Here is a 137,695-nt window from a genome sequence, read left to right on the forward strand (position 1 = left end):
ACTTTGGGCAAGTCACTTCACTTCTCTGGGCCTCAGTTCTCTCACCTGTAAAATGGGGATGAAGACCGTGTGCCCCACGTGGGACAACCTGATCACCTTGTATCCTCCTCAGTGCTTAGAACAGTGCTTTGCACATAGTAAGCGCTTAACAAATGCAACCCTCCCCCCCCCCAAGTACTACTGTTATTATCATTCATATTAATATTATTACAAGGAGGAATTTGACTTAGGAGGAGCAACGAGCCAAACTCTTGTTTGGAGCTAATCATGACGACGATGGTGATGACGGTACTGGTTAAGTGCTTACTATGTGCAATGCACCGTACTAAGCTCTGGGGTAGATACATGATAATCAGGTCGGATGCAGTCTCTGTCCCACACGCAGCTCACCTTCTAAGGGGGAGGGAGTACAGGTATTGAATCCCCTTTTCGCCGATGAGGTACACTGAGGTACAGAGAAGTGAAGTGACTTGCCCCACGTCACACAGCAGGCAGGTAGCGGAGCTGGAGTTAGAACCCGGGTCCTCTGACACGCGGGTCTGTGCTCTTTCTAATACGAATAATGTTGGTATTTGTTAAGCGCTGACTACGTGCAGGGCACCGTTCTAAGCGCTGGGGGAGATACAGGGTAATCAGGCCGTCCCACGTGAGGCTCACAGTCTTAATCCCCATTTTACAGATGAGGGAACTGAGGCCCAGAGAAGTGAAGTGACTTGACCCCAGGCCCACAGCTGACAAGTGGCAGAGCTGGGATTCGAACCCATGACCTCTGGCTCCCAAGCCCGGGCTCTTTCCACTGAGCCACGCTGCTTCTCTGCTTTCTACTAGGCCCTGCTGGGACAAGAGTATCAACCTGGCTTCAGTCCCTCCCTCAACCCTACCCCTGAGCTCCTGCTAGGAGCTGAGATTTAAATGGGTTTATTCCAGGATGATTTTTGTGTCTTCTTCCCGCCAAGCATATGATGATGATGATGATGATACGATGAAGCACCTGGGAAGGCGAGAGGAAATATATTGATGTGTATCTATCTATAATTCTATTTATTTCTATTGATGCTACCGATGCCTGTTTACTTGTTTTGATGTCTGTCTCCCCCCTTCTGGACTGTGAGCCCGTTGTGGGCAGGGATTGTCTCTGCTGCTGAATTGTACTTTCCAAGCGCTTAGTACGGTGCTCTGCACAGTAAGCACTCAATAAATACGATCGAATGAATGAACGAAAGGAAATGGTGAAATCAGTAAGGGATTTTTTTTTCGGTTCACGAAGTTGGAGCAGGAGAGGCTTCAGGGCTCCCAAGTCAGGATCTTGGCTCCTCCCAAGCAAATGTACTAAATTTATATTGTTACGGACTCTCTCACCTGCGCCCACACCTTTCCCCCCCTCACTCAAATGCACCAACTCACCTCTCCCCCAAAGCCACTTCCCTCCTTTTCAGTCTTGTCCCCCTAGGATCGCAACTCTGCCGTCACGGGTGTGTATTTGTTTATTCACTCAGTCGTATTTATTGAGCGCCTCCCGTGTGCAGAGCACTCTACCAAGCGCTTGGGAGAGGACAGTGCGACGATAAGCGGACACATTCCCTGCCCGTGCCGAGCTTACAGTCTAGAGGGGGGGAGACAGATATCGATACAGATACACGAATTACAGATCTGTACCTAAGTGCCGTGGGGCTGGGAGGGAGGAAGAACAAAGGGAGCGAATCAGGGTGACACAGAAGGGAAGGGGAGAAGAGGAAAGGAGGGCTTAGGCAGGGAAGGCCTCTTGGAGGAGATGGGCCTTCGATAAGGCTTTGAGACGATGCCCCCGAAACAATCACGATGAGAACGAGACGGTCTCGTTCGTGGAGGCGGAGGTGGTGGCTTACCCCTAGGGCCCGTCGAACTACGTTAAACGGCCGGCCTGGCCAGCCCTCGGCTAGTCCTTATCAGAAAATGGCAATCCTTCTCCCAACGGCCCCTCTGTCCCTGAACCACCACCTGGGTGAGGGGTGACGAGCTTCGTCCCTTTCTGGACGTGGCAGGTTCTGAACCCTGGGCCCATCTGGAGAAGCAGCGTGGCTTAGCGGAAAGAGCTCGGGCTTGGGAGTCAAAGGTTGTGGGTTCTAATCCCGACTCCACCACTTGCCAGCTGGGCGACTCTGGGCAAGTCCCTTAACTTCTCTGTGCCTCAGGTACCTCATCGGTAAACTGGGGACTATGACCGTGAGCCCCACGTGGGACAACTTGATTACCTAGTATCTACCCCAGCGCTTAGAACAGTGCTCGGCACATAGTAAGCGCTTAACAAATACCATCAGCATCATCAAGAGGGGGGAAAGTAATTGTCTGTCGGCTACGAAGAGGGAGGGTGTGCCGGGCCAGAGGCAGATGATGGGCGAGGGCTCAGCGGCGAGAGAGGCGAGATCTAGGCACAGTGAGAAGGTTAGCATTAATGGAGCGAGGTGTGTGGGCTGGGTTGCAGAAGGATTGTTTATGCAATTGTTTATGCGATTGCTCACTTGTGGTTTTTTAATTCTCTTCTCTTATTCGTTTACCTTTTCCCCCAATGAATCTCCTTCTTTCCAAGTCATGTAAATCCCAAACTGCCCCTAATAATAATAACGGTACTTAAGTGCTCACTATGTGCCAAGCACTGTCCTAAACATTAGGGTAGATACAAGTTACAAGATACAAGGGTATCTTGTATATAGGATATATATATATATATATATATCTCATCTTGTATATATCTTGTATATAGGGTAGATACAAGATACAAGGGAGCTATACTCTCCCCCTTTTAATAATAATGATAACAATGTTGGTATTCGTTAAGCGCTTACTATGTGCCGAGCACTGTTCTAAGCGCTGGGGTAGACACAGGGGAATCGGGTTGTCCCACGTGGGGCTCACGGTCTTAATCCCCATTTTACAGATGAGGTAACTGAGGCACAGAGAAGTTAAGTGACTCGCCCACAGTCACACAGCTGACAAGTGGCAGAGCCACAGGATTTGAACCCATGACCTTTGACTCCAAAGCCCGTGCTGTTTCCACTGAGCCACGCTGCACTGTGAGCCCGACGTTGGGCAGGGATCGTCTCTCTCTGTTGCCGAATTGTACATTCCAAGCGCTTAGTACAGTGCTCTGCACAAAGTAAGCGCTCAATAAATACGATCGACTGAATGAATGAAGTTAATCGGGTTGGACACGGTCTCTGTCCCACATGGGGCTCACACTCTTAATCCCCATTTTACAGATGAGGTCACTGAAGCACAGAAAAGTGAATAATAATAATACAATTATGGCATTTGTTAAGCGATCACGATGTGCCAGGCACCGTACTAAGCGCCGGGGGGTGGGGGAAGAATGCAAGCAAATCGGGTTGGACACGGTCCCTGCCCCACGCGGGACTCCCAGTCTCAATCCCCATTTTACCGACGAGGTAACCGAGGCCCAGAGAAGTGAAGTGACTCTCCCCAGGTCACACAGCAGACAAGTGGCGGAGCCGGGATTAGAACTCTTGACCTTCCGACTCCCAGGCCCGTGCTCTATCCGCTGCGCTCGATTTACGCTACATTCCAAGCGCTCGGTACAGTGCTCTGCACATAGTAAGCGCTCAATAAATACGATTGAACCAACGAACGAACGCATATGCTGGCTGACATGTATTTATTTATTCATCCAGCTATACTCCTGGTCTGATCATTCTCCCGCTTCTATTATTTGTAAAGGATTCGCGTCCGTCTAGGCCCCGCGTGAGAGCGTAAAGCCTCGGTATAAAAGCTGGACGATAACGGATGTCCCGTTGGGCCCTACAGATGGAGGGAACTGAGGCCCGGAGGCGGGGAAGCGACTCGACCGGAGTCTCCCAGCCGACAAGGGGCGGAGCCGGGATTCGAACTCCCGACCTCCGAGTCCCCAGCGCGAGCTTCGGCAGAGTCGCGAGCGCCCGGAAAAACGAACTGACCGGCGCGCGGCCCGTGAGCCTCGCCCCCACTTCCTCCCGCTGGCCGGACGGGCACCGCTCTGGGCCACTAAGAGGACGGCGAGCCCGGGCGGCGGCGCGAGGGGGAGGCCGGGCCCCGCCAATGGCCGTCGCCCCCCGCCGGCCGAGGCCCCGCCCATTGGGGGGCGGGCTCCGGCGCCGCAGCCAATAGGAGGCTACGTCGGCGGCCGCCGCGCTTTACGGCGGGGGGTGAGGGTGGGGTCGGCGAGCGAGAGGGGAGGGGAGGAGTAGGTGAGGCGGGAGGGGGGAGGGAGGTAAACAAGATGGCGGCGGCGCGGCGGGTGCGGAAGGGGGAGGCGGCCCGGAGCGCTCCCAAGTGAGGAGGGGGAGGCTCGGGGAGGGGGCCGCCGGGGGCCGGCCGCTCCCCCCGCCCCCAGCGAGCCCGGCGCCCGCCGGGCTCCCGTGAATGGGCGGGGACCCGCCTCGACTGGCGAGCGGCGGGCGGCCGGCGTCGGGGAGAGGCGGCCGCGGCGGTTCCCTCGGGCCCGGACCCTCTCGGGCCCCCGCTCCGCGGCCTGAGGAGCTTCGTCCCCTCCCCCCGACGGGGCTGGGGGCGCGGGGGGGGGGGGTGTCGGGCTCTGGTCCCCCTCTACTCGAGCGAGGTTCGGGGCGGAGGAAGGGACTCCCCTTTCGGCCCCTTCTCGTGGGGCCTTTGGAAAAGGCCACTCGGAGCCAGGATCCACTCGGGGCCCCCCCCCGCCCCCCCTTGTTGAGCTCAATTTGAAGGGGCGCGGGGGGGGGGAAGGAAAAGAGAGGGGAGAACGTGTCTGGATCAGTTCATCCTACCCCCACTTCACTTTAGTGGCTTTTCATTTTCGCCCGGGGGGGGGGGGAGAGACGTGCCACCCCCTTGGATGTCTATTTTGGGGGGAGGTGGACAAAATTAGTCGGTCTTGATCGCGTCGGCCCCGCCCCCGCGTTAGGGAGGAGTTGGGGCGGGGGGACACTCTTCCCTCTTCCTTTCCAACCCTTGGTGGCCGCTTCTGGGGGGTGGTTCTCCCAGAGGGGTGGGGGGGTGGGGGGGTCCGGCCTCCCCCTGAGCGCCTTTCTCCGGTTTGAACTTTTTGTGCGAGGTACCGTTCCCCGTCCCCTCATCTGTCTGGTCTGAGGGGGGGGGGGGGGGGGGCTGGTTTTCTCCAGAGCGCCATATGGGGGTTTCAGACCGGTAGGAGGGATTTGGGGAGGTGGGGATGACCCTAGGAAGTCTTGATAAGTGTCGAGGGTTTTGAACTTTTGACAAGGGGAGGAGCCAGCGTGGTGTGTGTGTGAGAGAGAAACAAGGGCTCCAAAGTCGATAGAGGAAGCTCTTTCAAGCAATCTAGTTCCAACCACCAACAGCACCAGAAAACCACCCGTTTATATCCAAAGGGGTAAGGTCCGGGTCCCGCCGAGGAAGGGGGGGGGGGGTTGGGGTGGACGGCAGAGGGAGGGGAATCAGAGAGCGCCCGGAGAGCCCGGTCCCAATTTGTGTTCGGGAGGAACCGTGACATGAGGGTAGAGAAAGTCGTGGAAAGAGACTTCACCCTTTAGGGAAAAAAAAAAATATCCATCCAAGGGTCTAGAGTCCTTGAGCACGACCTATCGCTTAAGAACCCAAACTGGGCCTCTCTGTAAGGCCGAGTGTAAACGAGTAGACCCGGAACCACCGAAGCGGTAAAGGCCGGGACCGGACCGTGCCCCGGCCGAAATTGAGCGGTGCCCCGCCTGCCGTCCGGGCGGATCGGAACCCTTACGGGCTCTCTTCTGAATTCCCGTAGTCCGATCTTTTGAAGGGTCTTTTTTGTCGTTGTTGTCGTTGTCGTTTTGTTTTTATGAGAAGGAAAAAGAGAAGGAAAGTTGGGCGAAATTAAAAAATTTAAGCAAGATTAAAGGAGCCCCACGCTCTTCAAGGAAACCAGGTCGAGGACCCGGATCCAGGATGAGCGCGGCCGGATCTTCGCATCTGGGCATGTTTACGGAAAGCGAGCTGATGTCCGTGGGCATGGACACGTTCATCCACCGGATCGACTCCACCGAGGTCATCTATCAGCCACGCCGCAAAAGGGCTAAACTCATTGGCAAATACCTAATGGGGGACCTCCTCGGTGAAGGATCTTATGGCAAAGTGAAGGAGATGCTGGACTCGGAAACCCTCTGCAGGAGAGCAGTCAAAATCCTCAAGAAAAAGAAACTCCGGCGAATCCCCAATGGGGAGGCCAACGTGAAAAAGTAAGTTTGGGATTTCCGGGCGCTGGAAACACAGAGGGTTCACCGACCCGTTTCTATTGCTCGTTGTGCTTCCTCGACCTCGGTGCCGACGAGCCGCCTCCGTCCCCCCTTTGAAGAGTAACGTTACGAGACGCCTGCCCGGTTCGATTCCCCTCTGGTTTCAGGTGTGATTTCCGCGGGATACCCGGCGGCGGGATAAACCAGTCCGAAGCCCGAATCCCATTTGGGAAGGGCGACTGCCCGCCGACGAGCAGGGGGCGTCTCCGCTGCCGGCGGCGGGAGCCTCGGGGTGGGGGCCGAGCAAAATTGGCATTGCCGTACGGTGGCCCGGTTCGCCACTCACAGCCGTCTTCCCTACCCCGTGCTGTACGTTACGGTGACCAAGCGATATATGATTTGGTGATCCCGTGCAGAGGGGAATCCAACTGCTGCCAAAAGGGATTATTGGCCAGCGGCGTATCAGTCAGCAGAAAGGAAGACTTAGACCTTTCTGACCGGTTTGGGAGGTAACAGAAACATCAGCGATTGCAGATTCTAGCACCCTGGCGAGTGGATTCGGGAGGCCCTGAGTGGGACTCCGATTGACCAGGGTGGCTGAGATTTCCACGTCAGACTCCGCGGGGGGCCCCCTCGCCTTGGTCAAGTGGCCTGTAGAAAATCAGGATGGATTGGGTCGGCTGGCCTGATTCCAAGTTGATGATAAAAGCAAAGCCCTAGTTAATGGGTAATGCTTTTCTTCTGCCTTTTCCCTCTTTTTTTTTTCCTCCCCCTCATTTCCTCAGCAGCAGGTGTTATCAGAGCCCCCGCTCCACTTCCCTTCACGGAGACGGGGAGGTCCTCCTGTGTGCTTGTTTTGAAAGGCCAGCAAATCCCCCCCTAGACTGTAAGCTCATTATGGGCAGGGAACATATCTACCAGATCTCTTAATATCATTCATTCATTCATTCAATAGTATTTATTGAGCGCTTACTATGCGCAGAGCACTGTTCTAAGCGCTTGGAATGTACAGTTCGGCAACAGATAGAGACGATCCCTGCCCAATGACGGGCTCACGGTCTAATCGGGGGAGACAGATGGACAAAAACAAGACAACATAATCACGATACATAGAATCAAGAGATAATTAGAATCAAGGTACTCTCCCAAGTGCCTAGTACAGTGCTCTGCACAAAGTAAGCACTGAATAAGTGCCACCGATCGATCTCCCCGTCCTCCTCCAGGAGGTTCCGCGAGCTCATCAGGCACGCCTGTGCCCACCGAAGGGATTCCAGGACACGATTGTACTAGCACCCCGGCTCGGATTGAGATCGGGTTGGTGGGTTCCAGTCCACGAGCCTGGGCGAGCCCCCCGGCAGTCGTTCCCAGCTTTGCCACTTACTGGAAGGGGAACCACGGAGAGGAGCTCTTCTCCGTTTCTCCAAGTAACAAAGTGGGATCATGCTAGAAAAATCTCCACCCGTGCCAAAATACTAGTGCTCTGGGAGTGGCGTTGCTTCTCTAGCCTTCTTGCAGGTGTCTCTTCTCCCCTTCCTCTTTCCGACCCAGCGGGCCCCCCCCACCCCCCCCATCGAACAGGGCCACAAGCTCTTCCATCCAGACCTCCCCGTCTCCTGAAACTCAGCAAGGTTCCACTCTCACGTTAGCTGGTCTGTGCAGGCTCCCCTCTCTCGCCCTGCCTCCCCCCAGCGTATATCGCAGCCCCGGATGCGACACGTCGACTCTCGCGGTGACTCTGGCCGCCCCGCTGGTGGGTCGGGGATTTATCCCCGGTCGGTCGGCAGGGTTGGGAGCCTGCGCGGTGAGCTGAGAAACTCTGTTCACGCCACAGATCGGGGCTTTGCTTAACCCCGAAGGTTGGTTTAAGAATCGAAACAGTGGGATCGTTTCATGGTGGTTCCCGTGTGGCCCTGGGACGGCTTAACGCCGTTGGCTCTGGGTGGGCCGGTTCGTTTTTAGAAAGAATCAATAGGGTGCCCCCTTGCCCTTGAACCCAGGTCTCAGCTGCAAATGGCAACAGCATTAGCCAGCTGACAAAAGTTACATTTATTTAGATTCTTCCGGGGAATAAACTCTTTCAAGGGTACTCGCTCTTATCGACCGAATTAGAATCAAGCAGCCTCAGAAACAACCCTCTGAGCCTACTCCTGCTGTTGGAGCCGTGCCCTCCACCAATTTTGGAGGTTATGCCAGTGGAAGAAAGCGTGCCCTCCCGAACTAGCAGCTGCCAGTCTTTCCCGAGGGTGCCCCTTAGGCGACCGACTTAACGGCACCTAGTCTCCCCGGTGCGGCGGGTGTGGTGGTTCTGAGCTCTTGGCATCAGGCTGCAACTTCACGGCCAGAACTCTGCCCCTCCCTGGCCCACCATCTACAGCAGTCAGAGTACGTTCTCAGGGGCCGGCCGCTCCGGAAAGGTCCACGTGCGGTTAGCCACCTCAGCCACAGGCTGAAAGTCGGTGCGACCGTTGGGTCGTGCCCCGGGGGTCTTTACCGCCCCCGCCATCGGTAGCAGCATCTTGGGCTGTGTCTCTTCTCGAGTAAGGCCTGAAGCACCTAGTAAGGTGCTCAGTTCACGGCAGGCACGCGATTGATCGATCGATCGGTGGTACCTACTGAGCGCTTACTGCGTGCGGAGCACTGGACGAAGCGCTTGGGGGAGTACAGTTCAGCAGAATTGGTAGACCTGATCCTTACCCACCGGGAGTTTCCGGGCTACAGTCAGCTGCTGCGGGTGAGCAGGCCCAGCCATAGATTGACTTTTCAGCGTCGTGCTAGGACCTCCAGTTGCAGAGACCAAGTAGCGGATTCCGGGAAGCCCTATCCCAGGCCCGGACGACCTTTGGCTCGTTGGATCCGTGCTGTCTGTGATGTTTGAAAACCCTCAATTTGCTGCAGAGTGTAAGAACCGCCACCTCCTTCCTCCTTTTACCAACTGCTAGGCAGACCACTGTGACTCATGCCCTCCCAGGACCCTCACTGGCACACCCACTGGTGCTGTGAATGAAGCTTCCTGCTCCTGGAAATAGTTTTGCTGCCTTGGCGTGTTTCGTTGAAAAGCCCTTTGCCCACGATGAGTCGTAGTTGATTTCTTCTTACAGTATCATAATAGCGGTATCTGTTAAGCGCCTACTACGTATCAAGCACTGAACTGAGCACTGGGGTAGATACGGGATAATCAGGTCCCCCACGGGGCTCACAGTCCAAGTAGGAGAGGAAACAGGTATTGAATCCCCGAGGGAACTGAGGCCCGGAGAGGTGCTGCGACTTGCCCAGGCGAAACTGGGATTAGAACCCAGCTCCTCTGACTGCCAGGCCTGGGCTCTTTCTACTAGGCCACAGTGCTGCTGCTTCTTCCCGATCTGAGGCCCTGTCGGAGAGCAGGTTCTCTTTCGAGGTGGGTCTCGGCCTCCCTCACTGGGGGAAGAGAGTCAAATGGGACATCCCTCCGCCCCCCAGCCGCAAGATTCTTGCATCTGGCTGATCACAGACCCGGCCAGGTCTACCGCCGGCCAGGTGGAGGCTGAAAGGAGCCCCAGCCTGTCAAAAGTTTAATAAACTGAACTCGAAGCTCACGTTTAATTAATTGCCTGGGACCTTCGACAGAAGCCTCTAGAGTCCAGTGCTGTACTTACAGTGCTGCCCTAGTTGAATGCCTAATTCTTAAGCTACTTTGCAGGCCGCAGAGTGTGAAAAGAATAGCTTAGGGTTTCAAGGGTTCTATGGGCAGCCTCTGAGGCAGAACTGAGCAACCCACAAACTGTTCTTATCCGCGTTGATTATCAGATTTCCAGGTGTCTGGTCTGGGGAATGATTCCAAAGAGGTGTGGAGGCTTGGCCCCTGTCCAAGGGAAGGCCCACAAGGACACTCTTATGAGAGGGGAATCCTTGGATTGGAGTGGGGGGGTGGTTAAACTGGGAACTTTAGCCAGTTGACACCCGGGACCCTGCACCCGGCCTGCCCCGGGAGCCGTGACATTGGGGCTCTCGATGTTTGGCCCACGAAGCTTGGAGGTTCTCTTTAGTTATGCAGGCCTTAATGGGGAATCCTTCTCTCTTTCCTGGGGATGAACGGTCAAAGAGAAGACTTGGCAATGCAGGGAACTGCCAGGAATTTTAGCGCTCTGTGCCTGATGTTCTCGGTCTGTATACCAGACTCGGGGTACGGTCGAGCAGTCTCTTCACTGGCCTTGGTTGTTTCACTGTTTGTCATGTCACTTCATTTGGCCGAAGGGGAGAACAGCTCCGCACCGATGGCATGAACTCAATGGGCCGAGACGGGCAGAGGAACTTGAGAAGGCGGCAGGTCAGACTGCCCAACACCCAAGAGCCAGGAGTAGCTCTATAGCCCATATCCTGAAATATTTCTCACAGGGTGGGGCCCGAGGCCACCTTGGGTTTCTCAGTAGGTCACGTGGAGGAAATCTCGGGCCGGGAGGTGCTGCAAGGTGAGAGAAGATTAGGTGCCCGGAGTGGGGGCGGAGAGTGTATGTGAAGAGAGGGAGAGAGAGAAGAAGCAGGGGCCGGAGGTTATTTTGAGAGAGGAGAAGGGGGAAGACCGGGGTCGGTAGCTTTGTAAAAATAAAGAAGTTGGTCGTAAGAGAACCGGTCCATCAGTAACATTTGAACCCCTGCTGTGTACAGAGGACCATACCCAGTGCTTGGGGGAGAGCACAATATAGGGTAAAGACACACTTCCTCTAGGAGTGTACAGTCTAACGGGAGGCAGACCCAAAGTAGCTTACAGATAGTAGGAACAGGAGGGTGGAAAGAGGGAGAGGGGAAAAAAATAAAAGCTCAAATCGATTTCGGGAATCGACAAGTGTTCAGGAGTGCCAAAGTGCTGATACGGTGGGTGGCAGGATGTGACCCGTGGAGAAGAAAATTAACTGGTGAACGCCTCCCGGAAGAGATGGTTTACAGGAGGGCTCCGAAGATGAGGAGAGCTGGGATCTGACAGGTTGGAGCCGGGAGAGTTCCAGGCAGGCGGCAGGGCTTGAGCGAAGGATCAGAGATGGGCGAGGAGATAATGAGGTATAGCGAGGTTAACTTGGGAGGAGCAAAGAGGAGTGGGAAAAGAGTGGATAACCAATCACGAAGATTTATGGTGAGCATCGTACTAAGTGGCTGGGAGAGTACAGAGTGAGAAGACCTGCTCCCTGCCCTCAAGGGAGAGAAAGGGAGAGAGCCTATGGAGTGCCTTAAAGTCTGTGGCTGGGAGCTTGGCAGTCACTCAGTGGTATTTACTGAGCACTTAACGTGTGCAGTGCACGGTACTAAGCGCTCGGGAACGTCCAGTGGAACAAAGTTGGGAGACACGTTCCCTGCCCACGTCGAGCTTACGCTCTAGAGGGGAGTTTGTGTTTGATGCCCAGAGGAATGGGTCGGTCGACTATGTTGTCAGCTCCTAGAGAGCAGTGACCGAGGGTCACGCTCTTTCGTTGGACTCGCCCAGGCACGTGGTACAGGAGTTGCACTCAGGCATTCAATAGATACCGTTGAGAACGATCCGGTGCCTCCACTGGAGGCTTTGGAGCAGTGGCGAGACGTGTGAGGAAGGATGCCCTAGGAAAGTGATTCAGGCAGCAGGGTGAGGTCAGGCCAGCGAGGAAGCCGATGCGGTAGTCACGCCGGGAGCGGGGTGGACGGTAGCGGAAGCGAACACGGTAACTGCTCAAGGAGACCCGGGTCGAAAGTCTGGGGGACGTCTGTGAAGTCTGTGACTGCCCCGGCTCTCATCCAGCGATTTGGGCCGCTGCTTGGAGGCTGGGGCAGGGGCTCGATTTCACAAGTCTGAGGGTGGCACATCATCAGCATCCTGGTCCCTCCTTGGCCGTTTCCCATCTTTTCCTCTAGGAGCTGGGCGGGGACCGAGAACCTCACAGCATCCCAACGGCCGGATGGGCTTTCTTGGGTCGGATCTCTTTTCTGACACCTCGGGGACGCTATCCCGTCCCTGCCCCACCGAAGGCCCCTCGAAGTAGATTTTTTTTTTCCTGGCTTTGCCCCTTTTCATCTGGGGCTTAACGTTTTCTTCTCCCTTGCCAGCGGGAGACGTTTTCGAGGGGATTAATCAAAAAAAGATTCCGTAGGCAGACCCAGGCCACTTTCCCCATGGTACTGCAGAAGCCGCCGAGGCGAGAGTCAGAAAGATCTTCGGAGCAAAATGAAATGAGAAGGAAATCTAATTGGGGGTGTTTTTTCAACCACGGAGTAAATCCGTTTAGGGTCTCATGCTGTGCGGCCTCACCCTGTCCTGCAGAGCCTTACGTTTAAACTTGTAAGGACAGTTTCCTCTAATTTCAGAAACACTTCCTGTGCTTTTGCTAAGTCCAGATGGTCCGAGCCCTCAACCCTGGTCATTCTCTCCTCAGCTGTTCATTGATTTTTTTTTTTCCCCTCCCATTCTTTTCTGATAAACCATAAAACCCACATACGGCTACCCATTACCGGCCCAACCCAATTATAGAAAATAAGTTCCATTATAAAAATGAACATACGGTTTCGGAGCTTAACGAGATGGGGAGGGGAGGGTGCTTTCTTTCCGAGGCTCAGTCGTGCCTCGGAAGGGCTACAAACCAATCGATCGATCAATTGTATTTATCGGACGCTTATTATGTGCGTAGCAAGGAACTAAGCACTTGGGAGAGTATGACACAGCAGGATTAGCAGTGACATTCCCTGTCCATAACGAGCTTACAAGTCTGGAGGGGAAGGAAGACATTATTATGAATAAATAATTTATCATGTACATTTTTAAAGATGTACCTAAGTTCTGTGGGGTTGGGGGTGGGGCGAATATCAGATGTCCAGAGGTCACAGATGGAAGTGCGTAGATGCAGAAGGGAGAGCGAGCTGGGAGAGAAGGCTTAATCAGGGAAGGCCTCTTGGAGGAGATGTGACCTTAATGATGCTTTGAAGATGGAGCGAATGGTGGTCTGGGGTATATGAAGGGGGAGGGAGTTCCAGGCTAGGGGGAGGACGTGGGAAACTAGCCCCGATTTTGTCGCGGCGCCTTCGTCGGTGGACGGGGTGATTCAGGGGGACCAGAGTTCGTCCTCTAGACTGTAAGCTTGTTGCTTGCGGGGAACGTGTCTACCGACTCTGTTACAGTGTACTCTTCCAAGCGCTTGGTACAGTGCTCTAAACACAGTAAGCGTTCAGTGGATTGAGTGTTCCCTTCCAGTGCGATTAGAACTCTACCCAGGAAGAGATGACAGGAATAGTTGGATTTCCAGTGGAGTGGCTCTTTTGGGGGGAAGTGAAGGAGAGACTAGAGGTGAGGGTTGATTCCCTGGTGGGACTCGATTGAGTAGAAACGGAGGTATCGGCCAGCGTCCTACTTAGAACTTGAGGGCAAACAGAGATGGGGGAGGCATCAGGACCAGGGGCAACTTTGGCTCTGGCAGGTGGTTTTGATTTCCAGGGGCATGAAGAGTCTTCAAAATAGGAGGAAAGGCGTCTTGGAACGAATTAAGTGTTCATCTTCCAAAAGTATTACAACCTATCTTTCTCTGCTCTTGGAAAATTGGATACTGAAGGTAGCTGGAGACGGAGGGGGGAAGGGGGCTCGTGAGGTTTCAGCTTCCGATTACAACTCGATGTGTGCTCGGGGTGGGGCGGACAAGGTGAAAGAGAGCTTGGGCCTTGGGTCGCGAGCACGGTGGCTCATCTTTTAGAAGGGAACCCTCTTTTAGCATCAGAGTTTCTAAACCAGATCTCCAGGCAGTCGTTAGAAGCGGTCAGCATTGGAACGATCAGTGAAGCAGTGAAGCAGTGTGGCTCAGTGGAAAGAGCACGGGCTTTGGAGTCAGGGCTCATGAGTTCGAATCCCAGCTCTGCCACTTGTCGGCTGTGTGACTGTGGGCAAGTCACTTAACTTCTCTGTGCCTCAGTTCCCTCATCTGTAAAATGGGGATTAAGGCTGTGAGCCCCACATGGGACAACCTGATTCCCCTATGTCTACCCCAGCGCTCAGAACAGTGCTCGGCACGTAGTAAGCGCTTAACAAATACCAACATTATTATTATTATTATTAACGATCGCTCCCTGCTGCCTTTCAGGAGGCCCCGGTTGTTGCTGCAGAGTCTCCTGTGTCCAATCATTGACTTTGGGAACCGATTCTGGCTTGTGCCCCGCTTAAAAAGGCTGCCTGGAACAGGAGGCTCTGGAGGAAAGGGTAAGAGGGCTTGCTTATTGTAGGCATTTGAGGAGAGCAGTGGGAAAAGAGGATTCGGCTCTGAGATCCAGTCCCCTCCGAGCTGTTGAGGGCCGGGGGGAGAGAGTGCCAGGCAGGCCTCTCTGGTTTTGGGGTTTATGGAGCGAGGTCGTTACTGTTCTGAGTGGGTGGGGAAGGACAGAGCCGTGACTGCCTTCCCCAAGATTCGAGTTTCCTCCGTAAGCCAGGCCAGGAGGCGAAGATCACTCTTAGTCAATCCCCATAGGTAGGTAGATGTAGCGTGGCTACGCCCGGTTCAGCACGTCTACACTGTCTGTCCTCTCCTCAGACCAGCCGGCTTAAAAGGTTGGCTAGGGAGGGAGCGCCTTGCAGCTAGCCGGCTCTGCAGGGAGGGAGCCTGTTAAAGGACGCTGGACCTTCCCTGGGAATGAACCAAGGCCTCACGGGCTCTAGGTGGTGCAGTCTGACTCTGAGCCTGGGAGGCCACAGGCCTCAGCGTGGGCCCGGCTGAGAGAACCGATTTTTCCAAAGGACCTTTTTCCAGTTGGGTATGTTTCCAGAACCTCCGAGCTAGTCACAGTTCGTCTTGCTCCGCCGCTCCACCGTCAGGCGGACCCTTCCCCCCCGCAAGCTGCTACTGCTGGTGGTGGGGGTCTGGGCGGGGAGTCTCGGGTTGAAACTGGCCCGATGGGAAGCCTCTGTGCGTTGTCTCACTCCCGCTGGGGCTGATCGCTAGAGAAGTGATGCAGATTTCAGGCGGATGGGACAAAGCCCAGAGGGACTTTTGACCACCTCCATCTTTCAAGGGGCTTGGCTCCAAAAGCGACGGCACCTTGAGATTTGCTGCAAATATCGAAAATTGGTGTTTCATCGTTCGGGTTCGTATGCGTATCTCAGGCCACTTCTGGTGTCTTTTAGGAGACAGTGTGCATCTTGCAGTTTGCTCCCTTCCTCACCGCCTATCGGATTATTGGCCGCTGCCCAGAGGTCACTCTGACCCGATGGGCTAATAATGGCCTGACGAGGCCTCAGAATTTCAGGGTTCCTGGCTAGCAGGCCAGAACAGAACGTTGCTGTGAGCCCGTTGTTGGGTAGGGATTGTCTCTATTTGTTGCCGAACTGAATTTCCCGAGCGTTTAATACAGCGCGCTGCACACATTAAGCCCTCAATAAATTCGATTGAACCAACGAATGAAAGGGCTCCGTTTGGCCTGGAAGGAGGCGGGAGGAAATGCGCTTTTTCCACCCCGTTCGGCATTTATTCATTGTCGTATTTACTGAGCGCTTACTGTGTGCAGCACACTGTACTAAGTGGTTGCAAAGTACAGTTCAGCAACGGAGACAATCCCTGCACACAATGGGCTCCCAGTCTAGGCTCGGGACGAATCGTAAAGCGGTTGGACCCGCTTCATCCAGCCGAGGTCCTGCTGTTCTGTCCGCAACCTGACTTGTGCTGAGGGGAGAGAGGGGCTGCTGTCCCCCCTGCCCCAGAACCCTCCTAAAATCACATCTCCAATAGACCTTTTGCCGATTCACCCTCCCCTTTGCATCAACTGTGCACTTGGCATGGGTACCCCTGAAGTCCTTTGATTCTTACCCGCAGTACTTTGTCAGTATTGTTAGACTCTGCCATTTCCCCTATTTGCAATGTATTTCGACGTCTGTCTCCCCGTCTAGACTGGCAGCTTGTCAGGGGCAGGGATCGCGTCTACCAACTCTGTTGTGTCCTGTATTCTCCCCAGCGCTTAATGCGACGCCCTCCATACAGTCAGCGCTCAGTAAATGTCACCGAGGGATTGCCGGGTCAGAGCTAGGAAGCCGTCCCCTCAGACGGCCTTGGGGTTGGACTAAAAGCGACCACCTCGTTGGAGGTGAGGAGCTTTGGTTTCTTCACTCCTTCAGCGTGCACAGAGGAGGAAGCTCTTTCTTTCCCCGGCTCCCACCCACTGTGCCTCGGCCCTCTAAGCCACCAGCCTGTCTCCCTTCATTAGTTAGAAACTTGTTAGCCGTCCACTGATGCTGACTGCAGTTTCCTCACTAATTTAATCCACTTCAGCCTTTTGGTCATGATGACTATAATTAGAGCTGCTTGGCCCGCTCCGCAAATCCGCCTTCCCCGTAAACTAAATCGAATCCCGGAGCTTGGCTGAATTACCTCAAGGTCACTGGGGTTTTGCCTTCCCCCCAGATTTTCCCCGGAAGGGAACCGGTTAAAGGCCGGGGCGGCCAGCAGGCTTGTCGTCGTGTCATGGCCGTCGGCATTAGGCAGAGAGCGTCTGCTTCAACAGGGTTTCGTCGGGGGTGGGGTCCAGGGTGGATAGGCTTTCTTCCCCCCTCACCCCACCCCCACCCCAGAAGCTCCCGCCACTCAAATTTGGCCCACATTAACTGCAGCTCATCATCAGTGGGCATAGGTGAGCGCCCACAGAAGCAGATCCGTGATCGTTGCCTCCAGGAGCTTAGAAGTTCACGGGGTAGGCAAACAAAATTTCTTTACAGACAGTGAGGTCGGACAGGAAGTAGTTCAAATGTATCAGGATAGAATAATAATAATAATGATGGCATTTGTTACGCGCTTACTGTGTGCTGAGTACTGTTGTAAGCGCTGGGGTAGATACAGGGTAATCGGCTTGTCCCACGTGGGGCTCACAGTCTTAATCCCCATTTTCCAGATGAGGTAACCGAGGCACAGAGCAGTCAAGTGACTTGCCCAAAGTCCCACAGCTGATCGATGCCAGAGCTGGGATTTGAACCTATGACCTCTGACTCCCAAGACCGTGCTCTTTCCACTATGCCACGCTGCTTCTCTAGAAATAGAAATAAAGCAGCAGCCTGGCCTTGGGGTAAGGACCCTGGCCTGGGTGTCAGAGGACCTGGGTTCTAATCCTGTCTCTGACCCTTGTCTGCTGTGTGACCTTGGGCAAGTCACCTCACTGGGCCTCAGTTACCTCATCTGGAAAATAGGGATCCAAAACCCATTCTTCCTCCTACTTAGACTGTGAGCCCCGTGTGGCACCTAATTATCTTCTATTTACCTCAGTGCTTGGTACAATGCTTGGCACATAGTTAATGCTTAACAAATGCCACAATTATTACGATGGTTATTATTGTTCTCCGATTGTGACCTCCTATGGGACAGGGATTGTGTTTGGCCTAATGGGTCGGTATCTGCCCCAGAGCTTAGAACAGTGAGCACTTAACATATACCATGAAAAAATAGCCGAATATACGGATACACAAAAATGACTGAGGACCCGAAGTGCAAAAAAGTGCTAAGGGTGCTGTTGGTTCGATGCGGCTGGGAGCTTGAGAATTAATCAAGAAAGGGTTCCAGAGGAGATGGGGTATTAGGAGGGCTTTGAAAACACGGAGAGCTGTGGTCTGGTGGACTTGCGGGAAAAGAGGGAGGGCCAGGCTAGGGGAACATCCTGAGCAAGAAGTTGGTCGGGAGTTGAGAGCAAAGTACAGCTGGGAGGTGAACAAAATGTGAGAGCTGGGGAGTGAAGAGAGCTGATAATGCGAGGAGGAGAGAGCCGGTGGCGGCCAGCGGTCGGGAGTTTCCGCTCAGTGCAGTGGGCGATGAGTAGCCCCTGGACGGATTTGAGGAGTAGACTGGTGGATGCCAAATGATGCTTCAGGAAGATGATTCGTACGGGCATGGGTGGTAGAGGCCAAAGCAGCAGGGGAGGGACGAGGCAGGGAGACCAGTGAAGAGGAGGCTGATACCTATCAGTGGAATTTGAGTGTTGCCGTATGTGGAACACTTCTGAGCGCTTGGGAAAGTATATTGCACAAGGGATCTAGTGGGGGAAGACAGACATTAAAATAAATGACAGGGTGTAAGGCTGTGTACATAAGTGTAGTGGGGCTGAGGGTAGAATGAATATCAAATGCTTAAGGGGTACAGATCCAAATGCCTTGGAGATGCAGAAGGGAGGGCAGATGGGGAAATTAGGGTTTTGTCGGGAAAGCCCTCTTGGAGGAGATGTGATTTTAGGAGGGCTTTGAAGGCTGGAAGAGTGGCGGTCTGTCATGTATAGAGGAAGAGGGAGGATGTGGGGAAGGGGTTGGCAGAGAGACAGGTGAGATCAGGGTTCAGCGAGTAGGTTGGCATTCGAGGAGCGAAATGTGCGGGCTGGGTCGTAGTAGGAAATCAGCGAGGCGAGGTAGGAGGGGGCGAGGTGATTGCCTCGGAGCCAATGGTAAGGAGTTTCCGTTTGATGCAGAGGTAGGTGGGCAGCCATTGGAGACTTTGGGGGAGCGGGGAGACGTGGACAGAACTTTTTTTTTGAAATAGAAAAATGATCTGGGCAGCAGAGTGAAGTAAGGCTGGAGTGGGGAGAGACAGGAAGCAGGAAGGTCAGTGAGGAGGCGGATGTAATAAGAGCTGGGACAGTGACGAATCAAGGAAGACCCCAAGGTGGTGGGCTTCTCGGGCAGGGAGGATGGTGGGGGTTATCGAACGATAGGTCAGCTAGGAGGAGGCGTGGGTTTAATCGGGAAGAAGAGAAATTCAGTTTTAGACCTATTGAGTTTGAAGTGCCCCTGGGCCATCCAAGCGGAGATGTCCTGGAAGCAAGAAGAAATGCAGGATAAGAAGTCGGGGAGGTAGATTTGAGAGTCCTCCCAGTAGCAGTGGCTTCTAAGGCCATCTGAGCAGATTAGTTCCCCCGAGAGAGTGAACGGAAAATGAGAAGAAGAGGGGACTCCCGCAGTTAGGGGCTGCTGCTCTGTTTGGGGAGCGTGCGAGGGGTCATTGGGAGCTCACTCACAATGAGGAGACACTTCCGGGGGCCCAGGCCTCGTGGGGTGTGCCGGCTGGAGATTAGAGCGAGCTCGGGGTGTGGCTCCAGGCCATCAGTCAGCTCCACATTTCAAGGCCTTAAGTCAACCTTGAAAGTAAGCCTGGGCCACCAAAAGAAAGACCAGCTAGTGTGGGCCTAAAGAAAACTGGGTTTGCCGTGAGTGTTTCTGCCGCAGACAGGTGCTGGCGTTCATGTAATCTCAGGGGAGGGGAATGATTAAAGGAGCAGAGAGATGAATTTAGCTAGTCCAGTACCGTTTTTGGTGGGCCCCGTGCAGTATTTTGGTGTGTTTTTGTTTTTTTGAAACTCTTCTTAAGATCGTTCGTTCCCTTGTTGGGGCCCAGTTGTTTTTCAGAGTTCTCTTCAGTCCCCACTTGCCCGACCCCAGGCGGGGGTTTCCTGGGAGGGCAGGGCAGGGAAGAGTCGGTGCCATTAGCCTGTGAACCCCTCGAGGGCTGCTGGGATCGGGGCTTTTACTTTGAATTTACTTTTAGTGGACTCTCCCAGATGTGTAGCGCAGTGCTCTGCACACAGTCAGCGCTCAGTAAAGACCATCACTTGACTGCGGGATGGATTGGTCTTGGGCCGCGGACCTGGGGTGTGGATGAGTCTGACTCCTGGAAGGTAGGAGGAGGAGTTCTCGCTCTCCTGAGCTGGACGGTCAGCTCACCTCCATCGGGTCTCTCGCCCTCGTCTCCGGGGACGGGGGAGGAGCCTGAGGTGGAGATGTCAGCCGAGGCAACGCTCTAAAGTCTTGGCAAGTTGAAGCGCCTAAATGGGAGGTTCTTTTAGGGGATGCAGCAGAGTCTCCCTGTCGGCTTAAAGAGGCTGGCTCCTCGCTTGCCACAAAGGTTCGGTTGATGTCCAGGACCCTCCCACCACTTGACTGAGACCGGTACTGGGCTTCAGACAATTTGCTCTCTTGGTCCCTTACTCTGTCTCTTAACCCAGGAGTGTCCCTGGGGCTTGCAGGGTGCTGGACTGGGCACCCTAGAGGTTCGGGGTGGTCCTGCCTAGCTCTTCTCCTCCCTGCGTGAGCCACAGCTATGCTCTGCGTAAACGGGTGAACTCTTCATCTGGCTTGTGTTTAGGAGATGGTTTGGCAATCCGAAAAATCCTCCTTACCCTCAAGCCGGTTTTCCCGAACGCCCCAAAGCCCGGCCCGAGAATCTGGAGGAGACCCCGGTGATTGGCATGTGAGTGGATCCGAGCAGGCGGCCCCGTTCAGGTGTCGGGGTTATTTTTAGCCCTCAGCAGAGAAGGCCCTAGGAGTTCGGAGTGGGAAACGCCGACATTTGGGGGCTTGAAACTGGCAAGGCCCAGTGAGCGCTCGGAGCGACTCTGGCCTTCACGGTTCTGGACTTGAAGCGTGTTCGGTGACTTTGGTCACCATGGGAAGTGAGTTGTTGGGGTTATATGTGTTGTGGGGGTGGGTCGGGGGGAGAAGACCACCGAACCACAGTTAGGAGTTTGCATTCTGCTCTCTGTTGATGAGCTTGGCTCTGCGTTCCAGCAGGGAAGGAAGTTAGTCCCTCAACATTCCCTGTAGAAAGCAAGAGGGCACGCGAGCTGTATTCTGGCCGAGAAAGCCAGACTGGAAGGGAGCTGGCGATGCTCGGGGCTCTTCTCTGCCAGCTGCAGGCCGGCTCTGAGGTCTCGGGCCAGTTATCTCCCCGTTGTCCCAAGACCGAATGGGTCTGGGTCACCCACCGACCTCCGCTCTCCAACCAGATGGGCCGAGTGTCCCGGGATTAGGAAGTTGCGCCATTGCAGCCCGGGGCATTTACCGGGCCCGGAGAGAACCGGTTTGTTTTTCACGTCACGAGAGGCACCTCACCCCACGGGCCTAGAGCCGGCCCGGGAGGTGGTACCCGAGGTGGGGCCGGATGGAGCCGGAGGGGAAGTGGGAGGTCAGAGATGAGGAAGCCAAGGCTGTGTGGTCAGCAGAGGCAAATGGGCCGCCCGGGTCCAGGGAGGAGCCGCTTCTTGTTGTTGACTCGGAGCCCAGCTGCATTTCCAGTAATGCACCCGGAGTGGGATCGTCCCAGAAAAGCACCTGGCAGGGAAGCTGAAATGCTGTCCTGGCAGTTTTGCCAGCTGGGAACAGCTACAGTGGGGATGAGTCACGGCACCTGGGCCACTTGGTACAGCACAGGAGAGGCTGTATTAACCCTGGAAATGGGTTTTGTGTAGTAAGGACTCACCTCTCCCTACCCAGGTCTAAAACTCGGGCAGGTGGAGACACAGCCCCCTTCATTAATTCCAGAGTGACCGATCGCCCTCGTTTCTGCTGCAGTGTCGGGCAGATTCACTTCACCTGGGTTTTTCTGTTTTCTCCTCAGCTCCCTGTTGAGCAGTTCATCTAGATGAATCCCAGTCCCCTAAAGGGGAGAGAGGATGTGCGGGGTGACCCGCTTTAGTGATATAGATGGGGAACGCATCTGTCAACTCTGTTGTATTCTCCCAAATGCTTAGTACAGTGCTCTGCACACAGCAAGTGCTCAATAAGTAGCATCGACCGATAATGGGGGTATTTGGTATTTTATTCATATTAATGTTTGTGTCCTCCTCTAGGTTGTATGCTCATAATGGACAGGGAACGTGTCTGCTCATTCTGTTGTACTCTCCCAAGCGCTTAGTACAGTGCTCTGCACATAGTAAGTGCTCGACAAACGCAGTTGATTGCGTGATTGTTGAGTGCCGCCGACGTGCCAGACGTACTAACCGCTGGGAGTAGGCACAGTCTAAGAAGGAGGGAGAATGGGGATTTTATGCCCGTCTTCCAGAGGAGGAGCAAGCAAGGAGTAGAGGTGAGATTAGAACCCAGGTCCCCGTCTCCCAGGCCTCCGCCCTTTCTACTAGGCCGTGCTGCCGGTCAGCGCTCTCCCCATTTATTTGCCTTCGGTTATTAGCCGGCCTTATATGCAGCTGGGCCGTCTCTCTTGGAATTCAGCCTTTGGCTCTGCCGGTCTCCTGCATCGACGGCGGCTCGTCCTCCAGTTTGACTTTTTTTTTTTTAATTTTAATTCCCTTTCCTATAGAATCAGATGAGGGGAGGGATAGAATAACACCCCCCCCCAAAAAAAAAACCACCACAAACAAACCCAAAACTGGCCTGTGCTGTCTGGGAGAGGTCCCCAGGTGGCAATGGGCAGTATGTTTCCTGTCAACTGGGTCTCTCCTAGATAGGGGAAGCCACTCCCAGCTCAGAAGGGCCTTCGGTTTGTCATCGGGAGACACGCCCGGCCCCTCCCAGGCGCCAGGAGTCAGGGTGCAGGCGACGGCCGCCTGCTGCCGGTTTGCCGGATGATGCAGCGTTTTCAGCACCTGCTGTAATTCAGTTTTCTGGGCAAAGGTTTCCCTCAGCTGGGACTTTTGGGTGTGGCCGAGGTGGCCTACTTCCTAAGGATGGGAAGGATTTGCTAATGAATGGCTGCAGAGCGCTGGGTGGAGCTGGGACAAACTGCCTCTTGGGGAGCATCTTCGACTGGCTAGGATTGGGGGTGGTGGTGATGTGGAGCGTGTGGGGAGTGGGGTGGGGTTGGGGGGTGGAGGAGAGTCGTAATTACGCCTTATGGGACTTGGTCCACCGGGCCAGTTTCTTTTGTGGAGTTTTTTTGTTTCCCCCTCCGGGAGACCATTCCACAGGAAAATCCCCACGGATGAACTCTACGTTTGGGGGAGGCCGGAGAAAAGCCGAAAGCTCCTAGATGCCCCCGGTCTCTGCCTCCCTTCCCGTTCGCTGTCGCTCAGGGTAGCTGAGCGCGGGCCTCGTCCTGGATGATTTGGCGCGGATCCGTCCCGGCTGCCGGATGGAAGGATAGTCCTGTGACGGCATCACCTTGTGGGGTGGTGTGGTTTATGCTTAGAGGGAAAATGTCAAGCAGTGGAATTTATTGAGCACTTTCTGTGTGCAGAGCACTGTACTGAGCACTTAGGAGAGTCCAGTGCAGCAGAGTCAGAAGCATTCCCTGCCTGTGTGGCCTAGCGGGCAGCAGCTTGGCCTAGCGGAAAGAGCATAGGCCTGGGAGTCGGAGGACCTGGGTTCTAATCCCGGCTCTGCCACGTGTCTGCTGTGTGACCTTGGCCACGTCACTTAATTTCTCCGTGCTTCAGTTTTCTCATCTGCAAAATGGGGGTTAAGACTGTGAGCCCCTTGTGGAACAGGGACTGTGTCCAAGCCGATTATCTTGTGTCTACCTCAGCGCTTAGAGTGCTTGGCACTTAGTAAGCGCGTAACAAATACCACAATTATTATTAGTACTATTATGTAGCTTTCAGTCTAGGAAATCTCCACATTAAGTGCTGGTCAGGCAGCGGAAGTGTTCTGTGGTCCCGCGTGCGTTGTTTTTAACGTCACCTTCTGTCCTTGCGCTTCACAAGATGGAGTCCTGCCATCTTTCGCCACAGAGCCACACGGCATCGTTTCTCGGGCCGGGCCCGGATTTGCGGAAGGCCGCCCCAGAATCCCACCCTGGCGCTGCACCAGGTTTTCCGAACCTTTCAAACCGGGTGCTTCTCAGTAGCAGCTTGAGGGTCGTGTTGTCTCCGTGATTTATCTGAAGGAGCTATTCAGGCAACTTGGCTAACGCGTCCGGGGTGAGTGCTGCCATTGTCAGTCCTGGCTCGTGGCTGTCGCCCTCCAAGTCCGTCTTGGGCTATTCTGAGTGAGTGCCCGCCGCCCGCCGGCGGGGAAGTTGAGCAGGCCCAGCACTTGATCTGTTCGTCGCAGCTGGGTGTCCGCCACAATGAAAGCCTTCTCTCTTACCCAGAAAAGAGGAGCTTCTGTTCCGGGATGTTTCACATTAGCGTTCGCTCCTGGGGAAACACCCCCTCGGGTACCGCCCCTACGGAACTGCCGCTTGGGGAAAAGAGGCTCTCTTGGCTTTACAACTTGTTATTTTGTTTTTGTGTGATGTTCTTTTCCTTGACCCTTCACGTGGTCCAGAATCCTTAGGCCCGGGTTTCCCACCCAGTTGGGCTGGGGGTGGGGGCGGTGAGATCCCAGAGTCCCTGGGAGCCTGGGTTCAGAGCGAGTGAGCTGCTGCCTTTCATTGCTCCATTGGACTAGTGCTGGAAGTAAATTGGAACCAGCCGGAACTTGGGTACGGTCTAAGAAAAAATCCTGGAGTGGCAGGTCGGGCCACCTGGCCCCACCCCAACCCCTGTCTCCTTGGTGGCGGGGCAACCACAGCCCGCCTTCCCCACATTACTCTGCCCGAGGTCCCTGGCCGGGTACCTGGCGGCAGCATCTTCGGTGACCGGCAGGCCGGCCGCCACCGACCCCTTCCCGGAGCCTGCTGTCTTGCCCCTTAGGCCAATGTGCTTCCACCCTCCCCCCCCCCCCCCCCATAATCTGTCCACCATTCGAGGTAGGCAGAAGGAGCACACTCGGCATGTTCAGTTTGGCCTTTGGCTTGGGTGTCAAAATAGCCACCTCTGGGCAGTGCAGAGGGGTGAAGACCCTTCTTTCTTTTCACCGAATCCCTCTGGAGAACTGTAGTGAGACCTCATCACTTAGCTGCTGCTCTGCACACGGTAAGCACTTAAATACCATTGATTGATTGCTCAAGTCCTAGGGTGACCAGCAGGTGTTGCCACGACAGATTGCCCTCTCCCCCACCTCCCTCCTCCTTTTGTCCCTGGGCTAATGCAGAGAGCTGGAATTAATGCTTAACTCTAGTGCTTCTAGGGAACTTTCACATGGCTGCGGTTAAGCCCAAACTGGGCTGTTTCTGAGCTCAGCACACTTAAAAATCTCCATAAAGCTTAGCGGAGTATTATTCTGTCGAGTCAGATATCTGCACACCCCGTGTGTGTGAGACTCTCTCTCTCTCTCTCTCTCTCTCTCTCTCTCTCTCGCTCTCTTCTTTGAAACATGAAAGGGAAGAAACCTAGAGACTTGAAAGCGAAGACCAAACCCTGCTCCAACTCCTCGCGGTTTTCTGGGCTCCGACAACATCAGCTCTCGGGAGCAGGGAGACGTGCGTGCCTTGCCTTGTGTGCTTGCTTAGCTGTAAAATAGCAGGCTCATCTCCAGCGTGCTATAAATAATCATCCAAACAGTGCCCTGCTGGGAAATGGCGAGCGGAGTTTGGATTTACCCTAGCGAGTGGGCAAATGGAGAGCTCTCTCTCCCTTCTGGTTCTTGGCCGAAATGGGAACGTCCAGCAGGCCTCTTCTGATTGAAGCAGAGGGCAGCCCTGTCCGGGCCCGGCGCCTCCCTGTGAAGTCGGAGCACTTTGCAGTGGTGTAATCCCAGGCGGGCAGAAGGCAAGGGGCCCTTAGCGCCCTTTTATGGAGTTGGTTGAACTCCAGGGGCTTGCTGTGGGCTAGCCCAATCCACATGGCTAATATTTGAACTCCGGGGGTTGCTGTGGGCTAGCACAATCCAAATGGCTAATATTCACAGCCCCACTAATGATCATTCTGCAGGTATTCCGGCACGCCTTTCCTTTCCACCCTCCTCCCACCCAGCTCACCAAATTCCTGTCCCTTCACTGGGCTGACAGCTTAGAGACCTTGCTTTGCATTTGGTCGAATTCATTTTCACCCGTAGAGACCTTGCTTTGCTTTTCGTCGAATTCATTTTCACCCGGTCAGTTGTGTTCAGTGTCCTCCCCTCCTCCCAACCGCCTCATCTCCCCCGGTCAACGTTCGATTCCGTGCCCAAAAGAAAGAAAATCCTGCTGAGTAGTTAGCTGGGATGCTGCCCTGGAAGAGCAGATCCCTGGGAGCAGGGGAGCTGGCCAGTTAATTCCGATGTCTGGCCCGAGAGGCTTGTTTTGATGGTTTGCGTTCTCTTGCTCCAACTCTTTGGCCTGTTGTATACTCAGCAGCGTAGCGTCTGCTTGTCTGTCCCGGTAGATTGAAAGCTTCTTCGGGGCCAAAGACCGTGTCCTTTACTTTGTCGTATGTTCCAGGGCGCCTGGCACCGTGTCCTGCACGTAGTTGGCGTTCAGTAAATGCGGTTGATGGTGATGTTATTTGAGGGTGGGGGGTGGGTAGCGGGGAGCAGAGGCCCAGGTCGCTTGCCCGTAGTGGTTTTCCGAAAGCGTGGGACAAGGTGGACCGAGGTGACCTGGTATGCAGAGGGAATGAAGGCTGGATTTCCAGGTGTTCGGGATGGGGGTGGAGGGGGATTACCCACCCCAAGATTAGGGAAGGCAAGGAACTGAAAACTGGGGCTGGTGGTCTCTGGGGCTTCACTTCCCTCAGGAGACCATGCTGGGGTGCTAAGGCCCAGAATATCGGACCGTTGCCATCTCGGAACGGGGCCCAGGAAGATCCTTGACCCCAGCGGTATCCCCCTTCACTCCCGAGTTATATTCCTAGGAAGGAAAGGTGCGACTCAGGGGACAGAGAAAGGAGGAGGGAGCAGGAAAGTCTTCTCGTCAGGAGAGAACAGGTAAGTTAGATGAAAGCCAGAGGCTGAGGGGGAGAGCTCAGGTAGCTGATGCAGAGTCAGGGGGAGAGTCAGGACCCCCTTCACCGGCCAAGGGTGTGGCCCTCCTACCTGTATGGGAAACACTTCCTGTCTCCAGGGCCCCAAGCCAGCTAGGAAATGATCCCCCTGAAGGCTGATGGGGTGACAGCCGGCGATTCATGACGTGCCCTGCTCTCGGAGCACCTCTAAATGTTGCTGGGTGTCGGGTGTCTGCCGAAAACAATCCGGGAATGCGGGAGCTGGATCTGATTTCCGGTCCTGGCTCCCCGACCCTGATTTGGTCCAGTTGACCTCTCTGCTCTGTTCCCCCTCCTCCCAACCTGATCCTAGGGATGATCATCTCTGCCCTTTTCTGCCTACCCCGGGATATTGAGGCCGAGTAAAGCTGTAGCTGATCTTGGGCGAGACACTTCCGACCTGATCCCTCTCTACACTTTAAGCTCGTTGTGGGCAGGGGACGTATCTACCAACTCCGTTATGCTGTACCCCCCCGAGTGCTTTAGTACAGTTCTCCGCACACAGTAAGCGCTCAATAAATACCGTGGATTGATTTTCAGCTGGGTGTGCGAGGTGGTGCAGAGAAACCTCCCGACCCACTCACTCTTTAGTTCCCGAGGTCACAACACCCAGCGTGGCTTTTCTCTCCTCAGACCTCATCCGCTTGTCATGCCCTACTCAGTCTTCTCAGTTGCGACCTTCTCCGTCCCCGTGTAAAAATCACCACGGAGGAGAACCGGTCGGCTTCGGGGTGGGAACCGTCGACCTTAACGCCGGCCCAGAGAGGCAGATTGCTGCCTCCTCTTCCTCCATCTCATTTATGGAATGCCCGCCGGGCACTGTACCGAGCTTATATCGGGGGGCAGGCCACCCACCGAACCTGTGGTAGAAGTAAATAGTAAGGTCATTTCCCTCAAGAAGCTTCTGATCTAGCGGGGGAGACCGGCAGTCCTAAATGGCCAAATATGCACCCCTTCCTCCCTCAGTAAAAGAGTAAGAGCACAGGTACGTGAGGTAAAGACAAAAGGAAGCGATTAAATAAGGTGATTAGCGCACAACCTGCGAAGGCGACCAATGGGGTGGCCTGATCAGGGAGAGACCCTGGGGGAGCTGGATTTTAAGGAAGGGTTTTCCCCAACTCCAGAAGGGCTCCTGGCACTCTTGCTTTGTGAGCCCTCCTTTGAGAATCCACCAACGGGCAGCTGGGGCCCGAGGCGTCCCTGCAGGCTTCAGGCCACCCCATCGCGCTCATCTCACGTCCCCGAAGAGAGGCTCACGTTGAGCCTTCTCACCGGTGCCGCGCAGCAGGTAAGGATGGTTTTCACGCCTCACCATCCTGGTGGGGGAAGTAGCCATCACCACTGGGCTTTCTCCCGTCTCCTTTTCCAAACTCGTTGGACCGTGTGAGGTTTCCAGGCCAACTGATATAGATAACAGGAGAGCTCTGGGTCGGGAAGAGACCGACGTGTGTGTGCGGTCACTACGTTCTGGCAATCCGCCACCTCGCTGGGCACAGGGGGACTGGGTGAGAGCGTGCAGAGGCAAAACAACTCAAAATGCATGTCCTGCTGGCAGTAGGCCTTACCTTTCCCCTCTTAACCCTCAGTGTCTGCGTAGTGCTCCCCCTGAATGGCAAGGGGCCAGAAAGGGGGCACAACTGGATTTTCCTGGGCCCTTTCCTGCTGCCCGGAAAGCTGAACGGTTGAGCTTTCGGACTCTGGCGTTGGTCGAGGAGAGGGGAGGTCAAAAAGCTGGAAGCAGCTTACTCGAGTGGACATCCCCGCCTTGGCCGTCAAGGCCCTTTTGGGCCTGCTTGCTGGCTGGCTGAGTAGCGTCAAGTGAGCCTAAGCTCATGGGCGAATGATTTACTACCCAAGGGCGTGCCTTCCCCCTTTCTCTCCCCCGCCCCCCCGCCCCAACCCCGCCACTGACCTCTGTTATTAATGCAAATGGCAGCCACCCAGCATCGGGCGTAGCTGCTGGGTTGGGCCCCCAATCCCAGCCCCAGCGGATTTTCGGGCTCATTGCAAAAGCTGCTCTTCTTGGCGATGTCCCTCGCCCACCCCTCCTGGGGCCCATTTTTCCTGCAGTCTTGCCACCTGCGAGGCGGGACGATTGAGCGGTTACATTGCGTTCATTGAAAAGGGAGCCTGCCAGCCGACATTTCCCCAGGCTGGCTAACGGTAAGGATTTTGAGGGTGTGACCCCAGGCTAGAGTCAGTCGAAGCAGCAGTGGAACGCCACGTTCCTCTGGCCAAATTTCTAGCCACCGCTCCTCAGGTCGTGGATATCAGCCTCCCTGAAAGTGGTGGAAAGGTTCAGGGGCTTTTGTAAAATGTGTGTCTCTGTTCTACAATGAGTGTTTCTCTGTTTCTCTCCACCCCCCCCCCCCCCAACCCCAAACCCCTATTTCTCTAGGGAAATTGAGCTCCTGAGAAGACTACGGCACAAAAACGTCATCCAGCTGGTAGATGTATTATATAACGAGGAGAAGCAGAAAATATATCCTTTTTGGGGTGTGCTGGGAACTGACCTGCTTTGCGGTGAAGGCTCGACTGTCTGTTAAGTGCATTTCAGGCTGCAACGGCTCTCGTCCCCTTCCTGCCGGGAGGAGTTTTGCTTTAGCTTCGGGGTCTCTGAGGCCGAGAGACCCAGGGGTGGGTGGGTAGGTGGGTAAATCGAGCCCCGAGCTGCAGGTTTTGTGCCGCCACATTCATTCATTCAATCATATTTATTGAGCGCTTACCGTGTGCGGAGCACTGCACTAAGCACTTGGGAGAGGACAGTATTAACAGTGAATGTTCCCTGCCCACAACGAGCTTACAATCTACAGGTCTGCACTCTTCCCCCTCGGCCCCCTTCCAGAGCAGCTGGATCTGCAGGCCCACCCTGTGGGTTGGGTTGCGGGGACGCCAGTCAGCAGTCTCCTCCCCCCAAGGCGGGCTGTCTCCGAGGTGGGCGCGCGCACTGGGCGGCCCATTCCCGCGGCACGCCTGGCTGCTGTGGCGACTCTCTTTAGTTCTTGTCATTTCAGGGTGGTAGTTTCCAAGCCCGTCCCCCTGGATGGCCTTTTAACTGGCCTCTACCTGAGAACGTTGCCGGGCCGTCGACAGCCCTCCCAGCCTCTCGAGTCTAAATGAATCTGTTTCTGAAAGCGAACACAGATTTGGTTTGTTGAATTGCTACCCTGTGGTGTCCAGATCGTCCCCTCCCTTGTCCTCAGCCTTTTTTCTGTCATTCGCTGTCTCTTTCGCAGCAAGAACCTGGCTCTGCAGACCCCTGCAGGCCCCAGGGCGTAATGTAGTCTTTTCTCACCCAATTCTGGGACGGAGCGGGCCAGGCTGTGCGAGCCAATGGGGTGTACTCTTTGATTTCCTCCCCTCTCTCGCTGGCCCCATCTTCCTTCCTCCTTGCTGCTGGTTGGCAAGGGAGACGTCCCTTCTAGCTTGGCCGGCCTGATGGTCGCATCCAGTTTCATCCCTATCCTGGGGGCCTCGGGGCTGGGTTTTGGCCTCGGAGCCGGGGCCGGGGGGAGTACTGCTGAGCGCTCTAGCGCACACCCTCTTTTGGCCCCATCTAACCCGGGGCCGTCGATACGGCTCCTGCTGCGGCAGCAGACAGCGGGTCTGTCGATGCCGTGCCACCTCAAACCCTGGCCTTTTGGGGACCGCAGGAACCGACCACCTTCCCCGATTTTCAAGATTTCTCCTTCAGGAGAGAACTGAGTACCAGGCTCTCCGACCGGCCATCGTCACCGTCATCGTCGGCAATGGTATTTATTCATTCATTAATTCACTCGTATTTATTGAGCGCTTACTGTGTGCAAAGCCCTGTACCGAGCGCTTGGAGGAGTACAGTACAACAGCAAACGGACACATTCCCTGACCACAACGAGCTTACGGTCTAGAGGGGGAGACAGACATTAATATGCATGAATAAATAAATTGCCACTATACATATGTGCTGTGGGGCTGGGAGGGAGGTTGAGTGAAGGGAGCAAGTCGGGACATTTATTGAATGATCACTGCGTGCGGAACAGTGTACTAAGCGCTTGGGGGAGTACCAGGCAATCCATGGTATTTCTTGAGCACTTACTGTTGGAGTGGTATTTATTAAGTGCTTACTATGTGCCAAACGCTGTTCTAAGCTGTTATATATACAAGGTGATCAGGTTGGACACGATCCCCGTCACAGTCTTGATCGTCCCCGTTTCACGGGTGAGGTAACAGAGGCCCAGAAAAGTGAAATGACTTGCCCGAGGTCACACCGAAGACACTTAGCAGAGTCGGGATTAGAACCCGTGTTTTCTGACTCCCAGGCCCGTGCTCTTTCCACTAGACCATGCTGCTTCCTTTACTGTGTGCAGAGCGCTGTTCTAAGCGCTTCGGAGCGTAGGGTTGATAATCGCATTCCCTCCCCCCAGTGCATTTACAGTCTAGAGAACAATGCAGGCACGTTCCCTGCCCACAGCTGGCCTAGATTCCGGGGGAGCTCCCGCTCGCCCCACTTCTCAAGATGGACCCCCTGCTTTAAGACTCATTCTCCCCAGACAAAGGGGCAGGGGAGAGAGCTGGCTTGAGGGGGTGGCGGCAGAGAGGCTGGGACAGCGTGTCTCTCAAAAAAGAGCAACTGGTAGCTGGTTTCAGTGTCCTCAGAAGGCAGCCAGCCAAGCTGGGCGTCCCGTTTCACACCCTAAGGTACTACGAGTCAACCTGTGAACGAGCTGCCCTTTAGGCAGAGCCCACCAGGGCAGCCCGCTGAGGGATGCCTTTTGGAAGAGATCCCGGGTCTACCTCTCCCCTGGCCCTCTGCCTCTGGATAAGTCGAGGGCCACAGATGCCAGGGCCCCTCTGGTTCCAGGTAGGCTCGGGCCGGGTTGAGCTTGCACTCCACCCCTGGCTTTGTAGGGACCCCCTTTGTCTTAGTCCTCGACCCTGGCACCGGCGGCGTGGAGCTTGCTCGCTCTGCACCCAGTGCCGGGTACAGCCAAGCTAGCTTGGACCAGATGGTGAGTCGGTTTCTTCCGACCTAGGGGAACCGGGAACGGGAGGTTTTTCTTTTGTTTTTTTACCTCCCTATCCCCCTCGCCCCCGCCAAAGCCTTTTGGCATTTAACGGGCCATTGAGCAGACCCGCTGCGGCACCAGGCAGGGCGGGAGATGAATGGCACATCCGGGCAGAGGAGGATAAGCCGATGGGTTAATAAGTAACATCCCAGCTGGCACAGTCCCCCGCTGGCTCCGGTCAGTCACAAACATCACGGGGCTTTCGTGGGGCCGTTGATCAGACGGAATGTGTTCCAGCTTCCTGGCGGCACCCAGGACGTGTTTGCTTCCAGGTCGAACCTCTGAGCCGGAAAGAGAGGGTGTTACACACCGATCCGGTTGGTTCGGGAAAACGGACAGACATGGAAGAGGCAAATATATATATAAAGCATTGCAGTTGCTAATGACCTCCCCAGCAGGGAACCATCATCCTGCACCAGCGGAGGGCAGGCTGGATAATCTAATCACCTCTTCCAGCTCTGGTTTCCTCCAATTAAATCAGAAGCCTGCTACTCCGTTCCAAGAGGAACAGACACCGAAGTCTCTCTGGGCTTTCCGGGAACGGCTCCTTTGGTGGCTGGGGTGATGGTGGGCAGAGGAACCCTCCGCTCGATCTTGCCGGCCGTGCCCCGGGTCTGTGGTGGCTGAGGGGTCGGGGAGACCGGGTTGTCTCCTGAGTCAGGGAGAGGCCAGGGCCCCTCCTGCTGGACTCTGGACACTGGGGAGGAGTGCAGGGGGGAGGGAAGTCGCAGCTTGAAGAGGCCAAAAAGGAGTTCAAATCATAAGACCACTGGCATTGTCATCCTGCCTACCTGGAGCCCACCCAGGGCGGGACGTCTGTGTCTGACGGTGGGTGGATCAGGACACTTGGTGGAATCAATCAGTGGTACTTATTGAGCACTTACTGGGTGCAGAGCACTGTACTAAGCGCTTGGGAGAATACAGTAACACAGTTGGTAGACATGGTCCCTGCCCCTAGGGGCTTACAGTCTAGAGGGGGAGAAAGACTTTAAAATACATTACGGATCTGTAGTGAGGGCTGTGTGTCTGAGGGTGGGATGCACGTCGGTGCTTGAAGGGTACAGACCAACTGCATAAGTGATGCAGACGGGAGAGTGAGCAGTGGAAACGCAGAAGTCAAGGAAGACCTCCTAGAGGAGATCTTTTCGGGGGGCTTTGAAGGTGGGGGGGAGTGAGTAGTGGTTTGTTGGATGTGAAAGGGGAGGGAATTCCAGGCCCGAAGGAGGACGTGGTCAAGGGGTCAGAGGAGAGAGAGACGAGACGGAGGTCCAGTCAGCAGGTTGGTGTTAGAGGAGCGGAGCGTTCCGGCTGGGTTGGAACCGGGTGATGGCTTTCCTGGACATTCATCCTCGTGGTTCTCGCCTTGCCTACTGCATCAGCCTCCTTCCTCGCTGACCTCCCTGCTTCCAGCCTCTCCCCTCTCCTCCTCCCCGCTTCCCCTCTTCAGTCCATACAGAGAAGCAGCATGGCTTAGTGGTAAGAGCCTGGGCTCGGGAGTCAGAGGTCATGGGTTCTAATCCCCGCTCCCTCACATGTCAGCTGTGTGACTTTGGGCAAGTCAATTCACCTCTCTGGGCCTCAGTACCCTCATCTGGAAAATGGGGGTTAAGACTGTGAGCCCCACGTGGGACAACTTGATTACCTTGTATCTACCCCAGTGCTTAGAACAGTGCTTGGCACATAGTAAGCACTTAACAAATGCCAACATTATTATTATTACTTCACTCTGCTGCCCAGATGATTTTCCTAAAAAATGCTCAGTCCGTGTCTCCCCACTCCTCAAGAACCTCCAGTGGTTGTCCATCCGCCTCCGCCTCAAAGCGGAACTCCTTACCATTGACTCTAAGGCCCTCGATCAGCTCTCCCCCTCCTATCTTACCTCGCTGATCTCCTCCTGCCTCCCAGCCCACACACTCCGCTCCTCTAATGCCAACCTGTTCACATACCTATCGATCTCTTCTATCTTGCCACCCACCCTTGGCCCACATCATCCTCCTGGCCTGGAACCCTTCATAGCTGACAGACCGGCACTCCCCCTATCCACGTAGCACCCCCTCCTCAAATCACACCTTCCCAGACTAAGCCCTCACTTCGCTTGTTTCCCCTCCCGTCTGCATCACCTACGCACTTGGGTCTATAACCCTTAAGCACTTGGATTTTCACCCCCCTCTCCCCTCGAGCACTCGTGTCCATATCCATCTGTATGATTTATTTTAATGGATCTCCCCCTCTAGTCTGGAAACTCCTTATGGACGAGGATCTTGTCCACCATACTCTACTGAATTGTGCTCTTCACACAGTAAGCCCTCAGTAAATATCATTGATTGACTGCGGACCATCTGAAACCTCCAACTTTAGCCATTCCAGCTCAGACTTGCTCCTTAGCAACCCATTATGCGCCACTGGTTCGTCATCTGGCCAGAACCCTCTTGAACCAGCTAATGTGAGAAGCAGCGTAGCTTAGTGGGTAGAGCGCAGGCCTGGGAGTCCAGAAGGACCTGGGTTCTAGTCCCAGCTCCACAACATGCCTGCTGTGTGACCTTGGGCAAGCCATTTCACTCCTCTGGGCCTCAGTTACCTCACCTGGAAAATGGGGATTAAAACTGTGAGTCCTGTGTGGGACAGGGACTGTGTCCAACCTAATCAGTTTGTACCTTCACCAGCGCTTAGTACAGTGTCTGGCACATAGTAAGTGCTTAACACATAACCACGATTATTATTATAACTAGTTTGTCAACAGTCCATGGGCAATCTGGGTCAGAATCTGTAGACGGAAGGCCCAGGGCCCCATCTCTACCAGTTGGATCAGGAGGCTTAGAGAGACCATGTGAGGTTCATCCTCATGGTTAGAGACCTTCGAATATCCCTTATATTCCCTCGACATCACTAACTTTTCGTCTAGTAATGCGTTATAGGCTGCATGTTGGTGAACTTATTCAAATCCCTTTAGAACCCACCGATTTCTTCAGCTGCACAACTTCCCATGGGAATGCATTTTATTTGTTCACCACCCCTGGCTGGGTGAAGAAGTGTTTAGCTTATTCTTTTTCTCTCACTTTCTCCTTCTGCTCTTCCCGTCCTTCTGTTGGAGAGAATCCTGGGCTGGATGGTCACGTGTCTCATCCAATAACGCAGTTGCCTAGGGCCTCGTATTCTAGATTTGTTTTTATTTCTGTTGCTCGGGTGAGCGTCTTTTTCTTCCTCTAAGGGCAGGGACCTTCTTTAGTCAAGGATCCCAAGCACCCCATCCCTGCTTCGAGTCTGGTGGCCACTCGGAACGTACTTGGCAGTGCTGAGCACGGCTTCTGGCCTTCCGTCAGTTGCTTCCGTGAGTGAAATTCGAGAGGTCTGGCAAGCTCGCTTTCCCTCACCCCACTTTTGGTTTGGCGGGGAGCAGTAAACATACTTTCTGCCTTTAACATGGAAGGCTCTTTGTGTTCCAGAGCAGCAGTAAGCCTCTCTATATAGCTCTTAGTGTTTGGTAGTGCATATGAAGTCCGGGCCCTGTCAGCTTTTGCTCTGGGATGCCCAAATTGGCAGGGGGGACTAGGAGGGGGGCACGGGGAGATATATATATATATATATATGTATATGTATTCCTTTTCTGGATGTGAAGCAACTTTTGTCTACACTCAAGGGGGGGAACATGTGTCCAAGGACCCATTAGACTCGTTAGACCTGTTAGAATCGGCAAAATGAGCTTTTCTCTCCTAAGATGGGGGATGCGACCCACTGCCGCAGATGGGGGAAACTATTTAAAATGTTTTCCTGGTTTTCGGGGCTTGGATGATAAGTCTCCAAAGTAAGTACGCTGAAAATTTGATTTCCGGTGGAGACCCCTGGGGAGAAATGGAAACTGCAGGCGGATGGTTGTGGACTCCATCGATGCCACTTAGCCCACTCCAGACAGCAAATTGTGCTGTAAAGCTCATCCGAGGGGAAAACGATGTGCTTTCTCTCGCTCTTCCCCCACCCCCCGGCATATAGTGGAAGCCTGATTTTTTAATTGGATTTAGGGCATCTTCAATCGGTGGTATTTCTTGAGCACTGACTGCGTGCAGAGGATTGTTCTAAGCGCTGGGGAATGTAAAGTATAATCAGTACAATAGGGCAGGTAACATGTCTGTCGACTCTGTTGTTTTTTCCCAAGCACTTAGCAGGAGCTTCCAATCTTTATTTAGGGCGGCCCCAGGCTAGTTTGAGTGTTTTATGTGAGGAGGTGTCTCCTTTGACGGGGTCGATGTAGCTTCTTACCGAGGCCATAAAGAATACTGGATCAGGCTAGACCAGTCTGATCAGGACCCCAAGATGCCTGGATGAACCATGTCATGGTGGCCCTTATAGATGTTCATCCTTGTTCGGGATGGGCCATCAAATACTTTATTTCGCACTCCGGGTGGAGCTCCATCTCTATCTCTGTCCCGTAAATAGCGCCAGCCCGGACTCCGCTCCAACAGCAGCACCTCGATGCTTGGCAGAAACCGGGTGACGGTAGCCCTCCGGGACACTTGACCTCCCTCAGAGATGGGCCGTCGAATACTCTCTCTCCCTCTGCAGGCGCCTCTATCTCTGTCTTTCTCCCCTAAGTAATGCCATCCTTAGTCCGTCCCGGAATCTGTCTCCGACAGCAGCACCGGGACGCTCAGAGGAACCGGGTGACGGTGGCCCTCCTGGACCACCGCCCCGTCCTCACGGTTAGAGGTGGACCATCCGCCACCCGTAATTTTCTCCTCTAACGAACCAGCCCTGTTGAGAAAGAGAAGTATTCTGTCTGGGGGGAGCTTGGGGAGCCGGAGTGTAAAAGCCAATTTGGTATTCGTTGAGGGCCCAGGGGTAAGCAGCACCACAGCCGCTCCCCGCCCCCAACAGACACGTGCACATCGTGCTTATAAGAGCCACCCTAGGGTCTTGAAGCAGCCAACTGCCGGGGCCGCTATACACAGGCCTCAGCTGCCAGCAGCACCCAGGGGCATCGGACCTGACGCCGGCCTTGGACAGGATACCACCTGTTGAGCCACCGATGTTTGGCTTCCCCTGAGTGGAGCAAATTAGGCCCCATCTTCTCACTTGAGGTTCCTAGGGAGTCCAGTCCTGGTCCACGGTGGGGCTTGTCTGTTTATTATTATATTGGACTCTCCCAAGTGCTTAGTACAGTGCTCCGCACCCAGTAAGCGCCCAATAAATACAGTTGACCGACCTAAGCGGTCGACCTTTCCCGCTCCCTCTTCTCCTCTTGAATGGCCGGTTTAATTCTCGTTGCTATCACGAACGTGAGCACTTCAGACAGAAAAAGGGAGCAGTTTCTTGGCTCCTGCATCTCTGGGCTGACGGTTTTTCTCCTGGTGCGTCATTAGACTGGTTAGAGCTGGTACACCCTGTGGGAAGAGCAGCGGTGTGTTTTGCCACTTAGCAGGGACTCGGAGTCGATCATCCACGGATGAAAATTGGATTGGGCCGGGGATCCTTTGGCCGGGGTTGGTGTCTAGCTTTGACCTGCAGGTTTTCCTTGACTGGGCCCGCACGTATATGGTGATGGAATACTGTGTATGTGGAATGCAGGAGATGCTTGACAGTGTGCCTGAGAAAAAGTTTCCGGTCTTTCAGGCTCACGGGTAAGTCTGGTTCTCCACCTCAAATCCCTTCTCTCGGCCCCTTCCCTTTGAGTCAGCCCTGCTTTGCCGGCACCAGCGTGGCTCTGGGAAAACCAACCTCGAAATAATATTTCCCCATGCTTGAGACCAGCCGAAAAAGGCCTGAGGGTCAGAGTGGACCAGAAGCGGAATGTGCATCATCAGCCTCGTAATGCCGTGCTTTATTCCAAAAAATTTTGAGGAAGCTTAATGGCCTAGTGGAAAGAGCCACGGGCCTGGGAGTGAGAGGCCCTGGGTTTGAATCCTGAGTCCCCCACATACCTGCTGTGTGACCTTGGGCAAGTCACTTCAGTTTTCTCTGCCTCAGCTCCCTCATCCGCAAAACGGGGGTTCAATACCTGCCCTCCCTCCTTCTTAGACTATGAGCCACGTGTGGGACCTGATGGTCTTGTACCCACCCCAGTACTTAGTACAGTGCTGGGCGTATAGTAAGTGCTTAGCAAATACCACAATTATTAATCATCGTCATTATTATTATTTTAAAAGCTTGCTATGGTGACTTATCGGTAGATGGGGTCTGACCTGCAGGAGCTAGTACTTCTTTCCCCCATATTCTAGCCTGGTCCTGAGGCCTGGGAAGAGAATGTACCATCTCTCTGGGGACACCCATGCTTCGGGGTTGGGAAGGGTCACGGTTTGGGGAGGCTGAGAACGGGGAGCAGGAAACGGGACCTTCGGCCTTCCTCTGGCTCCTGTAGTTTCTCTCAGCAGCTGTGGCAGTCGGGAGAGGGCGGGCGGGGAAAGATTTCCAACAGGCCCTTCCACCCAGTCTGGGAGGCACTTGGGGATTAGCAGGAATTTTGCTGATGAAATCCCCCTCTGTTGGAAAGGTCGGGATGAACTGGGGCAAAGGGACTGACTGTCCAAGCCTGCTGCCCCCTGGGCCCGTGCTGCCCCTGTATATGCCCCGGAGCCCCGCTTGTCCGTTCACTCAGCCCACGTTCCAGCCAGCAAAGAGGAAACCCCAGCCCTGGGGTATGCCGTGGGGGGCGGGGCTGGACTCTGCTGGGTCGCCGCCCCTCGGGAGCAGGGGAGTGCTTAAATTGGGGCGTCAGCTCTTGGAGGCCCTTGATTACTTCTCAGAATCCTAGCGCTGGGAGAGGCCTGCTGGACCTTCTCCAAACAGATGAATGGCCAAGCTCTCGAGGACAGATGGGCGTCTGTTCTCCTCCTAAAGATTTCCAGGGACGGAGAGGCCATCCCCATCCTTAATACTCTGCTCTGGGGTTTTGTCTCCTCGGGGGGCAGAAATGTTTTCTTCAATTCCTTCAGTCGTACTTATTGAGCGCTTACTGCATGCAGAGCACTGGACTAAGCGCTTAAGCTCTGTGGCCGCCCTCGAAGGCCATTTTCATACTAATAATGAAGTGTGGTACTCGTTAGGCTTTTGCCGCGTGCCGAGCACGGTACTCAGCGCTGAGGTAGATACGCGATCATCAGGTCGGGCACCGTCCCTGTCCCACCCGGGGCTCACAGTCTGAGGTGGGAGGGAGAACAGGTATCTTACCCTCATTTTCCAGAGGAGGAAACTGAGGCCCAGAGAAGTTCAGTGACTTACCCAAGGTCACACAGCAGGGAAGTGGCGGAGCTGGGAAAAGAACCCAGGTCCTCTGAGAGAGGATTAGCTCACACTTATAGGGGGTTGCAATCAGTTGTCCCCCATCCCCGCCACTGCCTGCCCCTTCCTACCTCCTTGGCCTTTTCTTCTCTGTACCATTTCCAGTCTCTTCACCTCCTCGTTAGGAGGATGGAATCTGACCAGTACAGACTGAAGAGGAAGGATTAAGTCTCAGATCTCAATAGGTCCCAGGATCATGTCAGTTTTTTTCCATGATAGCACTGCCTACTCATCCGTCAGGTTGGAGTAGGTTAGGGCTCTTGGTCTTTGTAGGATGGACTTAGGGGCCTAGCTGGCCTCGTCCCATCCAGAGGGCTCCCCGACACTCAGATCAGCAGGGAGTTGGCATTGATGAAGTTCAGGAAAGCTTCTTTGGCCTTTATTTAGTAGGGACCCTGCCCACATCCTGGGGTCCTTGCCCCCTCACCCCAGAGAAAGCAAGCTCTCCACACGCTGGCGCTTTCTCCCCAGTCTGCCTTGTGTCATGGTCTGGTTACCGAGCCCTGTGGGCTGAATAGTCCTTGCCTGCCGAGCCCTGTTCACAATCCCCCCCATAGCCCCAGGCCCTTTTCCCTCTCCTGGACTTGCCCTCCACCATCTTCCAGGAATGGTTGGATGGGTCCTGAGCCACCCTGAGCCCTCTGGGCAGCAAAACCGATAGCCTTGATTAGAATTTTGTCTAGTTTTGTACGGCTGGTTTTCTCCATTTATCAAGGTCATATGGAATTTTTTTCTTGTCATGTTAAAATGTTAGGCCTTCCAAATGGGAAATTGGGGAGTGGTGGAGAGTCTTGTTTCCAGCTGGACCTCAAGGTATAGATTTTGGTCGTGGGCGCGGGGAGGGCGGCTTATTGGGCAGCCCCTCACTGCACTGTGGATGTTCCCAGCATTGGGCCATCACCCTGCCCCCCACATATGAGAGGTTGGACTCTTGAGGGAGGGGGGTGCTCCGGGTAGCTATTTCCAGCCCTTCCTTTTGGCCTCGAAGCAAGGGGACTGCAGTTGAACTTTTGCAAGGGAAATACTTGAACTTCAGCCGCAGAGGTCCCAAGCGGATAAAACCCCATAGTCTAGCAATTTCTCAAGCCCCTTATCACTGTCGTCGGTGACAACGGAAATTTGAATTTAGAGTTTCTCCCAAGGCCCCTGGATTGCTTCATTATGGCGTTTAGCCCTTTAGCTCCCCTCCCATCACCGAGCTGGATGGCGGCAGAGAGCCAGGATGAGCGGGGGCTGGGGGGGCGGCCAGGGACTCCAGGGAGATTTGGGAGCTGGTCACATGGCCGAATTTGTCCATTTTGCACATGGGGAGCGAGGGGCCGGTTGGAAGGAGCCATTCGTTGTCCTATTTACTGAACACTTAGTGTGTGCAGAGCACTGTCCTAAGCGCTTGGAAAGTACAATTCAGCAATAGAGACAATCCCTGCCCATGCCGGGCCTACAGTCTAGAGGGCGGGCGACAGACATCAAAACAAGTGAACAGGCATCAATATAAATAAATAGAATTATAGATATATACAGAAGTACTGCGGGGCGGGGAAGAGCAAAGGGAGCGAGTCGAGGTGATGCGGAAGGGAGGGGGAGCTGAGGGAAAGGGGGCACCCTTGGTCTTTGTAGGATGGCGTCCGTGTCCCCGCGCCTCTCAGGCCCGAGCCATTTCCACGAGGCTTCCGTGATCAGGCAGGCCAGGAAGTCATCTAGAAGCTTGATCTGGTGCTACTTTGGCCTCTGACTGTTTTGCTCGCACCCGCGCGCTCTCCCTCCCTCTCTCCACAGGTATTTTTGCCAGCTGATCGATGGGCTAGAGTACTTACATAGCCAAGGTATCGTCCACAAGGATATCAAGCCAGGGAACCTCCTGCTCACAACCGACGGGACGCTCAAGATCTCCGACTTAGGGGTAGCGGAGGTAGGTGCACGTCCCCGGCTGCCTCCCAGCCTCTCGGCTCAGGTGGAACGGAACTGCCCGGCCCGGCTGTGGTCGCTTCTGCCACCGTGGAGGGGGGAGAGGCGGGGCCTCAGAGCTGCCTGCCAGCTGGGTTTATGCTTTCTCTGTCTGCCGTGTCCCGCTGCAGGCGTTACACCCATTCGCAGAGGATGACACATGCCGAACGAGCCAAGGGTCACCAGCATTTCAGCCGCCCGAGATAGCCAACGGCCTCGACACTTTTTCGGGCTTCAAAGTGGACATCTGGTCCGCCGGGGTCACGCTGTGAGTGTCCGGGGAATCGAGTGCCTTTGGGGGATCCTGGTTTGTGCGGGCTCTGGGCCCCGAAGCATCCTTAGCTGTGAGATTTCTTGGGCCTGCTGTGGGGTCTCCCGTCCGGGCTCTCCCTGTGTTCTGTTGTGGGGGATGGTGCAGAGCAGGCCTGAGGGCCCCTTGCTGTCTCCGACCTGGCTCTGCAGGGCTTGGGAGAGGAAGCCACTGTGCCGTCTGACTGCACCCACCCTGAGCCACCCCCCCCCCCCACCCTGCTCTGACCTCTCGGAGCCTGGGGCTTCCTGTCCCGTTTAGCAGGAGAGGCCGTATGTGTCATTGAACCCTCCCAGTTCATTTCCCCCATACCCTCAGGGCCGGTCCAGAGGAAAATTCCATTCAGTCCAGGGGCAGGCCTTCTCTACTCAGTAGACAAGCCTCTCTGGTGGTGTGAGCACATCTGAAAGCCTCCAGGGGCTAGTCAAGAATTCAGGAACTCGAAGTGGTCACCGTGGGTGGGTGGGGGAGCAGGCCATCAGTCAATCAACCAATTAAGTCCGAGCTGGTGGTCTCTCTGCTCCTGTGAGTCCCAGGGATACCGGAGCACCATTTGGACTGGGTGGGGGCCAGTGGGGTGGGGAAGATCTGGGGCAGGTAGTGGGTTTGGGGGTGACCCTCCACAAGGGAGGCCCCTTTTGAGATCATCTCTTGGGAGCTGCCCTGGGGTCCTGAGTCCAGTAGCTCAGAGAGGCTCTAGGCAGTAGGATTCCCGGAGGCTTTGGATAGTGAGCAAGAGATATAAGAGCACCCTTTGGAGTTGGTAGATGGCCCACTGGAGTTCAGAACCAAGAGAACACTTCTTCGACCAGCAGGAGGGTGGTGAACAAATAGAATTTGTCCCCATAGGAAGTCGGGTGGGTGGGGATGGTGGGAGCAGGGGTTGGACAGGCCCAGCGGTCCATAATGGGTCACCAGAGGCAAAGTCAGCGGGTGGTCCGGGGGGGCCACCATCGCGCTGTACCTTCAGTAATGATTCCTCAGATTTGTGTAGCATTTTCCAAAGCCGTTTTTACCTTAGTGAGCTCATCCCTGTAAAGTAGTCAGAGGCAGGTTTCCCTATCCCCATTTCATAGATAAGGGAAACTAAAGTCAAGAGAGTTTCAGTGACTTGCCTGAGGGCACTTGGCCAAATAGAGGTAGAGCAGGACCAGAACTTGGGTCTTCTGACTCCCAGCCTTATGCGCCCCCTCTGCTCTAACACACTGCTTTCAGGAGTGCCCTGCTCCTGCTTTTTGGAGGCAGAGCCCTGGACTGGCTGGGTCATGGATCTGACCCAGAAATGGCATCATTCAGGGATTCATATTCTAATGGTGATCGTGAGGCTGCCCCTTGAGGGGTTGGAAGCGAAGAGGGTTGGAGGGTGAGAGGACAGAACTTGGACTCCAGCAAGAGGGCAGGAGCCATGTCCTTCTGAATAATATTCATCTGAATGCTTCCAGGCTGGCATAACCATTTGACTGCCCAATGAGGGGCGGAAGCATCCGCAGATGGATGAGGGGCTCGCAGGAGGAGGTAATGGCTGGGGTGGGAGGAGCACATTAGGCTACCCCAAGCCATCGAGCTTGGTGGGTTTACGTTGACAGAGTGACAGAGACCTCATGCGGTTTTTTCTCTCTCTCTCTCTCTCTCTCCCCGCCCCTCTCTGCAGATACAATATCACGACTGGTCTGTACCCCTTTGAAGGTGATAACATCTACAAATTATTTGAAAACATTGGCAAGGGGGAATACACGATTCCCGAAGATTGTGGCCCTCCACTCTCTGACCTCTTGAAAGGTAAGAGCTGGTGGGACCTTCCCCTCCAGACACTGCCCGGTGGGGAGGGTATCGCAGGCCCCTTCGAACTGGGCTTTGCGGAAGGCAGCAGAGTAAAGGTCTTTCCTGTGGGCTTTTTGCACCACCACCCCTTCTCCTGATGGGAATGCCGAGTCAGAAAAGAGAAGATCAAAGGGGCTGGACCTTTAGGTCTTCAGATTTCCCTTTGTTAATTGCTTTCCCGAGCACTCTCACCTGGGGCGAGTAAGCGGGAAAGGCCCATGAGTCGGTTTCAGGGGTCTCTGACTTTCCAGGATGGAAAGAGAGAAGCAGTGTTTGTGAGGATCTAGCTTTCTGGAGGGCCCTTGGGTAATTTAGGGACGGCTTTATTCGCAAACCCAGGAAAGCAACCTTTAAAGTGGAGTAAGAACTCTCTCGAAGCTAACCCGTGTGGGTATTTTCCTCAGTCCTTGCAAACCCCCCTGAATTGGGGAGCCTCGGCCAGATCCGTGCTTCCCTTGACACCTGTAGCCGCTGTTGTTGTCCGGGCAACGCCTTTGGCCGAGATCACGTTGGCCCAACATCCCCCTGGGTCAGCCGGGATAGCAGTGTCTGGGTTGGGGTTGTCCCGCTACCACCCTCACCCTGCCTTTTAGCCTTGGTTCTGAAACTTCTTTTCTCTCCCCCTCCTCCCCCTCCAAATTCCCCAGGGATGGATCCCTGACCCTCACTTGTCAGAGAACCTCTGAGGAACTGGAAGTAGTGCCCATCCACAATGTTCCCTGACAAGATGCTGGCCCTCTCCTGCTCTCAAGAGCTGGCCAGTGGATTGGGCCTGGGAAGCGACCCCAAGCCCGACTCCCTACTGGGTACGTTCAATCTCGCTGAGCTGCTGAGCCTTCCCAAATGGAGAGCGCACAGGGACCTGGGCAGAGCATCCATCTGAAAAGCACCGTCAAAGTGGGGAGAGATGTGGAGAGGCGCGGGACGGGGCCGATCGGGGTAATCGTGCCCGGTTGGGGGGTGGGGGGTGGGGGCGGCAAAGCTACTTGAAGGCGAGGCACCTGGATACCTCCTCCCTCGTAACCCCTCATAACCCCTGCAGTCGTCTGCCCCTTGTCGGGGTCTGGGGACGGGGTGAGGTTTACGGGAGGACCGTCTGCTCTTTCTACCCCTCCTGCCCCCCCCCCCCCCCCCCCGGACCCACGGGCCCATTGCCTAAGGCCCCCGTACCTTCCTCCTCCTCCTCTCCAACAGCTTCCTCCGCAAAGGGTGGCCCTGAAGGTGGGCTGTGTACCTGGCGCAGGGAGATCTAGGGGAGCAGCCTGATGTCAAAGTGCTTTAGTTCTCTAGGGTGGCGCGTTTCCCGGGAAGGTCACGGGAGCGAGGCGTGGATGGGGTCCGAAAGAGGCCACCGCGAGTACCGGACTCGGGGATCGGCCGCTTTAGGAGTAGGAGTCTCCCAGTCGGCCCCTGCCTTGTGGCGGGGGGTGGGGGTAGGAGACGGGGAGGTGGTCTTTCCTGGTGACTCGAGAGCCCAGTCCCCCCTCTTTCTCCATCCCGGTATCAGCTGACTTGGCCGCTGCTGGGCTCAGCGCGTGGTTTCCTACCAAGTCGGGGTGGTCCCCCCCCAGTTCCAGGACCCTCCACCCTTCCCTGACTGCAAAGCCAAAGCTAGGGCAGTAGGTGGCGCCGTTTGGATGCATTGCCCGCTTCTCCAGCCAGGCCTTAAAGAAACTCCTTTGGGTGCCCTCTGCTCCTGCAGGCCTCTTATTTACTTATCTTTGCTGTAGTTATGTTCTCGGCTGGGCTGGGCCAGATGGCCGGTCGACGCCGGTGTTGGAGAAGCCAGGCTATTCCCCCCCTGGCTCCCACCCACTGCAAATCCTTGGCCCTTTTGGAGGAGAGAGGGAGAAAGTGTGTGTGTGTGTGTGTGTGTGTGTGTGTGTGTGTTTCCCATGGTTGGCAAAGTATCTAATTGCCCTTCGAGAGCTGGGGTGAGGGATGGTCACACCAGGCAGAGCCCAAGACTCCATCACGCATCCACCTGTCAGGTCATTAGAGGAACGAAGATGAAAAGCCGGGGCCAAGGCAGGGAACGGGCCAGGAGGCCCCCGGGACCGTTTGACCAAAGTGGCGATGAGGGGTGGCTGTTCTCCCCTCTCTGTCCCTCCTGACCTGGTCCATCTCATCAGGGTGCCTCTCTCCCTCGCTGGGGCTCCACGCTATCGCGTCCCCCACGCCGGCAGCCATTCTCGTATCACCCCGGGACACTTCAGGAACCTCCCCCGTGACCTGGCTGCAAGTCACTTGCCAGCCAGAGGCCCGTGGGCCCGGGTTTGCCGACTCAGAGACCCCCAGCGTCTGGGATTCCCACCCTCGTCTCCTCTCCCCAGCTGGCAAAATCAGAGCTACCGCTCACCGCTCACCAGACAGGGTTCCCCTTGTCCCTTCAGGGTAAGGGGGGGGACGCCGAGAAGCTGGCGAAAGCCCCTCTCCGTGACGCAGTCTCTTCTTTCGGTGGGGACTCGAGCAAGGTGACCACAGTGTGGCGGCAGAGGAAGGCCCACATCATCTCAGGATGGCGGGGCTGTGTGCAGTGGGCTCTCCCGGCCCAGCTTTTAGAAAAGATTTTCTGTCGTTGATTCTTCTGAAAGCTTTTGGTTTTGTTATTGATGTCCCTCCATGCCCCCCCCCCCCCCGTTTCCCTCTTCCCCTCCCCCAGGATCCCCCACCTCCCTTTTTCCTGTCGTCTTCTGCAACTGCTGAAACTGCTGGATGTCCAGGACTGACTTCCCTTTATCTCTCACGAGACCTGATTCTTCTTTTGAGGAGACACAGTTTGGCTCTAAATTGAGGCAGGTTGGGCTATTTTTAGGAAAGGTCACTTACTCCCTTTTGAGAAGGCGGGGGAGGTCCGTAATGGAGCTGAGAGGGTTGGGTGGGGCGGGGAGGGGAGGGAGAAGGGACACTTCTGGGTTGATGACAAAGGCGGTGGTGGAGTGGGAGGTCCCGGGAGCCACCTGAGGAGAGGCTTTGGCCAGGTGAAGACAGGCAGGACCACATCGTGTCATGGATCTCAAATAAAACCAGGTAGGGTGGGGCAGACGAGGAAAATCTGATCGCCCAAAGTCAGTAAGACATCTGTCAGGGTTTCAGAGGGCCGACCGGGGCACTGTACCTGTGGAGTCCGACCGGCAGCGTTCCCAGAGTGTCGGGGACTCCCCGTTGTATATTCCATTTATTGAGAGCCGCCCCTGCCCCCCTTGGGGCGGCCTTTCTCTGGGCGGATGAAAGCAGGCTAGGGTAGCCCTCTTGGGGCTTGGTTTACCAGCTCCTCTGGGGCCCATGCATTTGGTGGGGGGGAGAGAGAAAGGAACCCCTTCTAGGCCAGGAGATTATCTCATCCTTTTTTTTCAGCAGTTGGGATGGCCCCCACGGCAGAGAGCGAGGCATGAAGCTTGAGCTGGGTGCTCACCAGTCAGGCAGCTGAAGCCTAGAGCTAGAAATCTGGCCCCTGGTGAGAACTTTTCTTCTCTCTCAACCCCGCCTCAAATATCTTCAGCTCCTTTTGGATCCAGCTCCCTCCCTGGCTGCTGAAATTGCTTTCATTGTTTTAAGAACAATGACTCCCTCTTCCCTCCCCACAGGACTACATAATTGGTGCTATTAAATCCCCCTCTTAGAAAACACTAGGATGCTTCCTTTTCAGGAGCCCACATCCCCCTACCTCTCTACCTGTTATTCTGCATGGTTCAGTAATTGCTCTGAGTCTCTCTTCCCTCCCACCTATGGCGGGCACCAGCAGAGGGAGGCGGGAGTTAGGCAGATGGACAGGCTCTTGTTTTAGCAATAGGATAGCTACAAGCTGAGGGTGAAGTGGTCGTAGTCTCCCCCCGCCCCCCGCCTCCCCGGGGTGGAGACTGGGTGAGTTTTAACCCTCTTGAGAGGTGAAGGCCACTGCAAATGGGGCCTGGGAGGAGGGAGCAAAGGAAACGGGCCCTTCAGTCCGTCAAACCTACGCAGGGCTCACACAGGCCCAGCCCACCCTCTTGCCTCCAGGGAGAGATTTCCAGGCGAGTCAGCATGGCCTACTGGAAAGAGGAGGCCTGGCTTCTAGTCCCGACTCTGCTAACGTCCTGCTGAGTCACCTCCCGGGCCCTCAGTTTCCCCGTTTGTTAAAAAGGTGCAATGCCACCTGTCTCGTCCTCCTCACAGGGCTAGTGTGAGGGCGAAGTGAAATCATTAAGGTGAAAGTGCCCTGGAAAGAGAAGCACTCTACAAAGTCCAGGGAGAGATTCACTGAGGAGTCGGACTCTCCCTCTCCGTTCCATCCAAGCCCACCTCACCCCTCCCGCCCTCCACCCACTTTGTCAGGCGAAGGAGGCAGCCCGGCTGCAGCGAATGAGTTCAGAGGAAAAGCTGCAGAACGCCAAACGGGCTGGCGAGGAGGGCGGGTGTTGACTCGGGGCTTCCTGAGCTCTGAGCCGGACGCCGGCTTGGCCCACCGCAGCCCCCGGGTGGGAGCGGCGGGGGTTTGAGAGTGGTCTGTGTGGTTGGAATCGATGGAGTCCTGGCCCTTGGCTTCAGCCCAGACTCCTGCCTCGAGAGATCAGGGAGGCTGTTTCTCAAGGCCTGCATGGGAGGGAGCTGGGGCAGGGACGAGGGAGGAGGGCGCCAGGGATGAAGGAAGGGTTTGCTCCTCAAACCGGGGCCTGCTTTCAGCCCAGCTGGACTCTTCCCCAAACTTGTTTTTGAAAATGGACATTTTCAGCAAGGGTTTTACTTCGGTCACCCAAATGCTTTGTCTAAAATGGGGTACTGCTATAGCTGACTGGGGCCAGCGGTGGGAAGGGGCGGTCCTAGAGCGCTGACTAAACTCAGAAACTGAGACTTCTTACAGCAGCACCATGGGGAGCCGGGTTGGTGGTGCGGCGCGGTGGGGGGGAGGTGTCTGCTCCGGAGGCCCCTTAGGAGTCCGCTCTTGGGCAGAAATGGGCTCGTGGGTTTCCGAGGCAGGCTCTCAAGCTATTTACCTTGAAGGACCATTGCGGGGACTTTAGGAGCTGGGGCATCCTGTCTTTGCCCAGTGGGGCTTGTATCCAGAGGAAGGGAGTGGAGAAGCGTTGGGGGCAGGGAAGGAGATTTTCGTTCAGGACCCCATCCTCAGCAAGGTGCACCTTCCCAAAGGAGCCCTACTAATGGGTGAACCAGAATCCTGGGCCTTGTTTGTTCACAGCAGCTAAAAATGGAGTATTAGGTCATGTTTGACCTGCTGGCTGGAAAATCGTCGCATTCCGGGAGCCAGCCTGGCGTGAAATTGATTCTCAGATGGAAGATGGCCCCTTCGGTTTTCTCTACAGTGGCGGAGGGGAGGCAACTGCTTCCCTCGCCCGCGAAACAACCTGGTGTCACCGCACCTCACGACCAATGGCCAGTTCGCATCCTACCGCCGAAGGAGACGGAGACACAGGGGACTCTGATTCTCCAAAGCGATAAAGCCAGCTGGGCAATGGCACTGATGTCCGGAGCCCCTTTCCCCTCAGACAACTTGGTTGCTGGGAGTCGGAGGGCTCTGGAAGTCAAATTGCTTAAGAGCCCGTAGCCCTTCATCCACCGCCCCCCAACAGGTGCCCAGCCAGGAGGCTTGTCCACTGGGCTGCCCTTCCCTTGAATCCACCTGGGCATCCTAAGAAGATGCCGGGAGCAGGGGAGGTGGTGACGGCACTCCTTCGTCTTGTGGTGGCGTCCCCTTGCCCTTTCGGGCTCTCCGGATTTCCAGGAGGCCAGCCACCCCCTCCACCCACACACACGTCTGCACGCACACAGTTCTTATACGTGTCCTGGTGTCCCACATCCTGGGCCGTGATGGGCCGTAGGTCCGATCTTAGAACAGGGAGATGGTGAGCAAGAGACAGACAAGGCTGTCCAGGAGGGCAACTATCACATAGTATTTCTTTTTCACGCGTCATTGTCGGGGACAGAATCCCAGACTGGACAGACTGTGAGACTGAACTATGGTGGCCTAGTTCATGGTTTTAATCATTTAGATCAACCCAGAAGACGACAAGAGACAGCACTACGTGGACTGGATTTCGAGAGACTAAACCGTGACCAAGCCCTGGTTTGATGGGCAGTGAGAAAATTTGGGGTCTGGTCTACCCAAATCCTGGGGGGAAAAAAAAAAGACATCTCTCCCTAATGGCCAGATTTAAATGGCTACCAGACGTGCCAGCAATTATGGGGAAAGACCACAGGCGGTAAAAGGATATGCATTTGCATGGCCTCTGCTTTGGTTTCATCTCCCGTGGAATGCTCTTCTAACAGCCGGAGCAGGAGGAGGGGAATGCTGTCCCGGCCTGCCCAAACTTGAACTTGGCCCCATAGGCTCAGCCTCTGGGGAGCAGTGCAGACAGACACCTCTCCTGCTCTTGGGCAGTTGCTCGTCCTCTGCTTTAAGGATCGGAGAAAGTGAGATGGATTTGGCCAGCCTGGGCTCGGCCTGGTGATGGTATGAGAGGCAAGGCCTCTCTCCATCCTAGAAGAGGCAAGAGGCTCCAGGTTGCTGAGCTGGATGCCCGACGCCCAGCGCGATGCCTTCCGGCCTTGGGGGCACGGGCCCATCCACCCCTACGACGGCTAGGAGAGAGTTGGCTCTTTCCCGCCGAAGAAGAGATCCCACCCCGACGGGACTGTCTTCGAGTTGTGTGGGACCCGTTTCCGCAGGCCCACCCCACCGAGGACAGGCGGGGTGAACCCCATCCGGAGCCTGACTCGGCCTACCCGGCTTCTGCCCCGGCCCATCCCTGCCTCTTCCCGGAGCCGGGGCCTGGCTCTCCTCCAACCCCTCCGCCCGCTCTCCGGGCGTCCCGGGCGTGTGCCTTTTGTGGCCCCCTGCCTCTGCCATTGAGGGGAGTGGGGAGCCTGGTTCAGCAGAACCGGTTGCACGTGATGGAGGGGTTGTGCCGGAGAAGAAAAGGAAACTCTTGGGTTTGGACCAAAAGCCTTTTCCGGCATCTCGTCGGCATGGAAAGGTCAGAGGGTTTGGGGAAGATGAGACCAGAGAGAGCCCTTTCTGCCCGTTGTCTTTCGCCTGACTCACCCCTTACTGTTCTCTCCCCTCTCTTCAGGGATGCTTGAGTACGAACCAGCCAAGAGGTTTTCAATACAGCAGATACGGCAGCACAAGTGAGTGTTCTTCCTTCTCCCCAGACCAGGAGCCTGGGAACATCCCAGCCTTCTCCACCCCCCTCCCCCACCCCCCACCCCACTCCGCCCCCAGGAAACTTAAATGCTGGTCCTGGCCCCTTCCCTGCCCCTTCCCCTTTCATCCCTGTCCCCTTTTGGTCAGCTTCCAGCTAGGACATTTTGAATCAGCAGCACCGACAGGGTGGGCGCGTGCTTCTAATTCTTGTTCGAGACGCAGGTGGCTCCCAGCACATTTGTGCTGTGAAGGAGGCAGGTCGGGGCCCCAAGGTCAAGCAGTTTTTCTTCCCGCCCCCCCCCTCCCCCCCCCCCAAGGCCCTGGTCTGGCTAGGTAGCTCGAGACGGTTGAGACGGGGGAGGGGGAGGGGGATTTCTGTGTTGAAAAGAAAACACCCGAAGGCTCAGTGAAAACCGGGACCCGGTTGGGGAGCGGGACGGTCTCATGGGAGCCATTTTAGAAAGTGCTGAGGGGCTCCACCGAAGGAACCAAGGCTTCCCAGTCCAAGTAGGTGTCCCCAGTAAAGCGGAAGAGCCAGCCTCCGGGAGGGGAGGGGAGGAAGGCTCGGGCTCCGAGGCCCTGGGCCGCCATACGCGTGCCCACTGTCACGGACCTTTGGGCTCCTGGACTCTGGATGTCGGCAGGCAGGCAGGACCTGGCCCGGGCCCATTTTCCTACCGAACCAAATGCGATCCTCAAGGTGCGGGGCAGAGGAGCTGCTTGGGGTTGATGGGTCTCTAGCCAGCATGGGACCCCATCTCTGGTCTGTTCCCTTACCTAGTCTATGGTGGTCACTTCAGTGATGTGGGGGGCCGCCCCTACTGTCCTAGCCGGGGCTGGACAGCTCCAGGGGGGGCGACCTGGATGACTTGCTTCCAGGGAGGATTTCTTCTTTTGGCCCCTCTTGGAGACAGGTGGACTCGCTCCCTTTCCTTGGTATTGGAAATGAAACCGAGGCCTGGGGGAGCTGGGCCAGAGACTGAGGTGAGCTTACCACTCCCAGTTTCAATGCCTCTCGGACAGCTTGACTACACCTCGGAGTTTTGGCGGAGGCCTTCCCCTTTCCGCCAACCTTTGTCGGGGACTGTGTCGCCTCTGATTCTCCCTCCCGTTTCTACTGAGGTGCCTCTCGACAGCCTGGGTCCCCTCTGGAGGACCAGATGTAGTTAGCTGCAGAGTGTCTAGTACTTCCTGAAGAAGCCAGACCTCCAAGGAGCTTCAGTGCCATCCTCAGCCATTGTCCCAAGGCCGACCCAGAATGTAATCCTTTCCTCCTCCATTTCTCTCTCTCTTTTTTTCTCTCTCTCTCTCTCTTCTCTCCCCCTCCCCCTGCCCCCCTGGTGCCCCGCCACATACACACACACCTCCCAAAGGACCACCAGTTTGAGTTGCTTTTTGCCTGAAAAATGGGTCAGGGCATAGTGGTTCAGCCCACCTCCTTGTGTCTTTGGCCGACCTCCTCTTTTCTTCTTGATGAAACAGTCCTGGCAGAATGCTCCCTGGCCGAGAGCCGGCAGGGAAGGTCTGTAGACCGGCGGAGGCTTGGCGGCTGTGGCCACGGTCATGTTAGCAGGCCCCCTGCCCCTCTGAATTCCGAAGTCCCCTGGATCTGAGGCCGGATGGAGCAGTGTAGCAAGATGGAGAACGTGAAGTGAGGGAAGTGTTTCCTTTCCCCTTTCTGTCTCCCCTTCCAGCCCCCCACTCCTCCCCCTCCAGTGCCCTCTCTCCTTCCCAAAAAGCCTCTCTTTCCCCCCTGCCCCACTCCAACATCCCCTTTATGAGATGAGCCTCTCATAGAGCCTTCTTGGGGGTGTGGGCAGGCAGAGGGGAAGTGAGACTCCCTAGGTGCAAACTACCAAGCATCCGAGCGTGCCTTCTAACTTGTAAAAGATTTCTTTTGTTGAGTTTAGTTCCGACCTCTCTCTCTCTCTCCCTTCTCCCCTCCCCTTCCTAACCCTCTGGCCAGAACCATTTGCGTCAGCAGCATCTAGCCCGCAAAGCCCGGCCTGGGCCCTGGAGGCCCCCACGTGGAGGCTCAGTGAGCGGGAGGAAGAGCGCGCCGTGGGCCCAGGGCGAGGGGCCAATGGAAATCTCACACGCTGGAGGGGCCACATCTCTCCCCTCTTAATTGGGCCCAGCTGCTGCTGAGGCCATTCACCCTCCCCAGGCCGCCCACCAGGGTGGTGCGGAGGGAGGATGTTGGATCCTCTCTGGGAGGGCTGGGGTGATGGACGGAGATTCCTCTCTTCCCCTCTCCCTGACACTCCATTCACAAAGCCCCTCAGCCGGTTTTGCCAGCCCGCCTCCTGGGATGGAGCAAGAGCTGTTTCTACGGGGCCCCGTAGCTGTCTTCTCTCCATTATCCCCCCTCCCGTCTATTCTTCTAGGCTCCGTGACTCCCTCTTCGAATTGTAGCTTTGTAGCTCTTTTGGGGTGCTGCACGGAATGCTTTTGGGTTACCGCCCACCTCAGTAGAGGTTGGGTCTACCTGCCCACAACCCCTTGGGGGAGATGGGACGTGGCAGGAGAGAGGGACCCTACCTTTGGGTTTAATGTACAGAACGGGCAGGCTGAGGCCCGTCGAACATTGCTGGCTGGGGCTTTGCGAAACGTTTGGCCAAAGGTTTGTTTCTTGAGTGTCCTCTTCCTCCCTCCCTCCCTCCCTTCCTCTCAGCCTCTGGTTTTCTCCCTTTTTTTTTTTTTTTTTTTGGTTACCACTCACTTAAGCAGTCTCCGGTATTCAGCATCTAGATGTGTGTGTAAGGGTCTGTCCCAACGACAGGGCCCAAGAGCTCAGTTCTGGGACCTTTTCTAAGGAGCCCAAAGAAGAGAGGAGAGGATGGGTGAAGCAGGGGTGGTAAAATTCATTGGTGCCTCACCCCTGGTGATTGTAGCCATCGCTCGCACACACACACACACAAAAACACACTCTCTCTATACACACACCACACCACCCCCACCCCCAAAGTCCAGTATCGTTAGCCACAAGGCTGCCCACCTGACAGCTTGAATTGAATGATTTTCTGGAAGAAAATCAAAAGTGACATGGTGGAGGCTGGGACCTCCATCAATCAACCATTTCCCCGGCAACAGCCTTGCCTCTTTCCCCCTCGAGTGTCGCTCTTTATGGGTTCAGTCCTTGACCCAGGTGCGATGCTGGAAATTGAGTGCCACAGGCTCGTGGGTCGGCAGTCCTGGGGCCACTGCCCTTCTGAGGTCTCTGCCCCACCCTCTTGTCCCCGTCTTCGCCCGTGTCCCCCTCCCCAGCTTCCCGGCAGCTTGCAGAGACTCTTCCCCCTCCCCACCTCCACCGGCCCTCTTCTCTTGGGGTGCTGTCCGTGGGCCCCCTTGGGGTCCTGAGCACTGGAGGAAGGCACTTGGGCCTCGCATTGGGGAACTTCAAACTCCTTGTTATTCTCTTTGGCCTAGGTGACCTTGTATCCTCATCCAGCTCAGTGACGTGACTCCTCAGGGGTCTCTCTCTACTGGGTGGCCGCCTGCCTGCTCCTTTAACTCTTCATCTCCTCTTTCCTCTCTCCCAGGAGCGTTGTCTGTCCTTGCATCCTTGAGCTCCTCTCTTAGCTCCATCTCTACTGTGAATGAATTTAGTCCCTGGCCTTGCATAACGGGGCAACAGCATGGCAGTGAGAGGAAGGAGGGTTTGCAGCCCCGAGGCTGGAACTGGGTGGGGTCGGGGTGTCCGGGAGCCCCCTTGGGTTGACTGGCATCAGAACCTGGGCCGGCCCACTTTGGGATCCAACCCTAGGCCCCACGTTGGCAGTTGTGGGCACTTTCCCTCTCCACTCGTGGAGAAAGTCCATTGGGAGGGCCTGATCTCAGAGCAATAAATCAAGGAGTCGGTGGTATTTATTGGGCACTTACTATGTGCAGAGCACTGTTGTAAGCGCTTGGCAGAATACAATACAACCGAATTGGCAGGCACGTTCCCTGCTCACAGCGTACTGACAGTCTAGAGGGTAGTCAGCAGTGGGTTGAAGCCTGGAAATCCCTGCCCCAAAAGTAGTGCCTCACCTGGGGGAGGGGAGCCAAGAGCCTCCCAGCAGGAGAACAGACCTCATTTTAGAGTGAGACCGGGCCCCGACTTGCTCCGAAACCCAAAAACTCTGTCCCTGGAATTAGAAGTCACCAAGGCCCCAGAGCGCTGTCAAGTTGCATCTGTAATGAGTCTCCGTGCCCCAGAGCCACAGTGACTTGAAAGGAAGGGGGGGGAGTTTGATCGTACCAAGAATAAGGGTTTGATATAGAATCATTGAGTTGGCAGATGAAAAGGGCTCATTAAATGCCACTCTTTCTCCCTCTTGCCTTTCCTTCCTTCCCGACAGGGAGATTGTGCTTCCTGTCAGAGAGAAGGTTTTTGCGTTTCTCCCCCCAACCCTTGATCCTTTGATCAGGGAGATACTAGAGTGCCCATCCTTTAACCCCAGAGAAGCAGCGTGGCCCAGTGGATAGAGCCCAGGTCTGAGTCAGAAGGACCTGTGTTCTAATCCTGGCTCCACCACGTCTGCTGCGTGACCTTGGGCAAGTCACTTCACTTCCCTGGGCCTCAGCTCCTTCATCTGTAACAAGGGGATTAAGACTGAGCCCCATGTGAGACAAGGATTGTGTCCAATCTTATTAGCTTGTATCTACCCCAGCACTTAGTACAGTGCCTGGCACATAGTAAGTGCTTAGCGAATACAACAACAAAAAAACCCCCACACCTCGCAGGATGCAGAAGAAGTCTTTCTCCCCTGCACTTTCCACTCGGGCCCTACTGGCCAAGAAGCCGAAAGCGGCATATCCCTCGGACCCCTACCCCTTGGGCAGCAGAGATATGAAGGTAGGAGAGGAACTTGGAAGGTTGGGGGGAACGGGTTGAGGTCGAAGTCTGTCTGTGTCCCAGTTCACCTCTCCCCACCTGTCCGCCTTTGGAAGGCTTTTTTTTTTCCCCCGCCCTGATGTTAGAGACAGGGACAGCCCCCGGCAGCCTCGCTCTCCGGAATGTGGAGCCCTGACCCCCCTGAGGAACGAGCCGCCCTGCGTGCCCCCTGGGTGTACTTGTCCCAGCAGGCAGGGAGCTAACTGCCAGAACACTCCCACTCTGCAGTCTGGGGGTGCAGCCCTCTTGGCCTGCCAGGGTGGTTGGGGAGGTTTGGGAGGAGGAAGCAGGTGAGACTTCACTAAACCGACCACTTTCCCCTGAGTGAGAGTGAAGTCTTGGTCTGTTTGGAGGAGCGAGCCCATGATCTCTCGGTTTCTATGGCACCCGTCACCATGGTACCGAGGTGCGCCAAGGAGGCCAGCCCGTTATTGGTAACGGCAAACACAGGAGATAAAGAGCCGAATTTTCCCCCTTCCCTCCCTCCCCTCCTCTGCTAAGGACCTTGGAAAAGGGACTTCCTGAGAGGACTAGCTGGGAGAGGCCCTGGGGGGAGGGAGCAGCTTTGTCAAGGAAGCCCCCAGAGGTGACGAGCTCTGGACAGCCGCTGTGGAGGGAGAAGAGGCGCCCTCTTCCTCGCCCCTCCAGCCCCTGCGTATAAAGAGCACCCGCTGGAAACTTGTCTCCTCCCTGCCTCGGCCCGCACGCACGCGCGTGTGTGTGCTTGGCTCTAATGTCCCTCCATCCCTCCGGCCGGCCAGCCTTGACCAAATTCTTTTCTGGAATGAAATTCCCTCTCCTCCGCTCCATCTTGCTCCATCCTCATTAGCCTTCCATTCAAAGGGGAGCGTTTGAAGTGGTCTTTCAAAGCACCCAGGGAAAAGCCATTCAGATGACAGTCCCCGCTGTGACTAGGTTATGGCTTTCTCCCCGCAGCCGGGAGGGGAAGGAGGTTGGTGCCCCAGTGGGTAAGGGGTGGAATTTTGCCAGTTCCCTCCTTCTTGAAGCTGGCCCAGGTGGCTTATCCGCAGGGCTCCCCAAGAAGGGGTGAGGCCTCCCCATGTCCCCGTTGGCTGCAGGGCTTTAAGGTCTTCCCTTACTGGGCAGTTTCCTCAGGCCTGGCCTGGCCCTCTCCCTGCTGATGAGGGAACTGAGGCCCAGAGGAGTGAAGTGATTCGCCCAAGGTCATGCAGCAGAGGTATACCTAACGCATGGCCTTATATTTAGATGCCTGTATAATAGAAGTATGTGGCCATATATATATGTGTGTGTGTGTCTGTGTGTGTACGTGCATACGCACCAGGATGGGGGTCCTTTGTGTTTGAAGAAGACACCACTGATGGTGAAGTTCACCTATGAGTTGCGTGTGTGACTGAAAAGGCCCGTGTGCAGTCCGTGGTCCCAGCCATATTGGGCATGCCAAAAAAGTGGTCCCCTCGCTGTCCTCGACAACTACCAGTACCACATGCGTGCACGGTGAGGTTGCCGATGGGAGTGGAGTGACCGGGAAGGTTGGAATTAATGAGGGAAGGCCATCAGAAAGACGTGGTTTTTTGGAGGCACTGAAGGAGAGGAGGGCATTCCAGGTCGGGAGGAAGGCATGAATGACGGTTCAGATGTGGGCGAGCCCCAAGCAAAGAGTAAGGGTCGGGGGCAGGGATCGGGGGCGCTCTGCTGACCTGACCTTGGCTTTTGCAGCTGGTTCCGTAAGAAACATCCCCAGGGGGAGCCTCTGGTCCCCATCCCTCCCGGCCCAGAAACCAAGGACCGGTGGCGGAGCATGACGGTGGTGCCTTATCTGGAGGATCTGCATGGCTATAATGAGGACGAGGATGACGAACCCTTGGACATGGAAGATGATGTCATCTATACTCAGGACTTCACAGTCCCAGGTAAGCATCTCCCCCCTCCCCCCCGCAAAGGGTGACGAGTGGCCGGGCAGTCTCCCCCGGCGGTATGTTGCACTTGGCCATATCTCTTTCTCAAAGGTGGATGGGAGATGGGGGGTCAGAGAAACCTGCCGGTGGGTCTCAACCAAGTATCACTCTATCGCTTCCTCCCCCCTTTCCTTCCTTCCCCCTCCTCCTCCTCCGTCCCTCTTTCTGCACCTCTCCCCCCCCCCAAAAAAAGCCACCAACTCAGTTCCTCCTCTCCCAGCTGGCCGCTCTCTCCGGCATTTGCCGCTGATTTTCCACCCCCGTGGGACCGGATTGTTCTGCACACTTCATCCCTTGGCCAGTTTTGCCAACCGATCATGGAAGTCCTGTAAGCGCAGCGTGGAAATCATGAGTAGAGCATCACACATGCTTGTGGAGAGACGGCTGCTCCAGCTTCTCATTGGTTCCAGTGACTTTTCGGTTTTGTCATTCAATAGTATTTATTGAGCGCTTACTATGTGCAGAGCACTGTACTAAGCGCTTGGAATGAACAAGTCGGCAACAGATAGAGACAGTCCCTGCCGTTTGACGGGCTTACACCTTGTCCTGGCATAGCCCCCTACTCATCCCCTGTGGAATTTGTAATTTTCCCTGGCAAACCATTTTGCAAATCTCCCATCGCTTCTCTCCCCGACCCCAAAGACACACAGACACACACGTCATTAGAGTTCTTTCAGGGTAAGAGGAACAGTGACTGGAGTTGATATTTCCGAAGGCAGGTGATATCTTTGGTTCTTCAGGCCATTTGGAGATCACCAACCTGCCTCCTTCCCTGGCTGTTCGAGTGTTCTCCCATTACTATTATTAGTACTGTTCCTATTCCCGTTCCTGCCCCTATCTGGTGGAGACGTCTGTCCTAGAAATTGGGAAGCGGATCCGGGTCAGGGCCCTCCCCACCCCCGATCAGTCTGAAACTGAACAGATTCGAACTCAGGCCTCTTTGTGCGACGCCCCTCTGAAGGAGACAGGATACAGAGGACCACTCTAGGGCTGGCCTGCGCTCTGGGCCTCAGCCCCCAAGCAGACGTGGTAGCCGGGGGCGGGAACATCTTGTCCAAGCTTCTGGACTAAGGGCTGGGGGCACTGGGTGGTCACGGTGGGTATTGCCACCAAAAGGCTGGTGGGATCAAGTTTGCCCTTTGGCAACTGGGATCCTGACTCTTCTTTCCCTTTGGGATTCTGCAAGGGAGGCCTTTGGGCAAAAGGGGGTAGACAGGTGGGCTGCGTTGGGCCTGGAGACTCCTTGACGCTCAGAAGCTCGACGGCGGGAGAGAATCGATCAATTAATCAGTCAATCAGTGGTATGTGCAGAGCCCCCAGATCCGCTTCACCTTCTCTAGGACAGGAGCCTTACACTAGACAGCAGCAGGGGCCGGGAGGAGGAATGGTATTTATTGAACACCTACCATTCCCTTCCCAGTATGATCCCTTCAAAGAAGTCGGGTCCCGGGAGAAGAAGAAAAAAGGTGCCGGGTAGAGAATGGAGAAATTTGAGCCTTTGATCAGGGCTATAATGTTTTCAGTCCCTTCCTTCTAGGAGAGCGGGTTGATGTTTAAGTCACGTGGCTCAGATGAACACGGTCTGAGGGGGAGCAGATCCCTTGTGCCGTCTGGCTGAGCGTTCCAGATTCCGGAGGCCCGTGACCCCTCCGCTCCCTCTCCCCCCCCCCCCCGCCCCCAACCATCACCACCCAGAAACCTGCTCCTTTCAACTGTCTAGACTTGTGCTGTCTCCTTGGGAGGAAGTCCTAGAGGAAGGTTGGGGCGGGGGGAGGGGTGGGTGGGCGCCAGGCTAGGGGGGAAGGGGGAGAGTTAGAGATCTTAAAGCTCGGGCTCCCCTTCCGTGGCCCCTGCCCACCAGGCCTGGGCCAAGCAGCCTCCCTGTTACCTTGCCAGCCCCTCCCTCCTCTCCTCCCCCTCAGTTGCATACTTGCTTTACCAGACCAGAACACCCCATTCCTCCCTTCCCCCCATCCACAAAAGCCCCGGGGAGCCTCCCAGCTGGCTTGATTCCGGGATCATCTCAACTCTTTCTCACTGCGCCCGTGGCTAGAGTTGAAAACCGTGTCGGTCTTATTCCTCTCCTCGTCCCTCTCGCCCCACTGCGACCTGTTGATGCTCCCTGCCGTCCGAGGCTTTAGCACTGGGGGAGCCCTCTTCGGCAAGTGGGGCTCCATTTTAAACAGAAGGAGAAAAGAAGTGACTTCGGCATGACCCCGCTCTGTCAGGCGGTAACCCCTGAGAAGGCGCTCGGCCTGCTTTGGCCACCTGTCCCCTAACACTGCGGGAGCCCTCTCGGCAAGTGGGGCTCCATTTTAAGCAGAAGGAGAGAAGAAGTGATTTCGGCATGACCTCGCTCTGTCAGGCAGTAACCCCTGAGAAGGGGCTCGGCCTGCTTTGGCCACCTGTCGTCCGTCGGTCCGTCCCCCCCACCCCCCCCCCCACCCCCCACCCCCCCCCCCGCCCAGCCCCCTTAGGGCACAGACTGTTCAATCCGAGCCCCAGAAAGGCTCTGACCTTCCTTCCTCCACCTGCCCCCTCCCCCCGCCACCCCCGGGCTCTTTAGAAAATGTGTGTGATTTTCCCATCTCTCTTTGTGTTCCTTAACGCTGCAGTTTAGTGTCACAAAAAGATGCAGGCACTTATGTGCGAGGGGAGTAGGAGGGGAGGAGTGGGGGGAAGAGTAGGAGGGAGTTGTCTGCACCTCTACACCCAAAATGTAAGTGGCTCCCTACCCAAAGGAGCGTCGCGTTGATCCAGACTGGCCCAGAGCAGCTCCTTGGGGAAAACAATAGCAGCATTCAAGCAGTGTGAGCAGAGGGAGATGGGGCCCCCCTCTTGAGGAGAGGAGACCTAAGCAAAGCCACCCACCCATACACAAAGAACTCTGCTGGGTTTTCTTTCGATCTTTCTCTCCCACACCCCCACTCCTGCTTCTGTGGTGGTTTCCCCTACCATTTTGATTGTGAGTCCAGAAGAAAGGGAGAGGATAGGAAAGGCTGAGGATGGGGAAGGTAGACACGGGAGGCGTGGAAGGGAGCAAAAGGATAATACAATAAAGAAGCGTTTTGCTGTTGCTTCCCCTAGCTTCTTCCTTCACCCTGGACTCCTGCAAGAGGCCAAGGAAGCCAGATCCTTTAACGGTCTTTGGCTTCTAGCCCACAGATGATAATAATGGCATTTGTTAAGCGCTTACTATGTGCCAGGCGCTGCACTAAGCGCTGAGGTAGATGCAAACAAATTAGGTTGGACACAGTCCCCGTCCCGCATGGGGCTTGCGGTTTCAATCCCCATTTTAGAGATGAGGTAACTGAGGCACAGAGAAGTGAAGTGACTTGCCCAAGGTCACACAGAAGACACGTGGCGGGGCCGGGATTAGAACCCGTGACCTTCTGACCCCCGGGCCCGGGCTCTATCCACTACGTCATGCTACTTCTCTGCAATAAAAATTGTGGTATTTGTTAAGCGCTTCCTGTGTGTCAGGCACTGGTACTGAGCGCTGGGGTGGATACAAGCAAATTGGGTTGAAACAGTCCCTGTCCCACATGAGGATACAAGCAAATTGGGTTGGAACAGTCCCTGTCCCACATGAGGCTCACAGTCTCAATCCCCGTTCTACAGATGAGGTAACTGAGGCACCGAGAAGTGAAGTGACTTATCCAGGGTCACACGGCACATAAGTGGCGGAGCCGGGATTAGAACCCCCGACCTTCTGACTCCCAGACCCGTGCTGTATGCACTCCGCCATGCTGTTTCTCATAAAAGTCCTCCCGTTGCCAGTCGTCCCCCCAGCCGGGCCACTGGCCCTGGGTTCCATTTGAAGTCCAGGCTGAGAAAGGAGGAGGCGGGAAGAGCCCTGTGACCTTGGGTGGGTGTCGGGTGGCTAGGCCTGTTCCCCCAAGCCGACCTGGTGTCTGCACCACATCCAGACGCGAGCTTCCCCCAGCAGGCACCGGGATCCCTCCGACCATCCGATCCTCACTGGGGAGGAATGAAGGAGATGAGATCTTGGTGTGCGACCCTTATTTCCCCTCACCCCCGCTATTGGGAAGCTGTTAAGCCCATCTAGGATGCCCTCCCACCAAGAGAAGAAGAGGCGAGTGGAGTCGGGAGGAGAAACTCCTTTCTCCCCACCGGGGAGTGTGTGTGTTTTGGGGGTGGGGAGAGATTTCCTCTCCAAACCCTCCGCCTGCAAAGCCGGTATATTCCTTGTTTTGTTCAGCTGGACCCGCCTCTCTTAGTCTTAACCTTGGGGAGTAAGAGCGAAGCTAACGACACAAATGCCGACGCGCCAAGTGAAAGCCTCGGGGCCCCTCAGCTGAGTTGGACGCCGTTCAAGTTAGCGCACCCCCCCCCCAGATTGCTCTGTGGGGAAGGCCGAGGGGGCATATGGAGGCCTGGCCACTTCTGACCGGATCTGGAGGTGTGATGACGGCAGCAAAAACAGCAGCAGGCATTGGAGGGGAGTTTTTTGTTGTGTTTTCAGTTTTTTGTTTTTCTGTTTCTGCTGGGGGCGGGCGGGGGATTTGTTAAGCACTTGCTATGTGTCAGACACTGTTCTAGATTCAAGATGTTCGGGTTGGATACGGTTCCTGTTCTGTACAGGGCTCACAGGAAGAGGGCGATCAGAACAGAGCCCCAGAGAAGTTAAGCGACTTGCCCACGGTCACACAGCAAGCATTTTGGCAGAGCTGGGATTGGACCCCAAGTCCTCCGACTCCCAGGCCCGTGCTCCATAGCCGCGCTGCTTTTGCATCACCTGTGCGTGTGAGCCCTCTGATACTCACCCAGCCCCATGGCGTTTTTGTCCCTATCCCTATACTCCACCGCTTCCTCTGTCAGTGGTTTTAATGACCAAAACAGTCTGCCTCTGTAGTCTGTAAACTCCTTGTGGGCAAAGGATCAGGTCTTCCTATCTGTTGGATTGTACTCTCTCAAGTGCAGCATTGCCTAGTGGATAGAGCACAGGCCTGGGAGTCAGAAGGACCTGGGTTGTAATCCCGGCTCTGCCACTTATCCCTTGTGTCTATAAGTCACTTCATTTCCCTGGGCCTCTGTTACCCCATTTGTAAAATGGAGGTTAAGACTGTGAGCACCATTGGGGTGGGGATTGTGTCCAAACTGACCACCTCCTATCTACCCAGCGCTTAGTACAGTGCCTGGCACATAGTAAGTGCTTAACAAATACCATTAGAAGGGGAAAAAAATACTTAGTACAGTGCTCTGCACATAATGAGTGCTCAGTAAATCCTGCTGGTTGATTTATTGAAAGGAAAGCCGGACTTAGGCTGGTTTGGGCCCGGAGCTGGACTGAGATCAGTGCAGGGAGCGGGTTTGTGGGAACCACGTCCCTTTCTGCTCCCTCAGCTCCGAAGGGACATATTGCTTTCAGTGACGCTCAGGGAAGGCATCTTAGAGATACCACAGAGCCACTACCCCCAGCCCTTGCCCATCTGTCTGTCCATTCATCCATCCATCCTAGGGCTTGGGGAAGAAGGGAGAGAACCTTTGTACCCTTTGGGGGGGGGGGGGGGAGGGCAAAGTGGAGCGTTTGCTCAGTAGCCCACCACCGCCCCATCATATAGCCTCTGGGGCAGGAGTGTACCTCTGGGTCCCTGAAGCTGGAAGTTGGAGCCATCCAGCTTGTTTTTAAGGCCCAAGTGGTGGGGAATGACGATCCTTCCACCGGCCCGGTGTCCTGATCCCCTGCCCCGTCCTACTGTCCCCTGATCCCGAAGATGGGGGCGGGGAGGGTCTCAGTTAATGTCATTCAGCCTCCCATCGGGCAGATAGAGCACTTGAAACCCTCCCCCATTGTTTTCAACCATAGGAAATGAGGGCCCATATGGGGGCCACTGATCCAGTCTGTCCAGGATAAGGGACTGAGTGAAAAGCTGGGTTTGTGCCTGCCCACAGTTGGCGAGTTGGGGGTGGAGGAGGTGTCTTTGGGCTTGTCTGGCAGGAGAGGAGAGGACTTCTCCCCTGAATTGGATGTCTGGAGTTTCCCACAGCGCCCGATGCCGGGGCTTGGGGTTAATCATCGACCCAGAAATGTGGCTGTTTGTGGGTTTTTTTGGAATGGAGGAGCCGCTCGGGCCTCTTGTTAGGAGGGGAGACTTGGGCCCTCAAAGGCCCAGCCTGTTTTGGTGTGAAGGAGGGAGAGTGGGGGGCAAGGGCCAGTCAGATCAGCGGCATTGGGTGAGCGTTGCCTGTGGTTGGAGCATGGTGTGAAACATTTGGGAGAGGTCAGATCCTATAGAGGTGGGAGACACGATCCCTGCCCACAAGGAGCTGCCGATCTAATGGGGGAGATGGACACTAAAATAAATTACAGCTAAGGGAAGCAACATAGTATAAGAGTTTGAACCCAAGTGCTCTGGGGGTGGCGAAGGGGTGAATCGCAGCCTCCGGGTTGGAGGTTGAAGCAGAAGGCCGAGCTGAGAGGAGTAGGGGGAGGAACGGGGGCCCTTGTTATCTAAGAAGAAACCCTATTCGGCGAGGAGCCCCCTCCCCGAAGAGGGCTTCTTCTCCCGCAGTGGCCGTTTGATTAAAGCAGCCCGCGAGCAGCTCAGAATCGATGGAACCATGTGAAAAAGCGAGTGAATCGCAAGCAGAGGTGGGATTTGGATTCAGAACGAGAGGGGCAAGACCCCGGGTCAGTTAAGTCTCTTGAGTTCCTGCCCCGCCTGGTGGCGAGGTACAAGGTTTGGGGATTTTGGTCCTCATTGTTGCCTTCGGTTGATCCCATCGGGGTTAGAAAAGCTACGGCCCCGAGCGTCTAAAAATAAGGGCGCCCAGTCCTTCCCGAGATGCCTTTAATGACAGCCGGTTTCCGGGGCGCGGGCGGGCGGCCGTGCATATGTGGAAGCCGAACGCATGAGCCCCTTTCCGCATTGGTTTTGTTTTTTCACCGGCTTTTGTGTCCGGGAAAACGGCGCGTACCCGGGCTGGGCCACGGGGCCGGCCTCTGTCCACCCCCCAAGCGTCCGCTGGCTGTGGCGGCATTTGGTTCAGCCAGAGCGGGAGCTGGGAGACGGTTGTGGCTGCGCTAATGGACGTGGTACAATGGGTTATGGGCTCCTTTGGGGGTGGCAGTGACGGGCATGAAAAGCCTATTTTCAGAGTTACGTTTTTGCGTTTTCACTAATTGAGCTCTGGCAGCTGCCATTAAGGGAGGGCGGATGAAATGGACTTCCATTTTCTCTCTCGCTCTCTGATTCTCTCTCTGTCTCTCCCCCGATCTTGTTGGCTCCCTCTCTCTGTGTCCCTTTTTCCTCTCTGTCCTTGCCCGTGTGCTGGTGCGTGTCTCTCTCGCTGACTGTCCTTGTCTGTGTGTATCGTGTGAGTCTCACTCTCCAACTCTCTTTCTCTCCCTATCTCCTACTTCATTACCCAGAGAAATTTCCTGGGATGTGCTGTTTCCGCCCTTTCTGTCTTCCGTCCTCCCCCACACGTTGGGGGGGGGGGGGCGGGGGGCGGTGGGGCGGTTGGGGAGGGTGGCAGGCAGAATGGAAAGGAAGAGGATTGGGGTTTTATCTGACTTGGCTTAATTAGGTTGGCTCACAGCCAGGTAGCGCCAAGGCCAGGGAGCTCTGCTCCAGACTCCAGTGAAATGCCTTCTGCCCGGGTCCAAGCGAGGGCACCGAGACGGCGGCAGATACCTCCCTTGGGGAGTCCTGCCTACCGGGACCGACTCTGCCCTACTTCCCGACTGCCAGGGAATCGGGCTGGAAACCTGGTAAAGCCTCGGTTTCCCCGCTCGGCCAGCCGAGGTCCCCCGGGCCCTCCCTGTCACATCAGGCGGCCCAGCTGGGCTCTCCCACCGCCCTTCCGTGGGGGCTCCGTGCTTAGGGGTGTGCAGAGGGAAGCAAGACGGACAGACCCTCGGGCCAGAAGAGTGGGAAGGAGCTCAGCGTTCCGGGACCAGTTTGGAGGAGACAGGTAGCCCCGGGCCACAGAGGGTCCCTGTTCTCTCTCTGAGTGTGGGATTGGGCCCTTTTGACTCAGGGCGGTATTGCTGAGGGTCAGCCCCGCAATCCGCCCTGTAACAGGAGAACCTTTGGGCAGCGGTGGCCATTTCCCCTGCTTGTGGTGAAGAAGATGGAAAAAAAACAAGTCTGCGCCTTGACCCTACAAACTCTGCATCCCTCACTCCGCCCTGTCACCCTGGACCAGCCCGTGAGGGAGAGGGGTTGGAGAAGTCTCAGAACCAAGCCACACAAACGGCATCGGTCCAGTAGGCAGCCTCAGCACGGAGGACCTTGGACCTCTTCTCAGAACACGGGTCGAGCTAGTGTTGTACCACCGTAGCTGCTCGCGGTGGTGCCGGCCCCGGGCCGGCACCAGGCGGCATCGAAGGGTCGTACCTGGACCCCTTGCCCGCTGGCTGCAGTAATCCTTCCCCGGGGGACCTTGGTGGGTGAGCCGGCGGCCGGGCAGGAAGTGCCTCGCGACTGGGGCCGGGTGCGAGGCATCCTCTGAGGGTCCCTGCCCCGAGACTCCCGTGACTGAGGCTGGGGGAAGGGAAATCAGTGCCTCGGGCCCAGCCAGCCTGGAGGGGGAACTGCTGAGCCTCACCAAATGACACCCGCTCACTTTGCAGCCATCAGTGACTCATCTTCCAGATCCTCCAGAACAGGACGTTCTGGGCAGGTTTGAAATGATCTTGGAGGGCATGGAGGATGCCTGGCAGAGGGTGGGGGCGGGAGGGGGTGGGGGGGGGGCACTGGGGGCCCCATGCCTGGCTCTGGGCAGCACAGATCGCAGGCAGCCTAGGGGATCTGGGTTCCCCCGAGGTTCTGAGCACCATCGAGGTCCTACGGCTTTCATTCGTTCAGTCTCCCCAGTCCCCCTGGCAAGGGTTTCCCATAACCCTCCCACCCCCCAAGCCCAGCTCGCACCCGGTTGGTGCCCGGCTCCTGCTTGAATGGTCCCGCTCAGCCAGGTGACCGGTTCCTGTAGGGGGCCCAACTTTCTCCCAAGTCTAGGCGGTTGTGGCAATCATCCTGCCTTGGGCTGAGTCGAGGGATGCTGGGGGCGGGCAGGTTTCGGGGGTCCAAGCCATCTGTGACTGTCCTCCAGGGAGTGAGGGGGCGGGGGGGGGGGCGGTGAGAAACCAACAGGACTGTGCTGTCTCCCCTAGGGTTGGGGAGCACCGGCTCTAAGCTGACCAGAAGCCGGGTCCCGACTCACAGTCAGGTCCAGCCTGGGACTCTGATCTGTGGCAGCGGGACGCTCGAGGGAACCGTGTGCCGGTGGCCCTCCCGGACGTTGGTCCTCATGGTTTAGGGACGGGCCACCCGGCGCCCCTCATTTTCCCCTAGACCTCCCTGTACCACATCCCGGGGGCACAAATTCCATCCCGCCTCCTCCAGAGATCCTCCCTGGTTAATTCCCATGGTCCCAGCTCGTATCAACCCAACAGCCGCCCTGTTCGCTTAGGTGTTTTACACCCATCCGCAACGCTCGTGAGATGTGTTGAGATGTGCATCTCAATATATGGAGAGGCAAAGTCTCCGTATGCTACTTATGTATTCACTTAGACAAATAAATATTTCATCTTCCTTACTCGTGCTATTACCGGTTTAAAGCCTTGTCCATCCTCCTGCTCCCGCTACTTGTAAATAATTTATGTCCACCTGTCTCCCCTATTAGATTGGAAGCTTCTAGAGGGCAGAGGCCACATCCCATGCTTCTCATATGCTCTGCCAAGTACAGTGCTCAGCCTGCGTTAGGCACCACTGATCACCCGATTGATCTCCTTACCCCTCACCGGCTGAAGAGGTGTCCTTCCTTCGGTTTCCACCTGCCACCCATAAATTTCCACGGGCACCCCCTCGTCCCGGAGATCTGAGGAACGTCACTTCCCCCCGTTTGGCCCTCCGCCCTGCCCGCCGTCCCCATGATCCTGTCGAGGTCAATCCCGTCCCCTCCCGGCCCGCATCTCTCCAGCCGGAAGAGTCCCAGCCTTTTTCGTCTGTCCCCGCGGGGCGACTGCTCCGTCCCCCGGCTGTCCTGGGCCCTGCTCGGTCCCCCATCCGGGTTCCCCTCCTGAGCTGCGGCGACCAGGGCGGCACGTGGGATTGGCGGGGGGGGGCAGCGAGGCCGAGCTGGAACTCTTGGTCGATGGTCCCCCACGCTCACCCGGCTTTGCTTGCCTTCCAGGACAGGTGCCTGATGAAGAGCCCGGTCAGAATGGACCGGGCCCTGGTAGCCAGGAACCACCCAAGCCAGTGTGCATGAACGGCACGGAGACCGCCCAGCTGAGCACCAAATCGAAAGCCGAGCGCAGGGCCAGCGCCTCCTCCAACCCCTCCCGCAAGGCTTCCTCTTCCAGCAGCAAGATCCGCCGGCTCTCGGCCTGCAAGCAGCAGTGACCCCTTCCTGGGCGGAGGAGGGAGGCCGCCGCCCTCACAGGTGAGTCCTGGATGGGAGGGGGCTGGAGAGAGCCTGGGTCGGCTAGACGGTCCAAGAACGCTAGATGAAGAGGGTTAAAAGGGCGAGGGCTTCTGAGACAAGGGGATTAAACCCATCCTGGATGCCTTGTTAAGGCAAGGAGAGCCGGGGAAGGGAAGGAGGCCCTTACAGGTGCGGCAAGTAGCGTGGGCTGTGGAGGCGAGCAGGCTGCTCGGAGCTAACGGGGTCAGAGACCGCCCCCCCCCGCCCCATTCTGGGGTCTCGGAACCCCAGGGGGAGTGAGGCCAGGAGTCTGGCCCGGGTGGCTGTTGGAGCGGGAACAGTGACCACACGCAACACTCACTTTCTCTCTCTGTCTCTCTCTCACACACACACACACACACACACACAGCTGGGAACCCAGGCTGTGTGCGCAGGTATCGACCCCCATCGCCCCTATGGCCGTCTGGCATCTCTGCCCTCACTCCGTCAATGGTGTGGGATAAGGTGGGGGGCTTCCCAATGTCCCGAGGTGGCAGCCGACCTTCTGGCTGGCGTCGGATTCTCAAGGTCTGGGCTCTGACCAACCATCCCCCAACCCCACCAACTTCCCGCTGCTTAGGAGGGGAGCCGTATTTCTAGCCCCAATCGTCTTTCCTATTTTCTCCACGCTTCCCTCCCCGTTCCTCGCAGAGATCTGTTTTCAGGTGCCCAGGAAAGGGGTGAGCGCAGGGGTGCTCCCTCCCTTCTCTCCCCCCCACCCCGGCCCCACCCCCCGCAACCAGTCCCGCCATAAGTTCACCACCCTCCCCGATCCGAGCCCCATTTCCAGGAAAGAGTTAAGCCCACGCTCCGCTCGCCATTGACTGTGCGTCTCTGTGTGGGTGGGAGACGCAGGGTGGGGGGGAGCGGGGGTGGATGACGAAATCCCAATCATCTCATCGCCACCAGAGCGCTGACTCGGTCTGCCTGCTCGCGCGCGCGCGCGGCCGTACGGCGGGGGCCCGGCTGAGTCATCCCGCCACCAGAGAGGGCGAGCAGTCGGACGGTCCTGGCCCTGCTCGCGTGCCATCGCGGCTGTCCCTCTCCTCCCTACCGCCAACTCTAAATGGGCTTTCTGCCCCGGGAGTTCAGATGACGATCCTCTCTCCCTCCCCACCCCACCCCGCCCCGGCTCCATCCGAGGTTCCACCACCCCACCCGCACTGAGATCCTCAGGTCGAGGGTCGGGAGCTCCAAGGGACAGATGGTGTGTGGGAGGTGGGAGTCATCTGGACTCCTGCACTAGGTGCACCCTGCGACCTCACCCCCACCGAGGTCCTTGGACCGCAGCCTTCACACACCTGAAGCCTGGGCACCCTGAACCATCTGGCTTCCCCAGGGCAGGACAGCCAACGCGAGGAGAGGGACGGAGGGAGGGGTGGGACGGGACTGGGTAAAGACCAATCTCCTCCCCCTCGCCTTCTTCCCCCCGAACCTAAAGTAATCGCTCCTCTCCCCTCTGTCCCCCTCAGGCCGGCGCAGTGTCCTTGGACGTTCCAAGTGTGTCTGACCACCAACTGATGCAAGATGACCTGGGGGATTTCCCCCACCCCCTTCCGGGAACGAAGCCCCCCCCGTTCTCTCTGGTCAGCGGGGGACCGCTGACCCCCGGTCCCGGGCCGCAAAGAGGAGTCGGGCGCCAGATGTTCCCTTTGGCCAATGGCCACCAAGTTCATTTTTAAGTTCACAACTGGGCACTGCCCCTTTCCCCCTCTGCATCCCCCCCAGAGTGAGGCAGGGGGCAGAGAGAGCGAACCAGGGCGGGCGGCCCTCTTCTTCACGGCTCCTGCTCCTCTCCTGGCCGCGTAAAACTTTTTTGTGCAAAGCCATCTCAATGCACTTTATGTTTTAGACTACTGGTATCTCTCTTGGGTTTTGTTTTTACTTTGCAATATATTAGAGACTTTTCTCCACATCGTTATGTGTTTCGAACAAACCACAACCCCACAAAAAGCAACAGGTATTAAAAAAAACTTCCTATTAAACTACGTTGCATGCTGTACAGGGCTGAGCAAGGGGTAGAGGGGAGAGGTGCCCAGGGCCTGGAATTATTTTCTTTCTCTCTCCTTTTTTTTTTTTAATTAAAAGGAAAAAAATAAAACGGAGAGCTGTGTTGGAGCTGTGGTTGTCGGGCCTAATCGTGGGGGCGAGGGGGTTCGGGGACTGGAGTAGGGGTCAGTCCCCGGTGGGTGGGGCACCCAACTTGCCCAAGCTGGCCTGGTTGCCGGTCCTTAGCGGGGCAGAGGTCTGGGTCCTTGCCCTTCCCCGGATTCGCCCTCCCTTCCTTGTCTGGGGCCGGGACGGGCTGCGGGGGGGGGCCCCGAATGGTCTCCACTGGGTTCAGGACCCGTCCCTCCTATGTTTGGAAACAAAGGCCCAAGCGGTCACTGGAAAAGGACAGAGGTGGCCACCCACCCAGACCTAGGCACAGCTGTATCCCCGGATCCTGGCACGTCCTCGACCCACTCTTTCGTGTGGCGGGCACGGGGGGTCGTAGAGGACGGTCAGACTAAGCCCCTTCCTCTCTCCCCCCACCACTGCCCCAAAAACCCCAGCCCCCGTGACACTCTAGCCAGACACGGACCGGCCGGTCACTCTATTTTCCTTGGGGGCCACGGGGGTCGTAACCTCCGCCCACCCCCCCATCCGTGGGCCCTTCACTCTCCATCCCTCCTCTGCCCTCCCCCACCCCCGAGCGCCGAACCAGAGAAGCAGAGGCTGGGTGCCCAGCGCCGGCCGGACAGGAGGGCGACATCCGACGTGGAGCTGTCCGCCTCCACCCCCTGCCACCCGGCTCCGGCGGGAAAAGGGGAGATGCCACGCGAGGGCCCCCTTCCCCGACTCTGCCGCGACCGGCCCCGACGCCACGTGAGGACGACCGGGTTCAGGAGAGAGGAGAGACGGTCTGTCTAGGTTTTTTTTTACTTAAATTTAAAAACTAATCTTATTTTTTCAGTGCTTTGGCCCATGGCGACTCACTAACAGTAGGAGGGAGATGAGAACGGCCCTCGCCACACGTTCGTTCACATGCAGAAGTCGAAACGCGAGAGAGTGATACGGCGGGGGGCGGGAGGGGGGGGCGGCGCGCCAGGCGGGCGGATCTCGGCGCACGGGGGAGGGCGAGGAGCCGCCTCCCCCTCTGGTTGGGTTTGGCCCACACCGTGCTGGGTGAGAGATTTCTGCCCGACGCTGCTGGAAACACACATCTGGCCGCCACCGAGCCGGGACGTAGGAAATAAATTAATAAGTTAACACAAAACCATTTGTTCATTCAACAAAGGAGGGGAGGATTTAAACCGGGCGGGGGAGCCGGAGCGCAGGCTAACAGAGCCGGGCCGAAGGTTTTGGGCCGGACCTCGGGAGCAGCAGCGGAGAACGGGCCGGACCGGGACGGGGAGGGTGGCAGGGGGTTAGAGCAGGTGTCGGGGGAGGGGGGAAGGGGAGAGGGGGCTCGGGATGGCCACGGCACTTCCTCCTCCCCTCCCCCGGCCCCCCCTCAGCCCTTCCCTCCTGGGACCTGCCCAGGGCGAAAAGGAAAGGGTGAGCGGCGAGGACGGCTCCACAGAAGGCACCTGACGGCTGGGGCCCGCTCCGGGCTGGCGGACGATGGTGTTGGCGGGGCGGCGGGGAGGGGCCGGGGCGAGGAGAGGGTGAAATCCCAGCAGCCAAACCCGGGCCTCTGACCACTGTCCTTGCGGAGCTGGGACGGAACGGGAGGAGCGACGCCACCGACTCCCTGCTTTTCCTGCTAGCCAAGACCTGAGAGCTTTTGAGCGGAACCGGAAGGACCCCAAATCGGGTCCCCGAGCCAGTCGTTCTGTGCTATCTGCCAGCCCCGGCCCCTGACTCCCCGACCCCTCCCAGGCGATGGAAAGTTGGCATGGGGGAAAGGAGAGTTCGGGGACGCCTGGCCTGCGACCCCAGGCCCTGGGCCCGCTCCCCCTCCGCCCATGCCCCCTGGCCGGAGGCCCGGGGCGGGGGAGGGGGGGGGGGGGAGTTTCCACTGCTGGCAAGGGAAGGGGAGGTTATTGCTTGTAAAAACCCACATGAAGAAATGAGCGTGTGCGAGCGTGGGGCTGGGGGGGGGGGGGGGGCGGCGCGGGGAATGTGTCTGCTACACCAGTCCACGATGTGAGGTAAACGCTGGGGTTCTGCAGCGTTTGAGATGGGGCGGAAGGGCGGTCCCTTCAAACCAACACCCCTCCCCCTTCCCGGAGGGTTGGGGGTGGGGGGCGAGGGGGTGGAGGGAAACGGGGCACGTCTGTGAGAACAACTGTGTGTCCCCCCACCCCCAAGATCAGGGAGCGCAGGGTAGGAGGGCAGGAGGTGCAGCGGTGAAATGGGATTAATGCAGTCCCGCCCTCCTTCCCTCCCCGCCCCCCCCGCCCCACCGTCGAGACCGATCGATCGATCGATCGATCGATCGATCGATGGGAGAACGGGGCGGCCTCCACCGCCCGGCCCCCCGACTACACAGGGCTGTGGTCTGGGGAGGTGGGGGCGGCCGCCGCGAGGAGGACGGTGGGCTCGGGGCTCTCGGCGGGTTTCGTCAAGCAGGGAAAGAGTCTGTCCTCCAGCCCCCCGGCCACCTTGGCCAGCAGCTCGGCCCCGGGGGAGCCCGGGGGGCCCCGGCAGTGGCCCGAACCCGGACAGCCGTAGGGTCCCGCGGTCCTGGCCGCCTCCCCCCCGCCCCCGTCTTCCTCCTCCTCGATGGCCGGGATCTCGGCTTCGGAGCCGGGGCCGGGGAGGGCCGGGGGAGGGGAGCGATCCGGACCCCCGGCGGCCGCCCCGTCGCCCAGCTCCTCGTCGCCCGAGCTGACGATGCGCGGGAGGGGGCGGCGGGCGCGGGGCTCCGGCTGGCCCCCGACGCTGTCGCCCCGGCGCGGGGGGACCCGGTGGCGCTCCAGGGCGGCGGGGTGGCGCAGGCCGGGGTCGCTGTGCTGCCGGGTCCTCTGCCACTGGCGGCGCGGGTGGGCCCGGGGCCGGTGCTTGGGCCGGGCCGGGGCCTCGTCGAAGCGGGGGTCGTGGCGGACGAAGGCGTGGAAGAGGGCGTCGGTCTTCTCGTCGATGCTGTAGTCCCGCCGCGGCGGCGCCGGGGGCCCCTCCGGCGCCCGGGCCTCGGCGGCCGGGCCCCGGCCGGAACGGGGCCGGGCCCGGGGGCCGGGTGGGGCGGCCCGGGGGTCGTCGACGACGCCCGCCGCCGCCGCCGCCGCCGCCTCCTCCTCCTCCGCCAGGCCCGCCGCCGCCTCGAAGCTGTCGAACACGGTGCCCGTGCGGCCGGCCCGGGTGAAGCAGAATCGCTTCTCCGAGGCCGTCGGGGGCTCCTCGCCTCCCCTCCCGGGAGCCTCGATGGAGGCGTAGCCGCTGTCCATCTGCAGCAGCTTGCGGGCCCCCGCGTCGCCCTCCTCCGGCTTGGGCCGGGCCGGCGGCTCGTCCGGGGGCGGGGAGGAGCCCGCCGGACCCCCCGCCCCCGCCCCGTCGCCGGCCGGCCCCCCGCCGGCCGACCCCGCGCTGTCGCCGCTGCGCACCGAGTCCCGGTCGTTGTTGGCCCCGCCCTGGTCCGAGCCGGCCGTCAGTTCCAGCGAGGCCCGCAGGCTCCAGATGTCCCGGTAGATGGTGGGGGTGGGCGTCGTCGCCGGGGGGGCCTGCTGCTGCCGCCGCTCCTGCTGCTCCCGCTCCGGCCGCTCCGGCTCCGGCCGCTCCCGCTCCGGCTCCCGCTCCAGCCACTGCTGCTCCAGCCGCCGCTCCCGCTCCCGCTCCCGCTCCTGCCGCCGCCGCTCCGTCCTACCGCCGCTTCTCTCCACCGGGGACTCGGGGCCGCCGTCGGGGGCTCCTGCTGCCACCGCGGCCGCCTCCGCCTTCTCTAACCTGCCAAGACCACCCCCGCCCGTCAGCGCCTCATCCGGGCAGGGCCCAGCCCCGCCTGACTGGAAGCTCCTCGAGGCCGGGGACCGCCCGGCTCCACTTACTCCGCCGTACCTTCCCCACCCCTCGGTGCTCCGCCCGGAGCACGCCCTCAATCGATACCATTCATCGATCGATTGCCAGGGAGCCGCACCCACGCGCTCTCTCTCTCTCTCTCTCTCTCTCTCTCTCTCTCGCACACGTGCACCCTCACGCCCCTCCGATCGATCCCCATGCATGGAGATCTCCCCCGCCGGGCGGCCTGGGAGCGGGTCACGGGTGGCAGCCGCCCCAGCCCGTCGCCCGGGCCTAGGAAGCCCTCCGATATGCACTGGAGGAGCCGGGCCCCGTCCCCCACCCCCAGGTGGCCCGGGGTTGGAGGGACTCACACCCGTACCCCCCTCCAGGGATCGCCCCTCTGCGGCCGGCCCCAGGAAAGAGGGTGGCTTGCCAACGACTTGCCCTCCTCCTCCTCCTCCTCCTCCTCCTCCTCCTCCTCCTCCTCCCGGGATGGCCGAACCCCACCGGGGATCCGCGTCGGTGTGGGCATCGGACCGGCACCTGGCCAAGCCGCACCCCCCTCCCCTCCCCCCCGACCTGGCTCTGGGCTGGCTGCAGAGAGGATATGTTGGCTGGCTGGCCGGCCGGCCCGGGAGGCATGCTGGGTCCACCCTGTCCCCTCTATCTACAGAAGAATACCTGCCGAGAGTGGGTGGGGGGCTGGCGGGGGCCGCCAGGAAGGGGCCTGCTGGGGCCTGAAAGGCCACGTGCTCCGTGCGGGCGATGTACTGGATGCTATCCACCTGGGCGGGGGCCCGGTCTTCCTGCTCCATGCTCTCGCTGGCTGCCCGCTGCCGCCGGAAGTGGTGCCGCTTGGGGGATCCTGGGGGGGGGCGGGGGGGCCGCCGGAGCGACGGGGCGGTGAAGTGGCCGTCGACCCACCCCACCCCCCACCCCCGGTATCCCTCCACCGCAAGCCCCGGCCCACGGCTCCAGCTGGGGAGGAGGAGGCTGAATCCACTGGAGCTCTGCAGCGGGGTCGGGGAGCCAAATTTACCAGCCTAGCGCTCCCCAAACCCTAAAACGTCCCAGCAGAGGGAGCCGATGGGGGACTTGCCCCCGCCCACCCCCGCCAAACCCGGCCGAGGCCAGAGCACCCGTGTCTCCGGCCACCCGGCGCAGGGGGCCGGAGGGCAACCGAGGGCGACCCTTGCGCCCCAGTTGTCTCCCCAAACCAGATGATTGTGCCTGCCTGGTCTGGGATCTTGGTTCGGCTGGGAAGGGTCGACCTCTGGAGCGGGGTCAGGCCAACAGCTCACCCGAACACGGCCAATGCCAGGTCGGCCGGCTCCAACGCCGGTCCCCAACTCTACGGACTACCCCCTACCCGAAGCAGCACTCCCCCATGCTCAAGGACACCCCCCGACACACTCCACCCTTCCGCTCTCTGCTTAGGGGGCCCGTTACGTCGTCAAACCTAAATCCCGTCGCCTCCCCCGTCTCACCCCCTCCGAAAGGAAACACTCGGCTCTGACCAGGCACACGCGGGCCGGTGCGCGCGTGCACGCACGCACACACACACTTGCGCATCCAGAGAAGTCATCCTTCAACTGACGAACGAATGTTTGGCCCCTCCTGCCCGTTTCGCTGGGCGACCTTGGGACTCAATCTCTCTGAGCCTCAGTTTTCTCCCTTTAACAAGAGGGAGAGAGTAACCTCTGCCTCCTGCCCCAACTCCCAGGGATGTTGGGAGGAGAAATGACGTAAGATTGGCAAAGGATGTGGGAGTCGCCCAGGGAGAAAAGCTGCTAGAGACACTCAAACGACAGTCCACTCGATGCCTGCCTATCTACGCCAGGGGAGGGGTAGAGTGGATAACGCAAAAAGACTGATGACACAAAAACGGCGGAGTGCCTTGGGCCCCGGTTGGGGACTTCGGGCACGTGGAGGGAGGGGAGCAACTGGGAGTTCGTGGATTACCCGTGGCCACTTTCCAAAGTGGACACATAGAGGTCTGGGCAGTTGTCAGGATCTCAGACTGGTCCCCTTTGTGGAGATGGCTCTCTCAAAGACATCTCAGAGATGAGAGAGGAGAGGAGGATGGGGAGAGGTGGCCCTCACACCTTCTCTCCCACCCATCATTTCCGCTCCGGAGCTGGGGGTGCGGCCCTGAGCAGGGGGTCTGGGGAGCGCTGCCCCGGGGCGGGGGTTGGGGGCGGGCGGGGGGGCAGGGACGTAGACCTAGTGGTTCCTGCTCGCCGGCTTCAGCCTCGTCCCCTCCCCTGCCCCTGGCCATCCAAGCCGTGGCCTTGACCCTGCCGGAGAAAATCAGGGAGCAAAAGGAGGAGAGAGGGCGGACAGCCGGGGCCAATCTCCCGATTGACATCTTGGGCGGTCCCGGGCATCGAAGCCCAGCTCCAACCCCAGTTTCACCTCTCTTGCCGGCAGGCGCCCTGCCCCCGGCCACCGCCGGGAGGCCGAGAGGAGTCAGAGACCACAGCAGGGTCCCACTGCACACTGGGGACTACTGAGGGCCAGCCCGAATCCAAATGGACTCTGATTCCCTGGGCCGGGCCCTTCCAAACCCACCCGGCGAATAGGGCCGTGGGCTACCCACTGGCGGTGAGCTGCTCGCCCTTCGCCGGGGGGCGGGGGGGGGGGAGGGGAGGAGCGCCCCCGGCGCCACAAACCTCTGGTGTCCAGACTCGACGCCCGCTGGTTGGTCTTCAGCGTCCACCTCTTGATCTTGAAGTAGGGGCTGGTGCCCTCTAGGCTGGCATGGCGCCGCAGGCGGGTGAAGAACTGCAGCACGGTGCCCTGGCCGGGTGCCGGGGAGGCCTCCTCCCCACTGCCACCATCGCCCGCCCCGCTGCCCGCATCGCCCTGGGGGGGAGGGACGGAGGGGAGCGGTGGGCGTGAGCAGGCACGTTCCTTTTGCCAGTCACCTCCATCCCCCCAACTGGCCCTGGGGCGAAGGAGACCGCAGGGCTCCGAAGGGGCCCGGGGGTGGGGCCGGTGGGGCCGGAAGAGCCCAGGAAGCCAAAGGCTCCGTCGGGGCCAGAGTCCGGGCAGCTGCCTCTCTGGCTACCTAGAGCCGCCTGCTGGGCTAAGGGTAGGATCCTGTCTGGGGCCGGGCCCCGGCCATCTCTGGCCGCGGGGTAGGGGGGCCGGGAGAGATCGGGGTAGGGGAGAGGCACTCGCCGATGGGCCCTCCCCAGACTCCATGGAGACGGACGGGCTGGCGGTCTCCACAAAGCCGGTGTCAACGGTGGAGTTGTAGGTGTCTCCGGGCAGGGCCGAGCTAGGGCACACGGCATGGCCGGTGGGGGCCTCCAGCGGCAGGGCGCTGGGCTGAGGCTGTGGGGGAGAGGAAACGGCGACAGGTGAGGGGAGCCGGTGGCGGGGAAGGGGGAGGCGCGGGCGGGGCCGTGGGGGCTTCCCTCCTCCCGCCCGGTGCTGCCCTGACCCCGGCCCCTCCTGGGGCCTCGGCCTCAGGACCCCCCCCGCCCCCCCCGGGCCGGGTGCTGACGAGCGCTTCCCTCCCCGTCCTGCGATGACGGGCACGGGGATGGCGGACACCTGGGGTTCCGTTCCGGCTCGGCCTCGACCACGTCCCGGGCCTTCCCCGGGCCTCGGGGCCTCCGTCCGAGAGGCGGAGGGGCGGCGAGCTGCTGTCCCTTCCCTCCCTCCCCGGGACATCGCAACGATAAAGTGGGAGTGATTCCACCAGGCCCCCCAGGGGACGGGGGAGCCCCAGGGGCCGGGCTGCACCTGGAAGATGGAGAGGTGGGGCTTGGGGGCAGGAGGGATCCGCTGGGGTTTCATGGCGAGGATGTTCTCCCCGGGGTCGCATTCGTGGATAGTGACGATCTTGAGCGGGGGCAGGTGGAGGTGGGTGAGCCGGGCATTCTTCAGGTGATGGAAGTCCCCCTCGGTCAGCGTATACCTGTGCCACGCACGCCCACGCAAAGGCCCGCTCAGAGTCCCAGCCCCTCGGGGCCCCCGCCGGCTGTCGTCGTCCCCCACCCGCCGCGGCCCGTTTGCACCCCTCAAATTCTGTGGTCCTCGTTCCCGGGTCAGGTCGGCTTCGCCCCGTAAGTGACGCTTTGGTTCTCCCCCCGTCCCCCCGCCCCGCCGAACCCCCTACCTCCTCCCCTTCTCCTGCGCCTTCTTGCTCTGGTCAAAGAGGGCGGCCTCATTGAAGGAGACACGCCGGCCAGTGGAGCCGGTGGACAGGAAGCGCTCGGTCTCCACATCCCGGTAGCTGGAGGACGATAAGCAGTCGGGATCGTCCACCTTGATGGTGATATCTGCAGATGGGGAGATGGGAAGACGGGGTCGGGGGAGATCTCATTTGGTGGCAGCTCTCCTTTCCGTCTCCTCCTCTCCCCCTCTCCCTGGGGGGTCTCCCCCACACACCTACCCCTCAACCGCCCACCCCCCACCCCACCCTAGCCACCATTTCCTAAGAAATGACACAGGAAATGAATCTCCATAGCAACCTCGGCATGAGCCCGGGAGACTTACATGCCCGGAACCGAGCGGATTGGGGAAGGGGGGTGGGGGGGGAGGGGGGAGCGCCGGGGACTGCGCAGATCTGGGAGTGGGAGGGAGCCCTGACCTTGAGCCGGCTGAGAGTCATCCAGGTACGTGGCGGTGGTCTTCTCCGGATCATCGCTGGCTCTGCGGGAACAGCCCGGGGGGGGCCGGAGGGGAGGGCGAGAGAGACACCCCCCCCCCACCAGACACGGACGTTGATTCCCCAGCAGCGTGGCTCTCGCTTGGCTGCCCTTCGGAGCGGAACCTCGGCTGCCCCACCGGTCCTCCAGCCCTGACCCCGGGTCAGCCCTGTCGGCCCCAGGGCGGCCCCTCCCCCGGCTCCCAGAAACGGAGGAAGGGGCGGAGGCGCGGGGAGCCCCTCCTACCTGGAATACCTGCGGTCCGTCTCCCAGCAGCGCCGGCAGAGGATCAGGATTCCCGACAGCAGGACCAGGGTCCCCCCAATGAAGATGGACAGCAGCACCAGGAGCAGCACGTACCCATCCTGCGTGCCCACCTCGCCGGGCACCGTCTGGGGCCATCACAAGGGGCGAGGGAAAGGGAAAGGGATGAGAGAGCGGTGAGCCCGAGGGAGAGAAGGGCAGTCCCTTTCCCCTTTCCTCCCAGAGACCCCCGACGAGGCCCGGGGACTGTGTTGGAGGATGGCTTCTGCCCGGTGGGGGGCGGAGGGGGCGGACAGACAGCTGACGTGGTGGGGGGAGGCTGGGCCATTGCCGCTCCCCCCCCCCCCCCTCCCCGTCGGCCTGCAGAGGGAGGGGAAGCACTCACCGTGGGGCTGTCAGTGGTGTTTTCCCAAAAAGTTAAGTCATCGCTCATGGTCCGGCCCGGCTGGAGAGAAGGCCTGGGAACGGAGAGCAGGGAGGTTACCAGGGGATCGTCGGTATCGCCCTCCTTGCCCCGCCCAGCCCCAGCCCCCCACCCCGACCTTCCTCCTCTCGCAATTGGGGTTTTGTTTTATTCCTATCCCCCACCACCCTAACGCCTCTGGTTTGGCTCCCATTCAAGCATCCTCATCCTCTTTGTATTGCCTCTCAGTTAATTTCCAGAGCAATTCAATCCACCGCCCCCAGAAGGCACCGGCTCCAGGAAGAAAAACAAGCGTCTGGGGCAGCGTGAGGCGGCTGGGCCCGGGCTCGGCGGGGCCGGCACCGGCCGCTAGCTGCCCGCTTCCTCCCCATCCGGACCCACTCTCGGCCCCCCCGCCCCCCGGCCGCTACCCCCATCTCCACCCCTTCCCCCCAGCTATCCCGCTCTGGCCCCGGGGTACCCCCATGGGCCCCAGGAAGACTCGGCTCCTCCTCCTCCCCCCACCCCCTCCCGCCACCCTCCCCTCACCCTGGCTCAGCTCTTGCTTCTCCTCCTCCCGAGGCCGGGGAGCCCCACAGGCAGCCTGCTCCTGGCCCAGCTCCCTCAGTTCTCTCGCCCGCCCACCGGCCCGCCCCTCGTCAGAAAGGCTCAAAATAAAGCCTCCTAGCAGCTCCCGCACTCAAACCCACACGGGGAGTGACTCAGAGCAGGCGGGAGGGAGAGAGAGAGAGATGAAGGGAGGGAAGGTGGCTGGGACGGGTGGGGGGAAAGTGCAAGAGGGACAGCCAGTAAGACAGCTCGGATAGGGGAGAGGGCTGGAGTCAAGACAACCTTCGGAGTCCTGACTTCCCTGGAGACACTCCCCCTCTCCCCGGCTTGGCTCCCCTCCAAAAACACAGCTGGATTCCGGGAGGGGTCTCCCCCCACCCGACTCTTTTTGATATCCTTCACCGCTTCCTTGGCTCCAGGATCCCTCATCTGGGGAAATCTGCCCTCTCTACCTTGCCCATCGAGACAACCCCCAACGGTCTCTGTCTCAATACCAGTGAGGTGACCAGCGAGGGGGCTGGAGATTCTAAAATCTTTTCCCCACTGATGGGTTTCTCCTCACTTCCAAAAAGAGAATGTACTTCCCTAAGTAGATACCGGAGCTGCCCCCAGATGATGCTCGGGGGAGGGGGGCTGTAATGGGACCCTGCAACATCGCCTCCTGGTGGGTCCCCGCATTCCCACCTTCACAGCTCCTGGAGTGGATGATATTGACACCGGCGGGGGGCGGGGGGTGGGGATGAGGGACATCACCCCAGATGAAGGATTTGTGCCCTGGTGGGTCCCTGTGGGGACCCCCCCCCCCCTCACTTTCAACTCCTGCGTGGAGGACATCGTAGCCTCCCCTCACCAGGAGCGAGGAGCAGACGACGCTCAGACCAGCTGCCTCTGCTCAGAGCCCTGGCGTCTCCCCAAGCCCACTAGAGCGGGGGAGGAGCCGGGGATTTCCCCTCCTAGGCTCCTCAGCACCCTCCCCCCCCAACCACCACCACGGGGAGAGCCAGGGGCAGTCAGCCCTCATCTGTGTCAAGCATAGGGATTCTGTCTTCCCCCCGGGCCCTTGTGGGTACCAGAGGAAGGGACGAGTGGGGACGGGAAGCACTAGGACAGATCGGGGGTTGGAGGGAGAGAGCAAACAGAGAGAGGCACAAGGGATATCCACCAGCCAGGGAAACAGGAGCCGGGGAAATCCTTCTCCTCCCAGCCCCCCTAGCCCCAGATTTCCTCACTCTCACTTTGAGGGCGCCTCCTTCTCCATCTCATCCAGAAACGCAGTGGGGCCGTAAGGCACAAGAGTCTTTCCCAGGACAGGGGGAAGATGGGGAGTAGACGGGGGGCGGGGGGCGAAGGAGCATGGAAGGGAGACCCCGCCAGGCAAGATGAATGCAGCGGCTGTTCCTGTCCCCCCGCGGGAGCCTGGTTCCTATGGTGACGGGTCCAGGGAACAAGGCTGTACTTGTGTCGGGGGAGAGGGGTTGCCAGGGCCCCCAGGTCCCATGGGGGCCAGGGGATGCCGGGGCCCCAGCTGGCAGTAGGAGTGGGGGGGAGAGGGAATTGAGGCTCAGAAGGCCACCCCATCTTGGTCAGGACGTTGGGGGTGAGGGGGAGAGGAAATCCCTCTTTTCCTGCTGGCTTTCCCTCAGCCTCAGCCCCCGGCTAGGCCACTCTGCAGTAGCCCATTTACACGGCCGTTTCAGTACCATGACCTGTCCAGCCCAAGATTGTCTCTGATAGCAGCCCCAGGACGATTGGAGGAACTGGGTGACGGTGGCCCTCCTGAATCTCTGTCCTCGTGATCAGCGATGGACCATCAGCCACCCCTGACTTTCCTCTCTTCACCCTTATCCTTCCTTCTCATGATCCAGCACGGACTGCTTGCTACGGCTCAAATCCCTCTTGAGCCTTCTCTTTCTAACTCTGCCTCCCCCGATGTCTGTCTGTCTGCCTATCACTTCTCTCTGTCTCTCCCTGTCATCGGGCTCCTTTCTGGCCTGTCCAGCCCAGGACTCTTGTCTCTGACAGCAGCACCAGGCAGCTTAGAAGATCTGGTTGACAGTGGTCCTCTTGGTCCCCCATCTTCATAGTTAGGAATGGCCCATGCAACATCTCCAAATTTCCCTCTTTCTCCCACCTCCCCTTCCCAATCCTGGATTTTTTTTTAATGGTATATTTGTTAAGCACTGGCACTGGATCGACCCAAGCCGGAGGGATGGGGAGAGGGTGTTTCTCTCTCCTTACCCATTCTCTCCCCTCCCTGCTGTCTCCCCCTCCCCCAAAAGAGATCTCTCCCCTCTCCCCCTCCACCCGCAGGGAAGGGAAGACACAAATAGACTCTCCCAGCCTCCTTTGCCATCCTAGCCCAGTCTCATCCATGAGGGGGGGGGACGAGGGGGAGGGGGGACACGGACAGGGCAATCTGACTGGGCCAACCAGGGGAGAATCTAACGGCCGAAGGAGCCGGCAGTTCTTACAATACTCCCCTGACCCAGATTTGAGCTGAGTCGAGAGTGATCATCTCTCACGCCGTTCCCAACATTGGGGCCAGAGCCGCAAGCAGCTTGGACCATCCTTCCAGACGTTGGGGCTGTTGTTCCGGGGCAGCTCCCTCCCATCTCCCTCAGTCCAAAGGTCTCCCAACCCCTTTACGTCAGCTCTCTCTAGCTCTCCTGTCCCCCTATTACAACCTCTCCTCTCAGAGCTGGGACTCAGCTATGGGAAAGACTGGGGACCTCAAGGGAATCAGTGGGAGTGGGGGAAAGAGTTCAGTTTGGCACTTTGAAATCTCCAGTGAAGAATCCTGGTACAAGGCCTCCTTTCCTGGGCCAGATTCGGGGGGGGGGGTGGGAGGGGGTGTCTAAGGCATACACCCCCTTAAGGACTGCCGGTTTGGAGCCAGTACCTTTCCCCTCCAAGGCTTCCTTTCTATGTCTGCAGAGATCTACCCCTCCACCCCTACTACTGACATCTACTCAGGCTGGATTTTTCAGATGTATGTGGGGGGTGTAATGTGAGGTCTCCCTCTTTCCTCTTTCCCTACTGTTGTGACTGGGACCAGGGGATGGAGGAAAGAGAGCAACAGAGACAGACAGCTTCTGGGGCTGGGCACATCTGCTCTGGCCCTGCCACTCATTGGAAGGCTGGAGGGGGCTCCAGATTTAGGGGATGCCTGCCCAGAGTTCACCCCCACCCCCACTCAGAGAAATTCAATACCAGAAAGGAGGAAGTTTCCTCTCTCTGCAGTTGGAGGTCTGAACCCTAATCTGGGGGTCAAAGAAGCCCAGTGTAACCTATCATCTGCTGAGCTGGTCTCTGCCGGGCAGGGAATTCTTGGGTGGCTCTTCACCGTGGACGTTCACCGTGGACGATAGGCCAGGTAAAGGGAGAAGAGAGAGTACCCTCCGCTCCCAGCGTTTGAATCTCGACAGAAAACCCCCTGGCATTTCGATATCTATCCTCTTCTTCTTAGGCCCAACCTTAAATCCAACTGCCTTAGCACCCCCGCCCATATCTTTCACGCGGGCACACACGCACGTCCCCGGGGTCCACCCCTCTGTGGAGGAGAAGGGAGTCAAGCAGGGGTAAGATACTCGGGTTCCACGGCACTGGAGTCTATGTAACTCGCAAAGGTCAGAGACACGGGCGAATCTGGGGTTCAGAATCCTTCCCCCAGCCCCCTCCCTCTCCTCCACCCCCAAACGCTGAAGTGACCGCCTCTGTCCATATTTGTACAGCTCCAGAGGGATTTCCTTAGTGCCCCCCAGTGAGAGAGAAAAAGTGAGGGAGAGAGAGAGCGAGAGCGAGGGAGGGGGGGGAGAGAGAGAGAGAGAGGAAGGAGAAATCTGGCTTATTCCAGCTTCCCTCAGTACACCCGTGGGGGAGGGGGAGCGACGGGATCGTGCCGAGCGAGGAAGTCGGGTCTCTCCTAGGCTGATAACCAGGTCAAAGCGACCGGTGGATGGAGGTGGAGAAAGAGGGGGATGGGGAAAGAGGGGGACGGGAAAAGGGAGAGGCGAGCGCGGAGACCAAAACCCCTAGGGAATGGCCCTCCCTTCCGATCCGCTCCTCTCTCCCGCCCCAGCCGATCCCCTGGCTCCACAGTCCCCGAGCCCGGGACGCTGGGGTTCTCTCCTCGCTCCCAGCACCTGTCGCCGGCTGGGGCTCTCGACGCCGTCCCAGGCCGAGAATGCAGCCGAGCCCCCCCCCCCCACCTCTCGCGGGCGAGGAGCTGCGCTCGAAGCCGAGACCCTCCCCACCCCACCCCCCACTGGGCGCAAGTCGGGACGAACACGCGTGCAGAGGGAGGGTGGTCCGGGCCGGTTCCCCAGGCTGCAATAGTGGGAGGGGTCTACTGGGAAGGGAAATGTTGGGGGGCGGGGGGCGAGCTAAACGGCACCAACGCCCCGGCGTACATGGGCGAGAAGACGCAGGACAAGACCCACGCTCCGAAAGCAGGGAGCTGCCCATCGTCGCCGGCCACACCCCGACCCCGGTGGGCTCCGGCAGCCCCCGAGGAGCCGGAACTCACCTTCAGCTGCAAACCCTGCGGTCCATGGACGGAGCGGGAGAGGAGGGGTCGGGGACCGGGAGACGGGGGATGAGGAAACGAAGGAGCAGCCGCCGAGTCGAAAAGGGACCCGGCGATCTCCGGCACCTTAATTTTTTGGATTTGGAAAAGGCGGAGGATTTATGAATGAAATCTTTGAGGGTTCGGATCCCACCCACGCCCGGAGCCCAGGGACGGGGGGGTGGGGGGGGGCGCGGAGGAGGGGGAAGAGTCACGTGGGCCGAAACATACATACATATACGCGCACACACATTTAGGGGCGGGCCGGAGCGGAGAAAGGGGGAGGGAAGATGAGCCGGAGGGCGGTGACGGGGGCGGTAGAAAGAGGTGTGCACCGAGGGACCGGTGGAAGCCGAGGCCCCGTAGAATGGGAGAAGTGAAGTCACCCCCAAAATCCAAAACGGGAAAACGGGCATCATCTCGCCCCCTGCCACCCTGCTCGCTTCGCCCGCCCGGAATGCACCATTCAAAAATCTGCAGCCGGCCCGCCCCCGCCCCCCCCCCCGCTTTTCCTCCCCTCCCCCGCCCCCCCCCCAGGGGGAGGTCGTCGACTGGTTAACCCCTCTGGGGCCGTGTTCCCCCAAATCCCAACGGGCTCCGGCGACGCGCCGAGACTCAGACTCCCGTTTCCACTTCCCCGCCCGGGGAAGGGGACTGGGCCCCCTGATCTGACTATCTTGCATCTACCCCAGCGTTCGGTGTAATGCTTGGCACGTAGTCAGCGCTTAACGAATACACTAGTATTATTGATAAAAAACAATCATCCTTCCGCAAGGCTGGGTACCGAGAAGTCGGGCAGCCCCGTTCCTCGGATGGTCCCGTGGGTACAACGAGTGGGTGAGCCTCAAAGTGTCACCTTTACCCCTCAGCCCCGGAGCCCCCGCTCCTTTTCCTTGGGAGAAGGATCGGCGCTTAGAGACACCCCTCCCTCGCCCCTTACCCGGAGATCCCAGTTCGCCCCTACTCTACCTCCGATACCCCCAAAAAGCTCTCAGACAGCCACCGTCCCTTCCTCTTCTACAGCTCCGAACAGCCCCCTGCCCGCGTCCCTGTCCCTCAATCGATCAACGGTCACCGTGGGCAGAGCACCGCGCTAAGCGCTTGGCCTCCCCCGTAGACCGGTCCCCCCTTCCGCCCCCGGCCCTGCTTCCTCTCCCCCCAGTAAAGGAACTGGCCGAGAACCAGCTGGTCAGTCTCCATCTATCTGCATCGAGGCGGGTGTACAGAGCGGGAGGGGGAGCAGGGGCGGGTGCGGCACGGGAGAAGGTTGACCAGATCCTGCCCTCGTCCCCGAGATTAGCTGGGTCCCCGTGCGTCTAACTAAACCGCCTCCGGGGGGGGGGGGCCTTCCCCACAAAACCGGTGGCCGGCTGCGGCTGCTTTCCCACGATCGGCTGGAGGCCGCCCCGAAGCGCCCGCGCCGCGGAACCAGCCACCCTGGGAAAGGCTCGCGCCCGTCCTCCGCCCACTTTTCCCCGGGGCTCCGCCCCTTTCCCCTTCCCTCTCGGTCCCCTTCCCTCTCCGCCTTCATCCAATGACAAGTGCCGTGGCTACGCTAGGAGATTAACCCATTCGCAGGCCGCGGCCGGCTCCTCGCGCCCGGGAAAGAGAGGGAAAGTAGGCGCAGCTAGGTAGAAGGCGGGAAACGGGGATAACTGGGCTGAGATGAGGCCTGAGCGAGAGAAGGCGAGGAAACGGGACTGGGCGCCGGAAACGCGGAGGCCGGAAGAGAGGAGGGGGTCCCAAATGCAGGAAGCCGCTCCTCCGGGACCCTCGTGTCATTTCGCTCCCCACATCTCTGCCCCCTGCTTCTTCCTCGGGGACGGGGTGAGGGGGTGAAGTGACGCCCAAGCGGGGAGGGGAGCGGGAATCGCAGCCGATGACGTCACCCGGAGCCTCCCGGCTCGCCCGCGGGCCACCTGAGTCACCCCGCGCGCGCGCGCGCTCGGCCCTCCAGGTTGCGCTCGTGCGTGTGCACGAGGGTGGAGGCAGTGGCGCGCGCAGGTGTGCCGTGGGGCGGGGAGGGAGAGTGCACGCGGAGGGTTCGCGCGTGGGCGCATGCGTGGGCGCGACCTCCTGCCTCATCTCTGCCCTCCGCGGCCGGGGCTTAGCGTCAGGAGGATGGGAAGAGTGGGGAAAAGGCGGAAAGTGGCGTCAGATCGCCCACTTTTCCCTGAGCTCTTGTCTTTTCGCCAGACCTAAGCACGTAGCGGGGAAGCGGCATGGAGGAGTGGATGGAGGCGGAAGGTCATGGGTTCTTATCCCAGCTCAGCCACTTCTCTGCTGTGTGACCTTGGGCAAGTCACTTCAGAGAAGCAGCGTGGCTCAGCGGAAAGAACCCGGGCTTGGAAGTCAGAGGTCGTGGGTTCTGATCCCCGCTCTGCCACTTGTCTGCTATCTATGCACATATTTTTCTTACCCTATTTACTTTGTTAATGAGGTGTCCGTCCCCTTGATTCTATTTATCGTGATGATGTTGTCTTGATTTTGTCCGTCTGGCTCCCCCGATTAGACCTTGAGCCCGTCGTTGGGCAGGGATCGTCTCTATCTGTTGCCCAATTGTCCATTCCAAGCGCTTAGTACAGTGCTCTGCACATGGTAAGCGCTCAATAAATACTATTGAGTGAATGCTGTGTGACCCTGGGCGAATCACTTCACTTTTCTGGGCCTCAGTTCCCTCATCTGTAAAAGGGGGATTAGGACTGTGAGCCCCATGTGGTAGAACCTGATCACCTTGTATCTACCCCAGCACTTAGAACAGTGTTTGGCACATAGTAAGCGCTTAACAAATACCAACATTATTATTATTATTACTTAACTTCTCTGGGCCTCAGTTACCTCATCTGGAAAATGGAGATTGAGACTGTGAGCCCAAATGTGGGACAGAGGACTGTGTCCAACCCGATTTGCTTGTACCCCCCCCCCGGTGCTTAGTACAGTGCCTGGCACATAGTAAGCGCTTAACAAATACCATAATAATTATTATTATTTAGTGCCCTACGGGGAGGGGGCGGGGGGGGGTCCTTGCGCGGAGACCCATCTCCGGCCTCCTGGCGCCCTCTGCTGGCCTTGATGGCTTTCTGCAGCCTTAAAACCACGCTTACACGTGTGCAATTTTTTTAATGGTATTTGTTAAGCGCTTGCTGTATGCCAGTCACTGTATTACTCGCTGGGGTAGATACAAGTTAATCAGGTTGGACACAGTCCGTGTCCCACATGGGGCTCATAGTCTTAATCCCCATTTTACAGATGAGGTAAAAGGCACAGAGAAGTGAAGTGACTTGCCCAGGGTCACACAGCAGACAAGCCACCGAGGTGGTACTAGAACCTGGTCCTCTGACTCCCAGACCCGTGCTCTATCCACTAGGCCATGCTGCTTCACGGGAATAAGGCAGAATAAAGCTGTGAAAAGGTACTAGAGGGAAAGTTGGGCGTGTTTGGTGGTCCACTGCTAATCATGCGGTTGGGTGTCCAGGAGGGTGCCGTTCCTTGGAACATCCTGGTGCTGCTGTCGGAGACAGAGCCCTGGGCTGGTTGGACTGAACCAGGAATAAACTTTGCTCAGGATAATCTTTGTTACCCAATCGTTTCCATCAGTGCCTATATATGGACTTTCTTTGGAGTCTGATTTAGCACACTGATTTTTTTTTAAATTTGTTTTTGAAAATGCCCTCCCAGAATGAGCCATCCACAGTTGCTTTCTGAATTCAAAGGAGAAGAGATTAAGTGTTTATTCTGAATCGGTCACGTGGCCAAAATACTTGGTTGGAGTAGAGCTGCTTATAGTGGAGGCAGAAGGGAACAGTAATACCCTAAAACGTGAATTACGGCCATTTCTAGACTGTTTGAGAACCATAGGGACCAATTCCGCGGGGGCTTAGTAAAAATAAATTGGGGTATTTGTTAAGCGCTTACTATGTGCAAAGCATGTTCTAAGCGCTGGGGGATACAAGGTGATCAGTTTGTCCCACGTGGGGCTCACAGTTTTAAGCCCCATTTGACAGATGAGGTAACTGAGGCACAGAGAAGTTAAGTGACTTGCCCAAGGTCACACAGCTGATTAGAGGCAGAGCCAGGATTAGAACCCGTGATCTTTGACTCCCAAGCCTGCGCTCTTTCCACTGAGCCACGCTGCTTCTCAGGAGTGAATGTCCCCAGAGCGAAGGCATGACCAATATGGGAGGAGTAAGGAGGGAGCAGCCTGGGTTCTCCGGAACATCATTCGGTTCCTGCTCAGGTACCCAAACTCATTCATTCATTCAATAGTGCTATGTGCAGAGCACTGTACTAAGCGCTTGGAATGTATAATTCGGCAACAGATAGAGACGATCCCTGCCAATGATGGGCTTACAGTCTAATCGGGGGAGACAGACGGACAAAAACAAGATATCATCATGATAAATAGAATCAAGGGGATGGACGCCTTATTAACAAAATTAATAGGCTAATAAAAATATATACAAATGAACACAGTGCTGAGGGGAGGGGGAGAGGGAGGAACAGAGGGAAAGGGGGCTTAGCTGAGGGGAGGTGAAGGGGGGAAGGGGAAGGGAGCAGAGGACAGAGGGGGAGCAGAGGGAAAAGGGGAAACTCAGTCTGGGAAGGCCTCTTGGAGGAGGTGAGCTCTCAGTAGGGCTTTGAAGAGATGTACGCAGGTGTCTACATGTGGTCCTGTGGACCCTCCCTTGTCCATCCCGCTGTACAGTCGCATGTTCTCGGTCATGGGAGCGGACATATACTTGCCCTGAGGCACATGTATGTCCCTGGTGATGATGTTCTGGAAACATTTATTGCCGACTCTCCCTGAGAGTGCCCCCTCCCACCCCTGCCCAGGGCCACCCCCTGCTCTCGCCTAAGAGGAGGTGTTCTCCCAGAACCAGCCATGGGGAGAGCTGCTTGTCAGAATCAGTCTGAGGAGGGGATTGGGGCATGGAAATCTGGGGCTGAACACTGCTGGGAGCTGCCTTTGCCCGCCTATGGTCTTTTTGTGGCTAAGGGCCTGATGGGGATTTTAGAGGAGGGAGCCAGGGGGACTGGACTGGGGGATACTGAGTGAACAGGTCGAGAGACCCAATCTGGGGGTCTTTCCAGTCCCATTAAGAGGCTCAGGCGGCTCATCTGGGGGAGCGAGACCAGGAGTAGGGCGCAAGCGGCCACAGGGGTAGGAACAGCAGCTTCACCCCCAGCTGGGAGGGAAAGAGGAGGGTCACACTGCTGGCCCCCATCGCCTCCACATGTTTCCAACTCTCCATCCTGCGTTTGTCAGGGCTAGAAGTTTGCTGCTCAGGGGATCTCCCCAGTGGCCTGGTGGTGCATTTCCAACCCTTTCCAAACCATCTGAAGGTCTGTTTCCATCCTCCTCCCCTCATCCGTCTGACTCAGTCAGATCATTGGTCATGATTCGTGAGAGAGATCTTGGAGTCATTGGTGACTCTTCCTTGCAGTGACCACTGTAATGGGTGCAGCAGCATAATGAAAAAGGCCAAGATGAGGCCAGGGAACATCAGTCCTGGCAAAGATCATCAAACAAAAGGCTCAGTTCTGCCACTGTAGGACAGTGGGACCCTCACATCTGGATTTCCAGGCCCTTTTTAAAGTCACCATTGATGTCCTTCTTGCCAAATCCAAAGGCCTCTACTCCATCCTAATCCTCCTCAACCTCTCAGCTGCCTTCAACACTGTCGACCATCCCCTTCTCCTGGAAACAATGTCCAACCCTGGCTTCACTGACACTGTCCTCTCCTCGTTCTTTTCCTAAGTGCTGAGGGGCTGGCCGAGGGGAGAAGAGCAAAGGGAGCAAGTCAGGGTGATGCAAAAGGAGTGGGAGATGAGGAAAATTGGGGCTTAGTCTGGGAAGGCCTCTTGGAAAAGGTGTGCCTTCAGTAAGGCTTTGAAGGAGGGGAGAGTAATTGTCTGTTGGATTTGAGGAGGGAGGGCATTCCAGGACAGAGGTAGGACGTGGGCCAGGTGTTGGGGGCGAGATAGGCGAGATTGAGACACAGGTTAGCATCAGAGGAGCGAAGTCTGGGGACGGGGTTGTAGAAGGAGAGAAGCAAGGTGAGGTAGGAGGGGGCAAGGTGATGGACTGCTTTAAAGCCAATGGTGAGAGGAGTTTTTGTTTGATATGGAGGTGGATGGGCCACCACTGGAGATTTTTAAGAGGGGTTGGGGAGGTGACATGTCCTGAACGTTTCTGTAGAAAAATGATCCTGGCATTGGACTAGAGTGGGGAGAGGTAGGAGGTTGGGAGATCAGCAAGGAGCCTGATGCAGTAATCTAGGTGGGATAGGATGAGTATTAACGTGGTAGCAGTTTGGATGGAGAGGAAAGAGCAGATTTTAGCGATGTTGTGAAGGTGGGACAGACAGGATTTGATGACAGATCAAATATTTGGGTTGATTGAGAGAAAGGAATCAAGGATCCCGTCATTACTATTATAAGGATAATGCCAAAGTTGCAGGCTTGTGAGACGGGAAGGATGGTGGTGCCATCTCCAGTGACAGGAAAGTCCAAGGGAGGACAGGGTTTGGGTGGGAAGATGAGGAGCTCTGCTTTGGACAAGTTAAGTTTGAGGTGACGGGAGGACATCCAAGTAGTGATGTCTTGAAGGCAGGAGGAGATGCGAGCCTGGAGAGAGGGAGAGGGATCAGGGGAGGAGATGTAGATTTGGGGATCATCTGCGAAGTGATGGTAGTTGACTTTGGGTGTCCCACCGACACTCGAAATTAACATAACCAGAACAGAACTCTTCATCTTCCCACCCAAATTCTGCCTTCCCCCTGACTTTCTCATCACTGTAGACAACACCACCGCCTTCCTTGTCTCATAAGCCTGTAACCTTACTATTGCCTGCAACTCATGTCTCTCATTCAACGCACATATTCAGTCTGTCACCAAATCCTGCCGGTTCTACCTTTACAACTTTGCTAGAATCCGCCCATTCCTCCCCCATCCAAATTGCTACTATGCCAATCCAAACACTTATCCTATCTCACCTTGAGTACTGCATCAGCCTCCTCACTGACCTCTCTGCCTCCTGTCTCTCCCCTCTCCAGTCCATACTTCACTCTGCTACCTGGATCATTTTTCAAAAAAAAAATGTTCAGATCATATCTCCCCATTCCTCAAAACCCTCCAATGGTTGCCTATATACTTCCACATCAAACAGAAACTCCTTACCGTGGGCTTTAAAGCACTTAATCAGCTCACCCCCTCCTACTTCAACTCAATGATCTCTTACTACAACCCAGCCCGCACACTTTGTTCCTCTCATACCAACCTCCTCACTGTACCTCGATCGCATCTGTCTCACCCTGACCCCTTGCCCATGTCCTCCGTCTGGCCTGGAACTCCCTCCCACTTCATTTCTGACAGACCAGCAATCTCCCCACTTTCAAAGCCTTATTAAAATAATATCTTCAAGAGGCCTTCCCTAAACCTTCACCTCCCCTATTTGCCCTCCCTTCTGCTTGGATTTGTACCCCTTAAGCACTTGATACTCACCTCACGCTCAGCCCCACAGCACAGCACTCAGAGAAGCAGCGTGGCTCAGTGGAAAGAGCATGGGCTTGGGAGGCAGAGGTCATAGGTTTGAATCCTGGCTCTGCCACTTGTCAGCTATGTGACTGTGGGTGAGTTACTTAACTTCTCTGTGCCTCAGTTACCTCAGCTGTAAAATAGGGATTAAGACTGAGCCGCACGGTGGACAACCTGATTACCCTGTATTTCCTCCAGCTCTTAGAACAGCGCTCTGCACATAGTAAGCACTTAACAAATACCACATTATTATTATTGTTATTACTTTTGTACATATCCTTATACTCTGTCTTTTCCTCTGGCTGTAATTTATTTTAATACTGGTTTCCCTCTCTATTCCGTAAGTTCTTTATGGGCAGGGTTCATGTCTATGAATTCTATTGTATTGTAGCCTCCTAAGTGCTTAATACAGTGCTCTGCCAGTAAGCACTCAATAAATACCATTGGTGGACTGATTGATGGATTGATTGATTGATTGGCTGAAGGAGAGAGGTTTGGGCTGGAGAGGTAAGCTCATTTTGAGCAGAGAAGGTGTCTCCTAATTCTGCTGTATTGTACTCTCCCAAGCACTTAGTACAGTGCTCTGCACATAGTAAGCACTCCATAAATACCATTGATTGATTGGGCTGCCAGGCTTTCCACCATCTCTCTCCATTTAGCATATCTGCTCTCTTCACCCGCTACTCCCCACTTCATTCATTCATTCAATCGTATTTATTGAGCGCTTACTGTGTGTAGAGCACTGTACTAAGCGCTTGGGAGAGTACAACAATAAACAGACACATTCCTGGTTCTAATCCTGACCCCTTCCAGGTCACAGAGTTTAGGAAGAGTGAGATAAGCATTAGAGAGGGAACATTTTATATTGAGAAGCAGTGTGGCTTGGTGGAAAGAGCAGAGCCTTGGGAGTCAGAGGATGTGGGTTCTAATCCCAGCTCCTCCACTAGTCTGCTGTGTGACCTTGGGCAAACCACTTAAATTCTCTGTGCTTCAGCTACTTCATCTGTAAAATGGAGATTTAGAATGTGAGCCCCACGTGGGGCAACCTGATTACCTTGTATCTACCTTAGTGCTTAGAACAGTGAAGCAGCGTGGCTCAGTGGAAAGAGCACGGGCTTTGGAGTCAGGGCTCATGAGTTCAAATCCCAGCTCTGCCGCTTGTCGGCTGTGTGACTGTGGGCAAGTCACTTAACTTCTCTGTGCCTCAGTTCCCTCATCTGTAAAATGGGGATTAAGACTGTGAGCCCCACGTGGGACAACCTGATTCCCCTATGTCTACCCCAGCGCTTAGAATAGTGCTCGGCACATAGTAAGCGCTTAACAAATACCAACATTATTATTATTATTATTAACAGTGCTTGGCACATAGTAAGTGCTTAACAAATCACCTTGCCACTTCCTACCTCTCCTACCTTCTCTCTTTCTACCGCCCACCCCGCACGCTCCGCTCCTCTGCCGCCCACCTCCTCACCGTCCCTCGGTCTCGCCCATCCCGCCGTCGACCCCCGGGCCACGTCCTCCCGCGGTCCCGGAACGCCCTCCCTCCTCACCTCCGCCAAACTGATTCTCTTCCCCTCTTCAAAACCCTACTTAAAACTCACCTCCTCCAAGAGGCCTTCCCAGACTGAGCTCCCCTTCTCCCTCTACTCCCTCTACCGCCCCCCCTTCACGTCTCCGCAGCTTAACCCTCTTTTCCCCCCATTTCCCTCTGCTCCTCCCCCTCTCCCTTCCCCTCCCCTCAACACTGTACTCGTCCGCTCAACTGTATATATTTTCATTACCCTATTTATTTTGTTAATGAAATGTACATCGCCTCGATTCTATTTAGTTGCCATCGGTTTTTACGAGATGTTCTTCCCCTCGACTCTATTTATCGCCATCGTTCTCGTCTGTCCGTCTCCCCCGATTAGACTGTAAGCCCGTCAAACGGCAGGGACCGTCTCTATCTGTTGCCGACTTGTTCATTCCAAGCGCTTAGTACAGTGCTCTGCACATAGTAAGCGCTCAATAAATACTATTGAATGAATGAATGAATGAATGAACAAATACCATTTTTATTATTATTATCATTATTCCCTGCTCGACATGGTGTGCCGGCTTCTCCCAAGCTAACCTCCAGACTGTACCTCTCTCTCAATTTTTTTCACCTCTGACCCTTCCCTTATGCTATTCCCATGACTGAAACTCCGCCCCCCCCCCCCCCCAATCTCCCTCCTCCTCATCTTCAAGTCATGATTTAGTGGAAAAAGCATGGGCCTGGGAGTCAGGAGACCTGGGTTCTAGCCCCAGCTTCTGCCACTGGCCTGCCATGTGACCTGGGTCAAGTCACTTAATCTTTTTGTGCTTCAATGTCCTTATTAGTAAAATAGTAAAATTAGTAAAATTAGTAAAATGTTGTCCCTCTAAATAATGATGACATTTATTAAGCACTTACTGTGTGCCAAGCACCATTCTAAGCACTGGGGGGGTGAGGGAATACAAGGTAATCCGGTTGTCCCACGTGGGGCTCACAGTCTTAATCCCCATTTTACAGATGAGGTAACTGAGGCACAGAGAAGTGAAGTGACTTGCCCAAAGTCACACAGCTGACAAGTGGCAGGGCCGGGGTTAGAATCCATGATCTCTGACTCCCAAGCCCGTGCTCTTTCCACTGAGCCACGCTCTTCTCTATTTGAAGACTCTCTATCTCTATTAGTCTCTGTTAAACTGTGAGCCCTGTGTGGAATGATTAGCACAGTGCTTGGCACATAGTATACACTTAATAAATCCCATTTTGATCAATAATAATAGTAATAATAAAAGCCTAATAAGGCCCCCCCAAGCTTCCCCAATTAATTCACACCACCCGAGTCACATTGTCCAACAGCCACCCTTAACATTTATGTATTTTATTCCTATCTTTGGCATTAATGTACATATGTATTTCTTTGTTCAATCATTTATTCAGCATATTTATTTGACAGATGTGATCCTTACCACTACCTTTGAGTAGTCCTGTTCTTCCTCCCACTCCTATTTGTAAATCATTTTTGCCTGCTCTGCCATTAGATTGTAAGCACTTTTCATTTATTTATTTTTTTTAGAGTAGCTCCTTGCACGCAAACATACATCTTGCTTCTGTGGTAATCTCCCAAGTGCTTAGTTCACCTAGTAAATACTCAATAAATACCACTGACTAATTGGTTGATTGAGAAGAGCAACCAGGGTGGACTGAAAGGGTTAGGATTTTGCTGATAAAGAGATGCAGGCTGAGAGAAAACAGGATTGAAGTTTACATACATGAAGAGGGTGGGCAGGGCAAATCTCACACCATCAGGATTGTGGAGGGGCCCCTCGCTGAAGCTGCAAGGTGGTAGTTTCAAAACAGACAAGAAGAAACAAGTCTTCACACAAGAGTCAAAGCAGACACTGATGGCCCTCCCATATAGTGGTGCTATTCTGGCTAGGTAGAATAATATGCCACTACAGACACCATTTTCTGGAAGTATTTGGGTTTTGTGAGATTCTAGAACATTTTTCCAGGTGGACCCCTGAACTTCCCATTTTCTCCAGAGCCTTTATGTTACCCTCCCTCAGTGGAAAGAGCACGGGCTTTGGAGTCAGAGGTCATGAGTTCGAATCCCAGCTCTGCCACTTGTCAGCTGTGTGACTGTGGGCAAGTCACTTAACTTCTCTGTGCCTCAGTTACCTCATCTGTAAAATGGGGATGAAGACTGTGAGCCCCACGTGGGACATCCTGATTCCCCTGTGTCTACCCCAGCACTTAGAACAGTGCTCGGCACATAGTAAGCGCTTAACAAATCCCAACATTATTATTATTATTATTATCATTGTGAAATCTGGTGCAGCACCTGAGCTGCAGAAAACCCAATTGCAGGAGTTGTGACAGAGGGAACCTGAGTGCTGAAAATAAAATAATAATAATAATTGTGGTATTAAGTGCTTTCTATGGGCCAAGCAGTGTTCTAAGTGCTAGGGTAAATACAAGATCATCAGGCCCCACATGGGGCTCACAGTCTAAGTACAATGGAGAACGGGTATTAAATCCCCATTTTTCAGATGAGGGAACTGAGGCACAGAGAAGTTAAGTGACTTGCCCAAGGTGACCCAGCAGGCAAGAGGCAGGGATAGGATCAGAACCCAGGTCCTCTGTCTCCCAGCCCTGGGCTCTTTCCATGAGGCCACACTCTTTCTCAAAAAACAGACATAAGACCATCCGGTTCCATATCAGAACCGGGCAGGGGGTAGGTAGGCCAGCCATCTGAAAACTGGACTTGTCCTGTATAAAACTGGACATGGAAAAGCAGCGAGGCTTAGTGGCAAGAGCACAGGCTTGGGAGTCCGTGCCACTTATCAACTGTGTGGCTTTGGGCAAGTCACTTAACTTCTCTGTGCTTCAGTTACCTCATCTATAAAATGGGGTTTAAGACTGTGAGCCCCACGTGGAATAACCTGATCACCTTGTATCTGCCCCAGCACTTAGAACAGTGCTTGACCCTCAGCAAGTGCTTAACAAATATAAATACCATCATTATTATCTAGCCATCCTACCCAGCAGGGAGTAAGCAGCTGGAATGTATTCCCACAGGAACTTTTGCAGGTGAAAATATCAGTAGTCTCAGGAGGGGCTTGGGTAGTCTCTATCCAATGTGATTAACTTGTTCTAAGCACTAAACACCAGTGCTTAGAATAGTGCTTGACACAGAATAAGTGCTTAACAGATACCATAATAATAATTAATGGGCAAGCAGAACATAAGCCACTAAAGGGGAAGTGAGGGTGTAGAGAGAAAAGTGTAGAGGGGATGTAGGATAATAATGATGGCATTTGTTAAGCGCTTACTATGTGCAAAGCACTGTTCTCCATCCCTAGCTGTGAGGCCCAGGGTCCAGGAGGGCCACAGTCACTTGGTTACTCCAATTGTCCTGGTGCTGCTATGAAGACAGAGCCCTGGGCTGGGTGGGCCTCCAGGCTGAAGCGGAAGTGGGCCTTGCTCAGAGCCTTGTAATAATAATAATAATGTTGGTATTTGTTGAGCGCTTACTGTGTGCCAGGCACTGACTAAGCGCTGGGCTGGATACAGGCAAATCAGGTAGGACCCAATCCCTGTCCCACGTGGGGCTCACAGTCTCAATCCCCATTTTACAGACGAGGTGACTGAAGCGCAGAGAAGTGAAGTGACCTTCCCAAGGTCACAGAGCACATAAGCGGCGGACCTGGGATCAGAACCCGCGACCTCCTGACTCCCAGGCCCCGGGCTCCATCCACCACAACGGTGTTGTACTCTTATGACCATCAACTTTCCCTCAGGCTTCCACCTCGATCGTGCCCGGTTCTGCAGCTCAAATTACACCTCGTAAACCTCATGCCTGGATGAAAACTCCTTGACGTCTCGGGGCTACGAAAGGGAAACTGAAGACAAAGCATGAGGGGGAGGAAACGCTGACAGAAAACTACAACTCCCAAGATGCCCGGATGCGCGAAGTGGCGCATGCGCGCCTCTGGGAGGCGCAGCTTGTCCCACCCACCGGCGGACTCCATTTCCCAAGCATCCGCGCGCCGCCCTGCCGCTCGTCCTTGTCCCCTTCGAGGCCGTGGGTTTTCATTCGCTTCCTCGGGTCGCCCCTAGCCTCGACCATGCTGTCCGCCGTGCTCCGCCGCCCCGGCTTTCGCCTAATCCAGCTCGCCCGCTCGTACGCCGAGGCCGCCCCCGCCGCCCAGGCCGGCGGCCTCAACCAGATGTCCTTCACTTTCGCCTCTCCCACCCAGGTACGTGAGGTCGGGCTCGGGGCCCGCCGTTAGGCCGCGGTCCATCGGAGTCGGGGCTGCTGGGGAGCTCGAGGGGCGGGGATGGGAGCGGGACTGGGGTTTGGGGGACATGGGGGGATCCGGGGGGGCGGGGGGAAGAGAAGCCCGGGAGGGGAATGGAGACGGGGAGAGTGGGTAGGGATCTGACCCCCGAGGGAGACCCTATCTCTCTGACCCTCCCACCTTGCCCCTGAAGGAGGCATTGCCCTTGGTGCAGTGACCATCCAAAAACACGAGGGTCACTTTAGGCGGGGCAGCGTGGCTCAGTGGAAAGAGCCCGGGTTTGGGACTAAGAGGTCATGGGTTCGATACCCGGCTCTGCCACTTGTCAGCTTGTGACTGTGGGCAAGTCACTTCACTGGGCCTCAGTTACCTCATCTGGAAAATGGGGATTAAGACTGAGCTTCACGAGGGACAACCTGATTACCCTGTATCCACGCCAGCGCTTAGAACAGTGCTCTGCACATAGTAAGCGCTTAACAAATACCAACATTTTTTATTTTATTTTATTTTTTATAGGGCCCAGCACTGAGATGGGGAGTTAGGACTAGTGTGGGGGGCGAGGGGGGCCATCATCCGCTTCGCGGCCTCTCGCCGCCCCCAGTCTCGGTGCTCTGGTTTCCTCTTTTGGATAGAGCCCGGGCCTGGGAGTCAGAAAGTCATGGATTCTAAGCCCGGCTCTGCCACTTGTCTGCCGTATGACCTTGGACAAGTCACTTCACTTCTCTGTGCCCCAATTCCCTGGTCTGTAAAATGGGGATTGAGACTATGAGCCCCATGTGGGACAGGGACTGTTTTCAACCTGATTAGCTTGTGTCTACCCCAGCGCTTAGAGCAATGCTTGTCGCATAGGAAGCGCTTAATAAGTACCGTACTTCTTCCCCTACCACGGAACCGGGCCCCACTTGCTCAGGCCACTCATTTTCCAGGTAGAGAGACTGAGGCCAACAGAAATGGGTGCCCAAGGTCAGTGGCCAATCAATCAGTGATATTTATTGAGCACTTCCTGTGTGCAGAGCACTGTATTGAGCACTTGGGAGAGTGCAATGCAACAGTTGGTAGACCTGCTCTCTGCTGCCCACAGTGAGCTTACAGTCTAGAGGGGGAGAGCAGGCTGCAAAAGGGACAGTCTCTCCCTGTCCACTAGGGATACTTGGGAGGTGCTCCTGCCAGGCACCTTGTAAGAAAACAGACTGACCTAGTGGAAAGAGCCCAGGCCTGGGAGTCAGAGGACCTGGGTTCCAACCCTGGCGCTGCTACTTACCTGCTCTGTGACCTTGGGCAAGTCCCAGGTGGTGCCTTTCAGGCCTGGGGCTGTGGTTTGGGGAGAATGTGGGCACCCGAAACCCCTGGAAAGTGGGGTGGGGAATGGGGTGCTTCAGTTGCCGATGGAGGGGCAGCTATGTGCAGAGCATGGTACTGGACTGGACACCCCCAGACCCAGAAATTGAAGGTGCGGGCCCTGCCCTTGAGGGGCCCCCAGCCTGAGGGAGAAAGACCTGAATGGGTGAGTGCACCACAATAAGAGTGTGAGCGTAGATAGAAACAATATAGGCGAAAGCAAAGAAATAAATAGATCAGTCCATGAGTGCCGAGGTGTCTTCACCAGGAACCTTCAACTAGGAAGACCTCCTGGAGGAGGTGAATTTTTAAGAAGGGCTTGGAAAGAGGAGCAGCGGGGGCAAACCTCAGGTGCCATTTCATTTCCAGGTATATTTCAACAGTGCCAACGTGAAGCAGGTGGATGTACCTACCCAGAGTGGGGCCTTTGGCATCCTGGCAGCTCATGTCCCCACCCTCCAGGTGCTGAGACCCGGCGTGGTCACGGTGCACGCTGAGGATGGCACAGCCACCAAGTACTTTGGTAGGTGGTAGGGGCCGTGGAGGGGCAGAGGCTTGTTCTGTGTCCCTGGATTCCCTGGTATTTGGTCCCTGGCCTGCTCACCTGCAGCTGGAAGTCATTCCCACCAGGCTAAAGGGAGAATGTATCATCACTGAATCATTATTATTATTATCATCGTCATAATTGGGAACTTGCCTGGGTTCAGCTTGACCTAGGGAGCTGTGAAAGGGTGGTTTGGGCTGAAACTGGAAGAGCCCAACCTGCCTTCTCTCCACCTGCGGCCATTTCAGGACTCCTTAGGCCAGGGCAAGGTGGACTTTGGACCCCATCGAGTGTCCCGTTTCCAGTTCCTAACACACGCCAGGACTCCCAGAGTTCGGCTTTGGGGCCCCGACCAAATCTTGAGAGGGTAGGCATTGAGCTCGACTCCCTGCCTACACCCACCCCCGCCCCCCACTGACCAGTTGTGACCGTCCCCACTGGACTGTGAGGCCCAAGAGCTCAGGGCCCGTGTCTTTTGCCCCTGCTGTGCTCTCCCAAGTGCTTAGTCCAAGTGCTGTGCACACAGTAGGCACTTGGTAAAACCCACTGATCGATTGATCTCTGCAGTGAGCAGCGGCTCAGTGACCGTGAATGCGGACTCCTCTGTCCAGCTGCTGGCGGAAGAAGCAGTGTCTCTGGACATGCTGGACCTGGCGGTGGGTGTCCCTTCTGCTTGGTGTTCCTCTCACCCTTGCTTGGCGGAGGCGGCTGTGATTTTTCTCTGCCGGTCCAGCCTTCGACTGTGGGGAAGGGCAGCGGCAGGGTGATTCACCCTTCTCGAGAACTGCCTGCCTGCGGGGCCACCCCCGCCTCTCCAAAGAGCTCGACCACACGAGGTGGGGGTGGGGGAGGAGGAGTCGGGGGCTCTGCTGCTGTGGACCTGGCCCGGCCCAAATTGCCTTTGCTTTGATCGGAAGGCTGCTTGCCTCTTGAGGGAGGCTGGGCGCCGGGCCAGACTCCTTCCTAATGGCTCATTTTACCATCTCTGCAAAAGGGTGCCTAGCCCGGAATGCCAGTTTTCTGAGAAACTGTCTGCAAGAGCTGCCCATCTCATTGTGGGGAGGAATGGGTGTGGAGCAGGAATTTCCTCCTGCTCCTCCAAAATCTTCACCTCCGCCCCCAGGGGATGGGATGCTCCGGGCTCTGCTGATGCTTTTGGGCCAGAGTCAGGTGGTGTTGGGGGGTAGTGGGTTGGTATGGGAAGCCATTTTAGACCAGCTGGTGGGTTGGGTGGCTGGTGCTCTTCTCCGTCCCCCCTTTCTCTGTAGCTGGGGCAGGAAACGATCCGGATCGGGGGCTGCCAATTTGATTGGGGAGAGGGAGGGGTTTTGCCCCAAGCAGGGGGTTCTTGAGTGACACAGTTCATTTCCAGGTCGCTAAATCCAACTTGGAAAAGGCCAACTCGGAGCTGTCAGGGGTTTCAGACGAGGCCGCCCGGGCGGAGGTCTTGATCAGAATAGAAGCCAACGAAGCCATCGTCAAAGCCCTGGAATAGAGTGACTGGTAAGGGGAGTTCAGGCCCGGATTCTGATGTGACTGTTTCCGTGGCATCAGGACAGCAGGCTCTTGCCCTCCAGGCCTTGGGAGCTTCCTAAGTGCATATCCAGATCCACTGGATCCTCACCCTGCACCCCACTACCCTCTTCCTATCCCCAACCCATGTCCCTGCCATTGCAGGCTGTGACCACTGGGGGGCGACTCAGACCAGCTCACCCACCTTGATTGATAGCTGGGATTTGAGGGGGGTTTTTTGTTTTGTTTTGTTTTTAATAGGCCAAGGGGAGGAAAAAAAAAAAGCGTTTGACCCTCAAACCCATCCTTGAAACTCATCTGGAGTCTGACTGAGCATGTTTCCGCACCAGCCGGTGACTCCCCTCCTCCGGGGGTGGTGGGGTTGGAGTCGAGTCTTGGGTGCCCGGCAGCCATGATCCACCTGTCAGACTTGGATTTCCTGGGCCCATTTCCTCTGCCACATGTGTTTGTCCCCAACCCAAGCAGAGGCTTCCATGGAGAAGTGACCCACCTGATTAAAAAAATGAGGAAGCCCTCCCCGTTCCAACATTTTCTCTGTGGTTTCATTCGTCACCTGATCCAGGCTCGATTCCTCATCCTCCCCTTCAGCACATAAACAAAGGGCCGGGCCTGCTTCACCCCAGCATGGCCCTCGGCCTCTTCTCCCCCACTGGAATAGCAGATCCCTGCCTCGAACACGTGTGCACGCGTGCGCGCAAACACAGATGTGTTGGAAAATTGGCTAGTGGGTGAAAGGAAGGAGCGTGGTCTAGTGGAAGGACCCCACGCTTGGGAATCAGAAGACTTGGGTTCTAGTACCTACTCTGCCACTTGCCTGCTGGGTGACCTTGGGTGAGTCACCTCACTTCCCTGGGGCTCCATTTCCTTATCTGTAGAATGGGGATTCGGTACCTGTTCACCCTCCTACTTAGACTCTGAGCCTCATGTGGGACAGAGAGTGTGTCCAAACCTGATTATCTTGTCTCTCTCTACCCCAGCACTCAGTACAGTGCTTGGCACATAGTAAATTCTTAGCAAGTCCTGCAACTGCTGTATTGTTATTACTGTTGTTATTACGTCTGGTCGGTCAGGCAGGGTTAATGTCCTGCTGCAGGAGGATGGCTAAGGCTAGAGAACAGCGGACACCCCTGGAGCCAGTCCAGACCCTCAAACCCACCTCTTCCCTGCACCCCCCCACCCCGAGAAGATCCTGCAGGAACCAACCATTCTCCTTAAATAACTAATCCCATCTTGCAAAAATCAATATAGATAGAGCACAGGCCTAGGAGTCAGAAGGATCTGGGTTCTAATCTCAGCTCTGCCACTCATCTGCTGTGTGATCTTGGACGAGTCCCTTCACTTCTGGGCCTCAGTTACCTCATCTGTAAAATGGGGATTGAGACTGTGAGCCCCATGAGGGACACAGATTGGGTCCAACCTGATTACCTTGTATCTACCCCAGCGCTTAGTACAGTACCTGGCACATAGTAAGCTTTTAACAGATACCATTTAAAAAAAAAACAAACCGCCAGGCTGGTGGCCCAAAGGGACACGCTCTGGTTTGCTGAGACTATTGAGGGGTGGCTAGTGAGCCTCAGAAGAGAACTGGGAGGTAATGACTCCTCACTTACTGCTCCCCACATGTAATCTGTGAGAGGCCACCACCAGTGAGTGCCTTCATTCCAGTTCTCTGAGCTAGGTGGTTGGGCCGGGGTCACCATTCCCTCCCCATGGGCCACCTTACAGCCTTCCTGAAGAGCGTGACCCTGGGGGAAAGGTCAGGGCCTTTGCCTCAGGGCCCTCCTCCTTTCTCACAGTTGCTTCACACAGTCCTTACTGGCAAGGACCCAGGTGAGTGCCATCCTTCTAAGTGGGGCTGAACCGGATCCAGGCACTACTCTGGCGGCTCAGCTCAGGATTCCAGGCGATCTGAGGCCGGCAGCTCCCGCCTTCACCCAGGGGAGCGGAGATTCGTCTCCATTTCCCCTCCCCTGGGCAGGGCTGGTGGAAAGGAGGGTGGGAGGGAGAGGCTGTCAATCACTCACTCACTCTCCAGCTCTGCCACCCAGGATATTTTCTCAAGCTTCTCTTGCTCCTCTCCTCTCTCTCCTCCCCCCGCCCCTTTTCTTTTGGTGACAAGTAATCCAAAATAGTGTCTCTGGTGTGAGATTTCTCACTTTGGAGTTTATTAAAAGCCTTAAACCGGAGTCACAGAGTCTGTTTGAGCCAGTTCCGACTTCCCTGTTCCGGAGCCCGTGGCTTTCTCTTAAAGGTCAGGCGTTCTGCCTCGCACGTGGGAAGCTGCTTGGTGGGGGAGAGCCGAGCAAGTGCTAATTAAAATGTCTGGAAATACTCCTACATCCCTTCTCTCTTTATTCTCATATTCTCTCTCTCAGGTTTTTTTGGGGGGGCAGTCCCCTGCTGGTTAGGTGACAAGATATGGGGGGGGTTGATCCCACCTCCCCCCCAGAGCCTCCTGAAATTCCTGGATTTGGGGTTGTGCATGTGTTGGGTGGGGGGGTGGGGGGTGCGGAGGGAAGGATCAGGAAGCCTGGCTTTTCCTGCTTTCTCCTGTGAGGTCCAAAAGGGGTTTTGTCCTTATCCCCCTTACCTCCCTCTGGGTGAGGGGTCAGTCACTGCTTGTCAAAGCCCCAAGTGACGGAGATGGGACCCTCTCATGCAATCGGCCTTAGTTCTGTACTATCCCAGTGTTCCTAACCCACCTCTTTTGACTTGAGCTCATCATTTAATGATTAACCTCTTGCTGAGTGGGTCGTCCTCCTTTCAGGCCTGGAAACGGCTTCTCTCCGGCCACCCCAACCAAGGTAGGTCCCCCAGAGCAGATGGTGTGCGCTTAGGGATCTAGAGATTAACTTCCTCTGTAGCGGAGACTGGGATCTGACCCTTGTTTTTGCCCCAAGTGTGATGGCCTCGTGGATCTCCACTCTAGACTATAAGTTCTTGGTGAGTAGGGGCCATGTCTGTGAACCCTGTTGTACTCCCCCAGGTGCTCAGTGCAGTGCTCTGCACCCCTTAAGCGCTCAGGAAATACCATTGATTGTCCTGCCCCCTGATATCGCGCCCCCCCCCCCCCCCCGGTTTCCACCTAGAACCAAAGTTTCCATTCCCCCCGCTTCTTCCATCGTCTCCCTCCCCAGCCTCCACCTCAGCTGTTCCCGTCCCTCACCCCTAGAGGGTGGTGATGCTTGCTTTCCCAGCCTGGGAGAGGTGCCGGGATCCCTCATGTGACTGTTTCCCTGTTCCCAGGAGGATGGGCTCAGACCTGGATGGAGGCTGGAGCCCTAGTGCCCACGAGCTTGTGTGTTGGGAATGAGGTGGCTCTAGGCCAGGTTCCCACAGAGATCCCAGTGTGGGCCCTGGGGGGAGGGGGGGCGGGCTGGGTGCTGCACTGGTCACCATGGAAACCGGCCACCAGCCACTTAGCTGCTGGGGCTCAGAGGGGCATCTTTCCACCCCACTGCAGCCTGGCAGGGGCCCAAATTGGGGGTGGGGGCCAAAAGAAGTTGTCCTCGCGTTCTTGATCTCCAGGCCGTTGCAGGCATCCTGCCTGCCGCATCGCCGTACGACTCAGGAATGCCAGCTCCAGCTTCAGTCGACTTGCCTTCCCACCCTCCCGTCTCCTGTGGGGGCTGTGCACTCCCTTGTTGCCTCCCACTCCTGTAGCCTTGGCCTAGCAGCAAGCCCATTCTCCCTCCCCTATGGGGGCGGCCCCACCTGTGACAACGGTCTGGACAGGTTTGCTTTTCCTGTCTTGAGCCCTCTTGGCAGGAAGCTGCTGCTGCTGCTTTCTTAGCAGCTGGGGGCGGTGGGAGGGAGGGGGAGGCTCACAGAGAGGAGGGGCGGCAGGCAGGGATTGGGGAGAGATTCTGGGGCATGACCCTCCTTCCTCTCCCCCGCCCCCCACCATCCCAATCCCCTATTCCACAGCCCCCACGGTACTCCGCTGCTGGTGTGCCCCCAGTCCAGTCCCGGCTCCACAGACTCCTGCACGTTTTTCCCAGGATCCCGTGAGCTCTTGAATTGACGGTCCCACAGCAGCCCCGGCCCCAGCTGCAGCCGCCACCGCCTCCTCCCCCCTCCTCTCTTTGCCAGAGGAGCAAAGCTGCTGGGATCAGGCGCCTCTCCTTAATAACAGGGTGTGACCAGGTTGGGGGTGGAGGGCAGCCACCACCCAAAGCCAGCCGGCGGGGGCCCTGGGCGGGAGTCGAGGAGCTGGAAGCCGCTGTACAGGCGGGGAGGGGCCCCCAGGGCAACCCGGCCTTCCACCCCCCTCCACCCAAAACCCCAACTCGGGCAGGGCCCAGCCTGCCACTCCCGCCTGGCCACCCGGCCCCAGCGGCCTGCGTACCACCGCCCATTAAAGAGGCAGCTGGCAGCGGCAGGATGTAAATCTCAACCCACTCGGTGCCCGCTGGGCACGGCCTCCTAGGGCGTGTGAGTCCTGAGAGAGGAGGGGCCGGGGCTGTTGGAAGGGTGGAGAGGCAGGGTTAGTTTAACCCAAAGGGTATGGAGGTGGGGTGGGGTGGGACGGGACTGTGGGCTAGGGGCCCATTACCCTGAGAAGCTCGGCCTTCCCGCCCCATACAGGCACTCTCGCCCCCTCTTCTGTAGAGTCTGACAGACCCACCCGCCCCCCCCGAGGCCTCTGGGGTTTGTGGGTCTCGGGCCCTTCCAGTCGATAGGGTGGAAGTGGGTCACCAGCTTGTTTTGACTTGGAGCCCCTCTCCCCGCACCACTACCACTTCCCGACAGTCGCCCCTCCTGCTGGCCCCATTGTGCTGGCTCTGTGATGCCTGAAGCTACATCCTGTGGCCCCTGGGGCACTGGCCCAGCCCCGGGGGGAGGGGGCGCCCACCCCCACCCTCCATCCGGATCCTCTTCCGGGGCAGGCACAGATGGGTGTGCTTGGGGGGGAAGCGGGGGGAGGTGCTTGGGTCAGACCATCTTCCTCATCATTCCTCTCCCCACCCCTCCCCTTCCCACCCACCTGGGCGAACCCTCCCCCAGTGATTTGACTTTGCTGCCCTGGGCTGGGCCCGGAGGAGGGAGATGTCAGGCTGGTGAGTGTGTGAGCGTTGGTGTTGGGACGGCCATCCAAGCATTAACGTGTGTCTGTGTGGGGAGCATGTGGGCACGTGTCCGTGGGAATGTGCCTGGAGCCGCCGGGTGACTGCTTGGGTGTGGGAGAAGAGATTGGGAGATGGAGAGAGAGAGAGAGAGAGAGAGAGAGAATGCGCATGCATCCTGATGTCTTTTGTGGCTATTTGTGTGTTTGCATGTCTGTGCCTATAGTGTGGGGTTCCCTATGTGTGGAGCGTGTGTGTGCGTGCGTGCAATTATCCTTGTAGAGTGTATTTCTTTGTGAGATATGGCCGTATTTGCAAATGCACATTCCCTGTGCCAGGAGGTTTCTGGGGGTTGTGTGTGTGCCCCTCTCACCCTCCCCCGCCACAGGTCGGAGGGACTGCCCCCCACCCCCACCCCATTCAATGGGCAGGAAGGTATTGGTGCCCCGCGGCACGGGGGGAAGGAACAGATGGACGCTACGTGCCCATTGGAGCCCAGGGCCCGGGCCCTGGGCCGAGCTGCAGGCGGGGATTCTTGGGTAATCCTGTCTGGCCCCTCGCCCCTCCCTCCTCCTTCCTGGGCTGCTGTTGCCTCTGCTGGGCTCCCTGTCTCTCACCTGCAGAGACAGGTCCTCAGCCAGCTGGGTGGGCCCTGCCTCCCCGCCCCCTTCCCCCTCCAAGCTCTAGCACCTCTGGGAAGCCCGGATCATTAGAATGGGGGCACGTGTCTCTATGCACAAGCATGGCATTTGCGGTGACCAGAAGGGATGGTTGGCCAGAACCCTGAAGCCCCGGGGGCTAGAGTAGCAGGGTCGGGGGAGCAACATGGGGCTGTTGGGGGCCAGACTCCCAGAAGGGCATCCAGAGGGGCATTCTCCTAGGGAAACTTGACTTTGAGGCTGAGGTCACTTCAGAGCAGGGATGAGCCTGCTGCTGGGGGATGGCGGTCATAGTTTGGAGACTTGGGCAGGACAGCGGGCTTTCCTTTCCCTGGCAGACCCTGAGGGTCTGCACCCAGGGCTAGGCTGGCCACACCCTCCACCTGCCTGGGTCCAGACCCAGGAGGTGTGGGTAGGGGAGGAGGGGAAGGTAGAAGTAGGGGTGGGAGAGGGGTGGCAAGTGAGGAAGCCCTCTGACTAGCTTTCCACCTCCTTTTTGTCCAGCCAGGAATGGGGCTGGGCTTCTGGGGTAGCAGAGGTGAACTGAGCTCTCCCCACCACTCTGCCTCCTGGAAAAAGGGGCGGCTCAGGCTGTTCTCCCTGCTGCCTGTCTTTGTCCAGGCTTAATGACCCCTGCCTTGTCCCATCCCCCTCAGGTCCCTGGCTCTGGTTGCAGGCAATTGGGGTACCCCTAGGAAAGGGGGGGTTACTGTATGATGCTGGGCCAAGCCCTGTCCAGACTCCCCGTCCAGACACAATGGGATATTGTTTGGCTTTTAGTGTGGAGCTAGGAGGGGAGGGCTGGTTTTCACTGCCTGGGGGACCTTTGAAGATTCCTGCTGGGGCCCTGGGTCAGAGCCAGGTTTGTGGGGTGTGGGAGGGGGGAGGGGTAGGTGGAGTTGGACAAGGCAGAGAAAGCCCTCTCTTGGGAGCCTGGGTGCCTGGGTCCCACTCTCTACCTGGCCCGGGCCTCAGTTTTCCATTGTTCCAAGCTTGATACCTGTGACTCTTTCCCCAGTCCTGGTCAGAGACTCCAAGTTAGGAAAGGGGGCAGTAGGTGTACGAGCCAGGCAGCTGGGGCCCCTTCCCCTCCCAATTCTTCCCTGTTGCTGCTGGCTTCCAGCCAATTCTGCTGAAGGAGAGAGTGATTGGGAGAGGCATGAGGGAGGGAGAGGAAGAATGAGGAAGACCCTCCCCCCAGCTCCCCCCCCCCAGTTCCCTGCCCCCTCCCCCCAGCCTGCCAGGCTGTGGGTCATGGACGAGGGTGGAACAGATGAATCACTAGAAGCAGGAGGGACTGGGGTTGGAGGGGAGAAGTATTTGGGCCCCTCCCCCGCCTGAGCCCCACCACCACCCACCCACCCAGGCGGGGGAGGGTCTGGTCTGTGAGCAGGAGTGACCCAGTGCTGCTAGGCCTCAGGTCTGGGTGGAAGGGGTGAAAAGCCAGGGCTTCTGAACCTTCGCATGAACCCTCCCCCTCCTCTCTCTGAGCCCTGTCCCTCTAACCTAGGGCACACAGTAGCAGGGGAGGGGAGGACAGGACGGCAAGAAGCGACCCAGTGGGGTTCGCATGCTGGGATTGATTAGCAAGAGAGAAAGGGTTAAGGGGTGTGTGTGTGTGTGCGTGCGCTACGTGTGGACATGACTGTATATGCATAACTGTGTATACAATAGTGGTATTTGTAAATAATAATAATTGTGCTATTTTCACGGTCTAAGAATGAGGGAGGACAGGAATACCCATTTTATAGATGGGGAAATTGAGACACAAAGGAGTTAAGTGATTTGCCCAAGGTCACAGCAGGCAAGTGGCAGAACTGGGATTAGAACCCAGGTCCTTCAACTCCCAGGCCCTGGCTTTTTCCACAGGATGGTATGACTTTGGGTGCCTGACTTGTGATTAACACATAACTGACTGTACATATTATTGCACATATGAATGTGTGCATAGTTTTATATGAACATTTTTGTGACTGCCTTACGTTTGCATGTTGTGGTGACTGATGATTGATTGATTATGTTTGGTGGCATCATCTCAGGGTGAGTGAGGAGGGCCATTGCCCCCCAGGGTTGCCGTCGAGGGGGCAAAACCATTTATTAGTTTTGGGGCAGCTATGATAAGCCTGCCCGGCCCTCTTTTTAAAGAAATTTTTTATGGTGTCCGTTAACCACTTACTTTGTGTCAAACACTGTTCTAAGCACTGGGGTAGATATATGTTAATTAGATTAGACACAGTCCTTGCCCCGCATGGGGCTCGCAGTTCAAGTAGGAGGGAGCACAGGTATCAAATCCCCATTTTATAGTTGAGGAAACGGAGGCCCGGAGAAGTGAAGTGGTTTGCCCAAGGGCACACAGCAAGCAATGGGCAGAACCGGGATTAGCACCCAGGTCCTCTGACTCCCAGGCCCATGCTCTTTCTACGAGGCCAGGCTGTTTCCCCTTGGAACCAAGATGTCAGTTCCTCTCTTTGCCCGCCTCCAGATAGTTCCTAGCCTGGCCCCAATGCTTTGTGGATTCCATGGTCTTCACCGAGGTCTGTGGCCAGGCCAAAGGACCCTCTCTCCTCCAGTCCTGAAACGCAAGTTAGAGACAACAGCATGGAGGGTTGGGGCTGGGGGGGGGGGGGGGGTGGATGTTGAGAAGACACCACAGCAGACCATAAGTACCCTCTTCCCTTTTTCCCCTCCTTTCCTTCCTCTCTCCTCCCTTCTCTTCTCTCCCCTTTCCCCGTTTTGTTCTCCTTTCCCTCCCCTCCTTTCCCTCCCTCTTCCTCTTTGCCTCGCCCTTCAAGGCTCTACCCCAAATTCAACCCCACCCCCCCAATCGAAAAGTTGATATCCCTGATAAGTTGATATCACTGAAAAGTTGATATCCCTGCTGGTGTTTCTGTGTGTGACAGTCACTGTGTATTGTGTGTGAATGTGTGTGTGTGTGACTGGCATGGGTGTTCTGGGAGGGTGAAGGAGAGATGTTTATAGCCCTGTGCCTGTGGGGCTGTAGCTGGTTTCTGAGCTTTGGTGTCCCTGGGTCCCTATCAGTACCGTGACTGTGGGTGTCTGTGTTTGGGTGAACGTTCCCCCAGTGCCAGGCTGTGCCATCTGCAGTGAAGGAGCTGAGGTTCTGCTTGGCTCTGCTCTGATTTTGCAGTTTCAGGGAGACGTGTAACTGTCCCCTCTTCTCCCCTCTTTCCACCAAGGCAGGGAGGGGAAGGGGCTGAGAGGACTTAAAGGTCTTCAAAGCCAGAGGGGATGTTGGGGGTGGGGGGGTGTTGGTGGAGGGCCAAGCTAGAGAGGGAGCTGACCTTTTCCCCTTCCCTAAGCGCCCCACTCACAGCACCCACCTGGAGTTCCCCAATAACTTAGTTCTGTGTACTGCACCCAGTAACTTCTCCATAAATACCACTGATAGAATTGATTGATTGAAGTGAGTTAGAGCCTGGGCCCCCAGTGGGGCGGGGACTTGGGGAGCAGGAAACGGGGTAGGGGGCAACAGTGGCTATCATTCCTGAACAAGGGCCAATTGGCAGAGCAGACCAACTCTGGGATCAGGGTGTGGGGGGAGATGCCTGGGGACTAAGTATGGGGTGGGGTGTGTGTGTGTATGTGTGTGTGAGAGAGAGCTTCCTCCCCACCACCACCACCCACCCCCACCCCTGACTCAGCCATGGCCTGGCTTGTGCTCACCTGGAAAATGAGAGGCTGGGCACCTGGCAGGCAGGACTGGGAAGCCGGGGTGCCCAGACAGGCATTCGCTCTGCCCCGGCCTTGGTGTGTAGGAAGCCGCCGCCGCGTCCCTCCACCCACCACGGCTGGCTTGCCTGCCCGCCTGCCTCTCTGATGCCCGGGGACCCGCCCACCTGGTGTTTCCTCATCCTCCCGGGGCCCTGGGGCGGGGGGATGGGACCAGGAGTTGGGGTGATCCTGGGATATCTCATCCAAGAACCCCCACCCAAGAAAACCTCAGACTCCTTTGCCTTCCCAACCCCCATGGACAGCCTGACGCCACTGTCACCTTCTTTGGAAAGGGTTGGCTTTGACTGGAAGCTAGAGGGGGGGCAAGGAGGGGGAGAGACCATCCAAGCAGAGGAATAAAGGGGCCTGGGGAGGGTCTCCAGATGACCAGAAGCCTATTTTGCTCCTCCACACCCCCTCTACCCCACTCTCTGGGTCCTGGCACCAAGCTGGGTAGGCCAGAGAAGGAAAAAGTAGAAAGTGAATTTGTCGCTGACATTTCTTCCCACCTTCAGCTGATAGGTCTCTTGTGAGAGGTCCTGACTCAGCCAGTGGGGCATCTGTGGTGCAAACCTGATCCCCTCTATCGCTCTCCACAATCAGGAGCGGCCCTGCCCCTGCCCCCCGCCCAGCCCCCTTTCCCCAGACGGTCCAGCTCGATGAGCCAAGAGGTATTTATAGGACTGAGGCTAAAGCCAGGATGGGAACGGTGACGGCTTTCTGCTCTGTGACGTCTGTCATGTCCCCTCTCTGGTCCTGAGTCAGGGGAAAGGTCCTCCCTTCCCCTCCTTTTCATTCTAGCTGCTCAGTGGAGACCAGGGATCCAACTCCCAGGTATAAAAGAGACCATGACAGATCCTGAATTGGATACGGGGGCACCTACCTATGTGTTGTAATTGGGAGGAAAGGGAATGGTGGCAGGGGAGCCAGAAGGATGACTGGCTGTAGACTGTAAGCTCATTGTGGGCAGGGAATGTGTCTGTTTACATGTTGAGAAGCAGTGTGGCTCAGTGGAAAGAGCCCAGGCTTGGGAGTCAGAGGTAGTGGGTTCTAATTCCGGCTCCACCGCTTGTCAGCTGTGTGACCTTGAGCAAGTCACTTAACTTCTCTGTGCTTCAGTTACCTCATCTGTAAGATGGGGGTGAAGACTGTGAGCCCTACGTGGGGCAACCTGATTGCCTTGTATCTACTCCAGCCCTTAGAACAGTGCTTGGCAGATAGTAAGCGCTTAACAAATACCGACATTATTATTATTATTACTGGTGTACTCTCCCCAGCGCTTAGTACAGTGTTCTGCACACAGTAAATGCTCAAAATCTGATTGACTGGCTGAATGCACGAATGATGGGGATGGGGAGGAACGGAAAGATTGTGAAGAGCAGAGTAAATGGGTCAGAGCTCCCCAGGCTTGGGTCTTTCCAGCCTTGCCCAGAAGCTCTAGGGTCTGGTTGGTTGGAACCCTGTGGGGAGCAAGGCTGGGGGTCTGGCCCAGGCAGGTGTGGGAGGCAGAAACAGTGGCTTCACCTCCATCCGGGAAGTGGGTGGGGGTGTTAGCCCCCACTGCCCCCCACAGAGCTGGTGCCCATAGAGCCAGGGTGTCCAGGTTCTGTCCTAGGGTGACCACTCTGAGCCTCAGCTTCCCCGCTCCATGGCTCAGGTCTCCCCCGACCAAGCAGCCGGCGGGGCCCGGGGCCCTGCGGCCCATATGACTCAGGGAAAACCCAGGTTGAGTCATAGTGGCACTGCCCCTCATCATTGGCTCAGTCGCTGCTGTGGGGGCAGTGGGGTGATGGCGATGCTGGTAAGTGTGGTGAGGGTCAGCAGGGGAGAACCTCTATACTACCAGGACTTGGCTGGTACCCCTCCCCCTCCTGCCAGCTCCTTGGGAAGGTATCTGGACCACTGGAGCCCGCACAGCCAGAGGGGTCGAGAGCAGACCCATCTGGTGGGCATCTGGCGGTTTTGACAGATTTTGTTTCTGCCCAAACCCAGTTCTCACCTTCCCCCAGCCTGGGACTCCTTAGTGAGCTGCCCTGGTCCTTTAGCTTCCGGGTAGGGGGCTTGGCTTTTCTCCTCCCCCGCCCCTCCAAGATACTTTGGGCTGAGGATAAGCAGAGCCTAGAATGGGCAGGGAGGTAAGTGGGGGAGGAGAGGTCTTGGGGAAGGGAGATTGCCTCCACCTCTGACCCTCTCCCCACTTCTCTGCCTGGTTCCCCCAGAGGGAACAAGGAAGGAAAGGGGTGATTGACAGGTCTCTGGAGGCTCGGCTCCAGACAAAGAGCCAGCCCCTCTCTCTGGCCCCTGACTCCCCCCTCCCTGGCCCCAGCTCTCCTCACAAAGCCCTCAGGCCCGAAGAGGAAAAGGGAAGTAACAGAGACCTCAGGTTTATATCCCTCTGGAGGATCTGGGGTCCTTGGGCCTCTTCTGCCTGTTCACCAGGGCCCTACACTCGGGCTTGTTTTTCCAGGATGAGAGGTGACTCAAGCCCCTTTCTTTCCTGCCCAGCCCCCAGCTGGCCGATGGCTGACCAGGTGGGGTGACCCTAGAGGAAACACCAGGATGGGCAGGGGAAGAGGGGGGTGGAGAGGGGGTGTGGTGGGCAGGAGCAGGAAAGGTGAGGCAGGGATGACCGACCCCAGGCAGAACAGCCCGGGATATCCGGAGAAGCTAGCAAGCCGGATCCACCAGGGCAAAGGGTCAGGGGTTCAGCCTAGGGGAAGGTGGGGAGAGAGCGCGGGGAGGCGACTGGCTACTTCCATGTAGTACTTCATCCCTAGATTTGGGGAGCGGACGAGGTCAAGCATCTGAAAGAGAGGCAGAGAGACCCACAGAAAGAGGGAACTGGCGATAAAAAGACCCAGAAGTAGGGAGACAGACCATGAGAGATGCTGAAAGAGGCACACAGAGAGTGAAAGAGATAGGGTCAGAGACATATTCAGAGGAAAAGATGGTTAAGCAGAGAGATACAGAGACAAAGGGGAGAGACAGGGAGAGAGAACAGTCCAGCGCAGAGAGGCAAGGTGTGACATAAGGGGAGACAAAGATACAGAGACACAGGAGAAGCTTGCGGAGAGAAGAGAGTAAAAGTAATAATAACTGTGGTATTTGTTAAGCGCTTACTATGTACCAAGCACTGTCCTAAGCGCTGCGATAGATACAAGGTAATCAGGTCATTCATTCATTCACTAGTATTTATTGACCTTATTATGTGCAGAGCACTGTATTAAGCGCTTGGAATGTATAATTCGGCAACAGGTAGAGACATTCCCTGCCCAATGATGGGGTCACAGTCTAAACGACTGTGACTCCAGGCCGGACACAGTCCCCATTCCACATGGGGCTCACGCAGCATGGCCTAGTGGATTGAGCATGGGCTTGGGAGTCAGAAGGTCATGGGTTCTAATCCCTGCTCCGCCACTTGCCTGCCGTGTGGTCTTGGGCAAGTCCCTTCACTTCTCTCAGCCTCAGTTCCCTCATCTGTAAAATGGGGACTTAAGACTGTGAGCCTGCAGGCCAGGCCCATGCTGTACCCACTAGGCTTCCCCTAGAGGGTCTCATGCTCAATCAGAGACAGCGGAGCCTACCAAGTGCCCCCCCACCCCAAGTGCCCCGGAAGTAGTCATGGAGCCCCTAGTTACCTGACGGAAGCTCTAAGCTTCAGGCTCCAGACCAAGGGAGGCCAGAGTAGAGAGGCAAGGAGTGACATAGGTCAGTGAGACAGATACAGTGGGAGGAGATGAAGACTGAAGGACTGAAACACAAGCAAGAAAGGCAAAGGAAACCCCTAGGGCACCCCGGAAGGAGCCAGGGAGCCAGGCACTCAGCAGGAGGCTCTGAGGCTTCGGGTTCTGGCTTAGGATCCCAAGAGGCAGGGAGTGGTGCAGCTGGGGGTTGGGGAGAGGAGAAGGAGAGAGACAAAGGCACAGAGACATGACGAAGTGGCCTCAGGAGGAAGCCCCATCTGGAGGCTCTCAAGTCAGTCACTCAATCATAGTTATTGATAATAATAGTATTTGTTAGGCACTTACTATGGGCCAGGCACTGTAGTAAGCCCTGAGGTAGATACAAGCAAATCGAGTTGGACCCAGTGAGGCTCACAGTCTCAATCCCCATTTCACAGATGAGGTAACTGAGGCCCAGCGAATATGATTGAATTAATGAAAGCAGACAAGTCACAGAGCTGGGATTAGAACCCATGGTTCTGACTCCCAGGGCCCTAGGCCACGTTGCTCACTGTTCAGCTATTGAGTGATTACTGTGTGCAGAGCACTGTACTAAGCACTGGGTAGAGTGCAATAGAACAGTGTAACAGATAGTTTCCCTGCCCACAATGAGCTTACGGTCTAGCTTGGGTCACGGGTTTGAATCCTGGCTCTGCCACTTGTCAGCTGTGTGACTGTGGGCAAGTCACTTAACTTCTCGGTGCCTCAGTTACCTCATCTGTAAAATGGGGATGAAGACTGTGAGCCCCACGTGGGACAACCTGATTCCCCTGTGTCTACCCCAGCGCTTAGAACAGTGCTCTGCACATAGTAAGCGCTTAACAAATACCAACATTATTATTAGAGACCCAGAGAGAGACCGAGGGGCACAGGCTCTACGAGACACAGGTATCTGGGGGAGACAAGGAAGCCCGCTTGGAGTCTCAGAACTCCACGTGCCCAGCAGGACCCCTCTCTCTCTCTCTCTTTCTCTCTCTCTCTCTCTCTTCCATCTCTCGGAACCGCAAGAGGTTCGGAGTTGGGCGGCAGGGAATGGTGACGACGGGACAGAGACACAAAGCAGAGACAAAAGAACCCTTGGGGACCTTCAGGAGCCCACCGCGACTCCTCTCTCGGGACTGCGAGACGGACACGCAGAGAGGAGCCAGACCCGCAGGCGCCCAGCAGGAGGCTCTGAACCTCCGGGCCCCGGAGGAGCCGGGGCCGCCCGGGAAGCAGGTGAGAGTTGCGTCACGGGCCAGTTCCCTGCTGAGTCGGCTGGGAGGGCGGGCGGCCGGGTGACCCTCCCTAACTCCACCCCGGCAGGGAGGGGGCAGATAAAACCCGCGTCGCTTCCCTCTGCCCCTAGCCACTCGGGCAGCAGCCACCCGGCAGCGCGGCGGCTCTTCGGCCTCTCCCCCTTCCCCTCCCCCTTTACCGGGACCGACTCGGGACACGGCCCTCATCACCGCCGGGGCGGCGCCGCCTGGATATTGAGGATTTGGGGTTTCTCCGCGCTCGGATTTTTGGGGGTGGGACGCACACACTCCGCGGCGACGGCTTGAATCCGACCGGTGAGTGGTGTCTCGGCTCCCCCGGCGGAGGGGCGAGAGACGGGACGGATGGACTCTTCCCGCCTTTCCCCCCCCCCCCCCCCCCGCCGCTGGGGAAAAGAGTTTGCGAGGTTCCCGCCTCCTTGGGCTCCTCTTGCAGAGGAGACGAGGTTCCCTTCTCTCGCTGATTCTCTTGGACTGAACAGCTGGGGGCAACCGGTTTCTTTGTTCTTTTTGGCTGTGAAGTCAGGGGCGAGGGGCGGTTAGAAAGGGAGGTGTTCACTTGCAAAGCCAGTCAGCGCCCCTCTCGGCTTCTCCGATGTGTCCCGTGCGTTCCCTTCCCCGCGCCCTGCTCCGGGATCTTTTGAATCCGGATCGGGGAGGAGATCGGCGGCGGGAGGGCGCCTCAGATTGGGCTTCGACCCCCTCCAAGAGGGGGAAATGCGACGGGTCGGGAGGTGACTTGGTTGTGTTCATGGTTTGAGCTCCCCTCCCCAGAAGAGGGGTGATCCTTACTGAACATCCCGCCCCCCAACGTCTCCCACACATTTCCTCATTGCCTAGTTCTTCTCGGCGCTCGGGCCAGCAGAGGGCCCCCGTGCTTTGCTGACTCATCTGGAAGCCTAATTCACCTCCCTCCCACCCTCCTCGGTATACCGACTCTCGGAATAAGGCTGCCAGCAAGACGCCCGAAGCGTCACAGCTTCCCGAGCCTGGGGAATGGGGTTGACTGTAAAAGCCCCCCCCCCGCCCCCCGGCTCTTCCTCCCGCCGGGCCTCAGCACCGTAACCGAGGGCTCAACCCTGGACGGCGGCTGCCCTTGGGCAACTTCCCCAACCCCCTGCCTCTTTTCCTCTCTTCCCCCACCCCCCACGGCTGTTGCGAAGGCTTCGGGGCACAATAGCGGGGCGGGGCGGGCAGAGAGGTTGGGATGGAGGAGGGGAGGAGGAGGAAGGGGATGGGGGGGGTATTTTCCAGAACGGGTTTCGCCCGAGACCGAGCCACGTCACTCGGTGCTGGTATCTGGATGTTTGTGTCTAATTCGCCCGCCCCCCCCCCCTTTAGATCGCTCGAGGTCACCCCCAGATGAATTGGACTGACTCATCGGCCCTCATCTTGGGTTCACCTCTGGCCTGACCCCGCTACACCCCTCTCAGCACCCCCCTCCGGGCTCGACCGGCTCCAGGCTAAAGTCACCCGGCCTCCGCCGTGAGAGCAGGCCGGCTCCTCCCCTCCGACCTTCAAACAGTAGCCACTGTGGCTCTCGCCCCCTACCCCCGCGGCCCCATGCCACGCGAATCACCACGTCCCTGGCCAACGGGCCTGGATTTATCTTCTCCCTGCATTCCCATTACGCAGAATAGTCGTTTCTGGGACACGCCACCCGGCCTCATCCTTTTCCTCTTCCCCTTTCCCACAGCGGTCAAGGGCCACGCACCCCGATAAAGAAGTCCGGCGGGGTGTGTGAAGGCACCGTCCTCTCACCCCGTTTTATTTGGGGAGAACGAGGAGGGGGGACTCCCGCTGTTCGCGTTACTCCTTCGCCAATTCGTGTTGAAGCTCCATTCCCTCAGCAGCCACCCCCCCCCGCCCCCCCATTTCATCTCTTCCCTTCTTTCTCTTCCTCCCCACGCCTAGCTCACGCTCTTTCTATATCCCTTTGTGGTGGAGTTGATATATTATGAATGGCTCGGAAGGGGGAAAAGCTCGGGGCCTAGAGGGGGTGGAGAGCGGGCGATGGGGGGAGCCGCAGAAAGGAGGGAGCCCCCCTCTCCTTCTCATCCCCGCCCCGCTCGGGGGCCCCCCGCCCGGCCAGCCCCGATTGGCCAGCGACCCGCCAGGCAAAGGCGTGGAACGGGGCGGGCGGCTCGCTGCCACGTGGGAGAGAGCCGGCCCGATGAGGATTGGTGGAGGGTGGGGGCAGCCGGGGTTTTTGGAGGGTTGCGATTGGCCAGGGACGACCAGAGGAGTAAGTAGTGAATGGGGAGGAAAGATTGGGGCGGGGGGCTTTAGGACGTTCATACGTTCTAACTTTTTTTTTTTTTTGTTACTTTCACCCCCGGAGTTCGAAGCCGTTGCGGCTGTTGAAATTGTTGCTAGGTTTGAACTGGAGGGAAAGAAGGGAAACCGACGGGGAGATTGAAAGGAGGGGGGGGACAAAAGGTTTTGAGGCTTTTTTTGCCCCCTCCCCTCGTTCTTTCTCTCCCCCCCCCCCCCGGGGGGCGGCTCGTCGCTCCGGTCTCTTCTCTTTAAACCACCCACTCCCGCCCCCAAATTCAATCCCCACCTCTCACGGAAGTCCACATCCTCAAGAGGTCGGGGGAGGGGAAGAGGAGGAGGAGAAGAGGGGGGGGCGGAGAGGGGAAGAAGCGGAGAAAAACCCCGGAGAGATCCGCTCCCCCCCCTTTTTTTTTTTTCCATTTTCCTCGGTGATTCCATCCTGGTGAGTTTCCTTCTGAGAGGACGAAGGGTTGAAAGGGATCACGATTTTACCCCTCATGGGCTGAGAGAAAGAATTTTTAATTACTTTGGGAAAGGAGAGCACAATCGACTCTCCTCCCCCCTCTCCCCCCTCCCCCCCCCACCTCCACAGGTTAATCTCTGAGGATTTAGCAGCCGCGTTGTCTTTGTCTCTGGGTCTAACTGACCGGGGTCGTGGGGGTGGGGGCGGCGCACGGATTTCACGCTGGGATATTTCAACGGAACAGAGAGGGGGATTTAGAAACCCGGCTTTGTCCGGGGGAGGGGGCGGGGGCGCATCTGGAAGTCAAGACAGGACTCGATCGACTCAGCTTTCCCCACTCCAAACCCCCCTTCCCCGCCCCCCCATACACACACCCACACTCCTGACTGGCCCGCTCCTCTCCGGCCTCCCCAGGACAGCGGATGGACCAGCAGCCCAGCCCCCGGAGCTGCAGCCGCGGCGCCGCCGCCTGCGACGTGGTCGCCAACGAGCCATCCATGAATTTGTACATCCACACGACCACCGGCACCCGCTATGAACTGTCGGTCCCTGCCGAGGAGACGGTGGAGGGGCTGAAGCGGCGCCTGTCTCAGCGGCTCAAAGTGCCCAAGGAACGGCTGGCGCTACTCTATAAAGAAACGTGAGTACCGAACTTCGGCTCCCCCCTTATCCTCCCCCTGCTATTCTCCAACACCCGCCTCCCTTCCCTGTCTCTGTTCTTGGGTGAGAACAAAGACAGCACTGATATGGAAGGGAGAGAACGGCCAGATAGCAGGATTTAGGGCCTGGGATAGTTGTCACTTCTCTCCCCCAACCGGTGCTGCGGTAGAACCAGGTCTCTTTCCCCCTCAAAGCCTTTAAAAAGGCCTGATCCGTTGCCTCTTCCCCCCCCACCCCCCAACCTCTTCCTCTTTCGAAATCCGATTACCCCCCCGCCCCCGCCCCCACGCTTGCCTGTGGCTGGGAATGCAGGAAAACGGGGGTTGCAGAGAATAGGGGTAGTCTTCCAGAGGGCAAAGGCAGGGGAGAAAAATGGAAGGGGGGAAGAGTGATGTAACACGGGGCTCTAAAATGGAACCCCCGAAACCTTTCATCTGAGAAAGCTACTAGGGCCATATGTGGGGAGGGAGGAGGGGAGGATTTTTTTTTTCCATTCCCCCCCGCCCCCCCCCCCCCAATCCTTTGTTCTGATGTGGGAGCAGGATGGCAGTTGGGGCCTGATCCAAAGCGCCCTTCTCACGACCCCCACCCCCACGGCCATATTTCATCCCTTCTCTGGCTTGGAATTGTGATCCATCCCGGTCCAGCGTGGGGAGCAGATCCTTTGTCTAAGGCATCGGGTCTGCTGCGACAGCGGATGGGGGAGAAGAGGGAGGAGGTTCCGCCCCCGAGTCCTGACACCTACTCCCCCCTCCCTTCCTCCCTGCTGGGAGGAGAGGAGGGTAATTTCTGAAGTGAGCGGAAATGGAGGAGCCCCCCTCCCTGCAGCCCCCACCCCAGTTCCGGGGCATTGTGTGGAAAAAGAGGGTGGGGAGAACCAGGGTCAAAAGACCCCCGTGCTCCAGCAGTCCATTGGGGTGAGGGGAGGGGGTCGCTTTTTGCGACCACAGAACACAAAGCGGCTGCCCCCTTCCCGTGGGGGCGGGGGGAGGGGGGAGCTGCAAGGGCCGCCTCACCGCAGAGAGGAGCTGGGGGGAGGGGGCGCCGGTGAGTGATGACTGCGGTGTGTCTTGGAGCTGCTGCCTGGCTCCAACGTTTACATCATAAAATGGAAAATGAGGAGGGGAGGGGGGTTAGGGACTAGGGACTCGGCCTTTGTCCTGGATACAGGAAGGCGGTTCTGAGGCCTAGCAGGCAAGGAGTCTGTAAATGGATGAACCTTGGAAGCTAAAGCAGAGTGGGGAACAGGGACAACCCCCCCCCCCCCAACCCATCAACAGCATTGTCACAGCTGCCTTGTTCCCACAGAGCAAAAGCCTCAAACACCTTCTCCCCTCCCCCATTTGTCTCCCTTCTCCAGCCGCCTCAGCTCTGGGAAGCTGCAGGATTTTGGGGTGACGGAAGGCAGCAAGCTGACCCTGGTCCCCACGGTGGAAGCTGGCTTGATGGTAAAGGACTCTTCTCCCTGTTTTCCGTCCCTCTCCTTCCCCATGCTCTCACTCTCTCCCTGCCCCCTGCCAGTCTCCTAATATTTCCTATCCCTTTGGATCTTATTGATGTCCAAGCCCCAGCCCTTCCACCTGAGCCCAAATCCCAGTTCTGAGGGTGGCTGCACGCTCCCTAAATTAAACGCCCACCCCCTCAATAAACTTGCCGTTTGGCCATGGCGGGCCCCTACCCCTTGAAAGTGTACACATCTGAAACTGACACAGCTTCGTTTCTCTTCATTTTCCATTCCCCATCACCTCCCCCATCTCTCACAGTCACAGGCATCCAGACCAGAACAGTCGGTGATGCAGGCCCTCGAAAGCTTAACTGAAACTCAGGTAAAAGGACATGAATACCGTGTGTGTGTGTGTGTGTGTGTGTGTGTGTGTGTGTGTGTTTGCACGCGCGTGCACGCACGCCCCGCCCCGGCACCCTCTCCTTGAGTGGGGATAGGGTGGGGTGTCTTGTTGCTGCAATGAGGGCTGGGGGTGGGAAGGGGAAGGAGTTCAGACCCGCCTCCCCTCCCCCGTTTCCCAGCTCTTACAGTTTGATATAATTGGGTTTGACCTTCAAAGGTTTGTCTCCCACGGTAGAGAGTGAGTGTATGTCCCGTTCTCTCCCCGGGTGTGAGAATCTCTGGCCTTGGCTGTGGGGGCGATGGCTGGGAGCTCATTTAGAATAAACCATAGGTTACTCCGCAGTGGCAGCAGCGGAAAGGTTACAAACGGGTGGGGGCCAGGAGGGAGGGGTTGGGGGAGGGGGAGAGAGAAAGAGGAGCCACTCCTACCCCTTGTGCGTCAAAGAGTCCTCCCACCCGCTCAGTGACCCTATTGTTTGTGTGTGAAAGGGGGTGGGGGGGGCACTTCAGTCTCTGATGGGTCCCAGGCCACCATGTGGGGGACGGGACGGGAAGAGTCACCCACCTCTGCCTCAGTCCCAGGCAAGGACTGTTCCTGCAGCTTTTGTTCTTTTAGTGGTGTGGCGGAGGCGAGTAGGAAATCTACACTCTACCCCCCGCCCCCCTTGGGGGGTGTCTTTGGCCAGTTTGAAAAGAGACACATTCAGTGAGTCCCAGAGCACTTTCCACCTGTCCATCCCTCTTTCTGGCTTGAGGGAGGGCAGAAGGATCAGATAGAAGAGCTGGAGAGAGCTGGGATTCCCATGATTTTTTTACCCCACCTTGTGTGACCCCGTACTTGGGTATTTGGTGAGAGAGGGTGAAGATAGGGATGCCTGAGAGCTCCGGGTGGGCTCCTTGGCCAGAGCGGACTGGAGGGGTCCAGCCTGCAGGGCGTCCAGCGGTTTCTCTCCAGGGGAGGGGAGAGCCGGTCCACCCCCATCTCCGGCTGGGTTCCCTGCCCTGGGGAGTGGATTCCATTCTGCTCTGGGGTGGTGCCTGGCGGGGCTCCGGGCAGGACAGGATGTTAGGAAAACATTTTGTAATAGTGGAGGCATTCTTCCCTCCCACCCCCCACCCCCCACCCCCCCACCACCCTTTCTCTTCTCCCTTCCCCCAGCTGTTGGGGCTCTGGTGGTTTGCATTTGGTTCCTAGTTTTGCATGAATTTGATTGATTTAGCTTTTTGTGTCTCTCACACTCTCCTCCGCTCCCCCACTGTCTGGAGGGAAACCTGCCCCTCCACCAAGCCCCAGTCGCCTGACGTGGGGCTTGGAAATCCTCAGGGGGAAAGTAACTAGGCATGTGGTTGAGCCCCCGGCCCTGTTGTAGTTTATGGTGGGGTTTCTTGCCTGGCCCCTCCCTCCATATGTGGCCAGGGTAATGTGGGGGGCGGGGATTCCCGGGAGAAGGGGGCTGAGGGCAGGTATGGCGGGGCAAGGGGGCTGGGGGTGCCTTCTGAGAGGGTCCCGCTGAACTAGCCTTGGGAAGGTGGTGGCAGCATGGGGAGAGGGAGGGTTTTCGACGTACATGAATGCGTGCCGCCTTGGCTGGTGGCGTTGGCTGGTGGGGTGACCTCAGAACAAAGGGGGAGCGGCTAGCCTAGGGGCTTCTCTGCCTGTAACCCCAGGGTGGGAGTGTCTGCAGGCGGCAGTAGGGTGGGGGGGGCGGGGAGGAAGCCTCACCCACGTTTGCACCCGTTGCCAAGCCCCGTGCGTCACACAGCTCCCGGCAGCCAGGGAGGGGCCGGCGGGAGGGGGAGGGGAGGACAGGCGGCTGCAGCTGCCGCAGCTGGTGACAAAGCTCCTCACGGGTCGGCAGCGGGTGACTTTGTGTGCCGCGGCCGCAGGGTGGGAGCAGGATGAGGCCCCCCCGGGGGCGTCGCCCTCTTGTGACCCCCATCCCACCTCGCCCCACTCTGCCGGGCCACAGCTGAGAGCCTTTTGACATTCAGTGCCCAGGGGAAACGCTTTGGACCACTTCACCCTTTCTCCCGGTCGCTCTGCAGCAGGGACCCCAGAACTTGGATCCAGTTTTGGGGAGAGGGGAGTAGAGATGCATTTAGTTTGGCTCTGCCTCAGACCATTAGGAGAGGCTCCTGTGGTCTCTGGCCCCATGGGACAGCTGTGCACAGCTGGATTGGCAAATGGGTTGGTTCAATTTAAGCTTGATCGGGGCGGGGGGCCCTATCCTTCCTTCTCCTGAGCCAGAGTCTTGGGGGGCAGTGACGAGAGAAGAGAAGAGCTCCCCCCGCCCGCCCGCCCCCCCCCCCCCCCCCGCCTTCCTGCAGGGGAGGTTACGCTAGGCCAGCGGATGACGGAGGGAAGGCGGGGAAGGCGGCGGCGGCGGCATGCTCTCTGTGACTCACCCTCGCTTCTGAGAATCGTCAGGGACACGGTGGCTGGGTCGGGGCTGGGGGGGCGGGCCGGGCCTGGAGGGCTGTTTGGGGCTGCCCCCTCCCTCCCCACCCTCCTCTGGGCCTAGGAGATTCTGAGGATGCAGGAGATGGCAGCTGGGGTATGACAGTATGACTTTGGTGTGTGTGGAGGTGGGGGTTGGGGGGGTGTTCTCTTGTAGAGAAAGCAACTGCTGGGTACAGGATGCTGAGGATAAATTGTCATTCTCCCCCTCCCCCCCCAAAATAACATATACACTCTTCTTTTTCTGTGTGTGTGTATGTATGTGCACACATGTATGTGTCTGTCCGTATCTTCCCAGGATTATTTTTAGAAACGTTGGCAGTTGGCTAAGGGGAGCAGCATGTGGTGTTGTGGGGAAATGGGGGACTTGACCCCAATGAGAGGGAAGGGGAAAGGGGATGGATGGAGTAGGGCAGTAACAGGAGTGGGGTGGAGTGGAGGATGTCTTACTAGGCGCAGATCCTTTTCTGTCCAAATCTTGATAATCTTGAGGAGAATTGGGGTGAGAGGAGTCTGCCCCAGGTAGGGGCTGCAAACATCTCTCCCCACCGCCTCCCCGTAAACAGTAGCAAGAGCAGGGGCTTGGTAGTCAGAGGATGTGGATTCTAATTCCAGCTCCACCACTTGTATGCTGTGTGACCTTGGGCAAGTCACTTAAGTTCTCTGTGCCTCAGTTACCTTATCTGTAAAATGGGGATTAAGACTCTGAGCCCCACGTGGGATAACCTCGAAACTACCCCAGTGCTTAGAACAGTGCTTGGCACATAGTAAGCACTTAATAAATGCCATCATTGTTGTTACTGTTAGGCATGAGACTGTGATTGGTTGCGTGGCACAGTTAATTCATGGGGAGAGAACCAAACCCAACTACTATATTGTGCCGTGTGCAGGGTTTGGGGGAGGTGGGGACCTGGATTGTGCCATGGTATGGGGAGGAGCCAGGACTTAGCGACAGTAGTGGGAGAGCCCAAGCTAGTGCTGTGGAGCAGGGGCTGTTCTGCACCCCCTCACACATGCCCCCAGCCCCCAGCACACTTTCCCGGGGCAGGCTTTCTAAGTTGATTCAGGGAGGGGGCTGCCGCTATCTCTGCCCTTCTCCTGTTTGGCCCTGGGTGTTGGCCGACTTGAGGGGAGCTGGCCTGGATCAGAGGTTAACTCCTGGGTACGCCCCCCACCCCCCCCACCCCCCTTCTTGTCGGCCCCCGCCTGGGGCAGATAAATATTTATCTTGAGGAAGCAAAGGTTAGAACAGAAGAATTTGTTCAAGAATGTCGCTCCCACTCGCCGCTCTCAGGGGCCTTGGCGAGGGAGGGGAGACCGGTTTGGGGGGTGGGGGTGGGGGGCGGAGGCCTCTGGGCCGAGCCGATCTTAGTTAAAAATAAAGCCGCCCTGTCCCTCAGGATCCCCTCTCCCCCAGGGCCCCTTCCAGAGAGCAGGCAGCTCCTGCCCCCCTGCCCTGTGAGGGAGACGGGCAATGGGTTACTACCACCTTCCTCCCAGATGAATTGGCGGGGGGAACCAAGATGGCCTTGAGTTATGTGTGCGGGGAGAGGTTTCCACAGGACAGCGGGGGTAGGTGATGTGCACAGGGAATGTGTCTACCAACTCTGTTGTATTGTAGTCTCTCAAGCGCTTAGTATGGTGTTCTGCACGCAAGTAAACGCTCGATAAGTACCATTGATTGATAAAGGCTTGGTGTGGGAGCAAATGAGGAATTGAGGAGGTGGGACATGGGGGTGGAGAGGGGTAGTTTTCTGCCCTTGCCCTACTGTGCAGGCGGTGTATGAAGGGATGGGGGGCCCTTTCCGGCCATCTGAGTCGCTCACTTGGAGAGATAGAAGCACCCCACCCAACACCACACACCATCATTTTTCCCGACCCCCTCCTCTCCTCTATACCAGGGGTCTCCGGGCTCACAAACTTGGGCGGGGATCTCCCAGTTCCACTTCCCCTTCACTCCAGTCCCAAACTGGAGGGCGGGGAAAAGGGTGCTGACTCTATGAACCATTCTGGCTGAGAAGCATCCCCTTGGCTTCAGGGAGCGGAAGGGTAGATGGGAAACCTCCAGAAATCTGCCCCCATGTGGAGCTGGAGAGACAGAGACTGAGTCTGGAGTGGACCTTGCCCCAGTGCCGCCTCCTTGAATCTCCCTGTGGCGTCTCCCCCAGCCAGCTGAGAACAGCCTTTATTGTATATTGTAGCTCCCGCCCGGGCGGGCCGTACTGCAAGCTGCCCAAGGGGCTGCTTCCCCTCACTCACCCTGCCGACCTTTGAATCCCAATCATCCCATCAGTTCAGTTCTCCGGGCTTCTGGGCCCTGGGCGGGGTCGGGGAATCGGCCAGTGGTATCTACTGAACTCTGACTGTCTGCAGCAGAGCACCGTACTAAGTGCTCAGGAGAGGGCCACCCAACCGTGTCGGAAGACAGGTTCCCTACCCACAACGAGCTGACAGTCTGGGGAAGGTTTGGGATCTGCAACAGAGGGCTTGACCACCCACCCCGACCTCCTTTCTTCAGGTCAACGACTTCCTCTCTGGCCGCTCTCCGCTGACTCTGGCCCTGCGGGTCGGGGACCACATGATGTTCGTGCAGCTCCAGCTGGCCGCCCAGCAGGCAGGGGGCGGGCTGCAGCACCGGCACCACAGCGCCAGCCGGGGGGAGCCGGGTGCTGCCACGGGGAACCCCTCTGCCCAATGCCGGCCTCTCCATGGAACCACGGGCGCCACCGCTGCTTCCTCCCCTTCTGCCAACTTCAATGCCCGCGTGCCCGCCGCCAACCCCGCGCCCGTTACCGCCGCCGGAATGTTCCGCTCTCATGGCGCCAGCACCCAAACGGTTAACAGCAGCCTGCTGTCCTCCTGCCCTGAGGTGAGTGAGGCGGAGACCTGGAGAGCCCCAGCTCGGGTTGGGAGGTTGGGGCCTGGGAGACCTGCCCCCGGTGTCAGTGGGCACTCGGTCTGGGCGAACGCAAGCAGGCCTGCTGATCCAGGCTGGGCGAGGGTCGTGACTGACCCTGCAGGGTCGGGTGGGGGTTTCCTGGCCTAAGGGGAGGGGTCTTCCCCACCGGAGTGGAGGCAAGAGCTAATGTCTGTCCCATGTATGTGTGTGTGTGTCTCCGTTTCTCCCCGCCTCGCCAGGTGGACTGTTCGTCCCGTGGCGGCAACCCCAGCCCCAGCACCAGCGCCAGCTCCCCCCACAGCGGCAGCCCCACCCCGGCCAGCCGCTCCCGCAAACCTGGCGCCGTCATTGAGAGCTTCGTGAACCACGCTCCTGGCGTCTTCTCAGGGACTTTCTCTGGTACGCAGACTCGCCAGCCTCCCCAGCCGGAGCGCCAGCTGCGTGGAGGCGGTGGGGGCCGGCGCCCCCCTCCCCCGCCCCTCCCCCACCGGGTGTCCAGCCGTGAGTGAAGCCGGTTGCGCCCGTCCCCACGGCCGTCTGGGCTGGACGCCCTGCCCCACTCACTCCGGGTCTCCGACAAGACCCCAGAGCTGCCGGGCGGGGCTGGAAAGACCCCAGTTGGGTCTCCTTGACCATCATCATGGACAGCATGTACCGGGCACCTCGTGTGTGTGCAGGGCACCGTACCAGGCACTTGGGAGACCCACGCTAGAAGTGAAAGACACGATCCCTGCTCTCAAGGAGTGTATAATCTCTTCAAAGCCCGTTTGCCCCGCTCTCCCCTCTCGTGCCTCCCCTCCCCCCTCCCCCCACGTGCACACACCCGCACACGCTCACAACGAAAAGTTGGCGCCTCCCACCCCTGGGGGTCAGGAAGGTCAGTATCTGCACCGCTCCCCGCAGGCCCTCTGTTGGGTCAGGGTGGGGAGGTGACGGGGAGAGAGCGTCTGAGCCCGGGACGCTTCCAGAAGGAAGGGACCGGTTCCGTCCCCGGCCGGAACTTCAGCCCGTCGACCTCTCCTCCGGCCCCCTTCACGTGACCTTCCCTCCTCTCCCAGGCACGCTGCACCCCAACTGCCAGGACAGCAGTGGGCGGCCACGCCGGGACATTGGCACCGTCCTTCAGATCCTCAATGACCTCCTGAGCGCCACCCGGCACTACCAGGGCATGCCCCAGTCCCTGGCGCAGCTGCGCTGCCAGACCCGGTGCCCACCCGCCGCCTCTGCCACCGCCACCTCTGCCACCACCGCCACCTCCGCCACCACCACTTCCTCCTCCTCCTCCTCCTCCTCCTCCTCCTCCCCCCTGCCCTCCCCCGATACCACCACCAAAACTGCTACCTCCTGTGAGAAGCTCCCGCTGCACCCCACCGCCGTTGTCCAGTGCCAGAGCCAGATCCGCATGTGTAAGCCTGCTGGTGAGTGCTCGTGGGGATACCCAGTCTCGAGGGTGGGCATCATGTGCCCCCCACCCCTGCCCCCCCCCCGACCCGACAGCTCTCCTGCCCCACCGCCCCCAGGTGGCCGAGCCTAATATGAGCTCGTGGGTACCAGAGAAGGGGGACATGCCTGAGTGTGTCTGCCCCTGGCCCTCTGCTGTGACTGTAGGCGAGGGCAAGTAGTGGGGTGTTGGTGGGGGCGTGGGGGGGCTGTAGTTGGGAGAAGCAGCAAGACGGGGCAGAGTCACCTGTCTGTCCATCCATCTGTCAGTCTGTCTGCGGGTTCCTTCTTTCTTTCTAGCTTTCTAGCTCTTTTTTTTCCCCCTCACTCATCTCTAATCACATGACTCCCCCCTCCCCAGCCCCCTTTCTCTGAGGGCCCCTCTGTCTGCCCGCCTGGCGGAGGCCAGAGCAGCTGGCCGGAGGGGGAGGGGGGAGCTTGTCCAGCTGCTTTTCCTCCCCGGGGAATCCGTGGACACACAAAGCATTATTATGAGAACCAGCCCCTTCCAGAGTCCATGGCAGGAAGTAGTCCTCACCTCAGTCTGGCCCTGGACAGGTTAAATACCCCTCTCTCCCCTCTCCCCGCCCCCGCTTCACATCCTGGTAGGAATTGAATCTCCCTACTGTACTGTGGAGTAAACTTGGAAACCCCAGCATGCCTGGCTGGACCTCCATGAGTCCATCCATGGGTTTGTTACTTGGCATAGGCAATTAAGAGAAATTTCTTCTCCTGTCCCCTTGGAGAGACCCAGGGAGGTCAGCGGCTGGGGATGAACCATGTGGATTGGGTTTGCCTATGACTTTGGATCCCATCGCTCCCCTGAGGGGTGTTCCTCTGGGATCCCCTGCCCTCCCTTCTCCTCCCCTTCCTTTTGTGGGTCTCTCTCTACATCTTTGGGTGGCTCTGGTGCTCTCTCTGTCTCTGTGTCTCTCTCTGTCTCTGTGTATATATGTCTCTGTCTCTCCCTCCTTCCCTCCTTCTTTCCCCTGGATACAATGCTGCTATCCCCAACCACTGCCTTCCCACCTCCCAAGATGGACAAAGGTCCTATTGAGAGGGCCAGGGGCTGGTGTGGGGGGGTGTGGGGGTGGGGAGAGTCCAGCTTTGAGCTGGCATTTTTGGCCCGGCTCCTCGGAAGCGGTAGGCAGCGGTGGGGGCACCGGAGGGCGTGGATAGGCACACAATCCCGCCTTTCTTAATGTCGGGGAGACCTGACTTTGCCTGCCTCCAGCTGGGTGGGCCAGCAGGTTGGCCCCTGGCCAAGGGGTCAGGGCCAGGGGCCTGTTTGAGGGCACTCTGGCCATCCGGGCCTCTCCCCCCGCCACCCCCAGCTTCCCGTTTCTCTTTGATCCGTGGGCCTGGCTGTCCCCCGTCTGTGGTCACCTCTACAGCCAGCCCCCTTAACTGGGGTCAGAGGATCAAAAGAGGGGTCCTCTTTCGGGTGGGCGGTGTTGGGCTGCTCTTGTTTTTGCCCCCCAAGGGGTCTGGGGTCCTACTACCTCCTAAGTGGACAATCCCCTCTCCCATCCCCGGTTGGGAGGGAACAGTGGGCTGCCCTCCCACAAAGCAAATGTCAACACCCTCTCTTCCCTCTTCCTCCCCCTTCCCCCCGCCCCCTTCTCCTTTCTCCATTTGTTCCAGGCGACCGCCTGCGGCAGACAGAGAACCGTGCCACTCGCTGCAAGGTGGAACGGCTGCAGCTGCTCATGCAGCAGAAGCGCCTGCGCCGGAAGGCCCGGCGGGACGCCCGCAGCCCATACCCCTGGCTGCCCCACCGCAAGTCCAGCCGCGCCAACAGCAACAGCAGCGTGTCCAGCGATGGCAGTCTGGACCTCGACTTCGAGGACTCGCTCTGGAAGCCCGAGGTCAAAGCTGACCTCAAGTCTGAGTTTGTGGTGGCCTAGGACTGGCGAGCCATGAATCCTTCCTTCCCCGTCTCCCACCCCACCCCTTCCTCCTTCCACCCCTCCATCAGACTCCCCCCTCCCCCCGCCCAGCTGGAAGAGGCCGCTGGAGAAATTGGGGTTGGCCTAGGACTTGGGAGCTGTGAGCCCCGCCCTCACCCTGGCCCTCTTGCCCCCTCCCCCCCACACGCTGGATTGGGAAGAGCCTCTGGAGGAAAGGACACCCCCACCCCCCGCAGAACAGTGTTTGCTCCCTCCCTCTGGGGTTCAGGACAGTTGGAGTGGGGGTAGCCTGGCAAGGACAGACAATTGCGTCCACATTTTGTGTGTGGGTGTGCGTATGTGTGTGAGAGAGACAGGCGAGTGCATGTGTGTATGTGTTTCCTTTCTTTGACTTTTTATTTTGAATTTTCATTTCTATGGACTCCGGTTGCCTTACCCAGGTCTCCTCCTGTCCGGACCCAGGACTGAGCCTGGGGAAGGTGGAGGCACGTGTGTTTCAAAAACAAAAAGCTGCTCTGTTGCTAGGTGTCTGCCTGTTTTTCCCTTTCACCTCCCACCCTCTAAGGCCCCACGCCCTCTCCTTCAGGTTGTGAGACACAGGGAGAAAGACATACGCGCACACACACATACAGAAAGGGAGGTGGGGACACTAACAGGTTTTAGGTGCTGGGGCTGGGTCTTCCCTCTTCTCCCCCCCTTCCCCCTTCCCCCTTCCCCCTTCCCCCTTCCATATATGTAGCATTTGTCCAAGATAGAAGTTCTGGAAACCACCAGCCAAGTCCCCTCCCCCCCAGCCCCTCTCCCACATTCAGGTTGAGTTAAATCAATGAAATCACATGCACTTTACAGGTTTGGGGGTGGGGAGGAGGGAGGAAGTGGGGTCAGACTGCTAGGAGGGAAGACTGGGTTAAGACACACACACAAAAAAAACCCAGGTCACCTCATGTGCACCCCTCTCTGTGTCTGGACAGGATTGTCCCAGAGAGTTGGGGATGAAGCATTTCTATTTATTGTTTGAATGGGATGGAGGAGCAGTGGACCCTATCTCCCTCTCCCCCACCCCTCGCCCTATTGCTTCTCCCCTGTGTCTGTGTCCCTCCCAACCCCCCCCAATTCTCACGGGTTTGTATTTGCAGCAGTGTTCAGGGGCAGGGGTCACTTGGACGAAGGAAATTCTAGTCACCCCCACCCAACCCCACCCCGTCACTCTCTCCCATTCATGTTTCTGTTTTAATTCCAATTCCTTCCTCTATTCTGTATATATATAATTTTTTTTAATGTTTTTGAATACACACTGCTCTGCTCATCCTGGCTGGGGGCTTTATTTATAGAGTTATTAATTATCTGACTGAGCCAGTAAGGGGGATTCATCCAGTTTCCCGCCTTGGATTGGAGAGAAATGTTATTTCTTTTGCTTCTTCTTGTCTGATCTGTGTAAACTGGGAGTTGTGTGCTATGTCTGTCTATATGTTGGCGGGGGGCAGTGTTGAAATGCCCCTCTTCTTAATTTGGGGGGAAACAGGGCTGCGGATGTGCTGGTTTGAAGTAGAGTTGATCCCATTGGGGGGAGGAGGGGGCTCCGGTCAGGTCCTGAGGGCTTCTTCCCCACCTTTGAAAGCCACAAATCAGCCCTTAAAGGTGACAGCAGTGGGGGTCTAGATTGAATGTGCCCAATGAGGTGGGGGTGCTGCTGTTCTGGGTTTTTCACCCCTCCCCCACCCATCGTCTCTGTCCCAGGCCTGTTGCCTGGTGGAACATTTCAATTTTTTTTTCTCTCCCCAAGAGGACAGCTTCTCCCCCTTTTCCTTTTCCGTTATCCCTGTATCCCTGTCCTGTCCTCTCTCTGGCGTCTTCTCTCTTCCCAGGCCTAGAGATGCAGATTCCTCCCCTCCCCCATCCTGGTCATGTGACTACACTTCATGTTTTATCAGATGTGAACTTCACGTGTTACTGTAGCTTTGTAATTATTTGGGGGAAGGGGTGGGTGGGAGGGAGCAGGGGGTCTGGGGAAAGGGTTCAATTTTTTTTCCATAAAAAAAAAACCAATGCGGCTTTGTTTTTAAAGACGATTTGGATATCTATTTAAATGTCCGGTTCTTGTTTTATTGTTTGGTTTTTGTTTTGTTGTTTTTTTTTTTTAAAAAAAGACACTGTGCCTGCTCGCTCCTACCCGCCACCCCCTCCACTCCCGCCCCTCTCCTCTCCCTAAAACCCTAGTTTCGGAGAAATCCACTCGACAGGGAAAGTCGAGAGACAAAGCATTAATGTTCTCCAAGTGTGGTGGCGGGAGGGGGAGACGGGTCATATCACCTCATTTAAGTTACCTGTATTCAAAGCAGAAAGTTAGAAAGAAAAGGTTTCAAATAAACACATTGAAAAAAGCAACACCGGATTTGTGTATTTCTCTAGGAGGTGGAGGATCTCAGTCAGTTACAGTGGTGATGTCTAGGGGGAACTGGAATGACTATTTGGAAGAAGTGGGAGAAGCCCTTCATTTTTCAAATAACTTTTGGGCTGGGGGGCATTCACACAGAGGGCAAGTAATAAATAATTGGCATTTGTTAAGCGCTTACTATGTAATAATGATGATCATTCAAATGCTTACTATGTGCCAGGCACTGTACTAAGCGCTGGGATGGTTACAAGCAAATTGAGTTGGACACATGTGGGACTCACAGTCTTGATCCCCATCTCACAGATGAGGTAACTGAGGCACAGAGAAGTGAACTGTACTTTCCTCCGAGCGCTTAGTACAGTGCCCTGCACACAGTAAATGCTCAATAAATATGATTGAATGAATGAATGGAGTGACTTGCCCAAGGTCACACAGCAGGCAAGTGGCAGAGCCAGGATTAGAACCCATGACCTTTTGACTCCCAAGCCTGTGGTCTTTCCACTAGCCTTCCTATGGTCCAGGCACTACTAAACGCTGGAGTGGACACAAGCAGATTGGGTCGGGCACAGTCCCACTTGGGGATCAGTCAATCCCCATTTTACAGAGGAGGTAACTGAGGCACAGAAAAATTAAGGTCACACAGTGGAAAAGTGGCACAGCTGGGATTAGACTCCAGGTCCTTCTGACTCCCAGGCCCAATCCACTAGGAAGTAATACCATTTCACAAGAAGGGGAGGCTGTCCAGATAATAAGGGTGTTTTGAATGCTTACTCTGTGCCAAGCACTGGAGTAGATAGAATGTAATCAGATCTCATAGTAAGCGCTTAATAAATACCACTAGAGAAGCAGTATAGGACAGTGGGTAGAGCATGGGCTCTTCATTCATTCAATCCTATTTCTTGAGCACATACTGTGTGCAAAGCACTGTACTAAGCACTTGGCCTGGGAGTCAGAAGGTCATGGGGTTCTAATCCTGGCTCCACCACTTATGTTCTGTGTGACTTTGGGCAAGTCACTTAACTTCTTTGTGCCTCAGTTTCTTCATCTGTAAAATGGGGAGTGAGAATGTGAGCCCCACGTAGGACAGGGACTGTGTCTAACGCGATTTGCTTGTATCCACCCCAGAGCTTAGTACAGTGCCTGGCTCATAGTAAGCATTTAACAAATACCGGAATTATTATTATTATTACCACTAGGTTGGCTACAGTCCTCATCTCACGTGGGGCTCCATGTCTAGATCCACAGTGACTGAGGGTCAGTTCCAAGGTCATCTAGTATGGCAGTTAGTAGCGGAGGGCTACAGTCTGATGAAGTTTTGTTGTTAGTAATGATTATGGTATTTTCTCTGTGCTAAGCACTGTAAGTGCTGGGGTGGCTATGATTAGATAGGCATGGTTTTTGTCCCACGATGGTCTCCCAGTCTAAGGGGGGGTGGGGGGAACAGGTATTGATTCACCATTTTACAGAGGAGGTAACTGAGGCACAGAGAAGTGAAGTGACTTGCCTAAACTCACCTGATCAATGGTATTTTTTTATTTTTTATGGTATTCGTTAAGTATTTACTCTGTGCCAGGCACTGTACTAAGCGCTGGGGTAGATACAAGCTAATCGGATCGGATACAGTCCATGTCCCCCATGGGGCTCAGTTTTAAACCCCATTTTGCAGATGAGGTAACTAAGATAACTTCTCCCCAGAGAAGTTAAGCGATTGCCCAAGGTCATTCATTCATTCATTCATTCATTCATTCATTCGTACTCTGTGCAGAGCACGGTACTAAGTGCTTGGGAGAGTACGATACAACAATAAACAGACACAGCAGACAAGCGGTGGAGCTGTAATTAGAACCCAGGGCCTCTGACTTCCAGGTCCGGGCTCCTTCCACTAGGCCATGAGGCTTCCCAGCATTCTACTGAGTGTTTAGTATGCACAAAGCACCGTACTAAGCGCTTGGTAGAGTACAATACAACAGAGTTGGTAGGCATGTTCCCTGCCCAGGAGGAGCTTACAGTCTTTCATTCATTCAATCGTTATTTATAGATAGTCTGAAGGCTGTATGGCTGACAGGTGGCCAGCCTACGCGTTCCTGGAAGGTAGGGATGTCTACCACAGTTCGCTAAGCAGTCCAGAAATGCCACTGATTAGAGTGTGGAGTAGAACCCAGGTCCCCTGAATCCCAGTCTGTCGATCAATGGGAGTGCTTCCTGTGTGCAGAGCACCATGCTAGGTCCTTGAAAGAGTACTCATAATCCTTGCCCTCACAGAGTTTACAGTTTAGCTCTTTCCACTGGCCCACACTGCTTCTCCTTGAGTACTATCCCCGTTGCCTACTTGGGGAGGGAGACTCTCGCAGCCCCTTCCCCTCCCCCGTTGGTTCTGGAAGCTTCTTTCCTTTGATCTGGGGTGGGGGAAATGGCTTCCACGGTTTTCTTTCCCCTCCCTCCCTCGCTGCCCTTGGCGGTGTGGGGGTCCGGTGCCAGGTGGCAGAGGGAGATCTAAGGTGAGGTCAAATCGATCCCCTCCCCTGGGGCTGACTACTGACTAAGATAACTGCCCACGGGGCGCTGGCTGGAAAAAATGGGCCAGGCCAGTGAGCCCGTTCCCCACCCCCACTTCCCCACCCCCACCGGTCGACCCCAGTCCTCCCACGCCCCGAGTGCCATTTGTTCTCCCCCACTCCCCTCGGCGTGGTCCCCTCCGACGCAGAGGGGAGCTAGAGCCCCTGGCTCCCCCGCACCCCCTCCCACCCACCCCACCCCCCCGAGGGTGCTGTGCCGTTCCAGGAAGCGGCAGCCCTGGGGGCCCGCAGGCCACAACAGCTCTACCCACGCCCTTTCCACCCTCCCCACCTTCCCCTCTGGCCACAGTGAGGGCACCTGGGGGCGGGCGGGTAGCGCAGGGCAGAGAAAACAGCTTTCGCTTTCACCACCGGATCCCGCCCCGGGAGAAAGGCAGATACCCAGCCCCGCAGCTGGGGGGGGGGGGTCGACTCAGGGGACCCAGGCGCCTTCAGTCCAGCCTCTGTGCTCGGTGCTGCTGAGCCCTTGGGGCGTGGTGGGGGAGGGGGCTAAAGTTGGGGAGAGAGGCCTCGGCCCGCCCCTCGAGCCTCTCCGGCCCCACAGGCAGATTCTCACGCTCTCTGCCCGGCCCCCTCCGGTCAGGACTCCGAGCCTGGGGGTGGAGGGGCCGGCCCCTCTGCCCGCCCCCCATTCCCAGGACTCGGATCCGGTTGGGGCCCCGGGAAGCCGCTGGGCGGAGGGGGGCGGGCGGGCAGGCGGGGACCTTCCCGCTACAGGACAGGAAGCGAACGACGGGGGCGGAGGGAGCGGGACAGTCTTGTGGCCCCGAGACCCGAGAGGGGGCCGAAAGTAGAGACCGTGGCCTCTCCCCCGCCCCCACCCCCTGCTCCCCGCTAACGGGCAGCCCCCCCCATCCGCCCACTCCATCTTCCGTCGGTCTGAACTCGCCTGTTGGCGGGACCGGGAGCTGAGCGTTTTGAGGAGGGGCAGTCAGGAGATCGGGGACCCAGAGGACACGCACCCACCCACCCACTCACCCCTCTGTGCACAGAGGACAGGGACCGGAGGAGGAAAGGCAGAACCCGGGGCAGGTCCCCCGCCCCCTTCATCCTGGGTCGTGGACCTGAGGTGGGGTGCTGGCACAGGGCCGGAGGAAGCCAGGCAGGAAAAAGGGTGTCCCCCAAGTGGGGGCAGGGTTGGAACCAAGGGGAGGGCAGGAGAGGAGGGTGGACAGGTGTCAGGCCTGTGCGGGACTCTGAGTTAGGCAAATAAATACAAAAACAGATGAGACCGAAACATAAATCTACCAAAGGATTAGTAAGGTCACAGATAATAGACCACTACAGTAAACCTATCATTGACGGAGAGGGACATGAGTGCCGGGGAGGGGACGGAAGGGACGAGGCACAGAGGGGCAAATTTGGACAAGCAGTTCAGAGGAATCAGTGTGGCCTACTGGATAGACCACGGGCCTGGGAGTCATAAGAACCTCGGTTCTAATCCCAGCTCCACCGCTTATCTGCTGTGTGATCTTGGGCAAGTCACTTCACTTCTCTGGGCCTCAGTATCTACCCCAAGGCTTAGAGGACAGTGCTTGTCACATAGTAAGCGCTTAACAAATGCCATCATCATCAGTAGGACCTGGAGTCTAATTCTGGCTCTTCCACTTGTGTGCTGTGGGACCTTAGGCAAATCACTTCACTTCTCTGTGCCTCAGTTCCCTTGTCTGTAAAATAGGGGTTAAGACTGTGAGCCCTATGTGGGACAGGGGCTGTGTCCAACCTCATTAACTTGTAACCACCACAGGGTTTAGCACAGTGCTTGACAGATAGTAAGCACTTAACAAATACCATCATCATCATCATCATCAGTATGACCTGGATTCTAATTCTGGCTCTACCACTTGTCTGCTGTGGGACCTTGGGCAAGTCACTTCACTTCTCTGTGCCTCAGTTCCCTCATCTGTAAAATGGGGATTGAGAATGTGAGCCCTATGCAGGACAGGGACTGTGTCCAATCTTGTTGTCTTGTATCTACCCCAGTGCTTAGAACAGTACCTGGCATGTAGTAAATGCTTAACGAAAATCACAATTATTATTAGGAAGCAGGGTTTTTTTTATTCTAACCTTTTGGAATGAGGGGAGGACTGGGTTTGAAAAAGGGGGAGGGCATTCCAAGCAGACCAGCACTAGCTCTGCTCCCTCTCTAATCTCATCCCCCATCCCCTTTGGGGTACTGAACACTGTCATACCCGTTGGACTGGGTAGCTTTTGGGTTCTTGACTGTAAGCACCTTGTGGGCATGGAATATGTGTAGTTATAGTTATAGTGTACTCTCTCCAGCACATTCTTGTCCTCATCCTGACCTGGGGCCATGCTACATTACCTTAGTCTAGGTGACCTCCCTGGGCCTTTTCCCTCCTTCTCTCACCCTCCCCCAGTGAGGGATGTGTGTATGTGTGAGAGAGAGAGGATGACTGAGAGGTTCAAAAGGGAAACAGATTCCGGAGGGTTAGTTGTTCCTGTTGTTATGATCAGCTTTGTCACTCTCTTTATGGTGGCTGCTAGGGGGCAATTCCCCTTAGATATCCTCCCCGTCACCCCCGATGGCGGGATGGGGGGTCCAAAAGAAGGATGGAGCTGTCTGGGAATTGAACCCAGAAATCTTGATCCCCAGACCTTCCCTACACACAGGACATGCAGAAGACGGGAGACAGATACACACCCGGGCAGGACAGTGGGAGGAGGCAACCCAATTTAGGGGTGGAGGGTGGGCACGGAGGTGGAGGGAGAGGGCAGCGAGTGAGGGCTGGGCAAGCATCCAAAACTAGCAGAGAGGAAGGCCAGGAGGCTTGCGACAGCAGGGTGGAGGCGGGGGGCGGGGGTAGGCGGGGGGGGGGGGGATTTCTACAGAACCCTCCCAAAATACAAAAAAAATCCTGGTCACTGGGGAGATGGGTCTTCTGGGTAGAAGTGGAGGGGTGGGAGAGGTTCGACTAGGAGGCAGCGCCTTTCCTGTGGGTGGGGTCAGGGGCAACCTTGTCCCACCCTAGAAGTGGGTGTGGGGCTTGGGAGGGGTTGAGGGCGGAGGAGGCTGCAGAGCTACTGGGCCCCTGCCCCCTCCACCTCCCCGGATATTGGCTTCTGTCCGCTGGGGCATGCCATGTGGGTGGTGCCCTGGTTGGTGCCTCTCCAGCTCTGTGCAGCTGGCACACCCGGAGGGGGTTGGAGGGCAGAAGAGAGGCGAGGGCGATGGGGAAAAGTCGGGGGGGGGGGGGTGTCTGGCAAGTGAATCCTCGCGGGGGGAGGCAGTGCTTCCCTCCCCACAGTCCCCCGCCCCCCACCCCAGACAGCCCTGATCTCCCTGTCCCTGCGGGCCCTCACCTGCCACTAGGCCTGGGGAAGGGGGTGGAGGGAAAGGGGCAAGGGAAAGGAGGAAACCAAACCGTGGGCGGGAAAGAGTGGGGCAGCTGGACTGTATCCGTTCCTACACTAGCCCTCTGGAGGGCCCCGTGGCTGGCACCACCAAGGACGGGGAGGGCCCAGGGGCACCTCGGGCCCCTGCCCCCTCAAGCTGCCAGGACCCCGACCAGGTGGCAGGAAATGGACCACGGTCGGTTCCCCGGGGGAGAACTGGGCAAAGGGTGTGTATGTGGCTTTCTCCTCCCCGACCTCGTTTCTCTCCCAAACCCCGGGGTTCTCCCCTCCCCGCCCAGCTTCCCCCATTGACAGAAAACCTGAATGAGCCGCAGGAAGCGAAGAGAGGAAGTGGCTCGCGTCCTCCCCCCCACCCCCCCATCCGGGCCTAGCTCTGACGTCACTGTGGGAGCC

The 137,695-nt window shown here is 57.2% G+C and overlaps 4 protein-coding genes and 1 non-coding gene across 7 annotated transcripts; 4 read left to right on the forward strand and 1 right to left on the reverse strand.

Annotated features, from left to right (window-relative positions):
- The first annotated feature begins 5,119 nt into the window (after positions 1-5,119).
- Positions 5,120-69,532, forward strand: STK11 (serine/threonine kinase 11). The gene is made up of 11 exons (XM_029051252.2): positions 5,120-5,356; positions 5,806-6,194; positions 29,035-29,118; positions 37,204-37,293; positions 40,727-40,859; positions 41,026-41,162; positions 42,856-42,983; positions 50,093-50,150; positions 56,744-56,937; positions 67,147-67,398; positions 68,892-69,532. The coding sequence occupies exons 2-10, from the start codon at positions 5,905-5,907 to the stop codon at positions 67,356-67,358; spliced, it is 1,326 nt and encodes a 441-aa protein (XP_028907085.1). The 5' UTR covers positions 5,120-5,356; positions 5,806-5,904; the 3' UTR covers positions 67,359-67,398; positions 68,892-69,532.
- On the forward strand, positions 22,312-22,423 carry MIR1350 (microRNA mir-1350). The gene has a single exon (NR_034706.1). It is a non-coding gene; the product is annotated as a microRNA mir-1350 (primary transcript).
- A 791-nt stretch (positions 69,533-70,323) lies between the features above and the next one.
- On the reverse strand, positions 70,324-83,944 carry LOC103168707 (CACN subunit beta associated regulatory protein). Its single transcript, XM_029051122.1, has 11 exons — positions 83,765-83,944; positions 78,652-78,724; positions 78,249-78,394; positions 77,945-78,006; positions 77,471-77,633; positions 77,095-77,269; positions 76,525-76,680; positions 76,014-76,206; positions 74,023-74,206; positions 72,636-73,287; positions 70,324-72,536 (listed from the first exon to the last, which is right to left on the reverse strand). Exons 2-11 carry the CDS (start codon positions 78,697-78,699, stop codon positions 71,889-71,891), a joined length of 2,427 nt encoding a protein of 808 aa, XP_028906955.1. The 5' UTR covers positions 78,700-78,724; positions 83,765-83,944; the 3' UTR covers positions 70,324-71,888.
- A 12,922-nt stretch (positions 83,945-96,866) lies between these two features.
- On the forward strand, positions 96,867-101,093 carry ATP5F1D (ATP synthase F1 subunit delta). The gene is made up of 5 exons (XM_003428853.4): positions 96,867-97,108; positions 98,858-99,011; positions 99,600-99,688; positions 100,405-100,535; positions 100,806-101,093. Exons 1-4 carry the CDS (start codon positions 96,977-96,979, stop codon positions 100,525-100,527), a joined length of 498 nt encoding a protein of 165 aa, XP_003428901.1. The 5' UTR covers positions 96,867-96,976; the 3' UTR covers positions 100,528-100,535; positions 100,806-101,093.
- A 4,452-nt stretch (positions 101,094-105,545) lies between these two features.
- On the forward strand, positions 105,546-131,338 carry MIDN (midnolin). Of its 3 annotated transcripts, XM_029051845.2 has the most exons (9): positions 105,546-105,625; positions 114,753-114,962; positions 118,155-118,380; positions 119,761-119,848; positions 120,164-120,226; positions 125,223-125,573; positions 125,843-126,002; positions 126,662-127,021; positions 128,688-131,338. In XM_029051845.2, exons 3-9 carry the CDS (start codon positions 118,163-118,165, stop codon positions 128,948-128,950), a joined length of 1,503 nt encoding a protein of 500 aa, XP_028907678.1. In that variant the 5' UTR covers positions 105,546-105,625; positions 114,753-114,962; positions 118,155-118,162; the 3' UTR covers positions 128,951-131,338. The 3 variants fall into 3 exon arrangements, with proteins under 3 accessions (XP_028907678.1, XP_028907677.1, XP_028907679.1); XM_029051844.2 differs by lacking the exons at positions 105,546-105,625; positions 114,753-114,962 and adding an exon at positions 115,090-115,297; XM_029051846.2 differs by lacking the exons at positions 105,546-105,625; positions 114,753-114,962 and adding an exon at positions 117,384-117,719.
- The last annotated feature ends 6,357 nt before the right edge of the window (positions 131,339-137,695 follow it).

The sequence above is a fragment of the Ornithorhynchus anatinus genome, chromosome X1 (genome assembly GCF_004115215.2).
Source record: "Ornithorhynchus anatinus isolate Pmale09 chromosome X1, mOrnAna1.pri.v4, whole genome shotgun sequence".
Classification (NCBI taxonomy): domain Eukaryota; kingdom Metazoa; phylum Chordata; class Mammalia; order Monotremata; family Ornithorhynchidae; genus Ornithorhynchus; species Ornithorhynchus anatinus.

Excerpts from the sequence above, each read along its gene's own strand:
- LOC103168707 (XM_029051122.1), bottom strand. The coding sequence starts at position 78,699 with ATGAGCGATGACTTAACTTTTTGGGAAAACACCACTGACAGCCCCACG. Across the intron at positions 76,207-76,524 it reads AGTCTGGGGAGGGCCCATCG|GGCGATGCGGGCAGCGGGGC; the intron begins GCGAGTGCCTCT and ends CCTCCCCCCCAG. Across the intron at positions 72,537-72,635 it reads GCCTGGCGGAGGAGGAGGAG|GCCCGGGCGCCGGAGGGGCC; the intron begins GCGGCGGCGGCG and ends CCGGCCGCCGAG.
- ATP5F1D (XM_003428853.4), top strand. The coding sequence starts at position 96,977 with ATGCTGTCCGCCGTGCTCCGCCGCCCCGGCTTTCGCCTAATCCAGCTC. Across the intron at positions 97,109-98,857 it reads CTTTCGCCTCTCCCACCCAG|GTATATTTCAACAGTGCCAA; the intron begins GTACGTGAGGTC and ends TTTCATTTCCAG. Across the intron at positions 99,689-100,404 it reads TGGACATGCTGGACCTGGCG|GTCGCTAAATCCAACTTGGA; the intron begins GTGGGTGTCCCT and ends GTTCATTTCCAG.
- STK11 (XM_029051252.2), top strand. The coding sequence starts at position 5,905 with ATGAGCGCGGCCGGATCTTCGCATCTGGGCATGTTTACGGAAAGCGAG. Across the intron at positions 6,195-29,034 it reads GGGGAGGCCAACGTGAAAAA|GGAAATTGAGCTCCTGAGAA; the intron begins GTAAGTTTGGGA and ends CTATTTCTCTAG. Across the intron at positions 29,119-37,203 it reads AACGAGGAGAAGCAGAAAAT|GTATATGGTGATGGAATACT; the intron begins ATATCCTTTTTG and ends CTGGGCCCGCAC.
- MIDN (XM_029051845.2), top strand. The coding sequence starts at position 118,163 with ATGGACCAGCAGCCCAGCCCCCGGAGCTGCAGCCGCGGCGCCGCCGCC. Across the intron at positions 119,849-120,163 it reads CGGTGGAAGCTGGCTTGATG|TCACAGGCATCCAGACCAGA; the intron begins GTAAAGGACTCT and ends CATCTCTCACAG. Across the intron at positions 120,227-125,222 it reads AAAGCTTAACTGAAACTCAG|GTCAACGACTTCCTCTCTGG; the intron begins GTAAAAGGACAT and ends TCCTTTCTTCAG.